General features: G+C 38.1%; 4 protein-coding genes across 4 annotated transcripts; 2 read left to right on the top strand and 2 right to left on the bottom strand.

The window, feature by feature from the left end:
* The first annotated feature begins 5,873 nt into the window (after positions 1–5,873).
* PPID (peptidylprolyl isomerase D) lies at positions 5,874–20,331 on the top strand. The gene is made up of 10 exons (XM_059844458.1): positions 5,874–6,034; positions 7,731–7,871; positions 8,325–8,431; positions 11,775–11,963; positions 12,719–12,841; positions 14,376–14,482; positions 16,990–17,131; positions 19,365–19,451; positions 19,529–19,571; positions 20,101–20,331. The coding sequence occupies exons 1-10, from the start codon at positions 5,950–5,952 to the stop codon at positions 20,187–20,189; spliced, it is 1,113 nt and encodes a 370-aa protein (XP_059700441.1). The 5' UTR covers positions 5,874–5,949; the 3' UTR covers positions 20,190–20,331.
* Positions 20,332–20,547: 216 nt separating this feature from the next.
* On the bottom strand, positions 20,548–40,343 carry ETFDH (electron transfer flavoprotein dehydrogenase). Its single transcript, XM_059844457.1, has 13 exons — positions 40,225–40,343; positions 38,152–38,298; positions 37,453–37,682; positions 36,548–36,629; positions 36,163–36,281; positions 35,779–35,856; positions 33,095–33,241; positions 31,200–31,340; positions 29,097–29,240; positions 24,065–24,233; positions 22,148–22,330; positions 21,580–21,801; positions 20,548–21,277 (listed from the first exon to the last, which is right to left on the bottom strand). Exons 1-13 carry the CDS (start codon positions 40,256–40,258, stop codon positions 21,114–21,116), a joined length of 1,860 nt encoding a protein of 619 aa, XP_059700440.1. The 5' UTR covers positions 40,259–40,343; the 3' UTR covers positions 20,548–21,113.
* Positions 40,344–40,477: 134 nt separating this feature from the next.
* C4H4orf46 (chromosome 4 C4orf46 homolog) lies at positions 40,478–42,027 on the top strand. Its single transcript, XM_059844455.1, has 2 exons — positions 40,478–40,683; positions 40,779–42,027. The coding sequence occupies exons 1-2, from the start codon at positions 40,525–40,527 to the stop codon at positions 40,932–40,934; spliced, it is 315 nt and encodes a 104-aa protein (XP_059700438.1). The 5' UTR covers positions 40,478–40,524; the 3' UTR covers positions 40,935–42,027.
* A 1,782-nt stretch (positions 42,028–43,809) lies between these two features.
* RXFP1 (relaxin family peptide receptor 1) lies at positions 43,810–98,627 on the bottom strand. The gene is made up of 18 exons (XM_059845665.1): positions 98,540–98,627; positions 72,629–72,784; positions 60,528–60,632; positions 59,631–59,736; positions 58,299–58,370; positions 56,697–56,768; positions 55,575–55,646; positions 54,680–54,751; positions 53,846–53,920; positions 53,495–53,566; positions 52,475–52,546; positions 51,675–51,746; positions 51,199–51,270; positions 49,145–49,216; positions 48,682–48,911; positions 47,003–47,413; positions 46,267–46,485; positions 43,810–44,238 (listed from the first exon to the last, which is right to left on the bottom strand). Exons 1-18 carry the CDS (start codon positions 98,625–98,627, stop codon positions 43,937–43,939), a joined length of 2,340 nt encoding a protein of 779 aa, XP_059701648.1. The 3' UTR covers positions 43,810–43,936.
* Between the last annotated feature and the right edge of the window lie 14,758 nt (positions 98,628–113,385).

The raw sequence follows: 113,385 nt of genomic DNA, 5'->3' as shown, positions 1-113,385 counted from the left end.
AAAGATCATTTACAGCAAGATGGTGTGTCTACAGCCCTCACTTCTTCTAGGAAATACAGGAAATAAAAATGGCATTTAAAAATCAAAAACTGATATTCTGCCTGAGGGTCAGACTCTTTATGTGCAGAGAAAATCAATTTAGTTGTTTAAACTTAAGTCAGAAAAGGAGCCAGATTCTCAATGCAGAAATAGATGAGACCTTGTTAGGAAACTGACAATACATAAAAAGGATCGTTCAAATCCAGCATCGCTGAATGCTTGGAAAAGCATATCAGTGTTTCATAGTGCATACATCTCTTTAAAGATTCTTTCCTGAAAATGTAGCCAGGTTTAACAGCCAAGACGGGCAGGATTAAAAGCCAAGTCTGCTAAGTCACACTTTGCTTCCCCATCACTTACACCTGGATGAGATGTTCAGTTCCTTTATGGATGCTTTCATTCCACTCTGCTCAGTCCTGAATGCACAGTTCCAAAATGCTCCTAAACCTCTGTTGTCAGAACTAGGCTTTAGAGGTACTACAAAGAGAAGTGAGAGGCCAGAACAGGTAAACTCTGAAGATTTAACAGAAAGTTTGGTAATCCAAGATGTTTGTTTATGATTTACTGCTTAGTGCAGTAATTCATGCTATTTAGGTTACATGAGCACAGGTAAGCCTTGCTACACTTTGCAATGGATCAGCAACATTTTTGATTCTGTAAAATAAATAAAATCCAGTTTTAAGTGCCAATTCAAACATGCCAAGTAAAATGTGATATTAAGAAATACCCAGAATTATTCTCTCTCCATATTGTTATTATTACTATTTAGTCCATTAAATCTAAATTACTCTCCATAGAGGATTTAAAAACCTATTGTAAAATGTATTTCACTTCACAAGCACAGACAGAAAAGGAAAGCTTGGGCTTGCAGCCCCCTGCAAACCAGCTTACTCATCCTTCACTGAAGCATTACATAACTTGAGCTGTTGCTGCAGCAACTTTCCCCAGCCCCTGAACAGAGCCACAAAGGTGCTGCCATAATACAGATAAGCAGTTTCACATGCCTTTTTATATGGAACACATATTCAGTTAGAAAACAAAGAGAGTTTGAAGGGAAATATTAATTTAATTGTTTCAAAATTACTGGGAAATATTGATGTATGTTATGAAACATTTAATTTTCAATAGTCTTTGGTGTTAAAAGCAAAGAGAATGGCCAGATGAGGAAAGTCTTCTTTTAATCACCAAAATATAAATACCAAGTAATTTGGAGAGAACTGGATTGTGTGAAGGTGATAAGTACAGTCCTCTGGATCACTACTGTACATAAGCATCTTGTCAAATTTCCTAAAGCAAAGAAGAGCCTCCAGAAGAGCCTGAAAATGTACATACCTCTGAATGTTCAAACACTTGTTTAGAACCTGGTTGGTTCCTCTTCTCAACAAAGCTCTTAGCATTGGTAAATTTTATTTGTAAGTCTCTTGCCCAGGACTCCATCCAGTCTAGCTGGAAATCCTCATGTCCTGGATTTTCAGTGGTGAAATCTGCCATAGGCTTTCCTATTTGCTGGCTGCACTCTTGTCTTTAAGTCCATGAAGATGTAGTTCACCAGGATCTCCATCCTACTCACATTAGGTGCGGACCAAAACCATTTTCTACATAAGAAAGACTGCAGTCATTATAATTGATATTTCAGCACCTTTTGGTGGTAACAGTGATAAACATGCATTTACATGAAATTGCAATAATATCAGGACATACATTTGTATCAAAACTGAGGACAGAAATTTAGCAACGAAACTGATATCCTGCATTGCTGCAGTGGTGACCAGCAGCTAGCTGACACTTTGGGCCTTTCCTTGAAAGCCATGGCTTCTGCTGTTATCAAGAAGTCACAGGCACCCTCTTCCATGCCTCCTCACAGCCTGAGTTCCTTAGCACGAATCTGAATATTTGCATCTACAACATGTTTTAAGCAGACCAAAAATACATAGCAAAAAAAGTCTGCTTATTCTTGCTTGGATCTTAACCATTTCTTCAGGGATCAGCATCTCTGAAAGTTAGTGACAAGTAAATGCATGACTTTATTTTCAGTTTCTGTCATGTCATCTCTGTGTGGAAAATTTTCTTTTTAAAACATTTTCAGACAAGAACATGCAGTTCTTTCATTGTTTAACATTGCATTTTAACTCAGAGGAATCTGCACTAGTTAGTAACTGCTCAGTGTGAGTTTAATCTGGGCCCTCTTTATTCAATTTTATGCAGAAAAAGACTTGGTGCGGGTGGGTTAACAATAAACCTGATGGTGAAAAACCAGATTTATTTTTCCTGTCTCATGTGTCTCTCATGAAGGTGACATCCTTGATGTGCCAGGTCACATGGGAATAGCACATGATGCACCCTGTGTGTCACAGGGCACAGGGAAGGCTGAGTGGCTGCTCTCTTTCACAGCCAGCAGTGAAAGCATCCTTTCCAAGAATGTTTGCATGTTGGGAGCTTCTTGATAGCTGTTCTGAAAAGCTGATGAGGTATGTGTTTGAATTGCTTGTCAGATGGATCCCTTCAGTGCTGCACCACATTCTGAAGCTGCGGTTCAGTCCAATGAGAACCTCACATATAATTACTTCTGTACAAAGCAAAATGGCTTTTAATAGCTGTAGACAAGGCAGTCCTGCACTGAGCCAAAGCACTCACTTTCCAGTGGAATTAGCATATTTAAGCCTCTATTTTCTTTACAGTGTCAAATACAGATTTAAAGGTGAAAAAAAAAAAGCAAGAAAAACAAAAAGAAAAAAAATCCTTGTCTGTATGTGTGCACATTTGCCCATCTTAACACAATCTGCAGCAACTATAACTAATCTTTATTTTCTACTTTATTCTTTCATGACTGGGGAATGACAGGCTAGAATAATTATGAAATAAATCCACTTATTGTGTATTCCATCAAAGTCCCAGTTTCAGAATTACATATGTATTTCTCTGCATTTATCAATGATTGCTTGCTTATTCAGTCAGTGAAGGACGACAAAGTAAAACCAAAGATTTTATAACAGGCTGATCCTTGAGTTTAATTAGGCTGGAGGGTCATACTCCAGGAAGTATGATGTACTTGGTAGAAGTGAGACCTCTACTTGAAGCCATTTGCTTCAGGATTCAAGGGCTCACAGCCCATTTATCTATTGATAATACTCAAACTACTTTACTGGGTAGCCAAACTGTATGTGTGGAAAAATAAATATGTGAATTAAAAATTAAAATTAACCAGACAGTTCAGTTATAGTGAGTATTTTCAATGTACTGTTTTACAGGCATTTGCTACATAAACTATTGGAATTGTCAAAAGAAAAGAGGTATTTTAGTGATAGGAAATTACAAGATCACAAAGGATTAGAGGATCACAGGGGAGATTTTACTGCTTGAAAACAGATTTTAGAGGACTTTGTAATGGAAGTCTGACTTTGTAAGAGGCTATTTGTATATAAATTCAGTGTATAATTTAATATATGAATTTGAACATGAAATCACTCAGTAAATTCATGACATAAGTCACATTATGCTTGTTTTTTACAATCTGTCAATGACTATAAATTAATGTGAAACTAATTGTGCTACTGCAGTGCTTGGGAGATATTAATTCAGCTCACATATTTTCCATAATCTCCAACTGACACTGAGAAAATCACTTGATTTCTCTCTTGTTCAGCTCACATCTCCAAATTATCATGGAGATGCATCTTTCTTTGTACCTCTAAAGGACATTGCACATAGGGACTTCCAAGCAACTAGTGTAAAAAGAATTACTCATCTAGAATCTAAACTATTCCAACTTCACCAGCAATAAAACCCAGTAGGGACTGAATAAGTCTACTCCTGGAAGAATGAATCATTGCTTCTTCCTGGGAGGAAGCTGCCAACAGCTCTTGCGGGGGACACACACCAACAACACACACTTTACTCTGCTGTCTGCTACAGAAATCTCTTATAGATTCTACTCACTTGGCTAGCAACTGACTCACTGAGATCATAGAATATTTTAGGTTGGGAGGGACTTTTAAAGGTCTTCTAGTCCAACTCCCCTGCAATGAGCAAGGACATCTTCAATTAGACTAGGTAGTGCAGACCCCTGCCCATCCTGGCCTTGAATGTCTCCAGGGATGATGTATCTACCACTTCTAGAGGCAACCTGTTCCAGTGTTTCACCACCCTCATTGTAACACCTTTCTTTTATCTAATCTAAATTGACCCTTCCTCTGTCTAAAACCATTAGCCCCTGCCAACAAGCCCTACTAAAAAGTTTGTCCCTGTCTTTCTTATAGGCTCCCTGAAGCACTGAAAGTGCTCCATTAAATTCTCCCCCAGAGCCTTTTCTTCTCCAGGCTGAACAATCCCAGCTCCCTCACCCCTTCCTCCTAGAAGAGGTCCTGTAATCATCCCTTCATCCTTTACATGATCTTGGTATCCTTCCTCTGGACTGGCTCTAACAGGTTGTCATTCTTCCTGTGCTGGGGATCCCAGAGCTGAATGCAGGTGGGGTCTCACAAGGGCAGAGCAGAAGGGCAGAATTGTCTCCCTGGCCCTTCTGGCCACGCTGCTTTTAATGTAGTCCAGGATATGGTTGGCTTACGGGGTGGCAAGTGCACATTGCTGGTGTGAGACCACTTCTCCTACACCACTGCACCTCATCTAGGCTAAGCATAATGATAAAAATATCTCAACCAGTGACCGTGGCCAAATGCCTCATGAATTACAGATGACTCAAGGCTTTGGTGGCCTCTGACATCGTGGAACATGTGAAATCCCTGACACAGCTGCATGACCTGGCTCAGAGAGAGAAATGCCTCAGTGTGGTTCCACTGATTTCTCACTAAGTGTTCCCAGATGGTAGCAGATGGCTTTTCCTTCTGTTAAGGGTTCCCAGATGCAATGTGTAACAGCACTCCGTGCCAATCACCTCTCCTACCCAACATCTGTGCAGATGTGTGGGAATGATTGCAATGCAGTATATAGACTGCAGTGATTAATATAAATGCTACTTTATATTTTCTTTCAATCTGGGAATTACAACTGCCCTCTGACACATCCAATATTGAGAACATGCTGAGAGAGAGATGAAAACCAGCTCCATGAAGCTCAAGTCCAGACATACAGACATGAATTACAGGAGAAAGCCTTCGGAGAACACAATGAATCAAAGAATGAGAGGTTTCTGGGATGGATTAGAGAAGTCCAAGAAATAAAGAGGCTCATTTTGATCAGCAGCATTCCCAGAAGGACTATAAGTTTGCAGAAGTCAGACCCCAGAACTCTTCTGCCCCTTCTGTTTTTGCCACAGGTACCTTGCCTCCAGGATGCCATTGAGTATGGGACTTGGCCATGTTGAACCATTCACCTGCTTGGGAATCAAGGAACACCTTGAGGAGCCCCAATCAAGTGCATTGATAGTACTCACGTCCATTAGTCAATACAAATGTCCGAAAGAGATTGTTTGCCTTGGAGCAATTATTGTGACACTCATCCTTTGGGATGAAACATATTTTGTTTTCAGACCTTAGGAAGGCTGGAGTTATTCTGCATTTCTAAATCTTTATAGGATAATAGTCACTTCGGACAATTTGTCCATTTTACCACGGATCACCACTTTTCACACAACCTGCCATTTCTCTCATGAAATATAAACCCAGGCAAAACCTAAAATCTCTCTCCTTCCCCCTATTTCCAGGCCTTGTGTGTGTGCATAACCTCGAGAAAGCAATGCTCCTTCTCTGCGGATTATCTCCGAGTCACTTAAGGCCGCTGAGAGGCAGGACCAGGGGCGGACCCCTGCTGCGGCCGTCTGCGGGCTCCCGGCTCCAGGGGACCGGCCGCCCGCCCCCGCCGGTGGGAGGAGCGCCGAGCGGCCCCGACCCGCGGGCGGCCGGGATCGCGGGCGGCCGAGCGGGCGGAGCCACCGCACCAGCGGGCAGCTGCGGCATGTCGCACCCGTCCCCTGTCGCCCGGCCCAGCAAGGCCAGCAACCCCCGCGCCTTCTTCGATGTGGACATCGGGGGCGAGCGAGGTGGGGAGGGGGCGCGACGGAACCCGGGCGAGCTCCCCGGGCCGGGGCGCAGTGCGGGCCGCGCGGGGCCCGGGCCCGGCTGCAGGAGCGGCTCCGGGCCGGGCCGGGCCGCTGCGTTCAGGACGTGGGGGGACCCTGGGCCGGGCCGGGCGCTGCCCTGCGGGCTGCGAGCGCACAGCCCCGGCAGCGGGAGGAGGAGGAGGAGGGTGCCCCGCCGCGAACGGGCCTCCCCGCGGGGCTCCCCCGCCAGAGCGAACAGGCCCGAGGAACATGGCGAGGAAGGCAACATGGCAGCACAGGCGCCCGGCCGAGGGGTGCCGGGGGCGATGCCGGGGGCCGGGCCCGTCGTTCCCATGGCAGCCGGCGCTGCCCGGCCTCGGCTCCCGGCGCTGCCCACGTGTGCGGCCGCTCCCGCGGCGCTCTCCACGTGCTGCGCCGTGCCGAGCGCGGCCTCCCTCGCTCGGAGCCGCCCCCCGACCCCATGGCTGGGCCCCGCCGTCTCCGCGGAGGCCCCGCGGCACGGCGAGCCTTGCCTGGCTGCCGGGCCGGCAGCGGGGGCTGCGCGGGGAAAGCTCGGGGAAACCGTAGCCCTGGTTCTCTTGGCAGCGCCAGTGCTGCCAGAGGTCACTCAGAAATCTGGGCAAACGGTCAAAATGGAAATGAGGAAACAACAGCAAGTTAGCTGGGGTACTGCTTGAAGGGTTTAAAAAATTTACATGGAAAAAGATAGGGACTGCCTAAATCATGGCAGGATACTGCTTTTCACTTATTCATTCCGTTATCCAGAAGAATAAAAGAAGAAAGTCTGTGAGATGATTTGCCTTTTATTGACTTTCAGTTGTCTAATTTGTTTTCATTCCTGTATTAATTAGAATCAATATATTTACATTTAGCTACCGGTAGAGTGAAGTTATGTTAATTAATTGACTGTGAGGCTGATGAGAAAACCGGAGCGTCAACTGATGGAGGCTGCTAGGAGTGAGAAACAGCCCTGTGAGAAGCCAGTTAGTGAAGGAATGACAATTCAGCACAGAATCCATTTATCAGCAATTACAGGATCTGTTTGCTACTCAAGTTTAATTCCCTTCAGTTAAAACATGTACAGCAATTGTTAAACTATTGCTTGTGGTGCCTCCAATTGTAAATAGCCATTATTCACATGCATATAAAGTCTATCACTGTGTCTTAGTAAAATTCAGGTTTAAGAGAGTGAGGAGTAATGGATGTGTTTAGCATAAGCTTTTATGGATTAAAAGTCTCCACAAAACAGTCTTTGTATTGTATCTACTTTTGATTGGACAACCTACATATATACTAAAATTGACATAAAATAAGTGTGCATATTAAAATTCACGATTTGGCTTTACTATATGTGTGTGTGATTTCCCACACACCTTTTTTTTTTGGTAGAAAATGCATTTGGCATTTTCATTAGTTTTTGGTAGAATCTGCCTTTATTCCTGCTACATTATTCTTGACAGGGAATTCACTGTTGGTAATAACATTGCTAAAAACCCAGTGTAACTCTGCAAGCAATTTACATGGAGCAACCCTAAGATGGAAATCAAATAGTAATCTAAATAAAAATAATAGTAATAAAGCTTGAAACGTTAATTTCTTTTGACATATAATGCTAATGCATTGCCATGCCAAGGACAAGACTTAAAAATGTCTTATTCTCTCTTTGTCATTTCAGTTGGACGCATTGTCTTTGAATTATTTGCTGACATTGTACCTAAAACTGCTGAGAATTTCCGTGCGTTATGTACGGGAGAAAAAGGAACAGGGCCTACCACTGGAAAACCTCTCCATTATAAAGGATGTCCTTTCCACAGAAGTAAGTTCTGTGAAATCCTCAGTTTTCCTATTGGTAACAAAAGTTGTCTGCCATGAATATTTGAAATAACATTAAATAATATTTCAAGTACTTGTTAAAGAAGCAACTTTACTGAAGGAAAGTTTTTCACTTTTTGATCCTCCTAATGACTACGTGTTCTTACCATGCACTGACAATTGTAAATTATAAATTTACTAGTAATTTTGCAAAACCAGTTTACTCTGAGTTGTTAACAGGTTGAAATGAATTTCAGGTAAAGGCTTAAATATCAAGTGATATCCACATAACTGAAAAGGAGTACTTAGGTGACACTTGGTAAATAAAAGATGGATTTTGGTTCCATTTAGGTGCTGGTGACAAGGATTGCTTTTCATCTTAGAATTGTTTATCTCTTTTTTTACCCTCATGCTTTTGTGCCTTGCTGATACATTTTATAACTATTTTCTTTTACAGTTATTAAGCAATTTATGGTTCAAGGTGGAGATTTCTCAAACCAAAATGGCACAGGTGGAGAAAGTATATATGGTGAAAAATTTGAAGATGAAAACTTTCATTATCAGGTACTCTGTTGAAAACATTGATTTTATTCAGTTGTGACATTTCAGTGATGTTACTCCTGCTGCAGTAATAACAATTGTCAGCATGGGCACTAAGCATTTTCATATCATGTTATGTGTGGTAGCATATGAACAATACTGACTGAAAAACTTACAGATGTCACTGTCCCATGGTTAAAGCAAAGCCCTGACTGCAGTTGTACTTGCCCTCAAAGAGTATTTTAGGAGAAGAAAATACAGCAGTCCTCCACTAATCAGATAACAAAATCCTGTATCAGGCTCACAGAATCACAGTCTGTTAGGTTGGAAAACACTTTTAGCATCAATGAGTCCAAGCCCTGACCAAACACCACCTTGTCAGCTAGAGTATAGTACTAAGTGCCATATACAGTCAGGTCTTGAACACCAGGGATGATGACTCCACCATGTCCCTGGGCAGCCCATCCCCTTCTGTCAAGAAATTCCTGACAGTGTCCAACCTTAACCTCCCCTTGTGCAACTTGAGGCTATTTCCTCTTATCCTGTTGCTGATTGTGTGGGAGAACAGACTGACCCCCACACTATGATTTCAGGGCTTTCAGGTAGTTGTAGGCAGTGATAAGGTCACCCTTGAACATTCTTTTCTCAAAAACCTCAGGTCCCTCAGCCACTCTTCACAAGACTGAAGGGACTTAAGTTTGGAGCAATAACTAGAAATGTGACTCCAGTGTTCATCATAAAGATAATTCCAGTTGTGTTCTCTGAAGTCTGACACTCTGGTGGTACCCACAGCACTGCTGCTAACAGTGTCTGTCTGTTGGTACTGTCACAGGATCACATCCCTGAAGTCACATCCCTGACTTTGTGTCATGATGTTTTTGGTTGTTCTTTGAGATCTGGAGGTAATAATGAACATGATACAAATGATTCCCATTTCTGTACTTCTCAGCTCTAACAAGTGTTGTCAAAGTTCCAGAGATATGTTGAATAACCCATTTGGATCCTGTACCGAGTCTAAGAGCTTGATTCCTGTTATCTGTTTGCCAAGTATGTTAGGATTTTACTGGGAGTTTAAATGTCTCTGTTATGTAAAAATTCACTGGCCCTTGCACTTAATCCAGCAGCCCTGCAGTGTTCTCACCCACTATCTCAGAAAACAAAGTTGTTTTTGTTGATGTTTGAGGACACTGGAAGTGTTTGTTCTTGTGCTGGTTGCATGGACTGTTGCAAATTGCAGTAAACTGCAAATTTTTTGTCAGTAGTCAGCTTATCATCTCAGATCAATCCCACTAGACTTTTCTTGATGCCTCTTCTCCTGCTAATGGCTCTGCTGTTGTGGAACACCCAACTTACACAACCCCAAGCACTGTTACTATGGCATAGTTTTGCAAGCCTTGGATCTGTCAGAGAATCTGATTTTGTCCAGATTTTTTTGCTTGCTTTATAAGCTTACAAAATGACCACAGAAACCATAATGAGAAAGACACTCCATCTGTCTGCAATGTTTTTCAAGACACAGCAAGAAAATTCATGAGTGACAACAGTTTTCCTTATAGACACTCTCATAATTTGAGACTACAATTGATCTGGTTGGTCCCAGACAAAATGGGGTTGGGTATAAGTGGGGACACTGAAGGCACCAGACTGCTCTCTATAATTTCCAACTTGTCCCCCCACATCTTTACAGACAAAAGGTAAACCTGCAGGTATAAGGCTACACCAAAACTTACTGTTACTTGTTTTTTTGTTTACAAACCATTGCTGTCTAGCACTAGCTGTAACTGGGGAGAGAGGGGGGGGAAAAGCTAAGATTTACAGGGCTTAGGCAGTGAAGCAGTGATCAGCCTCAAATGGTGTTTGCAAAAATCTGCTGGGGAGCAACCCTTCTGTTTAACTTTTTAGCTAGCAACTACAATGCAGAGTGTCAGATACTTGCTTTGGAGGCTACAGTCCTACCAGCTGCCTTCTCTTGCTCTTGAACACAGACTCCTCTGTCATTTGCCATCTCTGACTCCCAGGGCAAGTTTCAAGGTTAGAACAAATAAAGCCAAGATTCCAGTACCTTTCTGTTGCCTGGGTGTGATTCTGGCTCTCAGCTGTAGACCCTTTTCCCAGAGTTCTAAGCCAAATCCTGACTGAAAAGATTCAGACTTACTGTGCCTTATGACCAGATCACCAGTTCAGGCAAGGAGGTCTCCCTGCCACTATGGAAATCCCAACACTGCGTGGGAAAACAATTTTCAAAACAAGAGGTTCTCGAAACTGGTAGAGAATGTAGGGAAAAAGCAGATGCTTAAATTCACCAGGCTCAGACTGTTATCTCAAACCAATCAACCTCTCATTGAGCTCTGAAATCTGTTTCTGTGGCTGTGTACTATCATCATTTTTTGCTCCTCTGCTCCTTCCCACATTATCAAGTTTCTTAACAGTACCACAGCATCAATGCTTTAGATGTGTACCAGTGTCTAGGTATAACATCCTCACTTAGATTAAATGGAGTTCCTTGCACTTAATAACCAGACCAGCTTGGGGAGAATAATGTCTTTGTGGCTGGGTTGTGCCAGTTAAACAAAACATTCACAACAGACAAGAAAAAATTCACAACACATAAGAAAAAAATTTTTGCAGTGCAGAATAACCTACATGATGGGACAAGAAAAGTCTTAGGTCAAAAAAGGAAAAAGTACTTGCAAGAAACAGGATAAACAGTATCTTCTTACATTAATTAGGCTGTTTAACAATTTTCTTTTAGTTTGAGGCCTAGTGGCCAAAGTGGCAAAATAATTATATAGTTAAAAATTCCAACAGACTAAAAACTGTCTCTAGGAAAGTGAAGGAGATAAAAAAAATCCTCAAACAAAATCACCAACCCATGAATTTCAAAGACCACAGTCCTCTAAACTCCCCAGTTTTACACCATACTTTGTGCGAGTAGTCCTTACAAAATTCACATGACATACCCATCTTAGCAGCTCAACATTAAAGTTGGTTTCAGTGGTGTTTAGCCTCATTTCTTAAGGCCAGTGGTCTTAAATAATTCAGTGAGGAACTTCACTCCTTTCTCAGGTGATCTGCCTAAACTCATCAGCTGTGTAGGGGGTAGAGTATAGAAGCAGCAGACAGGTGTTAGAGCATTAAGTCACATGTGGCTGTGCTTGCTAGATTGGTAGGGGGCACCTAAAGACCCAGAGCTCAGCATTTGCCCTCTTCAGTCATGGTGGGTAAAATTAGTTGGCACCTGTATGTAATTGGTTTACCAAGTTGTTATGGCGGTCCTGGCTGTGTTTATGATCGGCCTTACAGAATCTTCCATATGGTTTTATAACATATTTTAAATGTTGATGATTTTTTTCCCCCCACAATGCAGCATGATAAACCAGGTCTGCTGAGCATGGCAAATGCAGGACCTGGTACTAATGGCTCTCAGTTCTTTATTACAACGGTGCCTACTCCTCACCTGGATGGGAAACATGTGGTGTTTGGCCAAGTGCTCAAAGGAATGGGTGTAGTTAAAATACTAGAAAACGTGGAAGTAAAAGGAGAAAATCCTGCAAAGGTAAGCAATATGCAAAGTACTGAGGGATGATGTTTATTATTTCATTATATGATGTACAATCATTTCTTCTAAATTCTTGGTGTAATATTTAGAACTATTAAATGTTAGTTATTTTTACTAACTGGTAATTTCCATTTTACGGTCCTTGTTAAGAGGCTTTTGTTCTTGCACTGTACATTTTCCTTGCACAAACCATTTATTGTTCAACACAGCTGTGAGGGTGGAAGCCTTTGCCAGAAATGTAGGATGGGCGATGAAATGAAAAGGTGGAATTCACAGTCCCACCTAAATGATACGTAATTCTTATAATTTTTATGTCAGAAGTCATGTTTCTGAAAAAGCAGTTGGTGTGTAGGTCATAGCAGTTTGTGGGTGTTGGATGAATTAATACCTCTAACTTTAAAAGTCTTGGCAGTTGAAGAAAGAACTGTCTTCTCTAACGTAGTAAAATTTCCATGTCTTGTTTTTTGCTGCACTTCAGCTTGCTGCCAGTTCCTCTTCCAGCCTCCCTGTGAAGCGTGGGTATGGTGTTTTAGGAATGCTGATCCTCTGAACATAACACTTGGTATGATAAAAGCCTTCTGATGAGGATAGGCTAATGATGTGATGGGTTTCTGAAATAAATGCACCCAAACAACAGATGAAAAAGCCTTTTTATGGACTTTCAAAAATTTCAAAGAGCACTTGAAAGTTACTGCTTTTTTTAAAAATTGTCTTAATAAGCAGTACTACTCTTTACACTTCGGTTTTTTCAGTTGTGTGTCATCGCCGAATGTGGAGAGCTAAAGGAAGGAGATGACTGGGGAATTACTCCCCAGGATGGATCTGGAGATGCTCATCCAGATTTTCCTGAAGATTCAGATGTAGACTTGAAAGATGTAAGTATTTTTCTTCTTGGGTATTTTACAGATTGCAAGACTTGTAGGTGATCTGAGTTACGTGGTGTCTGTGATAATGTTCATTCAGCTTTTTTTCTTAAGAATGGATCGAGGTCCTGATTAAATGGTGACATTCCATTTTAAAAAAGAGAAGGCTGTGTGGGAAGGGATTGTTATCTCTTTTTTTTCAGTGCTAATTTCAGCCCATTTTTTCCCCCAGTAACCAAAACCTCACTGAAAATTGTCACACTTATTTTCTTTTCTTGATTTCTTTTTATTTTTGTTTGTGCTGTAATGTCAGGTTGCAATTACTAGAACTCCATCCTGCAGACAAATAACTTAATGTTATCTACACACTTTTTAAAATACTCACCCTTTAACAGATTCTTCCCCGCTTATTGGAAATAAAGGATTGGCCTTTTTAAAAGGTTTTTACTACATCAGAGCTAGTTGTTCTTAATTCCCAGTAGTTGTTTACTTTTTAGATTGTTCAAACCTGCAGAATATCTGTGGTTGGGAGTTAGGGAACGGACTGGTGAAAGCAGCTCTTCTGCAGGGTTTTAATTTCTCACCTAGGTGAACTAGACAAACTGTAAGTCAAACAATGATTTGTGAGAGAGGGAAGAAAAGCGGGCTGCATGAGTAGATTCCAAATAAAGAATTAGAATAGTAAAAAACCATTTGAGCTAGAAAACAAACTCCTTGGCTGTTGAGAAGCACTTCAACTTATGAAAATGTTTTTGGATGTGGTATAGAATTGAAGTTGGCAGGTGCCTGTGCTCTTTAACTTGAAACTTGTTCATATAAACTAATTACAGAAACCATAGTGACATTGAGCTCACACTGATCAGTTTTTGCCAAGATTCCTGATTCTAGTAGGGTAGAGTAGACAGCTGTAATTATAGACTATTTATAATTACCACTAGAGAAGTAACTTGAAGTGTATACAATTCTGGAAGTAGAAATTATGGACTTGATCAAGACAGGCAGTTCTTTTGTCCTTCCATTGAGACGTTAAGTGTTCAGAGAGAAGGAGAATTGTGTTGACATGACTTCCAGTTTGAGTGTGTGCAGAGTTCATGTGAGTGATACTGTTTTGCGAAGCAGAAGACATTTCATCAGGAATAAGACAGTCTTGGTTGAATACTTTGCCTGTAAATTTATCTTCTTTTCTTCAAATAATGGTCAATATATATAGCTCTATATATAATGGCTTTATATATAGCTCTATGTGGGTAGCAGCATTTAGGGAAAAGAATTGGACTACTCTGTCTTCTCTAGTATTTTCTCACCATTTAGACTGTAGAAAAGTCACTAGAAATTTCATCTTTCAGATCTTTGTGTTACATAAAGTAGAGAATACTACAGGAGTGGTTTGAAGGTAGTATTTTGTCTAAAATTGGAGTATTTCTATTCTGAGATTTTATAAACCTTGAAAGAGGATGGGCCTGGGATCGTACTGTCAAACATTAGTTAATTCACGACTTCTTTCATAAATACATTTATCCTTTATATTTCCCATCTGTTTTATTAGGTTGACAAGATTGTGGCCATAGCAGAAGACACAAAGAATATAGGAAATACTTTCTTCAAATCGCAAAATTGGGCAATGGCAGCTAAAAAGTATAGTAAAAGTTTACGGTAAGGCTCTCATCCCTCAATCAGGTAGTTCCTGTAACCCAAATGAATACCACTATTAAGCAATGATTTGTGCCTTTAAAAGGTGCTTGGTGCAGTGCTCTTTTCTTTTTTAAACAAAGAGCCGTCTGAATCTTGAAAACATCTGGTTGATTTTTAGCTACATAATCAAGTAGGTCTTCTCCTCATTGCTAGGTAAAAGCTACAGGCAGGAAGTATTGCTGAGAACTGCCTAAATACTCTTTATAATACTGCCACTGTGCTGATACATACCTGAGAAGAAAAGCACAGTAGTATCCAGGGTAGTTAATGGACAGCAAGGAAAGGAAATGCTTTACTATGATTTATAAAAAGCAGTAGGTTTAGGAAATCGATAAATTCAAAAGACAAATATGGCCCTTACTCATTCATTACTGGGTTTTTTTTTTCCTCTGGGTCCATACCATCATCCTGATTTCATGTATAATTCAGACTTACCTTCAAAATCATAGTCTTTCTGCTTTTGTTTCCATACTGCTCCTCTCATATTTTCATGATTTTTGCTGTAAGTACATGAACATCTCCTAAAAATAAAGTTATACTTACTGATCTTTATCCTGACCTTCTTAATGATCACTGGGTAAGCAACAGTGACAATAAAGAAAAAAATTAGGCATATTTAGTGCTTCAGCTGAGATCTTAGCAGACTGGGTTTCAAATAAATGTCACCTTTCTGAACCATAAAATTAATCCTTTAATTGCAGATACTAACCCAAGATGCAGTGTCTCGATCTGCCCTCTAAAAGCCCATCACAGAAACAGAAACCCCAAAGTAAAAAGGATTTCTATGCAAACCTTTTCGAAATGGTACATAAAAAAGGCTGGAATGGATCTTTAAGGATCTTTGTTGTATCTGTCCATTTTCTCTCCTCATTCTTAAGTAACTGCCAGGTATATCACTTTTAAGCACACCCAGTGAAGGCTCTTCCTGTCTGAGCTGCTTTGGTGCTTATTTGTCCTTGTAGGTGGAAATCGTAGTAATTTTTCTAGACTAACTGAATCTGACCTTTCCAGCTTTTCCTTATAGGCCATACCTTTATGGACATGCCCTGTTACTGTAGCTTAGAATCTAATACTTCATGTAGGATGGTGACCTTTAGCTGGCACTTCACCAGAACTGATAGGAAAAGAATAGCTCTTACCAGGGTATGCCATGGCTTAGGTGCAATTCACCTGGCACACCACCTGAAAATGCGTTTTTCTTTTCACCTACAGTAACCATTGTAATCTTCTGTTATTTTTCTTGTTTTATTGCTTCTTCGGCTTTTTTAAAAAATACATTTTATATGTTAGAATTCACACCTTTTTTTAAAAACAACAAAAGGTATTAGTTACTATTATCTCCCTTGATACTTACTTCACTGATTTCTTTGACTTGGAAACTCTAATCTTATGTCCAGAATGTTGCAGTCTTTCGTGTTTTGGTGTGATTTATAAAATTATAGATGTGTTCCGTTTGTTTTGAACACAATGCAGATTTGTGTTTTAACTCTCTTTACCTTTTACATGTTTGCTCTTTCTTCTTGTTCTCATCTTTTGCATGATGCCTAGCAAGTGGAACAAGCACTGGGACTGCATCTAATTTACAAGCACAAAGCATCTAATTTACTTTTTAAGTATTGCTAATTTTTGTGAACCAAAGGTTATATATGAACAACAAAAAAAACAGGGCATGCACAAAGTGAACTTCCATAGGCCCTGATCTGCAAAGACTACATTAATTCATGGCATGCTTAAAATGTGAATGTATGCAAGCACAATTTTTGTTTTTTCAAATAGACCATTAAGGAGTTAAAACTTTTGTATCCACAGCAGACCTTTGCCACTGGAAATAAAAACCAGACAGCATTAGCACATTGTAAATTAAGAAATGTGCTTTCAAAACAGAGATGTTGTAACTGCTGTGGCTCCATCCTGAACCAGTGTCAGTTTTGAAGTTTAGGAACAGTCATGAAGGAGGACAGTGGGAAGAAAGTGGTGTTACTAATGATCATAAACCACACTCCTTTACAAAGTAAAGTTAGCTTCAGATTTTAGTCACAAATGCCTAAGCTAATTAAAAGATTATTGAGAGAACTCAAGAAGAGATGAATCTTCTCGTGAACGTGGAAGGTGCAGTAGTGGTGTTGATTTTCTAGCACTGATGAGCAACATGTTTTTTGAGAATAAACTGAGATAAATTCTGATGTTTTCCTGCAATACAATAGTGCTTTTGTCTAAGAAAAATAATGTGCTAATACAGTAGAGGACTAAGAATTACAGGAAAACATTCCTTAGTGAGTTGATTGGTTTTTGTTAGGGTGAGGTTTATGTATTTAGTTTAATAAAGATTTGTAACAGTTGAATTGAAGCTGCTTTGGAAGTAGTGTGGATAGGCCACCTCACACATATCTGTGGAGAGATAGCTGAGGGCAGGACAAAATGCAACTTGCAACACTAATCCATGTTGTGTGTGAATTGTTTTTCTGCAGGTATGTAGAAGCTTCTGAAGAAGTGGCAGAGGAGGCAGACAAACCCAAGTTAAAGACTGTTGCTTTGACCTGTGTTCTAAACATTGGTGCTTGCAAACTAAAACTGTCAGATTGGCAGGGAGCCATTGAGAGCTGTTCAGAGGTAATTGTAATGTTCAGTATCTTGGGCAAGAATTGGCCTGTATAGACATAAGACTACAAAGGTTTTTTTAAAGTCTTCTGACAAGCTTATGCTTTGAAAGTAAACAAGTAGAAGCTCACAGTGAAGTTAGTACTAACTTTCCAATATGTGGCTTTTTAAAAGTTCCTGAAATTGAAATGAATCATTAGAAACAAACAAAAGAGGGCTGTTGGTTACTGCCAGGAAAAATGCACATCATTGTCAGTTTGGTTTGTAGAGCTACTTCTCACATTACAAAGAGTTAAACTGTGTTCAGTGAAAGAGGAATACTTTTCTCTGGAAGAGGAGTATGAGCAAAATATTTTACTTGCCTCTAGATTTGATGGCCTTGTATTTTATTTATGGCAGGAACTTTCTAACTAAGTAACTAACTTTTTAGATAGGCTTAGTGGTGAAATCAAATGACTGAATAGGAAGAAAGAAACAAGGTAATGATAAATCTGGAAAGAAAACCAGTAGAATTAAAGGAAGAAAAAAAAAAAAGGAACAGTGACATGGGCATAGAGAAAATATAGTAAATTTGAGGAAAATTTAAATAATTCAGTAAAACTCCAGTAATATGAAGGAAACAGAGGAAAGAATGCTCTTAGCTGTTAGCAAAGGATCCTGAGCAGCATCTCCTAGGGCCTTGTGCTGAAAGCAGGAGTCTCAGCTTATCTGGGTGTGAAGTCATTAGAAAGCTGGCTTGCTTTCTAGCTTGCTGATGGTGGAAAACCTTCATAAACCTGTATTTAGAATGGACAAATGGGGAATGAGGAAAGAAGAAAATAGGAAAAATATTGTGTAATGTGGTATCTGTCACCTAGAAAATGGTAAAAACTGAAACAAATGTGTTACAGGTAGAAATTACTATAACTAACAATACTTGCCATTGTGGGAAGAAAATCACACTTCCTTTTTTTAAGAATAAACAATTGTTAAATGAAGGCAACTCCACAGCTATAATAGACTTCTGTAAGTTATTTAGCTTATGTCTCATAACTGTGTCAGTGCTTTAATCAGAACACCAGTTTCCTAAAATTAGCTAATAAAGTTCTAAGTAATTGTTAATGACAGACTGTACACTTTCACTTTTATGATTTCACAAGGCCAAAAGCAATTTAAATTACCAGCCTGGAATACATGCATTGTTTGGTGTAAATAATGAATTATGAACAGCTGAACCTGTTCAAACAAACCTCGCATTGAAATAGCTGTAAGCACAATGGTCAAGGTAAAACCAAAGAATGCTACTCTGTGTATACAATCCAGACTAATTCTTAGCACAGAAGAGGCTGAAGGCTTTATAGTGGGTAGATCAATAGGAGCACCCACAGTAATACTTCCTTTGTATTAACAGCCAGTGCCCAAGTGATTTAAAAAATATGAAAATATGGATGTGTTGTCTGTTAATGACTTAAGGTTAATAAATTAATAAAGCAACACATTGCTGTGAAGACATTTCCTCTAAATGCTGAGAAACTATATTCTTTAAAATAAAAACACACTACAGAACTAACTGCAGTAAAAATGTGATCTTCACAGGTACGGTAAGGTAACAGCTAACTGACCAAATTATCCAAGGTATTCTGAAGAAATAATCAAAGTAATCAAATAGTGGAACAATCTCTTTGCCCAGGCACTGTATTTCCTATTTTGATATTGTCATATTAGAGCTGGCATATACACATTATTGAAAACATTCAGCTCAAAAAAGGTGTAATGATTGGAACTTGGCAAAGTTCCTGAAGCATGATGAGATGGATTGCTTGCATGTATTTTTCTAGCCCACAGTGAAAAAAATCCTGACAGGAAATCTCTTTATTTATGATGCCAGTTGAGGAGGTTTTGGTGCGAAGGAAGGAGCTGCAATAGAGGTGCCCTGTGGGACTCAAGGTTAGGATAATTTGAACTGCAGCAACTCCTGAGCCTTGACAGCTATCTATATATAAACACACACACCAGCTGTTCTATTTGGGCTTTGTATGTGCTCATCCTTCACAAAAGACCACTTTTGCTGCAGCAGTACTGAAGCTGATTACTTGCTATTCAGTGTGCTGCATTATAGCATTCCTTTTGACACAGTTAATGTTTTGACAGCTTACCCTCAAACCAACTGTGAAGATTGTCTGCTGGTGTGAATTGTGCCATTTGTGGAGATGGGAGGCTGTGAAGTATAAGAAATGTTAATGTGACAATTTTATTAAATTTACAGGCTCTTAAAATAGATCCAGCAAATACTAAAGCTCTCTACAGACGGGCTCAAGGATGGCAGGGAATAAAAGATTTCGATCAAGCGCTGGTAATGATCAATTCTTTTTGTCTTTTTAAATTTAAAATTCTGTCAGATCACTAATTTATATTTTTCTTTTATTTAAGGCTGATCTTAAAAAGGCTCATGAAATAGCCCCTGAAGACAAAGGTAAAATAAGCTGTTTCTTTTAAAATTCCCTTAAGTATTTAACAATGTATCCAGGGTAGTATTCAGTTGGAATTCATACCAGTGTGATGCCTAAAATGCTAGTTTAAACACTGATGTTCCAAGCACAGAACCCACTGAGGTGGAAAACCTGATTTTATACAGCAGTGATGCTTCTGTTGCACTGGAAAACCTGCTTATGTAGGTCAGCAGCATTCCCTCTTGAACTATGTCTGTACCTCACAGGGCTCTTACTAGCTTAATTTCCTGGTCTAATTGGGTGAGATTTTTATCTCCTAAGTTCTGTATTGGCTCCCACACCATGCTTGCTGCATGCTCCTCTATGTGGTTGCCTTACTAGTTGAGACAAAGCAAGGGACAAGGCTTTTGCTGCTAGTATCTGACCTAGTCAAAGATTAAATGCAGTTTTATGAAATAACATAGGTAAGTTCCAGCAGTGACCTGGTGTTAACCTATGAGGAAACCTGATGTAGAGAGATGACTGTAACTCTGTCATTTTCTTTTTGAGCAGCTATCCAGACGGAAACACTCAAAATCAAGCAGAAGATAAAAGCCCAAAAGGAGAAAGAGAAAGCAGCTTATGCTAAAATGTTTGCTTGATTTTTTTTTCCTTAAACAGTTAAATCTATGCACTAATTCATGCAAAAGGATAAAAGGAGCTGCTTCTTTCATTTGTCCTCTGCTGCAGTTTTCAGTGTTTACAACACAAAAGTCTAATAATAAAGACAAACTGTTCAAAGTTGATGTGGTTTTCTCTTTTTTCAAGCTGTAGTAACTTGTTTTGCAACTCAGGTATTTTTCTTATATATAAAGCAATGGTGGTTGTTTTCACAGCTTAGTGAAATAGTGAGCAGCTGAGCAGCTTGGTTTCACATAAAGAGAATGTAGGCATTTTCATAGTTCCTATTAGAGCAGGTCTGTTTTCTTGTAAGGAATAAAAATGCTGGTAGACATAGAATGAAGATACAGATTTTTTTTTAGAACCGCTTTACAATAGGTATTCCATATTAACATCATCAGAAAAAAACCCCAAAACCCACCCCAAACTGAAAATTTGATGTAAAATGTAACACTTTAAAGCAGTGACAATTTTCTAGACTGATTTATTTCCCTGACTGCCAAGTATGATTACATGTAAATCACTCCAGCTAGAGAGAGAAAATACTTTTTTAAGGGTGGGTACTAAATTATTCCAATATACGCACAATTCTGGATATGGCTTCTGTTGTCACTGAACTTCAGCAGTAAATCCAAGATCCAAAGCTCCTTTGTCAGTCCTGATAAGAACTTTTGACTGCCATACAGCTCCTGTAAAGAAGTGCTATTTAAATAAGGCTAGGGTTTAACCAGAAGGCACCAACTTTCTATTTAATGCAACAGTCAAAGGTAGAATTCAGAATGGCACATTAGTCTCAAACTCTTTTAACATTTAAGTCAGTGCTGTACATTAATTACGCTGCAGCATAAAATACTCCAACAGATTTGTTGGTGATCAGAGGTCACTGAACACATCTCCTGTTAAGTCTACATTCCATTATAAGCTGGTCCTCCTCCACCTTCAGGTACTACCCAGTTAATGTTCTGACTTGGGTCTTTAATATCACATGTTTTGCAGTGGACACAGTTCTGAGCATTTATCTGCAGCCTTGATCCTTCTCCCGTTTCCAGAGGAACATACTCATAGACTCCTGCAAAGAAGAGAAGGGAGCTATCACTTTGCTGAACAGCTTCCCCTTGCATGTATACTCTACCTACCAGCAAGTGTAACAAGGGAAGTATATTACTAATGTGACCTAATTCCCTTCTAACATGTTTAACAGTTATTTCATCACAAAAGTACTGCTAACATGTTTTAAGACCTTCAACTGAACCCCTTTCTTGGAAGAAAATTGGGATGGAATGCTTGAAGTAAGTAGGAGGCCAGGTGGACCCTTCCTACTTAGTCTTTCCTCTTGCAGAAACAGCTGACACACACATTTTTGTTACCTACCTGCTGGACAAAATCTTTGCTCCGGTCCATCAAATACAGCCAGATTCCTGCTCACAGGGATGCTGTCATCTTTGAGAGTTAAATGAGCGGGCTGATCATGTTCATGGTTTGTACCACTTAAAGCCACAGATGACAGGAGATCAAAACTGATTTTTCCATCCGGCTTTGGGTATTCAATAGGGGTGCAGTCTTTGGCTGGCTTGAGCTGAGCATAATCTGGTCCTAAATACATTTTTAATAAATTTCAGTATAGAATTATTGTATTTTGCAGTTACTCAAGAACAATTTAACTAAGCTGTTTTAACTTGTCATCAGAATGAAGTACGTCATAAAAGGTAGCCTTTTTCATGAGACAAATATCTATACCAAGTTATACTAAGCAGTGTTTTAATGTCTTAATTTACACTGTGTGGTAGCTGATATGACAGTCTGCTTCAATGCTTTATCATCCATTTCTTTTGTACACTCTAAGGCCTCACAGCTGGACCAGATGTGCACTAGCTGAAACTAAGACCAGAAAAGACTGACAAATAAATTGAGAATCTTCCTCAGGAGATAATGAAATTACCTGGATGTTTTAATGTCCACGGTTCCATTCCTCTCAGTATCCAATAAAATATGCCTGTATATATCATTCCTCCATACACACCAAGCACGCTATGGCAGGATGGTCGGATGTTTCTCACCGCATACAGCTCTTTCCACACCCAGGACTTCTTCAGGTTCTCTTCATATTCTTGCACATCAAGTCCTAAGGCAGTATATTACTTGTTAGGTTCCTACAGTACATCAAGACTATCCTTGAAATAAAAGTATAAATGCTGAATAAAAGCAACTGCTAGCAATGAAATCAGCAAGTTGAGAATTTTAGAACTGTAAGCTAGGAATATACTAGACAACATGTTTCAGCCTCTGGAATCAAGAGATCTCTTTTGTTGGCAGACACGTACTGCTCCTTTGTAGCCTCTATTTTATGAGCCACAAGCAGCATTAAATTGTCTCAAAACTCTGCAAAATATAATCAGACAGATGGCTCCATTAGCACCTCTGTGGGAAAGCAGCTACTCACTCACAGAATCTAAGTGCTGACCAGGACAGTCCACCTGTGATCCAAAGCCAGCTTTGCAATTCTAATGTCAAGTTCTAAAGCTTTTTCCAAAGAAGTTTTGCAACCAAAGTCCCATTTCAGTAACTATGGCTATGGCCCAATGGATAATGCCAATGCTAGATAATTTCTCCCTTTGTAATCAGCCTTCATGAGATGTATTTGACTGGAGACTTTTGATTTAAACTCTTTGCATTCTTTACAAATACTAGACATTTCACATCTACCACAGTGTAGCTAAAGTCAAGTAATTATCTTTAAAAATAATGTTTCCTCAAATGAAAATTATTTGAGAGCTTTCTCTTCACCATTCTGCATTACTACTGTATAGGAATAAATGTTCTAAATAATCAGTTTTAAGCCCTGCCTACATATGAAAAGCATGCTTCAGTCCATACTTCCCATTAAGTCCATTATCCCTGCAAAGAGAAGAAAGTGGGCTGTAGTAGTCCAGTCTTGACAAGACTGGCAAACAGCATATAAATAATCAAACAGGAGTGGCACAATACCCACCATCAGTGTTCATAGCTTCAAATGGATTCTAAGCATTTTACCATGTCTAGTTGAAGTTTTAATTGTTCAGCACACCTTCTGTGTATGGTGTATTTCAGCTGCATGAGAGCTCATTAGGCCTTAATCCACCAGTACAGAGAGATCTCTAAAATAATCAACGTGTGGCACCTGGGTATAGTCTTAGCTCCAGTGTGACTGAAATTCTAGTTCTCTCTCCCTCCCTACAGACTTTATTAACAGATTGAAGGGGACAACTAAGGCTTAAACAAATCACTACAAGGTGGTCAGGACCAGGTGATTACTACAGTGTGTTTGTATTATGTATAACATGTGTGTATTATGTATAAAATAAAATACATGTAGTCTCAAACTGAGACAACTAAAAGATTAAAAGACTAAAAAGGACTGGATGAAAGCAGGATCCTAACAACAGTAAGAGCAACTTTGAAAAATCTCATGCTGTTTTGCTTCACTTAATCAATTCCTTTTTTTTTTTTCTCATTTCAGCAGGCTTTCAGTAACACTTTCTGAATCACAAAGCACTACTTTTTATTGTGTTTGTAGGAGCAAAACTATTAAAACTATTCTTGTTTACTTATACAGGAAGCATAAGCTTACTTTTCAGATGGTCATTAGAGCTTATAGCAGTAGGATCAATACTTCTGAATAACAGCAAATATTAATTTTTCATAAATCATTTGACATTATCAATAGTAAATAAACAATAACATGTATTTTAAACACACCCATTTCATGATTTATTCACATTTCTAATTAATTCGTTCAGCTTGATTAATTACTGCTGTTAGTTGGTGGTGGTTCCAATTGAACCCAAGGAAATTACAAATCAAAGTAAAATGATCTTACCTATTGTCTTTGATTGGAGATTTTCATTGGTTAATCGACTAAAAATGGCTTCTGAAGCCAACATGCCACTCTTCATTGCAGTATGTGTTCCTTTGATCTTGGGAACATTCAAGAGTCCAGGACTGCAACCAATTAATAATCCACCTGGGAAGGTGAGTTTGGGTATTGACTGAAGGGAAAACAGAAAGAAAGGTTTTGTTCTTGTTTTTGTTCTTGTTTGTTGAAGTGAAAATAACATTCTGAAATAAGGCTGGCATAAGGCTTGAGTGTCCTTTCCATTTTCAGACTTAGCACGTGTACTCTCTAAAGATACACCACTTACTCTACTTGCTCATGGAATTTGAGCATAGTATGCACATAGGAATACAGACACTTTACTTGTGCTGAGTATGAAAGTGGTATTTTCCTTATATCCTCTCCACAGCTGCCTTATCTGCAGCAAAATTCCAGTAGTGTCACCCACCGATATGGTGTTCCTCCTTCAAGCTCAAGTGAATTTTTTAAAATAAAAAACCCAAACTCTCATTTGTTTCCCTGATTTCCACACAAACTCTAATTTGTTTCCCTGAGTTGTTTCCCTGATTTCCACACAGTAAGTTGTACTCATCTTACCTCACAGTGCTTTTTTCCAAAATCTTTCTCTGTGAAACTGCACAATGCTATCATGCCTGCCCCCTTCCTCATTTTAGAACTTGCTCACAGCCGGCAAATATATTTTGGTGCAAAAATCACCATCTTACTCCCATTCTGTAAGCATAATGTCATAGAGTATGGTCAACTCACAAACCTAACACAGCCAAGATGATTTGCAAGTACCAGGTCAATAGCATTAATATACTACATTATACACCTATATTAACTAAGGAATGCCTCAACGACCAAGGTGATTAAGATTTTACACTGGGAACAGCTTCAAAATGCAGACAGACTGCAGAACTTTGAGCAGAAAGCTCTGATCAAAGCCTAAGTCACAAATTGCTGAAGGTTAAGTTTTGAACATACCCTTCCTCCAAAAGTCTTCAGTGCTGAGCAGCACATCTTAATCTAGCATCCTGCTTTTATTAAAACTGTCTGAAAGAATTAATTTTCCAGTAACCTAAATACTAAACAAGTAGTTGAATTTCATGAAAAATGTCCAAAAAATTAATCCCTTGGAATTTAGGATAACCCAAAAGTTTTGTTTCTTCTGCTTGTTCAATTGCTACCTCTTTACTAGTCACCCAGGACTGCTTACTTTTGTATAGTCATATAGCAGTTACTAAAAAAAGTTATATTACACAGCATTTCCTCTGTGTTTTGTGCAATTTGTTTAATCAGAGACATAGTGATTTGGTTCACAGAAAAGGTAATTCAGGCTGAAAACACAACTACAACTTACTTTTTCGGGAAAAGAAATTTTAAGTTCAGCTACATAACACTATTTCAAAGAGATAAAGAAAACAGCCATTCTGTGTTATCTATTAGGATTCAATGGTGCAGCACTGACATAAGCATAGAAAGACTTCTGGACTGACTCTGAATTGCATAGAAAGATGGTGATGAAGTACTTTTCTTCTGCAAGTACTGTTTCACGTAATATGCACAATGACCCACCATACTGCTAAAGAATAAATGAAATTAAAGATGAGTCATGTAACACAAAAGGTAGCACGTACTGCAGCTTTGGTAGTAATTCTCATTATTAGTACTATGGCACTTGGTACCTGCTTTCACAGTCAGTGGAAGAAACACATCATGCCCCTGAGACACAGACACAAAACAAGACTGCTTTAGAGAAGGGGAGACACCTGCTCCCTGCAGAGTCTTTCCTGCCAGCAGACAGGAAACCTCATGTTCTTCCTCCCCTTAGCTCCAGACCAGGGCTTAAAATCTGTTAAGTGAGTCTAATGTTTGACACTTAAATGGGTTGTCAGATTTTCCCCCCTGATATTCACAGCATACACTGCTCAATAACTGCAACACCTTTTTCTCCACAAAACTCTTAAACCTTTCAAAAGTTTTTGATAAAATAGAGGGTGCATGGGAATTTAGGTGCTTTGTTTTGCAATTGTAATAAATCTAATAAATAGTAGCTACAGAGATTAAGTTACTAAACTCTCATCCTTCCTTCCACATACATTAAAAAACACGTGCACTCTCTCTTCCCCTTCACTCTGTGCTAAAGATTTAAGATCATGGTCATTAGGTTATCTATAATAAAAAAGCTGAAGTTGATGGTAACCCTATACACCTATTTGATGCAATTCTGTTACCAAAATCAAAAACTGGAGCTATGGAATGACTTACATAAGAAAATATTCCTGGACTATAGTGATACAAATGAGTCAGACTGCTACAGTAATTAATCAAAGCAACACATGCAAAAGAAGAGCTAATCTTAAAACTCTTCCTAAGTGAATCATCAATAAAGCTTTTTTTACTGAAGTCATGTATTTAAAAAAGTCTTTTAGAAGAGTGACTTCATGATCACCTAATCAAATCTATCTACAGGAAATTAAAAAAAAAACACCAAAAAACCAACAAAGCAAAACATGCTTTTATATTAGGAACAATGGAAAGTAAGGGACATATTGGTTTAAATGCAGCAAAGATGTCCAGAGATGAGACAGAGATGTGCAAGATCTGTAGTTCTACTAGGTAACTTAGCATTTACATGTCTGTAAGTGACTTTAAAATACTGTATTCTTTCAGCTATAGGTTTTGAGTATAAGGAGGGTGCAACTAAAGTCACACTCTGGCTACTTCACCAAACCCAGAAATTCGATGACTATGTGTGATAGAGAAACCAGTGCACAGGGTGGAAGAAGAAGCCCTTTTCATGGTATCTGCACTAATAATGGAGTGGCAATGGTTTTTGAAATAAGCCAGTGACACAGCTGTGTTACAATGTGATATGACATGTTTCCACTGCAGAGTGGACAAAATCAACGCTCAGATTGATTAAATGTGCAGCATGGGTGTAATCAAGAAGTTGCTTCCTGAACTCACATGACTCACTGCCAGGAATGCACACTGGGGTCAAAGCCTAACTCCACATGACTGTGACAAGAGTGAAGCTGTGATGAAATTCTGCTTGTATTGCAAGACTCTTGTGAAGCCAAGTTTATACTGAGAAGAGGTTCAGAAAGGAAAGGCAAAGTAGTCAGAGGGCAGAGTGGCATGGCCCCACATACAGGATGCAGATCATGGATGCTCAGCTAGTTTTAAGGTCCAACTGAAAGGAGCATCAGGAAGATGGATCTGGGAGTACAGAACATACTGCCACACCCTGTGTTTCAAGATGAGAAGCTAACAGGCTGAATGATCTTTAAAACTGTTAAATATAAACTCCAGACCATTTTTTGGCAAGCTTTTCCAGCCCTTTCAACTGACCTGAGTCAGAAAGGTCAGTATTTAAAAGGAAATGTATCAATCAGAAAGTCTTGAATAATACATATTCAAATTTTTACCTTTTGCACTACTAAAGTTAAAAAAAATGAACAAAGTGTTCCACCTCCCAAGAAAGCAGAAATTCAAAGTTGTGCATGAAAGAAACAAAAGGTATTGGTACTTGAAGAGGTAAAGATTTACCTGCCAAACTACATTGCAGTTTCATCACCATCAGTGATTTAAGGCTCAAGCACTGAAAAGGAGTTCTTATTTATCCCAGGATAAATAAGTAATTTGGAAGACCCCAAAAGAACAGATCAGTGGTACTACCCTGTCTTCCCCAAGATTCCAGGCAAAACAAAAGATTGTCTGTGGCATCTTTACTGCTGAACCTTCTTGACTGCAATATAAATTCCACTTCACTGGCTGCTCATAGCTTGGACAAACACTCTGCTGGGTAAAAACTCTGGATGTCTGGGCTCAGAGAATGTTGGTGAGTGGAGTTACATCCAGTTGGCAGCCAGTCACGAGTGGGATTCTGCAGGGCTCAGTACTGGGGCCAGACCTGTTAATATCTTTATCAATGACCTGGAAAAGGAGATTGAGTGAACCCTCAGTCAGTCTGCAGGCAGCACAAAGACAGGTGGGAATGCTGATCTGCTGCAGAGGGATCTGGACAGGATGGATCTATGGACCAAGGCTGATTATACTGACATCCAGTAAGGCAAAGTGCTGTGTCCTGTCCTTGGGTTACAACAGCTCCATGCAGTGCCTTAGGCTGGGGGCAGAGTGACTGGAAAACTGCCCAGCAAAAAGGACACAGGGAGTCCTGCCAGCTGAACATGAGGCAGCATGTGCCCAGGTGGCCAAGAAGGCCAATGGCATCCTAGCTTGGATCACAAACAGTTTGGCCAGCAGGACAAGGGCAGTGATTATTTCCCTGTAGTCAGCACTGGTGATGCTGTATCTTGAATCCTTTGCCCAGTTTTGGGCCCCTCACAAGACACTGAAATGCTGGAGTGTGTCTAGGGAAGGGCAATGGAGTTTACAAAGGGCCTGGAGCTCAGGTCTCAGGAGGAGCAGCTGAGGGAGCTGGGGGTGCTTAACCGGGAGAAAAGGAGGTTCAGGGGGGACCTTACTGCCCTCTACAACCACCTCAAAGGAGGGTGCACTGAGGTGAGGGGCAGCCTCTTCTCACAAGTGGCAGGAAAAGAGGAAAGGGGCTCAAGTTGTGCCAGAGGAGATTTAGATTGGATATTAGGAAAAAAACCTTCACACAAGGGTTTTCAAGCACTTGCACAAGCTGCCCAGTGAAGTGGTTAAGTTGCCATGCCTGGATAAGACATAGATGTGGCACTTGGGGACCTGGTTTAGTGGTGGACTTGGCAGTGGTGGACTAGTTATTGGACTAAATGATGTAAATGGTCTTTTCCAATCAAAATGTTTCTACGATTCTGTATTTCATTTAGAAAGTAATGAGTATGTCAGAAGATTTTCAGTAAGACAGAGCCTAAGACTAGCTAATATCAGCAGTCAGTGCCCAGCAAGACAAGAAGCTTTTTCTGTCCAGCAAAACATTTGGTATAGCATGCAAACCAAATCTACAGCACTAAATATATGGCTATAGAGAACTCAAAGATAAAAACTTTGTGAAAAATATTACCTGGATACCACCTTCATTTAATGCTCTGGCACCATAGGCAATCCTTGTTCCACCCTCCAAAGTAGGCTGTACACTAGGATGATGCTTCCACCTCTGAAATTCTCTAAATGGATTCAAATAGGGATTTTGATAATCTAAACCAACCTTAAAAAAAGAAAAAAAGTGCACATCAATAAAAACAAGTTATGAAATTTCAACAAAAATTTGAAATCAAAGCAATTGCATATTACCATATCAAGTCTTTAAATCTATTTTATTCTAAAGCAACCTCAGGATCTTTCTACTTAAACTACTGCCAAAAATATATTTAATTAATGGTACAGCAGAAGCAAATCCAAAAATTTGCTGCTACAAGTCTGCTCTTGTCCTCACCTGAAATATGGAAAATATTTAATTGCATTGTAACCTCCTTTCAGCTGTTTTTGGTATAGAAAGGATTAATTAAGCATGATTTAATGTGTGGGACAAGCAGCAAAACATGTTTTAAATTTGCATTTCATACCTCTGCCCAAAAAAAGCTGAAAAAAGAGGTAAACAATTATTTTTTGATTGTTACGTCCTTGTGCTCTCATACTTTAAACAGTTCTTCAAATTGTTTAGTAGTCAATTATAATTTCCAATTAGGTGAGCCATTGTAATAAAGCACAGGGGAGCAATGATGAAAGCAGAAAATGGAGTAAAATAGATTGCCAGTGGGCTGGATGCTCAGGATTCTTATACATTTGAGAATTTGACCAGATATCTACTCTGCATTTCCCATCTTCAAGATATTCTTAAAAAGAATTCTCTTGCTGAATTTCTCTCTTTTGAGAAAGGGATTATTTCTGGTTCCTGTGAGCTTTATTGGAGAGAAGTAACAAAATACATCATGAGTCAGCAGCAATCAAGACTTTGGTATCTGTGGCAGCTCACTGCTTTTAGAGCAGTGCTTGCATCTGTGTTGCTGACAAGACAAAATTAATGAACAAGTTCCAAAATAAGGGTAAAATAACCCTACTACAAGAATCATCTCAGACTGAAATAGGTATAAAGTTCAAAGACAAAAAAGTGATTGTGTTCACACAGAAGTTGATTTTTTCCTCTCTGGAGAGAATATGAACGTTACTGATTACCTACCATTCTCTGCAAGAATCCGAGCTTTGAGCCCTTCTAAAATCAAACAGAAATTGAGTATCTATTGTATGTACTTATTAATTCCAATATTGGAAATCTGTACAGAACAAGTATGTGTGTCTGAGAAAGCTAATGAGGTTTTTTTCAATGCTTCTTACAAAACAGTTAGACAAAAATAGAATTTTTCCACACACTGTGTAATCCTTCTGAAATCTAGAAGACAGAAGTGTCAGCTCAGTTCCATGCTGCTGAAAGTCCAATTTGTATGCTTGACTCCTACAACATCTGTGTTGAAGCACATGCACAGGGTAAATAGTGAATTTTTCATTTTGAACTGTATGTTATAGAGAATATTTCCAATCCTTGCTCCTTGCATCACCTGGCTGCCAGAATGACAGCAGACTGTCTCCAGAGATCTCACAGCTTCTGATGAAGTGTCAATAAGCAGGAAGAAGCCGCCTGCCCAATTCAGTCAGGCAGTTGCTAAAGAGGGCAATGCCAGCGGGGTGGAGAATCCCAAAACCAAAGTGAAGAGCTCAGAAATGAAAGGGACATTGCTAGTAGCATTGCAGTGCTTCCACTTTAGACACTTCTCTCATCAAGTGGAGTTACACACAAGGTTGACACACGGATTAGGAAATGAAACTGTAAAAAGTGCATGTGATTTAGATTTCCTAACTTACAAGAATTTTTTGAGCACAGTTTTGATTAGTCATTTGGTTTTGCCATTATCAAAATTTGCTTTGTTTGCAAAGAAATTATGAACAAGTTTTCTAGTTGGTTTCAATAAAAGACACTGGATTAAAGACAGATTAATATGACAAATTAGCCTTCCCTACTATGGGCATAACCACACTTAAGATTGAGAAAGGACTATATTCGGTCTGTTCCTATTCTTGTATTTACATTTTCTCATTAAAACAGAGAAAAGAAACTGCATAAAATGAAGATCAAACAACATGCAAGAATGAAAAAACTAACTTCACTTACCACAAATCCAAGAGCAACTAAAGGCTCACGCTCATTTAAGTGATAAAGAAAGGATCCTCCATATGTATGTCTGTCTAATGGCCAGCCTACAGTATGTTCCACTCTTCCTGGTTTCCATTTTGTTTTATCAATAGTCCATAACTGAAATGAGGATGACCAAAAAATTACTTCAGATTGCAAAGTAATGGCCTTTCAATAACATATTAAAAGACAAACACACAACTACATATAGGAGAAACTTAATTTACTCCCATAAGCAATGCAAAAATTCATACAGCAAAATAACAACTGTTCAGTATAGTTTTTTGGATTCCATTTAAGGTTTTCCCAATACCTCTCTTAAAATGCTGCATAACAGAAAATGTGACTGAGACTCCAGAACTACATCCAAAATTTTCATCCAACCACAAGATTTCTAATATTTGTGACTTTGACAGATACTTCTGCCACAGAATACAGTGCTTATGTTGACTTTTTTTTCTTTGAAAGTATTATTTTTTCATATGATTCTATGAATTACTTTGTGAATTTTTCAAGGTCAGGACAAAACAATATGCCTGAGTTGATCTAAATATTTTCTGTCAAACAAATTGTCCCTACTCTGTTGTCTCCTACATGTTTTCAGTGCTCCACTGACCCATGGTGAACTCAGAGAAGCATTTTCATGTTTCCAAGATTGAGTCCATTTTCTGCTCATTTCTCAAAACATTTTTGCACCATGGAGGTACATGCCAGGCACAGTCTAATGACAGGAGGGCAGCTGAGCACTGTAGATCAGCTCAAGCACTGAGGGCTCATCTACAATCATGTTCCAGTTTAGAATAAAGAGCACATTTTTGAGCGGGACTTCTGATTCCTCCCACTTACTGTGTTTTGACTCACATCATACAGCAGCCAAGGCATGAACTGGATTCCTTCAATGTGAAACTAAAAGACAAGGTCCTAAAAGTCCATCTAAAACATTCCAGTCATCAAAGGGCACTCAGTCCATGGGACTAGATCACAGCTAGTCCAAAGTAAAAAAAACCTGAGGCGTGCATAGTACGGATAACAGCTCATCAGCACCAGCTACTTCAGATCCACTCCTACTGGACTGCACTATTTGCTAAAGCACACAGTCTCATCTGGAAGTAAGGGAATTCTACAGGAAAACCCTTCTTTAATGACAATTTCAGTATTAGAGACTGTAACTAAGATTATGTCATATTTACAGAATGGTTATTCTCTACAGAGTGTAAACTAATAATTTAACAAATATTTTGTAGCTGTAAGCACAAACTAAAGTAATTCTGTTATACTCAAAACTCTGAACATATTCTAAAACAACACAGCTCTTTTTCATGAGTGATATTTCCTGAGTATAGAATATTTTAATAAGGAAATCTCATTCCTATCCCAGTTTTATATGCCCAGTGAAGGGAGTTTTTTTTAAAGAAAGGCTCATCCAGAAGGTGCTTCAGAGACCACGACTCATCATCTGAAATAGCTTTCCTCTCTCCCTTTTACTAACATACAGAAAGCCCATAGAAAGTATTTTCTTCCTTCCTCATGTACTAAAGCCCCCCCAAAATTAGGCAGCATAAATTCCTCCCTTGTTTAGCAGATATACGGAAAACAGATATCACAAACGACTTTAATTTGAAAATGTTAACAGAGCAGATTCACAGGTACCTCTAGTTATAACAGATACAAGAGAAGCAGCAACTGAAGTGGAACAGTCACAACATTCAGGGAGCATCTGATCAGCTTCAGAACAGCAAAGATTCTGAATTTTTTAAAGTGTAACTCAAAGTCTTTAATTCTTATGTCTTACAAAAATTAGCTAGAAAGCAAATAGAATCTACCTTAAAGCCTTATGATAGTTTCTTTAATTGTTAAAATTATACAAATGGTACCTCTTTCAATCCAATGCCATAGCTCTGGGGTTGACAATTCTCCCTTAGATTGTATTTTTTGTACAGCTGTTTGGCTAGATGTCCATGACAACCTTCAGCAAAGACTGTGACTTTAGCATGGAGTTCCAAGCCTCTTTCAAAGGTAGCCTGCAAAAGTAGAGCATTTCATCAGCAGTTAGGTTTGTGCCACACCAAACTCACAGAAGAAAATGGAGAGTAATACAGTGATTTTACACTACTTGGTGACACAGCTCAGACACTACAGACCATTGCAAATTATGGTTCTAGTTCAGTTGCCTTTTCCACCCAACCATGACACACCCCTGGCAAATCTTGGAAGGGGATTCCAGTAGAGCAGCCCCACAGTGAATTGCAATTTGTCACTGAAAAGGAGAATCTTTCCAGATCAGAGGATACTTCTATCAAATCTGCTCATTCACAAGGTGCAAAGGAACTCTGACAGACAAAGAATCTTCACCTGTAACATCACACTTTAATTTTTGCTCATGAACATAATAAAACATTGTAATGTTTGTGCCCCAACAACAAATGACATAGACTAGACAGAACTACCATATCTGAAAAGCCTGAATCACCCCTGCGCCCAAAAGGACTCACTACTTCAGAATAATGACATTACCCTAATCTGGCACGTTAAAACATACAATAAAACTAAATAAAATACAACTATTAAAAAAATTTTATAAAAAATTCCAACAAGGATTGAGATCCAGGTAAGGGGAATTGGCATACTGCTGTATGAGTACATCACCTGCATCTGTGAGTGCACCGGATGAGAATATAGATTACGTTTAAAATTTTTTTATAATGAAAAAAGCTTGATTTCAGTCAGAAAGTTTGATGTTGAAAAAGACAAGGAAAACAGTTTTGGATTAACCTCTTCAACAGTACTCAATTAAACCATCTCAAGGTAAGCCAGAATAGGTTTAAAAGAAGCTTGCTGCTTTGGTTTTTAATTGTCTCTCAGGTGCAATCTGCTTGTAACTTACAAATGAAAATGTTCCCTCTAGCTGAGAATTACATTTAAACAGGAGTCATGGGATTTTGTGAAATTTTTTGTACTCTTTGAATTTCTGATTGACAATGTGAACATGAATTAATTTTACAAAATACTAAACAAGAGTTACCTCTTGAATATATAGTGTCCACTTTGAAGTAGCTTTATATAAAACAAATGAACTCCAACTCCACATTATAAATATCAGAAATTCATTAATTTGAAATATTTCAGTAATGTGACACAGCTGTATTTCACGTTTAACAACCTTCTCCAGTATCTAACAAGAATTAATACACAACTTGCTACAATGCTTTTTTTACCACTGTCATTTTTATTTGGTTGGTGCTGACTGCAAGGTGAATATCTATTTATTAACCACAGTCTATTTGATTAGGCTCTGTAAAAACACACTGAAGATACTCTTGCCTTGGAGGTTATACAAACTACACCTATTTACCTGAGCCTTTATGCACTGGAGGTAGAACCAACTGACAAAACTGACAGCTAAAAAACTTGAATTGAGTGACAGTGCAATAAAAAAAGCTGCAGTAGAGGCACACTCATTATGCACATGAAAGAAGAGACACGTTCTCCCAGAACAAATGTGAAAAAAAAAAAAAAAGAATCTGTGTTTTTTGAGTATGTTAAGAAATACACCTAACATTGTTCCTTCCCATCTTAAAACAAATCCAAACTCCCAATGAAGCTGTACACGTTACTTGTGCCACCTTCTGGACAAAGCATGCACTGGAAAACGAGAGCGTGTCTGTCCCCTACAGCAGATAAACAAAATTACACTGGAAAAATACATTACTCCTCCACTGGTTATATTCCCTCAAAGCAAGAAAGAGTCTTTTCTTCTCACTCCCTGCCTTACATGGTGAAAAACAGCCCACACTTTATGTGCAAGTGAATACCTCTTTGAAACTCTAGGAAACTAGAGTAAAACTTTATAAAAAAGGAAAGTAAATGTTAAGGAAAAAAACTTATACTCCTAATTTATGTAGTCAAATAATTCCATGTGAAAGTTGCACCAAGTAACTCTGAGGTGCCACATTCTCCCAACGTATTTTACAGGGAAACAGCACACTTAGGGCAGGTTCTGGATTCTACTGAACAAAACAAAAATCCAAGTCTGACACTTAGGGCAGATACTGCACCCTTTTGCATGCAGAAACATGACCAACCAGCATAAAGGTATAAAGACTCAGTGTGTACCTTGCCCCAACAAGGCAGACAGACTGTCAGCAAGTGCATCTGTGGCTGTAAATATCAAGGAAACCAAACCAGCCAGAAGCACACTCTCTTACATGCTGCTAGTTACCAGATGGACTAAAGCTTTGTATTTCACCTTTGGACCTTTTTTCCAGGACTTCCTGGAGTTCTTTCCGTTGTTTCCAGATTTAACATATGCCAAAACACCCTTACATAATCTTCTTCAAGACAACTTTTATGAAAAGGCTTTTTCTACTAATCTCAGGAGAATTTTACAATGTTCTGAGACGAGAACACAGGCAATCAATCCAATTAAACAGAGAGGGAAGACAGGTACTGAATTTTACAACTTTTCTTATGCTGCAGCAAGACTACTGATGGCAGTAGAAGCAGATGTATCACAATTTTCATAATTAGACTCCTAGTTATGGGGAAGATAGATACTCACTTTAGGTGCTCCATCCTTCTGAATGCCTACATCATTAGTTGCTATCCCTTTCACACTACCATCTTCATGAAAAAGTACCTTTGGAAATATTTAAACAAACAAACAAAAAACATTGTCATGAAACTGTACTTTGAACCTATTAATTAAAGTTCTAAAGCAGAACTTCTAAGCACTATGACTTTCATGATCAAACATGAAGATTATGTATTTATTCATGTATTGTATGCACTTTGCTGGATCTGAGCCAGGGAATTTAGACAGAGAAACACAGTTTTCACAATATATATCAATAAAAAGGAATGTTGCACATGCACAAATGATCATGACTGCACTGAAGAGGGTTCCAAAGCCACTCTTCATAAACACACACAATGTCATTAGTACCTCAGCTGCTGCATAGCCTGGATATATCTCAACACCCAAAGCTTCTGCTTGTTCACCTAGCCAACTCACAAGGTGGCCCAGACGTACTATGTAATTTCCATGATTAGCCATTGGGAGCCCTAGGCAAAAAAAGACACACACACATAACACATCGGACACAAAGCAAAATAAGCAAAGCTGCATACAGCGGATGTCACATCTACAGCTACTATCTATAAGGTAATCTCATGTGTTATCAGAGCCATCACCTACACAGACTGTATCATTGTAACCTACTGTAGTCTACATACACTTGCTGCACTACACCAAATCAAACTTTTGATTCATGGAGAAGTTCAAAAAGACACAGAGGAAGCTGACTCTCTTCTCCCTCACTAAACTTTACCTGGAAGAATTGGCACTGGAATTCTAGATCTCTCTGTTAAAATTCCAAACTTGTCTTCAGTTACAGGAGTATTAAGTGGAGCCTACAAAAAATAAAAAAGAAGAAGTAGAGAGTTATGTTTCTTTAGCCAATCCAACAGAAACAAGAAAACTAAACAATCAAACTGGCAGTCAAGTACAGGTTTAGTATAGCACTTCAAAAGGAAGGTATCACAAGAGAGAAGATAAAGTACTTTATGAGGCCTTTCTCAGGCAAGAATCAACACAACTACTAAGGTTAAAAAAATACGGCTTTGCAAATAACATCTGTTGTACACAGGCCTGTACTACATCAATATTCTAGATCTTTTTAAAGAAGGCAGCTCAACTTGCAGATTTATCACCATAAGGCAAAACAAAGAGCTGACAGCTGACTTCTTGCAGCTCTCAGGTGATAGCAGGCAGCTGGCTGCAAGTCAGACAGCTGTTCTGGGACCTCTCTCCTAAAATCATCTTAGGCCTTTGCTACACCAGAGTGTCTGCACAGAAGTCAGTATCAGTCATCTCCAGGAAGAGCTATTGTACAGATAAAGCACACCTGTCATTGGTAAGGACCAAACATCTTTCTGCTTGTACACAGGAGCTGGACTTTGCACACAGGCAGCAAGTGCAGGGCACCTCAGACATTTTGTGTATATGCAGTAGGACTACTGCAGAAAAGAGCAAGGGCCACAGCATATCTGTGACAGAAAACATTCAGGAAACAGACTAAAAAGAAGGTACCCATTTTTGTTTTGTTCCATCAATGTGTTTTAAAATGGTACTTATTACTAATGGTACCAAGTACTAACTCATACCAGAATGAGTCAGATATGAAGTTCATTACAATCTAGTAATGAACTTTGGTGTTTACATGCTCATACATACCCCTCGTTCTTTCCAGTCTGGAAAGAGTTCTTCTAAGGACCTTGGCTCGACACAAGCACCAGACAATGTATGTGCACCAATCTGAGAAGCCTTTTCCACCAGACACACACGCACTTCTTTGCTGTGCTCAGCAGCCAACTGCTTGAGTCGAATGGCTGCAGAAAGGCCTGCAGGGCCTGCTCCAACAATGACAACATCAGCTTCCTCTGCAAATCTTTCCATGTTTACCCCTTCAATAGAAAAAAATGATAATAACATAAGCCAATCTCCAATTTCTTCCAACCTCTCTCTCACTAAAACCAAACCCTCATCGTAAGAACAACTGGAAAAAACCAAGCAGATACATACTGAACAGAACTAAATCTTGTTGTGATAATCACTAAACCAAAAGCTGCTTGTATATTTTCTTTATGAAAACAAGCATAAAATGTCTTCTGATATTATATTTTATTATAATATATTATATTACATTATATTATATTATATTATATTATATTATAGCACTAAGGACACTCATTGTGAGATAGCAAGCAAACATTTCATTTGAAATATTAGTACTGTATTTAAGCGTAGAGAATTTCCACAATGAGAAAAAAAAAAGCAACACATTTTAGTGTCTTTAAGACTCAGCAATGACAATCCTAATAATAATGATAATAATAATAAAAAAGCAGTTTTTAAAGAATGCAGTGTTTTTACCTTCCCATCGTTTGTCTTTGTCCCGAGGATGAATTGTGTAGTGTGTAGTTATGCGAGGCACAGAGGCAGTGGAGGCACATCGTGAGACACGCAGCGATAGAAGGCAATCTTTCTTTATCAACTTCAGAGCATGAAAGCACTGACGTGCTGCAAAAACCAAATTTGTCAAATCAGTAATTTTCCAAATTTTTCAAAGTTTCAGAGATGCAAGTAGCACAACATATATGACAGCTTCCCCCTCCCAAAGGCTACCAGGTGATGTGAAGATGAGGAACCATAAACACAGATTTTTAAATTTTCAAGTAAGGAGGATGCTGTGTAATTTTCTATCAGGAAAAAAAAAAAAAAAAGCAGCTTCCCCTTTAAGCTTTCTTTACTCAGTACACAGGCCAGCCTTGCACAGCTGACATAGGATAATATGCATATACACAGGTGCCAAACGCATTTCAAGTTCTGATTTAATTTTGAACTTCAAAAGGTTTACTTCAAACTGCATTAAAAGTGACCAAACAACTGTAGAAACGGGACTTGCAAGATTAGTTCTTCCATCTCAACACATGTTGAGACACACAGCTTGGGCTACTAACACAAGGCAGTTCAGCTAAAGTACATGTCATGGTCTGCAGTAAAAGCAGACTTGAACCCAAGTGTGCTTAGCCAAACCTAGGAACAGTAGATACAGGTAACCATTACTTTTGCTGCAGATACAGTAATTGTTGTGAAAACAAATTAGAATTTCTGTGTAAGCAAATACAGAAAATAAAATTTCAAATTATCAAACTAGGACTCTTCTCAGAGGGCTATTACATGCCATAGTTTCCCGCTTTTAGAAACAAGTAATAAATGTGTGTGATTTGTATTAAAAAAAATAGTTATAGTTAAAAGGTCTGTGAACTAATGTGCCTTGCTTAATAATATTCCTTCCTTAAAGATTTTGCTTTATTCAGGGATGAAGAATGATACCGTATTTAAAGTGAAGTATTTATCCAAAATTATATAAGTAAAATCACCAGTGTGCTTTGACTGAAATGTTTAGTTGAGAATGGCAATTGGTAAGGCCATCACAAGCATCCTGTGTCATAACCCTGCCCAGTGGCAATTAGGACAGAGGTCTCTACATGCAAGGTAGCAAGTATTATCCATGTTGGTTCCTTAACAGGAATCCTGTCTACCTAACCAACATAACATAAAAGGTGGTATTATCATACCACCTCATGATTCTTACTTATCCTTTACCTGCAACCAGGCAAGATCTGAGAACAAGTACTCTATAAGGTTGATAATAGCTACACTTATATATATATATATATATATATAAAGAAACTTTAACTTTCAGGATGTTTTTTATTTGACCATACCTGATGGTACTAAGAATCACACAGCATATATAGATATATATAAATCAATTACTTTGCACATATGCAAAAGAAGTGAAACTCTGCTCCAAACACGTCTGATAATAACAGAGGTGGTGCAAACGCTGGACGGGCAGATTCTTGCCCAGCGAGCGCACAGTGCCTGGGCCACGACGCTATGGAGAGCTCAGGGACTCGGAAAGCGAAGGGAAACGTCTGCACGCCCCATGACATCCCCAAGGAGAAACTTTTCGGCAGCTCTTCAGTAACAGCTGTCGGGATGCTGTCTCCACAACTACTTCCCAAGTAAGGACACTCGTTCCACCGCTTCATTTCACCCTTTAAAGCAGGTGACACCTAGCGTCGCTCAAAGATCCCGCCCATCTTTTTCGGCACCCCGCTGCAGGTGAATAACCCACGTCAATATCACGGAGCGGGGCCGCGGGCAGCGCTCACGTACAGCGCTGTCCTCCCGCCCTCGGGGGCACACAGGCCCCGGGCAGGGGGAGCCCCGGGCAGGGGGAGCCACGGGGTCCCGGCCCGCCGGCCCCGCGCCCGCCCGGACACCGGCGCGACCCAGCCGCGACCTTTGCTCCGCCTCGGCGCCGCGCCAGCCGCCGGCCCCACCCGCCCCGCCGAGCGGCGGCCCCAGCCCAGCCCGACCCAGCCCGGGCCGAGGCCCCGGGCCCGGGACCTCCCGCCGGGCCCGGCGCGTTACCTCGGCTGGCGGCCGGGCAGCGGTAGAACAGCATCTCAGCGGCCCCGGCACCGTCCGCTTCCCGCGACCGCCCCGCGCACACCCCGCCGGCCTCGCCCTGCCGCGCCTGCGCGCCCGGCCACGGCTCCGCCCCGTGCCCGCGGCAGGACTACAGCTCCCAGAGCCGCCCGCGGGGGCGGTGACCGCGGCAGCTGCCGACCCATCCGCGGCCCGGGCGGCGCTCGGCGGGAGCGGGCTCGGGCGGGCCGTGGGCGGCGCTCGGGCGGGAGGAGCGCCCGGCGCGGGAGAGCCGAGCGGGACATGGCCGAGGCGGGGTTGCCGCCCGCCGCGGTGCCCGAGGGATCGCCCGGCGCCCAGCCCCGGAGGGTGCGCCGCGGGAGCGAGGGGTCGGGGTCGCCTGAGCTGCCCGGCGGCGACGCGCGGGAGCTGCTGGAGGAGGTGGAGATGCAGATCGGCGACGTGAGTGCGGCGCGCTGCCACCGGGCGGGCTCCGGGGCCCCCTCGGGGACGCTGCCGGGCGCCGGCGACCCCCAACCTCTCTGCCGTCCCTCCAGGCCGCCTTCTCGCTGGCAAAGATCCTGGAGGCGACGTCGGCCGTGTCGGCCCAGGTGGAGGAGCTGGCCACCAAGTGCTCGGAGAACGCCCGGTTCCTCAGGACGTGGCGGGACCTGCTGAGGGAGGGCTACGAGTCCCTGAAGCCCAGCGGCTGACGCCGGCCCTGCCCGCCGGGCCGCCCGCTCGGCCCGCACTGCGGCGGGGCTCTTGGACCGCCGCCTTCAGGGACCTCACGTGGAGCTTTGTTTTCCCCCTGAGTTCTTTCACAAATACTTGAGGGCTCTCGTATGGAGGTTTTACGTTAGTCTACCGAATAAAAAAACTTTGTTTAGGGAATCAGTTTTGACTTTTAGGTTCTTCGTTGAAGCTCAGGCGATCTCTTACTCCCCTATTTTTTTCTCTCTTTTTGCTAAGATGGTAGATACAAAGTTAGTATGAGTGCTACGTTCAAAACTCATTTCTGGTAGGGAAGTGGTGTCCTATGATAAAGAATTGTCAGCCCCTCCACTTTAAGACCTGTCACCAGCAGAAACTCTGCCAACCCCAGAGGAACTTCAACTAACTTCAGTTTTTTGTTACACATACTTTTTCTTCATTTTGAGTATGGGAAAATGCGGCAAGTTGTGGCTTTTTTATGAGTTGTAGAAAAATCCTATATCCCAAACCTTACTATTTTTAGCAGTATGGCAGTGTATGTCTATAAAGCTGCAGATTATTTTTTACAAGATGTTTTATTACTGCAAACAATTTTACCCAACCTTTTGTTGTAATAAAGTGCCTTATTATGAACCCTGTATCTCTGCAGGGTAGAAGTTAAACAGCATTGTTTACTGATAGGATGGATTATTTTGAACTGTAACTAAAAGCTTCTATTAGTTAGAATAGAATCTGGGACATTTATTCTCCCACCCCTGGGGAAGCACCTCAGAGCTTTTTCAGTATTTGATCCTGTTTTTTATCTTTGCCTAAAGCAGTGACTAGTTTGATAGTCCAGAGCTTACTGTTAATATAACTTTTTGGTCTGAAGGATGGCTGATCTGTAACAAGTAGCTGTCCTGACACTCCTGTACCTTAACCAGGCACTGTGGAAAAAAGTATGAGATGAAAAAATGCTGAGATGCAGTGGCAGGCTGCAGGAGAATGTGACTCTGCCATGACTTATTAGCAGGCCTTATTTTTACTTATAGGACTTTAAGAAAGACCCACTGTAGCTTGCTTATCAAAACAATAAAGAAGTTGCAAAAATTATGAAGTATTGACTATTATTGTGTTACTGGTAGAAACAAAGGTGACAGTGAACATAACCATAATCACGTGTGGTGAAAAACAAGTAATGGCAAGGTCGGGGATCCTTGCACATCTCACCAAAGGCAATTGCAGTCCTTGAGAGGGCTTGGCCCCTGAGTGAGGAACTTCTATTGAATTGAGTTTGAATTGTTCTCGTTAAAGACAATCCACGTGGCAGGATTTTGCTCAGGTGTTTTTAACCCCTACAGCCCGAAAAATTGCTAAACAGCTTGGAAAAGAAGTCATTTTGTTTAGCAGGTAATATTTTATTTCAGTAGAACATACAGTAGTGGAAACAAGATGCTTAACAATCTTCAGTTTCAGATCCAAAGATAATCCAAAGTTCTGTAAACAGTTGAAGTGTGAGCCACACTTTTTCAAAATTTTACTTCTTATAATGCTAAGAAGTTAAGTGCAAACATTGGAAGTATCTTTTAACTTAATTTTAAATAGTTTCAAATCAATGCAAAAAAAGAAGCTTTTTTACCTTTTTGGGCTTCTAGGCCATCAGACTGAATACGGTACTGAAAGAAGAAGGGAAGTTGTAATAATTCATAATAGAAAATGTTCTCTTCATTAAGAATGTGTGAAGGAACTGCTTCTAGGGGATTGTTTCAGATGGGATATTTTTTATTTTACCCTTGTAATTCTGGGAAGTAAAATAATGCTTCAAAAAGTGCTGAATGGCTGTGGTCTTTAAATTACTTTAACTATAATGCATCCAATCATGTACAAAGTGATTAAAATGTAGATGTCATGACACCTATTAAGACTGATAATTTTCTATTTGACCATCTCCCTTGTACTAGAGAGACATCTAAATACTGATATTTGTTGAAGTCTGCAAGCTGTGATGAGCCTGTTAAGAAAAGTGAGGAAAAGAGCAGCAGCAAGGTGCTGGGATACTCAGTCCAGTCTTTCTAGAGTAAGAAGGGAGAAACTGCCACCAGTTAAAGCTGGGGGACACTTGGGGAAAAAAAAGAAACAAGCAAACAAATCAAACCTCTTTTTTAAAATTTTTTTCTTCACCACAGTTCTGGTTCTGCCTGAATTGGAATCTTAAAGATCATCTAGTCCCAGCCTCTCCCTGCCATGGGCAGGAACACCTCCCAGTAGACCAGGCTGATTAAGGCCTTGTCCAGCCTGGCGACTGCATTAGAGCTGTCATTACCATTTCACTATTGCCTTTACGTGAGTGAAATAGTCTGTAGAGTTATACAAGAAATATATCTTTCACTTGTTTGGCTTTGACAAATATAGTTAACTGACCTAATTATGAAATTTGGTTGTTTTTCTTACGGCTATTGCTCCTTAAGGCTTTTAAAGAGACGATGCAGCCTAAATAGAGCCAGTTAGAAACTTTGAGGAGAAAATACATTTCTTAATGAGGAAATCAATTAACTCTTAAAAAAATCAGCTGTTGAAATGGGAACTTACAAGAAGAAAAAAGAAAAGACAGAGACAGAGACACACACACACACACACACACACACATACACACACACACACACACACACACACACACACACACTTCCCCATAAATAGATGATTTTCAAACAATCTGCTTTCAGGGTGAGATGTTTCAAATGACAATTCATTTTTTTCCGCGCTCTTGGCTTCTGGAAGAAAAAAGCCCCAAACATCTGATTTCTCATTCTGATCTAGGATGAATTGTCAAAATGTCAGGTGCTGCTGTGAGATGGTAAAATGCCAGTTCTACCTGCAAACAGACACATGGCTCCCTCTTTCTGCAGTGGTTCTCGTGAGCCCTGATGTCACACCTCCCTCATTTTCCTTGTGGCTGTAAAGCAGCAAGCCCACGGATGTGACACTAACAGTGCCAATGTCACCGTGAGGACTCAAACCATCATTACGTGTAGGAATTCAGTCTTGTTGACTGTGTAGTCACTGAAGCATCAGAAGAGTCTGTACAAAGCACAGGCTTCGTAACCTTTGGCGTGATTTCATGCATTGGCCACATCTCTACCCAAATGAATGATGGACCGTATGGTTTCTGGCTGCCTTTACCTCTTTTGGATCTTCTCTGTCTGTAGTTGTACCAAACCTGGTGAATCATTTCTTTGAAAGGTCGTGTAGTCAAAGTGTAGAGAAGAGGATTCAAAGCACTATTTATTGGCAGTATAAAAATCACCACCCAAGAAGTTATGGTACCTTAGGGAGGGAAAAAGAGAGACAGCTGTAGTATGTGTCCCAGTGTTTGCATTCTTTAGTTAGCATAAGCACTTGATGCCAATGTGGCACAGCTTGCTGGTGAGAGGAGGAGATCACGTGCTTTTAGGCTCAGCTCCTGGCACAACCGGTTCTTTTCTTTTTTTTCTTTCTGTTACACTTGCACTGCTTCTTATCTCCCTCTGTTTTCAGTACTCCCTGCAAAAGCTGACATTTATTATTCTCCCAGTAGTTCCATTTATCCCTCTTTTCTATGCCACAGCTCCCTATTTGCCCTGACAGACTTCTTGTTCTGGCTGAGCCCCTTTTTCTTGCCCCAAAGCCTTTTGTCTCTGCTTTGCTCATTATCTCTTCCTGTGATCTCTGTTCCCCATCCTCTTCCCAAGACTGATGACATGCAGTACTAATCATGCCCCTTGCAAAACTATCCTTGATTCCCTGTTTCCCCTCAGAGCCTAGTTTTCTCTTCTGCACCAGCACTTCTCCATTCCTCCCCCTGAAAAAGAGCATTGTATACATCCTCCTAATTTCCTTCTTTTCCTCTTGGTAAGATTTTCTGTGTTCACTGTCTGCCTATGTCAGTCTGTGCATCTTTACAACATCCGTCTCTTGTCCTTTACTGTTTGGGAGATAAGTTACCGGAGGGGCAGATGCAGAAGGGACAGGATTAAAGTGCTGAAAGATGATAACGGGTGCCTTCCATTGGTTGTTTGACATAAAATTGTTACAGAACTGTTCCAAGAGGCATAAAAACCTTAATTGATTCTCTCCTTCCTCGACATCCCTCCACGCCCCTCTCCACTTTTACAACTTTGTTGCAATATCAAGACATTCCTTTTGATGCCCATCACATTGGCTACAGTTTTGGAAACAAGCAGGTGCTTAGTTCTAAAACTGTCACAATGTATCACCAACAAAAAGCTATGCTATCAAAGGGGGTTTACAAGGTGTGTCAATTTGGACAGCTGGCTGTCACGTCTCTAGTTTCATGATTTGAGAAGTTACTATTTAATCTGGTTCATCTATTACAGGACACTAATTTGCTGAACCCAAGATCACCTTGTGATTCAGCAAGATTTCGTCAAGGTTTCTTGATTTGTAATTCACCCGCTTCTCCTTTTCAAGATATTTTCTTTCAAATATCATAGGTGGTTTGATAATTTCTTGAAGAACAATTTAACAATATTTGAATTAACTGAATATTTAACATAATCAGCATAACTTCCAGACATCTGAGATGCAAGTCCAAACTTTGAAAATTTCAGCTCCCAACCTTCCTGGTCAGCACATAAGGCAAAATCATCTGAGCAAAAACATTTTCTTGCCATTGTAATATTGTGACATACATCTGTACACTGAATCTGAATCTGCTGTTGCTGATTTTTCTGTTCATGCTCACATGTCCTTTCTAACAGGGTTGACAAGCCCCACACGAAGAGGCTTTTTTCTGGCATCTACTGGTATTGCAAAGAGAAGGAAAAAATTGAGGTGCAATTTGAGTCTTTTGGGTTACACTGTTTTTACATAGGAATATATTCACAGCATGAAGAAGATAAACAGATATTTATGTGACTTAATGATCTGAACTATAAATACCAGCTCGTAAAATAAAATAATTTCAGAATAAATGACATTATTAAATCAAGATAGAAAACACCATATTGTCCTGAAACATTTAGGTAACAGAAACAGCAAAAGTCCTAAGATGAGAAAAGCCAATGCAACTCAGCCTTGATTTTCAAATATATTTCGTACCCTTTATAGATACTATATGCAGACAGACTTGAATTATTTGAATTTTGGAGTTTTTTATGTAACTCAAAGGTGGCTAATCTTTCATGATTATAGTAATAGAGTTTAATTAAATAGCAAAACTATATAGTTCATTATATTGTGTGTACATATATATAGATATAGAATATTAAGTTAATTTCAGCAATATAGTTCATTTCATTAAATTATTTTTTCTTCTGAAGTAGAAGAAACAGTCTCATCAAAGAAAGGACATACCTGGTATTTCTACTCGAAGTAAAGAAAGGAGTTTCAAAATAAAAATAGGTATCCAACATAGTGCATCAGTAAATACAATGAAGAAAAAACGTTTAGCAAGGATCATCTCTTTTTTAATATGATTCCGAATTTCTGTAGCCATAATAGCTGTCTGGTGAACGCTGTAGAACATACTCCCATAGGAAAACACAATGATGATAAAAGCTGCCAAGTTTACACCTGTTTAAAAGTTAAAATCAATTATACCTTAAAAGAGTAATGGCAATTCTACATCACCTATTTGCAGTCTGGTAATAAAGAAGAATATTTCATTTAAAATGCTAGTCCTATGGAATTAAGTGACCATAAAATCTGAGTCTGTCCTCATCCTGAAAACTGAATTTTTGTCTCTACTCAGGTATTCATTTTATTCACTGAAAACTGGCAAAAAGACTGCCCTCTGATTAAAATGAAATCATTCTTCTCTAGCCTTACAATTGCTCTACTTTCCTAACATAGTCTATTAATTCAAGAACATAATGGTCAATAATTTCTTTTTGCGTTCTCATCCCCTCATGCATTTTAAGATAAGTAGGTACCCATCTAATACAGTAAAGTATTTATATTGCAAATAGTCTTTAAATGCTTGCTGAAGCATCAAAATCCAAGGAGGTGTGAACACCACAGCTATCTTAATTGTTTGAAAACTTGGTCCCTTTGCAGCTCTTGTAACACATAAAGAAGAAAAGCAACTTACCTAAGAAAATCACAACAGAATAAATCTGACTTCCTGAACTTTCTGATTGTTCTGAGTGAAGAGGAAAACAGACGCCATTGGTGCCATAGTAGTTCCTGAAAAATTCCTTATTGCTCAGTGGGATAAAAGCAACAGCAAACCCGATTATCCAGATAAGAACCAAAATGGAAATTGTCCTGCATTTTCTGGGCTTCAAACACCTAAAAGGATAAACTATGCAGATGTATTTTTCCAAAGTCAGATAAGTCAACAGTAAGACTGACACCTCTGTAGACAGAATAGCCAGCGATCCAACCAATTGACAGTGGATACTGTCCATCCACAACTGAGCGTGCTTGTTGTATTCTCCACGATATTTAAGATCAAAAGCTCCAATCACAAATAAATATATCCCCATCAGACAGTCAGCACCTGTGGGCACAGTGCTTAACATCATTATTTACACATCTGAATTTCCCATTCTCTCTGTATATGTATATTAGAAAACAGACACACACACACATAAACATATAAGTAAGTTACCACTTACAAGTGAGCAACTGCATAGATATAAAATCAATATCATATCTGGAATACTACTATGAATTACAATTAAGGCAGTACAATTTTATATTACTTTTTCCTTTATTTGTTTTCCTTTTCATTTGGTCTGACAGTTCACACTTTTTGCCATTTTTTAAAGCTCTGGTAAAATTGTTTTGCGGATAGAAAAATATACAGCTTTATTTACAGAAATATTCTTGCAAACCTTTTTTATTAGGTCTTATTTCTTTATTTATTTCTATATTAACATTTGGCTTAAGATAATTTTCTTTGAGTAGGCCATCTCTGCTGGATTCAAAGTTTATTTTTTCCACCTTTTGCAAGTTCAAATCTCATGTATATAGTCTTCTAAGACTAGTAAGGGGAGATGACCTGTCAACACAGAACTGAAGGCTTCATGGGTATTTTGCTAAATATTTTGCATAGTATTCAGATTGTTTTATGAGGAAAACAAAATTTCAAAATCACCAACATGCTGTATTTAGAAATGTTGCAATAATTTAATACAATGTTGACAACTACCTCTCAAAATACATCTAATTGCATTTGTGCAATCCTTATAGACTCTCGTGTGTTGAGAGACTCAGAATTGTAGTGATTGTATTGCCAAGTAGTTTATCCATAAACTTGTCGTGCTTTCAGGGCTAAAATAAAAAAAAAAAACCACCCCAATTCCTAATATTGGGGAGCTAGGACAAATTAATTTTTATATTTTCATAAACATATTTGCATAAACATAAAGATTTGCATAAACAACCTTTTGTTTGTGCAAAGAATAGAATATTTGAATGCAATAATTACAAGTAGAAATCACTACTTACTGAGAAATGCATAGTAAAATATAGATTTTTGGGCATTCGAAACATTGTAATTTTATTTCTTGCTGAGGAAAGTGGGAATTTGACGGAATTCCCACAGCATGAAAATCAAACATGAAATCTTTGGAATGTCCCAGCTGCCAACGGCAGCATTTAATGAGACCTCTTGGTATAAGCCACAGCATTTTGTGTTTTCATTTGCAGTGTCACTAAAGCAGAGTTAATCCAATGCTGGAAATACATCACTGCACTGTAATCACAAATATCATACATGCTGCAAGCAGACTAAAAAGATAATTCTAGATATGGAGTACTCACAGCAGAGAGACATTATGGAGATGGCATGCAGCTTGTTCTCTGATCTGATATAAGGCCTCATGCAGATAACAAAAATGTTCCCAAAGCAGGTAATGGCAGATACAACCCAGACAAACACTCTCTGTATGATGCTAGCTAAAAGATTCTCGAGGGAGGAAATCCCATCAGTGTTGGGTTTGCAGCTGCGCACGTGAGGAGCATACCCACAGTACTGGAATTTCTTGAAATATCTGGTTGTGAGAAACAGATGACAGATCATTCTAGACTGGTTGTCAGAATATCAAAATTAGGTAATAACTACTCAGAAAACATATTCCAAAAGAAGAAAAGTAAATCAAAAATGGCCACATTTGACAACTGCTCATGTACTGCTTTTCATACACATTTGTTTTCAATTGTCCAGAATTCCATGGTTGTAAAATTCAGCCCAAAGAAAGCAAACTTTCTAAAATAATCTACTTACATGTGGGAAAGGTTTCTCAGGGGACTGAACATTCTCCTCTGGATGTTTGCAATTTCAATGCCCTCTAAGCTGCTGTAAAAATACATTCTCAGTAAAAGGCCAAAGAAACTCAGTAACAAAAAAACAAATTTTATGAGCATCTAGTTGTGATTTTATGATTATAGGAAACTAGAGAATAACCTTATTGCATCTAATCTGTCAACCCTTCAAAACCTGACCAAAAATCTTCTTAAAATCTGGAATGGAACAAAAAGGAATTGCAAAAAATTTTAATAAACTCTCTGTTCTTCCAGATTCATGAAGAAAACTCTTAGTGCTGCTCTGAATCGTAAAAATTAATGAATGTCTGATTAATATGTCACCCTTTCAAAGTACCATTCTACTGATGTTCTTTCATCATCTCTGGGGAAATAATAACTTGTTCTAGTAGTAATATTTTTGCACATCTCTTCTCTCTTTTGTCCCAGGGAGTGCTTTACTGGAGAAACGAACCAACCCAAGAACTCAGTCTCTTCATTATGTCAAAACCAGTAGGAAGCTGCGACACAGAACACAGCATGTAAGAAAAAATGCTGGCTTTTTTGTGACACACAGATGGGATTCCTTATTTTTAATTTTATACCTACATATATGAAGGCAGTAATATTTTTTCCCCTGCAGTGCTAGATCAATAAAATTTAACTCTGTAAGATGTTCTTTTAGAACTTCATGTTCTGTATTCTTCCAGTCTCTCCTATTCTCTGGTTAGATGTGCACCTGGTCAGGGGTCTTTGGTTCTCCTTGTGGGGAGCCTTATTTGGATTTATTGTTCAAAGATTTGAATGTAATATTCCTGTGAGTTCTGAATTCATTAGGCAAAAAGGGACAACTGGTTAGTTGATGTGGATTGGTGGGCAGTTTTGCTGGCAGACATGAGAAAGCCCCAACAAGGAATTGTGCTACTTTTATTTAATTAAGTGCTGCAATGAATCCTAGGGAGTGTTTTCCCCAACTATTTCTACTATTTCAAACAGATGAAGAGGGTACTGGTGTTCTACAAACAGCCAAAATACAGTTGCCTGTTGATCTATCTCAAGATTTAAAAGGTTTTTTTAACTAAAACAGGTGGAAGGCCATGATCTGAGTTGGATGAGTTTTTTGGTGTTAAATAATAGATAAAATGATAAAATCATGCTGTAGCTTGACTATTAAGGGGGCAATTGCTTATTATTTTCTATGCTCAGCTGCTTATTTTCATAACACTTATATAGAATTAGTATTTTCAGTTCATTAGCCTTTGAGTTGAATTTGGCCAGGGGGTTCCAGTCACTGTGAGGAAGTTGGTCTGATCAACACAGGTATGTGTACTGCTGGGTACAGCTCACACATAATCATGTCAGGTCAAACCATAAACTCCTACTGCACTGCTGTCCAAGAAAACATCTGGTTTTTAATCTCCACAACCATTTTGAGTAGGGCCTGTTGCAATAGGACAAGGGGTAATGGTTTTAAACTAACAAATGTTAGATTTAGACTAGATATTAGGAGAAAATTCTTTATCCATAGGTGGCTAAACACTGGAGTAGGTGGTCTAGAAAGGTGGTAGATACCCCACGCCTGGGAACATTCCTGGTCAGGCTGGACAGAGCTCTGAGCAACCTGACCTAGTTGAAGGTGTCCCTGCTCATTGCAGGAGAGCTGAACTAGAGGACATTTAAGGGTCACTTCCAAAACAAACTGTTCTATGATTTTGAAGTGATGTCTGACAAGAACCAATGCTGTGCTACATACCAAGTTGGTTACTTCAGAGGTGAAGTGACCAGTGAAGAGGTACTTAAATCTACTTCAGGATAATTTCAGATTTGTAAGATTGTTGCTGCACTATCTCAGATCTTTAGGAGGAGTTCTGCTGGCAGAATTCAAGTTAGAAGTACTGTGTTAGTCCACCTGCAAAACTCCCCCTAAACTCTTCAGGGGCAATTTCTTACAAAACATATCCTGGATCATGTCCTGCTGAGGGAGATGTGCAAAATCACAAAGAAAATATAGCTAAAATCTAAAAACTTGATACTTACAGGGATTTGAGTTTAGTTAGAAAATCAAACTGGTCTATTTGTATTTTCTTGATGGGGTTGTAAGAAAGGTTCCTGTAAACACAACAAAAATAACTTTGGCCACATTCCTTTCAGCTTCTTCCAAAAATAAAGTCAATCTACTTTTAAAGTTAAATTCTGATATTATGATAAGTGTTTCCATGAAATTGTCAATTTCTCATGATGTCGCTAACATAGCTCATCTTGTATGGACAAACAAGATCTAGAACAAGGTAGAATTTGAACATGCTGTCTTTTGGGACCTGAAAATGTACATCTGTGACAAAATTATCCTGGACAAAATGCTATATAAAATTGCTTTTGGTATGTTTTTTAGGCAGAGCATATATGATGCATATGAACAAATGTGCTCTTCTCTTTTCTGACACATATGACTGAAAACATTATATCAAATGAGGAATATACAATTATGTATAACAACAAACAAGAGTCCTTACAGTTGTGAAAGTTCCTTTAGTTCCTTAAATATGTATGGAGGAAGTGATTCAATCTTGTTGCTAGCCAAATCTCTGCAGAAACACACAGGTTACAGTAAGTTCTTACTACACACAGTAATTTTACTGAATAGTTTTGCAGTTTCAATATACACAATTTTATTTGCCAAATAGAATATAATTTTTTCTATAGGTTATCAGAAATATGGACTATAAAAGAATTATGTTAAAACAAGGTGGGAAGCTAGATCTATCAGATCTTGCTTTGTCTCATTAGTTCAGATATACCATTAGATACATAATTTATTGTTATTTTATTCCCATCAAAAAGAAAGTAAAATACCATTAATTTGACTTGTAGAAGCTTACAAATTAATTAAACATTTTTTTTCCATGATGGAAATGTTTCTAAATGAGCTAAACTACATTTATTTCTACCTTTCATCTTACTTTCACTGTGCAGAAATCTTAATAACAGAGGAATAAAGGTCTCAGTCCAACCAAAACTGTCAAACTGGTCTAAAAGACACTGAAGGCACACATGCACCTGGATTGTAGTGATACAAGAATAGTTAATATTATATTCAGGAAACATAATGTGAGAAAAGCCCCAATATGATTGGTACAGATTATGAATTTTATTGATTATTTTTTGCTATTCAATATATCTTTAAAAAAATACCCTAAGGAAGAATGCCATTTCCAGAGCATGTTATACAAAATAGAATTTATGATGAAGGATATTTCTAATATGAATCACAAAACTGTGTATATTGTACAAATAAGAGAAGAAATCTACTCACAATTCATCTAACATCTGGAGAGAAGAAAAGCTGTTTTCATTTAGGGAGCTGATTTTATTTCGTCTCATCACCCTGAAAGAAGAAAACAAACTTGTGTTGTTTCTTCTTGGTGTCTATTTAATTTTGAATGTAAGATATTATAAACTTTATAAGTTCTCTGTTCTCTGTATCTTCAAATATTTGCCCAATTCAGCTAACAAGCTAATTGCATCTAGAAGTTTGCCATTTTATCATTTGGTAAATAACTTTTTTTTTGCCTATACATGCATGTACTTCTGCATATACATACATACATACATACATACATACATACATACATACATACATACATATATATATATATATATATACATACACACACCCCCAAGGAAGGCTGGTGCAAATTGACTGAGGGCAGGAAGAAGATTAAGTGGGCTGAAAGACTTGTGACCTAATCATGTCTCAGACACAGGTACATGGCTGTGCAATTTTTCATTCACCCTAATTCCATCTGCCACTGAGACTAGAAAGCCAAGAACATGGGTAGTGCAGAAGAGCTAAAAATTGAAAGTGCCACTCACCATGGAGCCTACTCATCTACCAAAAAGTAGAAGGGATTTTCTGAAGATGTTTACATCATCACTGAAGAAACTTTGGGGAAAATTCTAAAATTGATGAGCCAGTCAACCCACCAGCCAACCAAAATAAGCAACAAGCTATGTATTTTTTATGTTTGCTGGTTCTCATTATGAGATCTTTGACTCCAATATAAAGGTTATAATGAAAATTTCTGAATCTTAGTATCACCCAAAGTCTCTTCAGTGAAGTCTTGTTATATATTTCAATGCTGAACTTTGCTGTAAAATATAAACAGTGGATATTCTGTGTTCTGCTCACTTCAAACCAAACATTTTAATTTAGTATCCTCAAGAGATAAATAACCATCACACTCAGGAAACTTTTATATTAGCTGTAATGAATCAGTTGACTGTTCAGAATAAGCACATCCCTCTGCTAGCTATAGCATATCCAATTACTTACAATACAGTTAGAGTGCTGCAGGACATGAAAGTGGCATTTTTCACGTGATGGATATGGTTGCCTTCAAGGTCCCTGGGATATAAAAGAACCCCATCAATCATTGGAAATAAACTCAGGCACTTATTCTAAGGTAATTGAAGAAAAATACTACCAGAATTTGACTACCCAGAAGAGAGTGGGAGGCAGACATGTAACACTTCTGCACACTTAACTGATGACTTCAGGCCATCAGCCCTGCAGTGACCCAGCAGGCACTCTGCAAGATCCAGCACCTCATAAGAAAGAGGGATGTGGAAGTGACATACAAAGACAACATAATTATATTTTTCCAGTGAAATAAGGTAGACTTACAGCCAGTTTAATCTTGGCATATATTGGCACAAAGGTTTATCAGGCAAACGAGCAAGAGAATTATTCATCATCTCTCTAAAAAAAAAAGAAGAGGAATAGTACGACTGGTTATATTTGCACAGTTACATCATAGAAAAAAATCCATGTCTCTTATGCACTTCTGAAAAAAGTCATTCCAATCTTGAATAGTTTTGAAAGTAGTATTATTTTCTTCAATGTTCACATATTTTCTCTGTGTCATTCTGTGCAGCAGTATTCTGTCCTTAGCTTGCTAATGTCCAGGTAAAGGAAAGATGTTCACTCCACTGCTATTAAAATGAGATGTAGAAATCCAATACAAATTCAGTCAGATCATGTAAGTTCTATGGGTGATGGAGGAAGTGGGATGTGGAGGGAGGTTTCCCTCTGGCATGCAGGGGAAGAGGGTCCCTCATCTTTCGGGCTGGAGAGGGCAGTGGCAGATCATAGACAGGGTCTTGGGGAGGGGGGTCGGGCTGCCACCAGGGGCAGGGACTCTGGACCTCTCCTGTCCCACCATGGCTCTGGAGGACTCCTGTAACCCAGAGCTGCAGCTGTCTCGACCCTGCCCTCCCAGTGACACCTTTTATCATTTTCCCCACCCTTTTCCCTATACTTTTCCAGACACTGTGTGTCCACTGCTGCCAAAACCTTCCCACTCTAGCACATTTTGCCTGGGTTAAGGGAAAGCTGCAGGTGTGCTGCCAGCACTCTGGGATGAGCAAGAACAGCTGGTGTAAAAAGGTTTTTATATGTGTATGCCCTTCCTATCTGGTCCTTTTAAATAGCACCTTTTTTCTCTTGTTTCATACTTACAGAAGAATAAGGGATTTGAGTCCATAGAATGTTAATGGATAGATCCGATTTATCCTGTTGTTTTCAATTATCCTATAAATTACAGCAAAATATGTATCAGGTTGATAATTGACTTCAGTCTTAAACTGAAGAGGTAATAAAAGGTAACAAGCTTTGTAGTGAATTTCTTCAAAAGTCCAGTCAACCTACTTATAAAAATTAACACACTATTCCTTGATGGGTTAAGATATTAATTTCCTTTCAGAAAAATCTAATAAAAATTTAGTAAGAAAATTTAATATAAAAAACTTAGAGAAAATAATTTCTTTCAACTTAGAAAAAAGTGTTTTCCTTTGAGGTTTCAAATCCTTTGATCAAGACATTTTGAATGGATTCTCTGTAAAAACAAAGTAGCACAACCTAACGGTGTTCTGTGGCAATCCAACAGTCTCAAATATGCAGGAGAATGTAAGACATACTATTTGCTTATTTTTTAATAACTTATTTAAAATCTCTCTGAAAAGCAGTAATGAGGCAGTATTTCAGGTTATGACAGTAATTTTATCTGGACATTTTAAGCACTATTTACAGGAAAAGCCCTGCCCAAAAAATATCTGTCGACTGTTTTATAGTACCTAGGTTATTTAATTTATTCATTTGTAACAAGCAATTACTAATGAACATTGCTTACCGTTGTTAAAAGTCATCAATCATTGAAGCAATTAAGGTTCAAGAGCTCTTTTCTGCTCTCACCAAGCCAATTGCATTTTTACCTTGTACAGTGTAACAGGAGTTCCTTAGTTATTAGCTAGTCTAAAGTAATGCTATGCATAAAAATGAAAGCAATCAAAATATTTTAATATTTATTTTAATTAATTATTTATTGAGTAAATAAATAAACAAGAAAACAACATACAGCCATTCAAGTCTGTGGAGATCTGCAAAGACAAAAGGCTCCAAATTTGTTATCTTGTTGTTGCTCAGGTATCTAAAACAAGACCAACCAAAGATGAATAAATGCAATGATTATTTAGCAGCAAACACATGAAAATGAGTTTTAAGATTATTTTTCCTTGACAATTTACCAGAATACTCCTATTTTGTTAATATATTTTTTTTCCACTTTGGTAATTTTCATGCCATTGTTTGAGAGCAAGGCAGGACTCTGTCTAGTGAGGATTTTAAGAGCAATTATGTACAGCACTTGGTCTTATCTAGAAGAAAGAGCAGCCAGCTAAATATTTTCACTGTGTCATATGTTAGACCCTTTCCAGTTTCCTTCTGTGGAGTGATTTGTTCCATGAAAGTTTCCAGGATCCCATTCAGTCTTTGCTAAGGATATTAGTCATAAATATAGATATCAGAATAATGGAAAAAGAAAAGCTGAAAGTGAATGGGGAGGGGTAGTATAAATGGTCTGGGAAGATAATAACAGCAGCTGTAAAAACAGATATTCAGCCACATTTGTGTGATGGAAACAATAAGAGAGGTGCAGCTTTGTAAAACTTTCCTTCTGGAAACATTGCAGTAAAAGTTCTGAACAAAACAGTGCAATTTATGTGTTGTATCTTTCACTGAGCATTTCCCTTAAAAGTTGGAAACACCTTTCAACAAGTTGCTGCAAAATAAAGAAAAAAAGTGTTCCTTACATCACCTATACTGGTTACTTTGATTTGCATTTGTAAACCAAAAGACCATGTTAAAGAATTTTCATCCATCACAAGCTCTCACTTTTGTTTTATTCTTTCTTCATTCTCTTTGGCTTTTTGCAGGGTAACTACCATACTGTGTCCTTCTTCCCTCCTGAGGATTTCAGGAATAGGATCAAAGTATGGAGCCAGCTTGTGTTTTCAAAATACTGTCCTGACAGATAGACTTGCACAGAGACCTCTTTATCTGTCTTTGCTTTCTCAATTCTATCACTGGATTAAAGTTTTGGACCACTTTGCAAGTTCCTAATATGGAATCAGGCAGAGAGAGACTCTCAGAGCTCTGCCTGCCACTTTTTACTTCAGTATCCCAAAAAAGCAATACTTACAGTTTTGTCAAGTTGTATAAACCTTTGAAAGCACGTTCAGATATGGCTCTGATTTTGTTATTCTGAAGATACCTAAGAGGATACAAACCCAAACCAATTTATTCTCTAAAGAAGCGAAGTTAAAGCAAACATAAGTAACCAATTAAAATCTATCAGCTAAACTGAATGCACATTTGATACTTTAAAATAAGCTGTTACATTTATTACACCTTGAATTTGACAATAACCATTTCACAGCTATAGCTGGAAAGATTGCAAAGATTTTTTAAAGAAATTCACACTATGAGCAAAATTACAAAACCCATTCCAATGGATGCTTGCTTTGCCAAAGATGAACAGGGGAGTGGTGGTTTGCAACCTCCTTGATTAGGCCCTAATTTTGCAGGGCTCACCTGTGTGATCCCTGTGTTTACCAAGATCTCTGCTCCAACCAAAATTTTGCACAGTAAATGTTAAAAGAAAATAATTTTTGAATTTTTTGGTGGTACTAGATAATTCTCGAAATCTTGCGTGAGTAAGACAATATATTTAAAAATATGCAGTGAAACTTATTGATATCCTGCAAACTTAAGATACTATCTTTTTTAAAATTCCAGATTTAATTGCTTTGATGAAGTAATGAGTTGAAAAGTATCAACTGCAAATGGCAAGTATTTTAAAATAATTTAAGTGAATTATAATATTAGTCTCCAAATAATATTTAAACATAAGTCCTTTAAATCAAATTCCACCTAATGAAGCATCTAGATGCATTCCTGCTGGAAAGCAGTAAGAAATCAGACATTGGTTTTTTTACAAAATGAGTTTCTGCCAAACACTGCTCAAGATCTTTTGCAAAATGTAAAATTATCTATCAGAAGGGTGCGAAGTTGTTATTAGAATCAATTTTTTATGCATATACAGATAGGTATGGATTTATGTATTTTAGTGAAAACTTACCTTTCAGGAATTTACGGACATAATGGGACTTAGCTTTCAGAACACAAGGTGGTGCTGCAGTGTAGCACAGTTCCCATGAAAGAACACTTCAAATAGGTTACATAGAAGCCCTATTCTAGACTTCTGCATTCAATTTTCCTTTCACTACTTCTATATAAAGAAAACTTGTTCCAGGGTTTGATTTTTGAACAGCAAGTATGTTACACGCTGTATAATAACACAGTTTTATATTGCCATAATCATTTGACTTGTTGGGCATTATCAAATCAGTACCAGATATAATTAGGAGTAAAACCATGGGCCATGGGAATGAGCTTTCCATGATAATGGGAAGTTTGAGTTTCCAAACTTTTTTTCCAGAATAAGTCAATTTACTTATTTTAATTCGATTTGGCATATTACTGTTTACTATAAATGTAGCATCCTTCAGACAAAATTAAAATTTAGTATTTTTCTGGTATAAACCAGTCTATAAACATAAATCATTGAACATGCAGAAAGTATGGTCTTGCAAAAAGACAGATGTCAAATTAAGGGTGCACACGAGGTACCAAAGGGTGAGACAACCAGACTTTGGTACTTAAATATGTGTACATATGGGGGAAGGGAAGGATAAATATTTAAGACACTAGATAGGTATTTTATGTTATAGCACTCCCTTACAGATTTTTAAGATCTTGGTATTTCTTGAAAACATCAGCAGAAAGTTTCCTCAGCTGATTCCTCTGAAGAGACCTGTAGGAATGAATGCATACAATAAAACTACTGTCCCAGGTTCCTACAGTACCTTTGTTATTTAATAAGGGCAGCTCTCACTCTGCTTAATAACAAAAGCAACATGAAACCATCTGAACATGCTACTTCCATTTTTCTGTATGTTTGTATCTACTTAAACAGTAAGAAAAATACATTATAATAAAAAAAATCCATGTCCTCAAGAAAAACTGGCAAAATAATAGTTAGATATAAGAATGAAAAAGATTTGAATATAAACTACAGATTTATTTCAAACCTCAAACGCATACAGAGTGTATTTCCCAGTTTGTGTGTCCCTATGGCCCATGTCCACTGGGGACAGTCAAGTGTCCTGTCAAGAATAAAATTCCTTCAGTATGTGGTTTGAGTAGAAGAGAATTTAGCCTGAAAGCCAGCTGAACTCACTGCTTTTTCTACAGCTAGAGCTGGGTCAGTATTTTTGAACTCTTTTTCGACCCTGAGCCAGAAGTCAGTTTAAATAGACATTTGACATTCCACATCAGTTTTTGTTATGAAGTGTTGCATATTTGAAGGTGGGCCCAACAAGGAGAACTTCAGCCCCATGTGAACACAGGCTGGTACCAAAAGGAAAGATCCATGACCTGGATCTATGGGGGAGATGCTCAGGTAAGGACATGAGATGCTGCTCCCTGCTCACCACAACTAAAACTGCTTCCCAAACAGCAATGTGCAAATCAAGACCACATCAACCATATTCTGATCTCTTAAAAAAAAGTTTGGCTTACACACACATATCTGCATGATGAGTCAGACTAATTAAATCCTGTTAAATAACTGCATATACAGAAACATCAAATGAGAACTAAATAGATTTGCTCCAGCAGGGAGTTCCACCAAGTCCAAGGTTATTGACTTTATTGACAGGAACACAGACTAGGAATATTGGCATGATCATAGAAAAATAAACAAGTTCTAAGCATTTTGTCTTAAAAGGAAGAATTTCTTTTGTAGATTTTACTTTATCCTGAAATTCTAGCACAAGTCACTGTTGCAAACATTAAATGATCAGTTCACAGAGTTTTTGGTTCCTTAGTTTCTTTTCTCCCCTTTTGTGTAAGGAAAATCTGTACTTAAAATATTAAAGTACCTGCCAACAGAGAGACACAGTGCTTCCCAAGCATCAGCTGATGATAATTATAAGGCTGTAGCAGTGAAAACGTTGTAGGACTGGCAGTCAAACCTGAACAGAGCAAGAGACCAGGTGACTTTCCTACTTACATGATGGTTATGTTTGGAGAGACTGATGGGACAGCACGTAGTTTGGCAGCATCACAGAAAACCTCCAGGCCTTGGCAGGTACACTCTGCTGGCACACCACCAGCCACTGCAGGAGAGCAAGAACATGGTCAGGGCAAAGGTGGCATGTGAGATGTGATGGCAGGTGGAGAAAAGAAATGTGGTATAAAAGAACAACAAGCACAAAGACAAACATAGCAGGCTCTTTTAAACACCATTAAGGCATATGTTTTTACAAAATTGATTTAGACCTTGGAGGTATCTAGCAATAAATTTAAAAAGGCACAAGAAATTATATTACCTCTGTGACAGAGCTTGTAAAAGCTCTTGAACCTTAGGCATGATATACAGGAGTCTGGAACGCGATTTTTGCATCACATCTTTAGATTATTCAGCAATCTTATTACTAGAAGGAGCACAATTTCTATGGGTGAAAATAGGTCAAAAATGGGTCAGGAAGTCTTTGCTCATCATAGCAGACAGCAGAATCAAAAAGTCTGTGCAAAGACCTGTGTAAGTGGAGGGGGTTTGCAAATTTCATTTGATGTATAAAGTAGTGAACTGGGAGCCTTCATTTCACTCTGTAATATATTCCATGGTCTCTCCAGCAGTATCAGCATATTTAGATAAACATTTATATTGTCCTCCTTATTGGCATATGCTAATTAAAATATGTTTAACACTTTTCTTGCAGAAAATGAATCATCCTTAATGGAACTGAAATTAGCTTCAAATTAGCATTCACTCATTTGAGATATTATGCTGTTTTACTATAAATGAAACAGCACTAAATTTCCTGCTAAGAATATATTTGCTCTGTATTTCTTTCTAGGAATCATCATTAATAAAATAGTATCTGTAAATTTGTAATTTACTTACAGCACTCAGGTGTCTTTGTCTGAAATGCATACAGAGATTTCAGTTTATTGTATTTGTCCTTTGTATAATGTTTATCAAATTGCAGAGACCATCCGTTGTTGTCCTCTAATAAAAAAACCAAAAAAACCACACAACATAAACAGACCACTAACAGCAGATATTAAAATAGAAATGGAAGGTAGAAATGTCTTCACTTAATTTAGTTGCATCAATTTTTGTTTAATTAATACAGGTCTTTATTCCAGAGCATTTCTCACACCATTAGTTGTGAGAAACACTTAATCTTACATATCTACAAACAATATGAGCTGCATAGAGGTAACAGCTTATTATACCTTCAATAACAGCATTTGCTGTGACAGTCACACTGAAAAAGTATAGTTGTGACTTCTGAAATTTTTTATTTATGAAGGAGCCTAAAAATGAGAGGAAACCATATTTTCCTACTTCCTTAAACATGCAGGTTTGCCAGTTTCTCCAGGAAAGTTGAAATTATTGCTATGACTCAGACTAGTTTGTACAGAAGGGTTCCTTGCACTATTACAGCCTATAATTTCTTTCCTGAAAATCTAGATGAAGGCCAAAGGAACACTGCTTTTCAGGAGAAGAAGGGACTTGGTGTAACATATTCAAGTCAGAATGTTCACGTTAAGCTCAATATGCATCTTAAAAAAAGCATGATTCCATATTACCCCTTTGGTCACTGTGCACAGATGTACTGGAACTGAGTAGTTTATGGCTATAAGAGCAAAATTTAAGAGCAAACCTTTTAGTTCCTTCCAAAGAATGGGTATTTCAAGATCTAGTGGTGCTAGAAATAACTACAGATCTGTTAGTTGCTTGTTTCTTGGAAATCTATTGCATATCTGAGACGTGTAAATTGACTGATCAGGTAGCTACTTTCCAAACAGGCTGGGAAAGGAAAGGGAACTTGCCTTTAAAAGCTGTAATTGGACTTTAGTTTTCTTAATTTGAGTCTGTCTTCTCTTCAGCTTTTAAAGCATCTCCTTTAGTGAACATGCAGCAGTAGCAGAAATGCTCCTTGGGTTGGCACTCACTAGCTGGTGAGTCAAAGCATCCGTGACAACTGAAAGCAGCACACTTTATGGATATCTACTGCAAAACAACATTGCTATGAGAATTCTCAGGATGGCTCTGCTTTGCTGGTAATTCAAGTCTCAGATTCACCTTTATGATGCACTGGCAATAGTCTTTACCCTTGCAATTTCACAGGTTAATAGTTTAGTCATACTTAAATACAATTCATCATGGACATTTCTCTATAAATCTTTATATTTAACTAAGCATTACTATAACATATACAGGCTTCAAAATAGGCAGGGAGAAATAAAAAATATTTACTTTGCAAATTTTCCCATTCTGAAATGGCTTCTCATTTTTCATGCCACATTAAAACTTGGTTGTTTTTTCCTCAGACAGGCAGGGAAACAACCTTGAAAGCATCTCCTGACACCTGCCTACAGATGAAACTGGTTTTGAGAGATGCTTGCCTCTTTGCTGTCTAAGCTGAAAAGATGTGTTATGTACTGATTAATGATAACATGAAATATTAAGTAACTTCAGGCAAACTATCCTTCATCTAGTTATTTGTTTGTTATGCATAAATTAAAAAGATGAAAAATTCAAAGCAAACATAAGTGCTTGTCTTCAGGAATTGCTCCAGTGAGAGAAAAGACAGACCTGATAAGACATTTAAGAACATTTTACTAACTTCCTCAAGAGCACCTTGCATGCTCTGATCCATTAGCAGTTTTGCCATTCTAGATCATTAAGCTAATACTCAGAAGCAGCCTAATGCATTTTGGATAAAATGAAAGGTATTGGCCAACCTACTCCTGCCTGATTAAATGCTCAAAGGAAGATCAGTTTTAGGACTGCCTGCAGCATGGAATTTGTAATTGATGAAGTGATGAGAATAGACCCTTTGTCAAGGGGCAAGTGCATTAAAACCTACTGCCCTGTAGGTGGGACCATAATGAGGTTTTCTCTACCACTGTTCCTAAATATTTAACTGGAGCACATCCATTGACTTTCATTTGTATGACTGGACTCAGCAATATGTGAGAATTCAGCATATAGAGAGAAAGTAAGATTTTTAAATAGAAACTTGGAAAAATGGTGTAAAAATAAGATTATCGTTCAAGTTTAAATTATACCAAATGAATGCTTTGCAGTCAGGAATTTAGTAGGAAAATACTCTTGGATTTTCTAATTCATTATTATGTTCATAGAAAGTGGATAGATGAGATTTTATTCCACATTTTTGTACTTTTAAAATGCCTTGTCATGTGACAAAGCATGTACAAGAGGTGACCATCGATGCATTTCACATCTGCAGAGAAAAAGGATGAGAAGTGCCTCCCACACTAACAGGAATGATGGAACAGTTTGCCACAAAGGGGAAGTTCCTCAGCATTTTTGAGGAAGTCTAGAGGCAGCTGTGTATTTTTGGGTGGCCATAAAAAATAAGGGGAAAGATTCACAGAGAAGATGAATTATTTTGTCCTGGAATCATTCCAGCTGTTTGGTCTTTCTAGTGAGTTCATTTGAAACAGTGGGCTTTTCTTATGGTACGCTATCTACTATAAAAAAGACATATCTGAATGTAATAAAACAAGTTAATAAAAATCCCTTGACCTCTAGAAATATATGCTTTGGACCAAACTTTGTGCCCAAACATGGGACAGTCTCTATTTTATCCAAGCTGTTTTGTCAAATCCTGAAAGAATTTATTGTGCAAATAACAATGTTTAGTATGACCATTTGGTGAAACCCTCAGTGGCAGGACTGTAAATCACTTTTTGTTTGTATAGACTTTAGATGAAGGTTTGTGGCCTGTTTTTATCTCTTTTGAGGTGAGGTTCTCCAAACACTTGAAGAAATGACAGGTAATAGTACTGGTTTTGAAATCCCAAATCTATCATTTGAGGGAGTACAGCTCAGATGAGAAATTACTTTTACCCTAAGCCAGTTCTAAAATAGATTATGTTGGCTGTGGTTCTGTCAAAAAAAGAGATCTGAGAAAACAAGGCATCTTCAAGTCTTCCTCTACATGGGATAAGTGAAATAAGTGGCAGAAAACTGGGTTTATCTGACTAGAGATTAATATGCTCTTTCTTACTGAAAGTTTCCAATTACCACTTCTGATGGGAATGAGAAAGAGCATGTTAATCCCGACAAACTACAGATTTGAGTAATCGTTTCAGTGACAGATCCAAGAAAGTATCATCTTTCCTCAATTAAAGACATATCTCTTTCTTAGTATGGAGCTTATGATGAGGATGCTATCTATATGACTTCCCCCTTCTCTCAGCCATGTCTTCATGGGTATTATACAGAGAAATGCTATCAGCTAAATGCATTAGCACTATAAAGAGACTCTGTGTCACCCTTTGATTCTGCCTTTGCTGTTGGTGGTCATAACCTTTGGACATATTTCTTTTTGTCAGTTGTTCAAATAAACTTTTTTTTTTGCTGAAAAGAATTACTTCAGGCTTTTCGCAAAAGATTCTTTTGGTACAAGGAAGACCCATGTCCTTCAGACAAGAAGCATTTCCTTTAAAAATATTTACAAATTAAAGAATATAATTGCCCTTTCCCATAGTGTTGAGGCATCCTGATCCAGTCTCATAACTTACAGCAAGACCAAAACCACACAGAGATTTTACAAAACAAGGACTGTGGTGCCTGGAGGGAGGGCAAGGTTGGGATGGAATTTCACTGGCTCAGTTGAAGTATCCAAGCAGAAAAATTTAAGAACTTAGAGCTGGGCACCTTATCAGTCAATTCAAAGGTAAATTACCCCAGAGCAATCTGCATGTCACTGCACATACACTGTGTCCTCTACCTGATGATTAATTAAAATCACATGTAGCTTGTCTGCTCATATGTGACAATGCAATCATAGCAAACTGGACAGGAAACAAATAAATTTGCATAAGGTTTACAGTTCTCTGGATGAACTGAAGAAGTGAAGATTACATATACAAGTTTTTTTTATGATTTTAGGGCAACTTAATTAAGCTAGTGCAACTTTTAAGAAAGCAGGCAGGTTAAAATTTCCAGAAGATAAACATCTTCTCAATGTTTAATCTTTATTCCTGTGAGACGTGCATAGAGTTTTCTAATTTTATAACAACACCTTTAATCTATATAAATTTTTCTGATTTTATATTCTGATTTTCTTGAAGTGTATTAAAATTTTAAAATTAAAATAACCTATCAGCATGAATACACCTGTAGAACCTTTAGTTTCTTGAAAGTTCCTTTGACAGTAAGCTACTACAGTGGAGAGTGGAGACCAGGAGAGACATAAGTCTAATGAAGTGCAAGTTCCTCCTAATTACCAACAATATTTAAAAATCAATGTAGCAAAATTGATTTAAAATCCTCAAAATTTCAGCAAAGCTATTCCATGTGCTGATACTTGGACATCAGAGTAAACCTTATTGTTTTGGTGCCATATACTGTGGGTAAATGGCAATGACAATAAAATTTGGCAACGTTAAAAAATTTCCATGTGAAGCTTGAAAATTCTGTGTTTTCCCAGGTATTAGTATTTTGAGTATACTATTGACTGTCAAATATTTACTTTATGCTTCACAAACAGAGTTTGCTATCTAGTCTCAAAACTGAGTAGCACCTCATACATTCAAATCCTGTATATTAAATATGATGGGAAAAATGCCATGCCAGGAAAACACAAGGCCAAGTATAACATTATTCATTAGTAGTATTAATTTGAAATATAAAAACGTCAAGGTCTTCTGCAATGTGCTGAGACAAAAATGAAATTTCTCATCCCTTATGAGCAATCCTGTAATATTAAAACATACATCTTTTGTATAGATGTTTTGAAATACCCCATAGAAATTTCGATTTCTGCTATGGAAATCTAAAAGATGATCTAATGAACCCACAGAACTGCAATAATTCTGTGTACAATTATAGAACTTCAAAGAAACACATACAAATCAGCATTACATTACACAGGTTGCTAGTATGTTTATCCTGTTGAATTTTTATTGGCCCTTTTTAAAAAAAGAGCTGCTGTGTAGTAACTTATTTCTTCAGGCAAGCCAGTCACCTGGGGACTGTGTGGCACACAGTAGCAGATGAGATCTGTGTTTTTAGAGGCAAATAGGTGCAAGAGTTCAAACAGCCACTCCCTGCCCCAGTTCTTTAGGAAACCTCTGTGTGTGATGAAGGTCTAAAAGTGAATTTACAGCTGGGGAGCGGAAGGCTGCCCTTTGTTCAGGGAACTCTTGGGGCTGAGAGCAACACAATAGTAAATACATTTAGCCAGCAAAAAACTCCTCTGGAGTCAGAAACAAATTAAATCTGCATGCCTGTTCTTGCTTCACTAGACTGGAAAAATGTGCCTATGACACTGTGATTAAAAAACAAATGCAGACACACTGCAACCATTGCCTAGCTGCCAAAAAAACAGTTTTATAGAACTATCAGCAAAATTGTCCAGAAGCCAAATTTTTAAACACTGAGGAAACTTGTGCTCTCAAAATAGCTCAGGCTACTTTGTTCCATTAACTGCTCTACATAATTAAAGATACTGCTTACAAAAAAAGATAGAATTAAACACTAGCTCATTTTTTCTTCCATTCTCCCTTTTATTATTGCTTGTATATAAAGAGTAGCCAAATGTGTAACAATAATTGCTGTTTTATAATGCCCCATTCATGGCAAAACAGTCTGTTTTGCAGAGGGGCAAGGGATTAAGGCCAATATGTGTGATTTTTATTTTGAAATGAATAAGAATTCTGGTGCTTGCATTTTTTACAATTCTTACGTTAAAATACTTTTATTCTAAGTAGGACTCATACCTGTGTTACTTGCACATACAGACTTACTCTAGAGATTTATTAGTAATAAATGAAGAACCTATATTAACAACCAGTTCTGAGATGGAGCATAAGAGCTATTCATTAGTGAGATATGACAGCAACACTAATTTTAAACGAAGAATAAACTGTACTTCCTCAACCAATTAAGTTTGAGATAAAAAGGATTGAGGCATTGATATATTAAATGTATATATCACAGACTGCATGGGAAGAGACTGTATATTATACCTGATATTTCTGTGACAAGTTGCACAACCTAGATTTCTTCACCTAAAGTAAAAATTCCCTCACTGCTAGCGCAGTGCTTCCAATCTTTTCCAGATCTATTGAGGAAGGCTGGTACATGAGTAACAAACACTGGGTTTTTGAAACATATGAGCATTTTATTAGTTTGCTAACTTAGGAAAGCTGTGATTCTTTCCTCACTGAGGACAGTGGGAGTCTCTCTGTTGATTTTAGTGGAGTCAGTCCAGGCCAGTTCTCACTGGGCTTGGCTCTGCTTCATAAGCCAGGTGTTGTGACTGAAGATATCACATCAGTCATACTGTTTGCATTTTAAATTAGAACTGAACATAACAAATCCAATAACTGTACAGATTTAAACTGCCTGTTTGTGTGCTATCAAACCCTAATGGAAGTTAGGAAAAAACTTTTAAATCTGAAAGCAGGATTATTTATAAAGGAATGAGTCCACCTTTATATACAAGGGATTTTCAGAACCTGTAGCTACAGGATGATGACACAGAGAATAGTGTCCCAGCAGTAGGGATTAATCTCAGTCTTCCAGACATATAAAATATGTTTTCAGATTGGCCAGGTAGGATGTAAAGTCCAGAGGAAAGCCCAGTACCTTTTGAAGTCTGATTTTGTTTCTATATTTTCCCCAAACTAAATTTGACAGTTGATGGGTGGTTTTGAAACAAGAAACTGGAGGTAACCTTCACTGCAATTTACTGGGAGGCTTCTCCCCCAAAACTGGCATCATATTAACAGCAGAGCTAATTTACAGTTCTGATGATCAAATTGGGCTGATCACCCAGCAGAATATATGGAATATGAGAAAAAATATTGCAACAAATTTCTTAGAAAATCAGGCAGGAAAAAAATCTCTTCAGTCTTTCACTGGTTCAAAATTTACCTACATTTAGAATTTTTGCATACTAATTTTTAATTAGTATGTTATGACTGCAAAATGGCAACTGACCCAGTGCTGTATCCAGCAGAGATAATTACACAAAAGTTGTTCAATTGAGAACTTTGCTCTTTTATCACTGCAACCAAAAGTAGGACAATTTTAGTCAGGGAAAGCTGATTCTTATCTAGGAAAAAAACTTGTTCATTCAGCCATCTAAGTAGAGGGCATATCAGAGAAATTTAAAAAAAAGAAAAAAAAAGTGTAAGATTTAAAATTTAAATCTTTAATTAGAAGCATATGAAAGAACTTTTTTGTCTGTGCTCAAAGATATTTTAGATATTTTGAAAACAGAAATAACCTTGGATAAATATTGGCAGTGTTAGATGTCTTCCTCCAAATGCATGGAGTACATTTATGTTATGATTAACTTTTCATATTTTTTTCCGATATTTTGCGTGTCAAGACTCTTCAGCAAGAGAAACACACACCTTGTAATGAGAAAACACACGTAGGCTCAGGGCAAATCTACATCATAAATATTGTTCTGTTATTTTTGCTTTGCATTAATCAATTGTTACTTTTATCTATTGTTAGTTTTGTTTTTGTTTTGTACATCAATGTGAAGGCAGAGATCTCAAAACTCTTCTTTCCATGAATTTGCACTTGGGAATACATACCTGGCATGTTTAGTATGCCACTGGACATCAAAGAGTTTGCCTAGAGATTGTTTAGACTGCATTAACAGTCATACTGCAGCAGTAATGTCATCGATGTGAGAAATATTTGTTACTTATTTTAGGAACAATTTCCATGTCAACACTTCCAGGGCATTATGTGAGCAGAATTTGTGATTATGCCTATTTATCCTTGCTCAGGTTTAAAAACGATTGCAGTGAACAGAAGTTCTAGCCCCCATCTACAAATGCCAATTAGCTACAGATTCAAACCTAACAGTAAAGAAGTGGGAAAAGCTCTTCCCTGGAAAATCAGGCAGAAGCCATTATGTTTGAAATTAAAGCCACTAGGACTAAACAATATCTGCTCTGCTTTGCCAACTTCCTCTTTAGACAAGCTTGGGCACAGAAGGATGCTGAAATTGCTCTCTCTTATTTCCCTACACATTTTGAATTTTGTAAATAGATACAAAAATAACTCCAAATGAAACATGATAGAGGCTAAATTGCCTCACAATACCTTCAGCCTAATTAAGAACTCAGTACTTTGGCAAGGATGAGCATGGAGCAGAACAGCAGAGTAAAATTTACTACTTTCTCAAGCCTAAAAAAGGAAATTCCTCAAAACCATAAGCTTTATGACAAACGACAAAACTTTAAATTATTTTTATTTAAAAATATTATTTTCATGACAGATTTGCTGAGATACTTGCTTCCTCTTGGTGGACCATGCTTTCGAGTTCAAAAGGTGCGATTACATTTTCCATGCACATTTAAGATTATCCAGCCACAGTTCAAGCAGAGCCTCCCATCACTGCAGACATGATAAATTGCCAGCTGCCTCCTCTTATTGCAGTTTACTACATTGCCTCAAGCTCTTCCCCATTAGGGTATAGCACACAGTATTTTATTGATTTTGGAAAGCAGGCTAGGTGGCAAAGGCATGAATTTTCAAAGATGAGTGGCTTCACTCTAGTGTGAAATATCAGCTACAATTCATTCCTTTCCAGAAGTGGAAGAAATGCTGAAGAAGAGCTAGGATACCCACACCCTGAGGTTAAGCACTGACACAGCATTCTGAGTCTGTTCCCAACTCTACCTATGATCCCAATTTGGGATCTTCACTACACTGGACCTTATTTTTATGTTTATTATTTGGAAGTGGAAAGGAGGGTGGAAGTGAAAGAAGAAGCAGAATTGAAGAGGGTATCACAAAACCAAACTTTGTGTGCCTGAACTGGACAATGAGCAGTGATCACAGCACATTTGAAAACACATGTTTCAGGATTTGGTTAATTTGAAATATTCATAATCATGTTTTGCTGTTACCGGGCACACAGTGCCTTAAACAAGATTAATACTGCAAATAATCTCTGGGACTTCAGCAACAATTTCTTACAACAATAATTTCTAACAAATACAATCTTACAAAGATTACAACTATAATTTCCTTATAGAAATAGAATGGGGAATGAGACAAATTTGTTCACTAAAAGAAGAAAGGAACCACTAGAAGATAGTTGGAGTGAAACATCTAATGACAAATTTTGCTTTGTGTTTCCATGCTATCTAGCTGGTTTTACTACACACTTAAGCTATGCTTTACCATTACTGTTAGTGAAACAGTTGGTTTACCTAGCTTTGTTTGAAATACATGCACTGAAAAAGAAAAAAGAGGGGGGTATTTTTGACCTGCTTTGAGGGTCTTCATAGATTTTTTTCCTCCCACAATTGTTGGGTTGAATCCTGTAGACTGGTCACCTCAAAATTCCTCACATTAATGCAAAAGTGCTCAGGAATTGAAAAGCTGAGCTATTAAATTAGATCACCTCATACATAAGATTAAAAATTCCATGGTGCTGAACGAAACAACAACTACACAGGCATAATTTCCAAGAGCAATGACTTTAACCGAAAACTAGTTGTAAATTTAAAAAAAATGGGGAGAAGGTGCCAGCTATAACTACTGGCATGAGGCAGGCATCCTGAAGTGATCCTAGGAAGGGCAGGGGAAAAAGAAAAGACATCTGGTTTCTCTGTCTCAGGAACATTGAGGCCTCTTTTCTTGTATTTTAAGCAAGATGAATAATCAAAATCAGAGTTACCCCACAAAGATCTCCCCACTTCCTATGTGTGGAGTCATTGCAGAAAATCTCCTCAGAACATTCCATATACTCAGACAAGGAAGTGACTCTTTAACTGTACAACAAAGAATGACTGCAATACCAATTTTTGAGAAAACATTCCTGCTGAATATGACACTAATGCATTTCTAAGTGAGAAGAGAGGGGTCAAGATATGAGAAAAACATGAGCAGCATAGTTTTTCCCTGTAGATCCATACAATGACTCTTCATCTTTTGTAATTTAGGTTTTCAAAAATCAAGGCTAGCTCATTCTTGAATTACACAGAAGAAGATTCAATATCACAGCTGAATTGTTTTGCATGTTCATTTCTATAGAAGAACACTAAGGCATTGCTAAGGACTTTTTTATTCATTGCTTCAGGGTTCAGTATTAAATCACTTCTTGCAGCACTGTCCCTGCTCACTGACAACCCATGTTACTTCTAATAGAATTTTTGAAATTGGTTATTCATAATCCAAGAATATCTCAGTTCTGTGTCAGTAATAAGATGAGATGCAAAGAGCTCTTTGATTAATGGTCTCAATGATCTTATATTTATTTTCCTGCCTAAAAAATTCTATGATCCTATACTGTCTTGTACCTCCCATTACAAAACTGTGTATATCCTAATTATTAACATACCAAGCTGTATCTTTTAGCAAGTCCCTGTATGTATGACTTTGTGGTATTATACAGAAATGAAATACGGATAAAACAACTGTTTATTGTCCTTGGACTTCTTAAACATGAGAGGGCATCATCATTGGCAATTCCTGCTACTGTAGGTCAAGATGACCACAGAAAAAACAGAGCAAGCCATTTTTGTTCAGGATTTTGATTATTTACAACACAAAGTAGGTTTAGACCACCAACAAATGGTATAAAACTACAAAATGGTGCAGGTTCCTTATATGGGATTAGAATTTAAAATCACTTTCATATGGAATAAGACCCTGCAATTGCATAGGTATAATAATAAGATACTTCTCATAGGTGCACAAATCAGCTTCACATGCAATGAGAACAACTACTTTCAAATCCTCCTTGACTTTACTGAGAGTGTTGGTGAAAAATACCTTTACCATATTTTGTTTGAAATTTCTTTCACAAAATTTCTTTAGCTATAGATAGCATGGAATTTTCACGTAATATTTTAATTCTTCGCAGTCCTCCCTCCCAGATCTGATGGCCTGGATCCCAGACGTCTGGGACAGACAAACAGTTCAGCTGCTTGGCTCTGGGGGCTGGAGGCAGGTTATGGGGCAGGGCATGGTGCACCTGGCTGTCCTCCATGGCTACAGAAAAATTAGGAAGAAGGAGGAAGCCTACTTCCCCCATCAGCAGCTCTGGAGAGCACCTCTGAAATATCCAGGCTGTAAGTAAGGTGGCAATAACAGTAAATAAAACGTGCTAGGGTCGATTTTCTCTCTCTGTGGTCTTAGCTCACAACTAAATGGTGAAGCTCTCTCCTCACAGAACACAGGGGCCCCTTTCCAGACTATCCCAGGTCTGTGCCACCTCTGAGCTGTGTCCAAACACTGCATGGGAGATGCTGCTCAGCACAGACAAGAGCTCTGCCAGGACCATGCTCACAAAGAAGCAGCATGAACAGATGAGTGCCCATACAAAGCCGTTCCTGGTTTGCAGTAGAGGTAAAGCCAAAGCCCACAAGCCAAGTCTAGATTGCAGCTACCATCCAGAGGGGCTAGGAGTGACAAGGATCAAAGCAGCATGCACAAGTGACCTGACTATGTGTATGCCCTGGGATTTTTACATTTCCAACCACCAAAGCCTGCTGGTAGAGCAGCTTGCACAGTACACTTACAGATGCACACATTTCTCTCAAATTAGGGCATAAATAATTCCAGGAAAACCTTGAAAATTCTTCTAAATTATGCTTCCCGCATTAAGTCGCATTAAGCTTTTCATAAATTCTGTTGGAGCACGCATCTATCTCTCCTCAGCAACAGTCTTTGATAGATCACATACATCCATTTGTAGACATCAAAATGACATGTACAAAGAAGTTCAAAGCAGGGAAAAAATTGGATACTGATAATTGATACCAGATAGAAAGAAAAATGTGGCCCATTCTTCTTTCCCTAGCGAATGGTTTGCTAAGGAAAGAGGGTGGCTTTATCAACTAAAGCTGGCCTGCTGCATCCTCTGCAAAGCAGGTGGCTTTCCTCCTGCTGACACTCCACAGCCTCCTGTTTGGTGTGAGCACTGCCTGGGTTTCAGTGCCTACAGGAGTCAGACACAAAGCAAAGTCGCAGCCACGTACCGCAGTTGTCTTCGTCAGCCCGATTCCCGCAGTCATCCTCACCATTGCAGTGCAGCTGTTGGGGCAAACACTTTGTGATATTGCCACATGGAAAGTAGCCCAGGGGGCACCTGGTGCCAGCTCCAGAAACATGATCTTCCAAAGAGTCACAGATGACTAAATAGGAAGAGAAAAATGTGTTTATTTTATGACGTGTTTAAAGGTATTTAAAGATATTATGCCTTTGTAAGTACTCATTTACATTGGAATGTGAATATCAAGCAACAAAAATGTATTAATTCAATGGACATGAAATTAAAAACAGTATATGAAGTACTTGTTAAACTTGGCAAAAATGTTTTATATTGCTAGCTAATTAAAATTTCATTTGATATAAAGCAAACAGGTAATTCTCAAACAGGTAATTCCTCCCTATTCTTCCTCAGAATAAGATCAAAATTAATACAAATGACCTAAGGCTACCATTTTAAAAGATTTTTTCACCATTTATTATAACAATATACCAGATAAGTTAGAGGTATTCCTGCCTATGGAAGAGTGGTTGGAACTAGATGATCTTTAGGGTCCCTTCCAACCCAAACCATTCTATGACATTAATTTGTGTTGAAATTTTAGACCCAGATAGAAAAGCCCCTTTATACAAAGTCAGATCTACATATGTTTGATTGTATTCCAATTTTAAAGAAACTAATTGGTGTAAATGGATCAAGTATCAAAAACAAGGCAATTAGGATGAAATCCACAACACAGTTTTGCTGAAAATTTAGTAAGACATCATGAAGGTGCCAGTTATGAATCCTTCAGAAGGGCTGACAGTCTGATCCAAAAACTGTGGACATGTCAGTCAGAATAGATCAGTGTGAAGTTTAGATACACAGGTGCTGTTCCGCTGAGCCCACAGAGAACACAGAGCTTCATTCAAGTGGTGCTGAGGGGAAAGGTAGAGGGATGCTGGTGAGGGACAGCCAGGGCAGCTGGAGGACTCTGCCTGTCCTCTGTTCTTCAGTTCTCTGTGCTGCAGCAGCTGCAATCTCCCACATCTGCAGATGCATGATGCCTTACCAGTCCCACCAGTGCACCTGAGGGACAAATTCTGCCATCACCATTTTTTCCCCCAAAAAAGCATGACTTAACTACTGCTTCTGTAATGGACTGCAGGATGTCAAGTCAGATTTCTTGTTGTACCAGACCAGCTTCTTCCCAAGAGAATTCTATGAGAGGGTTTAAAATTACACTAGAATTGAATTTGTTCAGTCCACAATATGTTGGAAATGGAGAAAAGAATCATCAGGACAGAACACTATCCAGTGTTCTTCACTTCCAAATCTTCACTAAATCTACCTAGTACCTTTCTGCAAGGGTCTGCTAACTTAATTTTTAAAGCACTTTAAGAAATGAGTATCACTTTCTTATTAGAGCTACCATTTAACTTAATGCATAGTGTTACAAAAAAATCCCAAAAATCAAATACAGATTTTATTTTAAATTTCATTGTGATCTTAGAACACTTCAAATACTCTCTAAAAACTTTATCAACTGTGATGTGATGCTTGTTCAGATAGTAAACTGCTAATTCTGAATCATGCAACTATTTTTCCAGGCTATTTTCAAAGACAAAGTACAAATCTTTCACACAACTTTCCCAGATTAACAAGGAATGTTCTTGGAAAGTATCTGATTTTTTGCACTCATTTTTCTCTTGGACTTAGAGAAGTCACCTGAAATTCAATAAATTACTTCAGATTCATAAAAAATCCCTTCTGGAAGAACTTCCTTCCAGTTAAGCCCATGACAATGTTTAAAACTCTGAAAAATTGGAATGTAAAAGCTGTAGCAGCAGAAAACGGAGATAAATATCCTCTATATGTACAGAATTATCCTTGCTGTCAGAAGCATCCTGCATTGAAAATCTTATATTCCAGCTAACCACCACTGAATGATTTAGAAAAGTTGATTTGCTTTTATTCACAACTATTTAACCCATGCAATTACTCAACGACCACAAGCTTCTTAAGATTTTGTGCATAGGTACCAAAAATAAAGCTACATCCTAGTCACAGGGTGAATTCACACTTGCATATGGTTCATAAATTTCTCTGCTGCTCAGTGCTTGTATCCAGAACATTGTGATTAACTCGTTCCACCCAAAAAGAAGTAGCAAGAAAAGCTTATGTAGGCATATTGGTAAGCAAACAGTGTATGTGTTCTTCTTAGAGTCTTAAGTCTCTTAGCAAAAGCTGAGCAGGCAACTGAGGCTCCCTTAAGAGCAGTTACCTGTTACAATCTGAGTACCATTGGTAAGAGACACCAGTATGGAAAAAAACACCATAAATGAAAACATCCCAAACAGACCATCAAAAAACCTCACACATTTTGTCCAGTTTTTTATCCTACACGCTGGAGACCTATTTAGACTGATCTGAACCTCCTGCTTAAAGGGGCTGATCTCCATGCAATTTTAATTTCAAATGAAAGCATTTATCTTCTCACAGTACCATTCCATGGAATTTCAAAGCATGTTCCAAAAAATTATTATTTATTATTCAAATAATATTAATCCCTGAACTAATAATGAATTTGCTGTTGCATTTTAGAAATCTGTACTTTGCCACAAAGAATAAGTCCCTCATGATGTTCAGTGTTTTGAATTCTCAGTACATTTATAGCCTTGATGATATCTATTCTGAATCTCTGCATTATTCACTTGTGCTATGTTGGATTACCCTGGCATGTAAATATCTGCCTGTGAAAAGAGACAACACAGCTTCAAAACTCAACAACTTCATCCCCGTTATAAAATCAGTGAAAGCACTGGTCTTTGTCCACTGACTTGTTAACATCACTTTGTTTATGCAAAAAAAGACAGAAGTTTGGACTCTGCTCATTGCAGGAGACTTATGCCTGGAAAAGCCCCCAGTTCTCTGGGGAAATATTTGGTAAAGCTGACGAAGGTAGACAGGAGATAAGACAGTAAAAACTGTTGCAAAATGCTAGATAATATTCAAACAATTATCTGTCGGATTGAGGAAATTAAATTTTGGTCTTTTATGTGAGGAAAATGGATAAAGATAGCAATGCAACAACAGCAATTAAAAATTATGGTTATTGTTTTGCAAATACAGACTTCACTGACATTGCAGTTCACCATGACAAGATAATGATCTATCACTCCATCTTTGTGATGTGGTATTAAAGTTGTTGGCTTTTCTACATTTGATTGATTTTCCACCATGAAAAAATTGAACCACTCTTCTCATATCTTGTTTGTTCTGTTTTTTTAGCAGCTGCAAGAAGATGAAAAGGGATAAACCTGTGACAGACTTGCTTATCAGAAGGTTTGTTTTTACAGATACTGGTTAAAGGAGTCTCTTCTTTATATACCTCGTAGGAAAATCATCTCCTACTTCCTGTGACATAAGAGATAATTGCATACCTTGCAGCTATTCTGTTCCAGAAAATTTCTTTTTATAATGTTAGGCATAAATATTAAAATATTTGCAATGTTTCAAGAAAAAGAGAAAAGAAATAGGTGAACTGGTATCAGTACAAAAAGCAAAACCACAAAAAACTTCTTTCTGACTCCTGTCTGAATACAGAAAAATATTCTACTTAGCAGTGTGTTCACGATACTGCAAATGAAATATTTCTGACTGTTGTGTATTTAGGGTCCCCTGCAATCTTCCAGATTAATCCCAAATTTTCAAAAAGAAAAAGAGAATTTCTGTTGAGCACTTTTTAAGCTTGTCCAGACTGGCTGCTTTGAGGCGCTTATTGCTAAAAGACGCGTGCGGTGAGGAGGAAAGTGGAGGATTTTCCTGCTTGTCTTTAAATACCTGACTGAGTTAACTCTGCTTTCCTTTGCTAAAGGAATAAGCATGAGTTGGGTTGTCATCTAGTAACTATGATAAGGCTTTTTAGTCTGTTGCATGGACGCAGAATCACTGGGGAAAGAACATGACAGCCCCTCTTTAAACAGTCATAAAATGAAATCGAAAGAAGGAACGCATTTGGGAAAGCCAAGAACATGATGTTCCCAGGACAACATGGATTGGCTTCCAACAGAATTGATTAATTAGGGTTGCTAGTTTTGTGCATTCTTTGAAATACAGGGATTGGGTCACAAGTGCTGTTTGAAAAACCAAATAAGGCCCATGTGCACTATAAGAACACAGACTTAAGAGTTGTAGGTTCCGAAAAAGACGCGAGGATGATTCCGTAAAGGGAACAGCTCTGGGCTGATGGGACTGAGCCATGAGCACTGAAACTAACCAAGGCATTACTCATGGCTTGGTACCCACTAGTCACACCAGTCTCCACTGTGTCACATATAGGTTCAAATAAAGGCATTTCATAATATCAGGAAAATATTTTTGTGTTTTCAAGAATTTGAGTCATGTGAAGTCCAGTGTCATGAATCCAAAATGACTCATGAGTTCCATCAGCCAAATAAGCTAATTTGTTTTTCCTCACTTAAAGTGAGTTAGCACTTCAAAATGGTTGAGGAAATCCAACTGCTTTTTAAAAAGGCTCCTTAGAAGCCAAGAACTGAAAAATGATTATGGTACTGAAGAATCCACCCTGTACTTTTCTGATGGGAAATTATTTTACCTACAAAAGCCCAAGTTCTTCAAATGCACTCATGCAAAACCAGTGGCACTTTTCCACTCTTACATAACTTCTTTTAGTGTCTGTACCTCTAGACACAGTGGGAGATGTGCTGGAGAAACAGAAGACTGAAAATATTCTTGCTTGGATACAGAATGTTTTGTTCTAATAAAACAGAATCAACTCAGAAAATATTGAAGTTAAAATCGATTTCACCTGTAATTTTTGTGCTAGCTTGAATACTTAAAGCTGACAGTTGATTAAAAAATATCCTGTTCTGCTGAATGGTAAATTAAGGGCATATGAAATGGCTTTGGAAAACATTTAGCATAACATAGAACAGGTCCCATAGGCCTATTACCTTCATTTGTAAGATGAATCATCAGAAAAAGGTTTTAAAAGTTTACAACTATGAATTACTTTACCTCACAAGACGTTTAATTAATTATTAACAAAGAATAGAAGTGACTAGTGACTGACTAGCTTTGATCAGATGCATTTGAATCACCAAATGACAGAAAACAAGATACAATAACTTAAAAATATATTTTTAAAAAATAATTTGTGGTCTGAATTTAACCATTACAACAATATGTAGAAGTGAATGAAGAGATGGAGTTCATTGTTAGATTAATTTTCCTGGTTTTGTTCAGAATTTTCAGCTTTTCCCACTAAACATGGGATTTTTGAGTAATATATGACCAAGACGAGGATGAAGTTAGTCCATCAGGTTTAAGGATAGAAATAAAAAGTTAACTTCTGCATAATTTCATTTAACTTACTATAAATTTATCAGTAAGAATGCTTTCTTTTTTTTTTTATCGTGTAATTTTATACAGACTCTCCTAAAATTTTCTTTTAGAAAAAGCTTTCTAGTGATATCTGGGAAAATGTAACAGGAATCTCACATTATTAAATGTCAATAAAACTAAAATTTAAACTTTCCATAAATAGCATATTGAAAATAGATTCCAGTTTCATGCAAGAACAAACCAGAGTTTATACACTTGTACTTTAGTGTTGTTAATGTACACACACCTGGGGTAACACCTTGGGCAAAATTTGTATATCAAAATTGATCTTGATCTAGTAGCAATAGATTCTTTGGCATTAATCCTTGAGACAAAGTGTCTGTGGCTTAAAGGATTTAAATATCTGTACAGGACACTCACAGAAGTGCAATCAAGCTGCTATCACCACACTGCCTTTTCCGTAGTTTGTGCCTCTGCTTTGGCAGTTGTCCATCTCTGAAGCCCATAACATTTTCTAAATGTACATATTGCATACACATTGTATTTTTAATTCTAGGTTTGATTGGGTGCAGGTGACACAGTATCATTTATTCAGTATGACAGATTCATTTCTGAAACACTAGAATTTTTTGAATATTTAGCTATTACGCTTGCAACCAGACATACACTTTCTGTTTTATTGCATTACACTTATCTTTAGCAAACTATATTACATGTCACTCTAGGAATATGTAGTACTTGAACTACACAACTAAGTTTATATTTGCTTCCATTAAACACAATATAGTGAAATGGATTTTAGCAGAAATTTTGCATATATAATGACTCCTGCATGCTAATCTGGTAATTATCTTGGATTTTAATTTCATAAAGTACCTTCATATCTTGCTGTGGATTACACAATGTTTTCATTTCAGAAGCATTTTCCAAAGCAGAAGATTTGTGCTATCTTATTTGAAAATGTCACCTTCAATCTCAGAAAAACATCACTAGTTATCAGGTATGCCACAGATAATTCAGTCTAATTAATGCAGTTATGGGGTTGGAAGATCCTTGCTGTCTAACTGCCAGATAAATCCACTCCAGGGCTGGAAACTGCCAGTAGAACAACTCAGACTGGTGACATGGCACATTGCCACAGCGTTTGGCTTTTATACCTTTCATTAATTTGTTGTTTTGTCCTGATTGCACAGAACTTAGAATAAGTGCTTAAAGAACTGAAATTCTTTGCTTAAAGCCCCCTCAAATGTTGTAGGGCTTTCTCAGAGGATGAGAGTTCAGCATAATACCTAAGAAGACACAAATTATTGAACAGAGCCAAACCTTCTTATTGCTCCACTTCCCCTCTTCTTTCTCTCCCCAAATAAACAGAATTTAAATGATATCTGACTATTATTTCTGTTTAGAAAAAAGTTCTAGCTCCATACTCTGACACGATTTTCCAATAGAAAATATATCAAGGTAAGCTTTCCTTTTGCCCCTGTGTTTTTTGCCTCAGTGTCACTCCTCAATTTCACTAATTTCTTTTTCACAGCAGAGCAATATCAATTGAAAGCTGGCCACATGAAACACTGGGGTTTTGTTCAAATGGTGTTAGGTATTGAGTAGAAATGAAGGCACCAATCCAAATGTGTTAAATACACTGCACTAGTCAGTACCATCCCACCTGGAAGGCCTGGAAAGGGAAGGGTTAGCTATCAAAATAAGAGAAACTGCTCTCCCAGGAGTTAATTCTATCTCACAACCACTACGGAGTTTGTTTGGCCTGGTTCTTTGAGCTCCAAAGAGAAAAGAATTTTGTTGCAAGTAATTTTCCCCCCCTCATTTGAAATGCAGAATTTATGAGATAATGATTTAAACACATATAATTAAAAAAAAAAAAGTAGCCAATAGAAAAAAATCTCTGAAGTTTCATACCTGGAATGGCATTTTGGATGTTTCATAACGCTAGGGTAAAAGATTTCTTCTACTGCAGTATTTGCCAGGTATCTTACAATTATTTACTATCTTGATAATTATTTATTTATGGTATCTTATAACACAGTAGTATGGTAATGAATGTTCTTTATTTTTTAAAATCTGAGCAATCCAATAATTGAAAATAATTTCCTTTAGCCAAAAAAATTAAGGACAGATGTTTATCAATAAATTAGTGTCCCTCAAGCAACAATCATTCACCTCATCTAGATAACCAGCATTCTGAATTTCAATACATAAGGACAGTAGCTAGAGATCACTATAAGGAAATTAATTTCTGACTTACTGCTTTCAGCAAGTTAATCCAGTCAGCCATGCATAAAGTAAGCAAAAGTGAAACACTGACTAGTGAAAACTAAATTATTTAAATTGCAAACAACAGACATTTGTAATATTTCTCTTAAGTTTCCATAAACAAAAGGCAGATTTAAGTGACTTCATGACACAATGTCATATACAGGAGGAAGTTTGTGTACATGTGCACTCATGCATGGAAGCAAAAAGAAATCCAACAGATCAGGCAGAAAGTACTTGTAGCAAAGCTTTAAGAGAAAGTACTTGTAGCAAAGCTGCAATGAGAAAGGGGAATGAAACTAGAAAGGCAATGAACATGGAAATTACTTGCTGATATTCAGATTGTAGGAACATATTATTTTGCAAAAGAGCAGAACAGAAAAGAATTACCTGGGTATCATTAACTTGTCCTCAGGGCAGAAACAACCTAAAAGATCATAACCAATTGCCTAACTTTTCTTCTGTCTGAAAGGACAATCCTGTCTTCCATTTTTTTCCTGTGAAGTATCTCTACTCTCACCCCCACCCCAAAACAGAGGTTATAGCTAAGTTATGCAATTTATTCCAACTTTGGTATGTTCTTGGGATGGGGGGAAAAAACCCCCACAAAACCCCAACAACGCGGTAGAATGAGTGTCTTGCAGTGCTGATGACAGAAAAATGGGTTTGAGAAGAGCCAGCCCAAACAGTCTGAGGAAAAGAACCTGAAGGGTGGCAGTGGGAGATTCTGCTCTCTCTTTCTCTCCCTTGTTTTGCTCTCTAGTCTCTTATTTTGCTGCAGAGGCTCTAGAACTAAGCAAGCTGGACATCAGCCACAATTTCAGATTCCACTATTTTTCCTCTTCTCCCAAGTAACACAATCTCAAGTAAGTCTTTAAAAAATAATCTCACTTATGCTTTTTCTAAGACTCCAGACAGAGAAAAAGTGTTTTGGGAGCCCTAATGCTGTATTTGAAATATGAAACATAACCTGGTTTTTTTTCTCTTTTTCTTTTTTTCTCCCTTTATTGTGGTTTTAGTAAAGACTAAAAGGATTGTAATAATAGTTCTTACAATGGAACTAAGCCAGCATAATTTAAAGTGAAGCTCTGAAGCACACTCAAGATTAATCTTGTAACAATGAAAATACATTATTTCTTGGTCAGCCGGAGACAGGACTGTCTGATATATTTTATTAATTCACATACCTTTGTTACTAGGAACCATTTATAATTATTAAGAATTTAAATTTAATATAGAACTACAAGTTCAGATTTGGCTGTGCCCTGTGCCCTATGAGATTCCACCCTCCTGAAGTATTATAAAATATGGAACGCTTTGTTGTTCTGTTTTGAAGTTAAATATGTTAGCAAATCTGTTTTCTAAGACCTCACAGAACTATTTTGGGAAAAATCAATTTGCATAATGTGCTTAAATAAATACATTATTGTTGGATTCTGACTCATTAATCTTTGCTTCGATTTAAATATCACAAGTTTTCCAATCTCTGCTGTATTCCACTATGAGTACACATAACTCACCACTAAAAGTTGTGACACTCCAGTTAAGTGCATAAAACAGAAATTATCTCAAGTTAATAGGATTCCTGACCTTCGTGAAGTGAATAATGTTAGCTGGTTAAACCACAGAACTGGGGACTCATCTAGGTTGGAAAAGGCCTCTGAGACCATGTCATCCAGCTGTTTGGACCCCATGACCAGAGACATCTGACTAATTTTTCCTTATGCAGGCTGTATCAAAATGTGCATGCAGATTAAGAGCAACAGATCTTTACAATACATCTTGTAGATTTTATGCATTTATTAATGGACATAAAGAAATCTCACGTTAGCAGCACATATTTGGAAGTTTGGATATCCAAAATAGAAAATATAACAAGAAACAACATTCAGAAGTGTGGCTCTAGTTTGGATGCACTTTGGCTAAGCAATATTTTTGTGTGGATTGCTGTGGATTTAACCTTTACATAGTCTATAGTTCCTCCTTCTCTTCATTTCATGCCACTTCATCTAACCTAAAAGAGGATGGTGCCTGCTCCTGACACTGTGCTTTCTCATTGCCAGCAGTGAGAGCCTGCTCTGGGGAGCCAATCTAGAAACCAAGAAACCAATCTAGCTAAATGATGGTGTGAAAGCAGTGAATATGCAAATGAAAGATTTAAAAAGAAAAAATGAAAATTTAACCCAATAGTGATAGTACAGAAAGATGTACAAGGTGTTTGATTTTTGCTAAACCAATTTAAGAAAAAGAAAGACCTCATGTGACATTTAAGTCTTAGGGGTGTAAAAAAACCATCTATTTAATACCTGTTTCTGATATGTTTTTGGAAAAAGTAGAAAGTGGCTGTACTATTTCTGCATGGTGCTGAGAATCCATACTGAAGAAAAAGCAGGATTTATAAATGTTTGCAGTGTTACTTGATTACTAGAAAAGAATTTGTGTCCGAAAATCAATGTCTATGATTTCTAGGTAAGACTATGTAACAGTTGATTCACACGTTTTACATGGAATTGGAGTCAAAACAGTGAGGTCAAGAAGCCTATTTTTATGGTGGATGGGTCCTCTTGAATAAAACTTCTAAAAATGCAGATTATCTCTGTCAACTGTATTGCTATTAAGTACTCCAGACTAATCAAGGCATTCAATCATGTGGCTTTTAAATTCAATAATTTTGTCATTTTCTTCCCCATAGGAACAAATTTTGGCTTAACTATGATGTGGGCAGTTTCATCAAGGGATTCTGCTCTTAGCCTACTCCAAAGAAGAGCTGCTCTATTCCTATCTAATTAAAAAAACAAAACAAAAGAAAATTTAAAAAAACAGGGCAAAAATAGATTTCTAAGTTTAAAAATACCACTTCTACCCTTCTAAGCACTACCCTATGTTGAGCATAACATGGACAATCAGGTCTGTGATGGGAAAAGTCTCTTCTCCCAGGTCGAGCCAGTTATTTCTTTTGCAGAACAGAGGAGAAAGAGGTAATGCTCACCTGCTTTGACAGATCTGTGCATGCCTTTGAGCCTCAGTGACTGCACAGTCTCTCCACTCCCAGTGCCATATTGACACTTGCTTTTCTCTGGAGGAAGCGCTGACTTGACTGAGACAAACCATTTTGACCAAATAAAGCCTTGGGGTTGATGCAGAACAGCTGGGTGGAACACAACGAGCTGTGCTACAGAGGACTGGGTGATTTAACATCCTCTCTGGATAAGCTCTGCTCAGTCACCTCACATGCCCAGATCCCCCAGGATCAGGGTCACTGCTGCTGGGCTCTCCCTCCCACTGCCAGCTCACCCTCACACCAGGACAGGAATTCAGCCTGTGCTCCCAGGGCTGCATCTCCCCACCAGGCCACAGCTGGTGGCTCCTAGCTCAATCCCTTGTTTTCCCATCAGTTTCTCTTCCTGGTGTTTTGTCTTGCCCTGTCACACCAGTCAGCTGCATGCTGGATCCCTCATGAGCCTTGGGGGAGACACAGCAGGGAGTGAGCACAAGACTCTGCAATTCTTCTTTGCTTATACACAGCCACTTCGTGTGCCACATCCATTATTAGCAACATATAATCCACACCTGAATTCAAACTCAAGATCTTTATATTTCATACATTTCTGATAACACACCTCCATATATTACTAAAGGCATTTAATCCATGCTTTGATTAGTTTTCTAGTGTATTACTGGCATCTTGCTCTTTAGTCTACAGTTTAACCTCTTAGAAGCTACACTATTCAATTCCTAATTAGTTCCTCATACTGCTACAATAATTAGACTCCCCACTTTTAAGTCTTCAGAGATGACTTAGATTACAGTTTAGAATATGATGTTATTGCCCAGATGGGGAGCTGAGACATTAACATATGTATGGCAAGGGTTTCTGCTAATTTGAGGTTTTTACTTTCTGAATCAGTCAGTTTCACAGAGTACTTAGAGCACAGCTTTTATGGATGTCAGTGGCAGCCATGCAATGAACACTGCCACATCAGGATGATCAAACCAAAAACCCCAGAAAATCTGCTATATAATTATTATGAATTTGTAAGGCTTTTAGAGCAAAACACAGGAAAAGTTTTCCACAGCAGAGTTCAGTTGCTTTCATGAAATGGCCTTCATTTAGTAATCCCCAGCCTCATCCGCATTTTATCTTAATCTTCTACAGCAAATGAAGGAGGGATCACACAGGCAGCATAATTTACCATAATTTTTGATTCATCCTTTTAATGCAGTTCATAAAGCGTGTTTTTTTGTGGAGTTACAGCGGGAAGAAAATTCAGTCTGGGCCCATAGCACAAATTAAGGTTGTATCTCTTGCCTAAATTCCTAAGCACTGAGTTTACAAAATTAGTAACTTTCTCTGACAGAGGTAACATTTACTATTAGAAGAGGAAATCAGTTTTCCTCCAGCATTCTGTAACTGGACACCAGGCTGCATCACTAGTTCAGATCCTTTAGCTCTCCAGACCACCTTTGTTTTTTGAGAGGGTAGAGTGATCTGACAGCGCTGATTACCAGCCTCTGAGCAGAGGTGCTACTCAGGAGGAGACATTTTGAAAGAAGTCAGGAAGTCACAGGACAACCTTGGGCTTTGTAGTACAGAGTTCACCCTACCAAGCACAGCTTCTTTTTCTGCTCAGGCTCAACCCACTTGCTTCACTCCCATCCTTTTTTGTCTGCTTCCCATCATCTCATCCCCTTCTTTCTGTACTGAATCTGTGCTCTGATCTCACCATACTCTGACTTCATTCTTCAGATGCTCACTCCCTTCCCTCAGAACTCCCTGTCCTTCTACTTTAATTAACTTTCTGATCCCTGCTGGCTCCCACTCTCACATCCCTTTCCTCAGTCTCTACTTTCCTGGACTAATAGTCCTCCTGATTTCCCTTTTTCCCTTTCTAAGCAGCATTAGTCTTTTCCCTCAACTCTCTGTTCCATTGTCCCATCTACCTGTCCCTTTTGTCTCTGCTTTTGTTGTCCTTTTCCAGTCCTTCCCAATACATTGTCACCCCCTCAGTCTTTCAGACACAACAATTATGACCTCCTGATCCTCTCAGCTCCCTGCGCCTCCCAGCCTTGCACCAGCCATTTCAAAGTCTGATGTGATGGCTTCAAAGTCATGGCACTCAAGAGAAAGCTCATGCTGAGATGGCTGGTGGCAGATGCTCTGGTCTCTAGCATCAAGTGACATCTATTAGAAAAGGTTATTTTTAATTTTCTGCAACCAGGCTTGAGCAGCCTCATCAGCTCTAGTGGGGTGGCCTGTCAGAGGATTGTCTCTCAGCACAGTGATATTGTACAGGGATACCTCAAAAGAACTGTTTCAGAAAATGTTTTGCTTAATACAAGATTATCCAAATTGATCAATGTGGGGAAATTACCAATTCCTCAAATTCAGAAAAAATTTTGGAAAAATTTTGCTTGTCTTCTTGCTCGAGGTCCACAGATTGCACATAAAATTTCAGAACAGGTGGAGTTGCTATAAACAGTCAATACAGGTTTTCAACTTGGGTACTCCTGGGGCTGTTAACAAAGAGATGAAAACATTCATGCCCTAGCAGCAGTTGAAGGATTTAACTTTCACAGCTTCATTTTACCATTGTGTAGATTTTAACCTACCCTCTAACTGATACTAGAGTAAATTTTCCTCAGGAAATCTAGCTTGAATCCCCAATTTTCTGTAAATATACTGATTTTCATGTTATGCACGTGTTGATTCACAAGATGCACATTGTTCTTCTAACTACAGGAAAGCCAGACAGAATAATGCCCAAGTTAAACAGACATAACCAGTTAAAGACATAACCAAATATTGTTATTACACAATGATTATTTGAGCTTGTGCAAAGGCTGAACTAATTTCACTTTCCTATTTACAAATCTGGAAGGAATCTTAAAATATGTTACAAACTATGTAAACAGGAGCACAATCATAAACTTGCAATTTTCTGAAGGATTCAGGATTGTCTCTTTCCCACATTTGACAGAAAGCATTTGGTATAAAAGATCTTGGCCTTGAAAACAGCTGTCACCTGCATGAAGTACCAGAACAAGTAATGAGATTCAGATGGTTTAAAGAAAGTTGTCCTTGGCATTTTAAAGTGAGGGTAAAGGATGGATAAAACATGAGGGGAGAACAGAAGGAGGAGGCTAAAGGAGCTGGAGGTAGAAGCAGAAATAGGATTGGAAGCATCAGGTAGAGGCACAGAGCATAAAGGGTTAAAATTGTAAGAGTTGTAATTGTTTTTCACAAGGAGCCTGCCAAATCCCTTTGGAACTCACTTTGAATACTTTTCAATACTAATGCTCTTCTGTTTTGCTTAATGATTGATAAATGAATTGTTTGAGATCCTGTCGCTTAGCCAAGGTCCAGGAGGATAAAGAAGCTTTTGTCCCCAGAAAGGCAATCCAAGGCACTCTGGAGGCACAACCTGCACTACAGTACTTGCAGCAGTTACAGCTGAGTGTTTTGCTAAGAGAAAAGATGCAGCAGCAGCCAGAGCAATGCCAGCCACACACCTGAAGTGGCCTGCTAGCTTTGCAAGGGGGGTGACCTACCCAGGCAGAAGTTCATCCTGGCTACGCATCCAGTGCTGCCAGCTCCACAGCTGGAGTCTGAATTTACTTATCTCCATGTTATAATCACTGCTGTTGTGTGGAGAAAAACCATGATACAGATGCTGCTTTGTTTTCACAGACAGCTCTACCTGGGACAGTGTATTCCACTTGGGAAGATACTCACGTGGTTGCCAGTACGTATAAAGCTCGATTGCTTGAATTAATTTGATTATTTAGATTTTGGAGGGAAAGGTTTTTCATACATAAAAGAAAAGATTTAATGAAGAATCTCAAGGAGGAGATTAAAAATTTTTGAATGGAAAACTAAAGGGGCACAGCCTGAATGGATCTGGGTAAATCAAACTAGTAGCTTTTGTACAATATATACTCCTTATTTTACTTTTTAAAGAATTAGAAGGACACGTGACTTTGTAGAAATTAAAAAACCCCACCAGAACCAAACATAAAGACCTCCACAACAAAACACAGCTGAACTTGCAGCCATCCACTGAAAAAGAAAAAAAGAAAGAAAAAAAAGGAAAAAAATTCCAATTTCTAAGGACAGCCATACTTACTCCAGGAATGTTTAATACCAGCTACTGTAACAGGTTGAGCAGAGCTGATGTCTATTGAGCAGATGAAATCAGCCTGCTTGTAGGAGTGGTTATAATTTGCATTGCTGACTAAAACTCTGAAAGGCAGTGGAGCTGTGAACTGTGCACTGAGCAAGGTGAGATGTGTCAGTAACAGGAGCTAATTTTGGTGCAAAACAGATAACTAACAGGTGCCAGAGACTCCAGCATGAATGTGCTTCAATCTATGAGTTCACTCCTCGCTTTAACAAATCTAGATGAGCCATGAGGTTTTCTTATATTACACTATACATGATGTATAAACCTAAAAAGGTGCTGGCCATCATACCTAGCAGGCTTGCAGTCATTTACAGTCCTCATCTGCTATGCTATTTTTCAGTGTGCTTTAATACATTCCAATATGTTTGATAAACTCCATAGCAGAGATTAATTTAACAGCAGAAATTATAGCAACAATTTGCACATATTTTATGAATGTTTCTATGTTTTAATGTTTTGGCATAGAAAACAGTTATGTGAAAGGCTTAATTTATTGAAAACACTTAGCCTTTATTCTGCATAACTGGAAGTGCTACTTTAAATATTGAATTATAGCTCACGGAAAATGCAGGTGCATCTGAAACCAGACCTTGCTCACAGGTGTCATACTACATTATTATTGCTGCTTTCTTAATTCCAAATACATTAATATCACTGTTTTTTTCATGCATGCAGCTTGCAATTATGTATTCATCTAAACCATTCAGGAACTGCTTAGAGTTTTTCCATTGATTTTAACTGAGTTTTGCCACTAGAAAAATAGCTGTGTATGGAGCTCTATTTCCCAAACTCCTTGTGGGGGCAATACCCCTTACAAATCTTATCTTCAGCAGCATTCTATCAACATATGAACCCAAAATTATTTCATTTAAAAACAGGAAAGAGAACAAGCTGTTGCACAATACAAAAGATGACAGAATTCAACCTTTTGCTCCTACTATTTTAACAAAACTCTTCATATTATAAAGAGTAGATATTTTCATCTACACAATTAGTGAAACACTATTTTAGTATTGGCATTGCACAATAGAAAGCAATTAATAATCATTACAACTAAAGAAAATTATAATCATTAGGAACTTCCAGCACCAGCAGCTTCACGGGGACAGCTTTACCAAGTCATAGGAAGCACTTAAAAACAGGGTACTCAAATGAAATGAAGAAAACACAGCTAAAGTAAGCAGTATGTCTGGTGTAACTCCCATCACGTTGAAGTGATTTGCATCTGAAGGAAAACTAAAATTGAGTTCAGTCTCCCTCTTGCACGTTATACTGCCTATCATGGTAAAAATTCCCATTACCTGAACATATTCTGCTCTCTGAGAACTACCTATTGCAGTAGCACTTGCACAGTGTCACTTCAAACTACTGAACTGAGTCTAAAATGTGGGTTTTGTGGCATCTGAGTTAAGTCAGTTCTGCAGGTACCCTCAATAAATATTTACAGCAAGTATTTATGCAATGTTTAAGCTCTTTCTCATTTTTAAATTTCAGCTCATAACTATTAATAGTAACACTCAAGGCATTAAGTGCAAAACACATCTGATCCTTACATGTAGCTAGTAACCTTGAGAGACTGCATTACACTTCGATTCTATTGAAAAATAATTAACATAAGGAAATGTAAAATAACACGAGATGCCACGTTTTCTAAAAGAAATCCGCTCCTGGAGTTTATCAGCTCTCTGCTTTGCAATGCTCAAAACAAGAAAGGAAGCCAGGCACACTTACCCTTGGTACCAATAAGCAAGAGTATGTAGAAGCAGCAGTTGGGTGTCATATCTGTCCTTCAGGGATTCAATGAATAAAGTCAGTGAATGCTGTCCTTCAAACGGCACCAGCCGGAGTGCTGCAGGCACAGTCTGCCTCTGAGAGCCCTCAGCAGTGTGTGAGGAGAGCTCCCTTCTCTCCCTGCCTTCCTCCCTACTCGCCTCTGCTCTAGGTCTCCCTCTCTCCCCCTCTCTGGCACACAGGCACATCCAAGTTTCCAGGATCACTCTCAGGCTCTGCCTTACAGGCTGGGATGTGCTCTGTGGCAGGCAAAGGCTGGGCTGTGTGCATGGACACGGCTCTGCCCCAAGCCAAGCTGCTGCTGCTGCACCAAACACAGCCAGGTCCCCAGAGCTGTCATCAATAGTCCAATCGTTCTTCCTTCTCTTTTTTCCCTCTTCTTAAAATTGCAGTGCTGCAAGATGTCTGAGAAACACAGTTTTATTCAGTCAAATCTGTTTGAAACCAAATGTTTTCTGTAGTTTAGATAAAAACTGGAGGTTTTTCAACTAAGGGGAAGTGAAATTTATAAATACAGTCCCTTTGTAGCAATCCAGACACTTGATGAAATATAGAAAAATGCACAATGTAATTTATTTCCAATATCAGCATGTCACTGCTTTTACACTCTAACCACCCTTCATGGCTACTGCTAAGGAAAACAATCTGAAAGAACAAAGGGGAGTGTTCAAAAACACATTCTTTATGAGGAAAAGTTTTTTCACAGGTTTTTGTCTTACTTGAACACTTTGAGACATTCCTATCTGGGCCTTGATTTTACTGTCACCAGTAGATCATGGTATTCCCCATTACATAAACAGTCACAACAGTTAAAATCTGTTTTATGATGTGAAGGCTAACATTTAGCAGCGCAGCAAGACATGCTTCAAAACAAGTTGGGCAGTTGAGATGAACTTGAGAGAGGAGTTAAATTTTATGTGGACTCAAAGAGTTTCAGACTTTAAGGTTTTTTTTTTTTTTTTTTTTTTTTCAAAAAAACCAGCTTGTCAGGCTAGCAATGGTCAGAAAGCACTGGTAACCTGTGAGCAGTTATGTCAGGTACTGAAGGAAAAGAGCTTCTCTGACTAAGGAAATATGTTCATATGAGAACACATCCACAAAATGGTGAATTTAGAAAATTAGAAAAACCTTCATCACAGTTGAAATCTAAGTCCACGTTGTTGCTATGGCAAAGTTGTCTACAAAATAGGAATTATGAACTGCCAACCTCTTGATTTCTGATATAAAAGAATATAGAACAGAGAGGGGTTTACAAAAAGGTTGTTGTCTATGGAACCCTCAAGAAATTCTTTGACATCTACTATAAAAACCATCACCAGTAATAGCCAATGTACAGGCAAAAATGGATCAAAAGGATTAGACAACTACAAAATATTTCTTTTATAAGGTGGGGACTAGCTTTTGAGCATATCAGTTAAGATCTCACTTGCTTCAAACAACTGCTTAAGAGTTAATCTAACTCCTATATACTCTAGGGCGAATGTCTCAGCTGAAAACTCTTCCAAGGTGATAAAATAGAAGAAACTGAACCAAGAAAGTTAATAAAAAGTGAAATACTCTTTCAATGACTAGTAAAATCAAAGCTTTACCTCTTCAGTGCAGGATGAGACAGAAATTACATTCTAAATAAAGGATTTTCTTTCTTGTATAGGTTCTTCTGTAGCTTTCTGCTCCTGATCTAGTCATAATTACTTGAGATGTGTCAGAACCATACACGTGTTTGGAATAGATCCTTTCACCCGATAATGTAATAAATCAAGCAAGATGCTTCTTTGAAAAGCAGTCTGACCTGCTACAAAAGTTGAAGATATTCTACCTCAGAGTAAACAGGGAAAACCCCCAATGTGGTACATACCACTCACACATGTTTTCTGAAGCTCAGCCCCAGTGGGAGTTGTCACTTTTCAGCCTTCCTCTTTTTTAAGGACCTTCAGCAAGGATACTCATTAAAGTTAATTTTGCTGCAAATAAACACTTGCTCTATGGAAAATCCACGGAGCTCTTCCCTCTTCTAAACTTCTTACACATTCATAATGTCACACCAGAAGCAGCAGCAGCTTCCAGCCCATTCTCAGAACAATTGTATTTAAATCAAGAAGCTAGGGTTACAAACACGGGCATTGCTGAACTGTGGAATGCAGAGCAGGAAAAGGAGGCAAGACCAGCTTTTGAAAAGTAGTTTGGCCTACCTTAGTTGAATTCCTTTTTCCTTCTTATTAGAAACATGTCTGTATTAGAAAGGCAATAAGTGTTTCCCTCCTGTAAAAATGTAAAAAGTGATGGCATGTCAGCATTTAAGAACTCTTTTCAAGAATGCAATAGGCTTGATAGCCTAATTCCTTACACAGCAAAGAAATAAATCAGCAGAATGGCATGTTTTTCAAACAGCTTTGAGAAGACATTAGACTTCATTGGCATAGTCAGTATTTGCTTTTATTCCTACTTACAGGAGTTCTAAAATGAAAATTCAGTCTAAAGAATATCTAAACTGAAGGAACTTAATTGTCACATCTGTGGGGGACAGCCCTCTCCAAACATTCAGCAAACATTGTGCCACTAAATCACAAACTATCAGAATACATTAATGTTTTATTAAATCCAAATAATTGCCATTTGCTATCAAGAAGAGTCACCTCACGTGTCTATGACAAAGTGTTCACAATCAAATTTTGAACTAAGAATTAAATAACTGCAATTATTAGACACTTTCAAACAGGTTGCTAGTGAAGTTCCAGCACCTTGTAGTACTTTTTCTATTGTTCACATTAGGTACTAGGTAGAAGGAACTTCACAGAAGTAAAGAAATCACAGCTGCATGAATCACCATTGTAATTTTCATTATTAAAAATAAAAATACACTAAGCTGTAAATCTGCTACAAAGGAAATAAGTTAGAATTCCTTTTCAGCTTGAAGAAAAGAGGTTTTCTTATCTGCAGGCTGCAGCTACTCCTTTGAAGATTAACAAACACTGTACACAAAACTGGCTCAATGATACAACTGATAAGCTTCAAGCAGATGCGGTACAGGCAGGAGAAAAGTTGTATCTCGAAGTTTTAGCCTACATGAGGCAGATAGATTCAGCCAAAATCTAACTGTTGCCATGCTTCTCCAAGTAGTGAGTAGTAGGGATCTCACTGCATGGATATACTGCTGCTCTTTCCTAATTCTGGAATTTTCCTTGGTTTAATCAGGAATGCTTTCAAAGATGATTTATGTCATGCATCAAATCGAAGACCCACAAGACAATTGCTATGCCAGTGGTGGATTTATTTCTGAGAATTGCTCATTCGGCAAAGCAAATTTTCAGCTGAAAATGCTGATTAGCTTGTCAGCTGTTTTGCTGTGTTTCTAGTGAAGCACAAAAAAGTGCAGGATGAAGTACTGAAAGTGAAACTGGGCCCATGTTGCCATCTGCAGTCATGAAAATTATGTAGTTCATACTTAGAAATGACAGCCCCAGAAGTGACCCTCTTGTTTTCTCAGCCACTTGATGACCAAAATCTAGGTTTTGTATTATGGCTGTGTGAATAACTAATGGACAGATAAGGCTTCAGAACAGAGCATTTAAAATCGAAATCCTTCATTATGTCCATCAATCCTACAATGCAAAAGATTTAGCTGTGAAAATGAACATAATTGGTTTAATTATATTTAATTTACACTGCATTCAAAGCTCTGTCAGTGTACTTTGCAGACAATACAACTGAGAATAAGACATCTGTATTTTACAGGGCAACTCTTACCTTCAGAGGATATATTCCTCATTTAACAGCCACATCCAGCTTCCCTGAGTTCAGAGCAAAGCAAACTAAAGGACCTCTTAAGAGAAGCACAAGAATATCAGAGCTCAGAAAGATAGAAAAGACCTCATTTACAGCAGCTCTTTCCAAACTTTAAGCTGTACTACAGTACCTTTATCTATCTCTCTATCTCATACACTTGTGCCTCAAGCAGTGCTGTAAAAATGGACTACTTTTTTTGTAAAGATTACTCTTCCCATTTCACAATTACAGAGATTTAATAGGGTCTACCTCTCAAAACCCAAAGAGCCTGGGACACCTGACCTAATGGGCCAGGCTAACTGTGCAGGCACCTCTGCTGGAGGACCTCCTGACTTCTCACTTCCTTCTCCAGACCCTTTTTATCAGCACAGCTGCAGCTGAGCTGGGATTACTGACACTTGCATTGGAGAAAGGGGAGAGATATTCCTCTGTTGAAAAAACTGAGCTAGATATTCTCACCTGGAGGGCTTTTTCTTCAGTGGAAATGTATATCCACCAAAAGCCTTAAAACAGAAATCAGTTCTGCCAAGTTATTTTAAGCTAAGGATATTGTACAAAATTTGCCTCTAGTGGCAGGTCCCAGCTGCAGGGTGATCATAACTCCCTTGCTAGTTCTCAGGCTGCAGCTACAGAGGGCAACACGGACATTGGGTTTCACTTTTCCACAAGAAACAGGCAGACAGAGGAGGAGACATTACTGGATGACTGTTTTCCCCTTACATGTCTTTTCTTTGTGGATGGGACAGTATATTGCCTGAAGACAATGGTGTACAAGCAGCAGTAATTTAGCTCTGAGCTCACTGAAACACTTCCCTCTCTTCTGCAAAAGTACCCTCAGCCACAGGGCACTTTGGTGACCCTGCCCAGCTGTCCTTCTACAGCTGCTCTGGAAGAAGGCCACAGGCAGAGCAAACTTGATCATCTCCTCCCTCATTCCCCAGTTTTCTCCAGCTGTTTCTTCCAACTGGGTGTTTTGACATAATCAAATAAAACTTCACCAGCGTGCCTGACTCAAAGCTGCTGCTGAAATGTTGAAAGTACATTTCTAAAAACAACCAAACATGTACGTGTAAGCTTTGCTAATGATATCTCCTCCCAACCAGCCATTTCCAGTCTTTTGGTTGATTAAAAATTGTAACAGTATTTTTTTGACTGTGTATGATTACAGGTATGATATTAATGGCTTTGGTAAATCATTATACCATTTGGGAACATTATAGGAACTGCCTATGACTGAAAGATGCAAGATTAACTGTATATTGATTTTTCAAGATGACTCTTTCCAAGTTGCCTCCATCCTTCACATTTGAGGCAGTGCAATTTTTGTTTTACAGCACTTAAGATTCCAGAAGAAAGGGCAGACCTCCCAAGTATGAATAGCTGAATATCAAAAGTGCAAAGTTCATAAAATGTTCATTAGGAATTTATTTACACATGTGAACATGAGATGGTACCAGACATAAACATTGACAATGAAGACCCACTTTGATAAAATGTACTCTAAAGAGATACAGTACTTAAAGTTTTGAGAACAGAAGGTCTTTCAGTAACTCAGCTATGAAACCTTTGTGTTAGAGAATTATCAAAGTCAACTTTGAAGTCAGAAAGAAGTTGATGTGTGGCAGCAGAAAGGCAGTATATTTGGGTTATCACCCAGATTAAGAAATTATCCTCAGAGCCTTCTGAATTAAGAAATTAACCTAGAGCCTTCTGAACTGTTTACACTTTGCTTACTCATCAATGCCTTTACATGTGAATCCACAATGCTCCCTCTAAGGAAACAGCTGAATTGAGGAAATATTTAACCTAAAATCAAGAAAAGGAACAACTAGACATGTAGGACAAACATATGTTGAAGATAACACCCCCCTCCCCTGCTCCCCCTCCAAAAAAACCCCAAAAAAACCCCAATAACATCTCCCAAAACTCAAAAGAAGCGAGGACGAAAAGGATGAAAGTTACAGTATGAGGAAGCAGGGCTTATTAGAGAGCAAATATGTAATATAAGAAGACACTATCAAAAGTTGGAGTCACTGAAATGAAGAATGCATTTGAGTCATTCAGTGTAAGACTATCCATTTCCACAGCTTGCCACTGCACTGTTGTGAAGAAAATAAATTCTCTAACATGAGCCCACATTTTGGGAAGCAGGTATGGTTTCCAATCCAATGCCTTTATATGCCTTAATTTAAAATTCTAGTTTTGTATTTTCAAAACAGCCTGCAAATAAGCCAACCAAACAAAAAAAACCCCAGAGACAGCAGAAGGGAGCTGTGAAATTCAGAAATCCCAAGGTCATTGCTACGAAATGACAAGTGATCAGTATCATAACATTCTCCTAATGCTGGCAAATATTTAGGACCTAAATTCACTGGGGCTTTGAGTTCATTGTTTGGGGTACTATTTAGATTGTTCTTTTGCACAGATACACATTGGATACAATGAGCATAAAAGCATAACATCTATCTGTGTCTAATATTGCAGGTTTTGAGAAGTATGAAATGAAAATTCCTTGAAAGAGTTAGCAAGGATGTTGGGTTTGGGAACAGCTGATACCCTGCAATGAAAGAGCTTAAATTAGCAGAGTTTTTTTTTTTATTTAGGTGAGTCTTGCTTTCTTTCCTTCAAATAAAGTGTGCATGAAAAAAAAGAATCAATATTTCTGTGAGCAGCTTGAACTAAAATGAGAATTGATTTCAATATTAAGCATAGAGTTCTAAAGCCCTGGGATAATACAAGTAGAAAAAACCTTTTCAAAGTAAACATGCAGAATGTATGGTTAAACCATAGGAAGCTACAACCTATGTTTTTCTATATTTTGTTTTGAAACATAGCAGAAGTTTACAGGTTTGCAAGACTAAGTAACAGTTTTACATTTCAAGTAAAAATCTTTGATGTTTTTGCCAAGTGTCTGGCTGACTAGCGCTATAAAAATAATTTTTTTCCCCATTGATGTTATTTATTTCCAATATTCTTGAATTTTCTAATATCTTTGAGAATATAAAGTATAATCTAATGAAGAGTAAGATAACATCAAAGAATGCATTTAGCCTAGCTTTGTATTTTATCCCAGGATGATTTTTAGGTTAATTATAGGAAATAATTTTGTAATAGGGATAATAAAACAAAAATTCTAGACAAGTTCTTGAGCAGCTAGAATTGTAGTGGCACACTCTATTTTGTGCCCTCTTTCTGGCTGAGTCTGGGATTATTTTTTGTTCAGGAAAGTAGATTCGCCAAAAGAAACAGCTCATTCTGTTACCCTTGATCCCTTGTATACTCCTCTCAGACATGAGAGCATTGAATGAAATTTTTCTCACCTGGCTCAAAAGCCTTAAACACTGGGCTCTGACTTGAAAGGAGGCACCACAATCAGCACTGCTTGGTGCTGACACACGCTCATATTAGAGGAAACAGCAGGGCCCATCATTATGTTTTGTGTGGAGTTTGACTCCATTTTGTCCTACAGGTGTGCTCTGAAATTGTCTTCGGAGGGCTCAGGCAGATGAATACCTAGTTTCTGCATTCTGTTGAAGTAAAGTGAAATAAAACTTGCAGATAATGAACTGTATCTCCAGTGGCCTGAAAGCAGCAATTTAGCAATGAATTTTACTTATATAAATGCTCTGGGATTTCAAAAAGCTGATACAGTTTTTAGCCTTTATTGCTTGCTTAAAAGATGTGGTGTATATCTAAAGGTCTTGATCTCACACAATTTAATGCATGTGTGTTGATTATCTACACTTCGAGCCATCAGCTGTAATCGTCTGATCTCCGAGGAAAATCAGATAGAATAAATAAGAATTATTAATAATAAAATAATAAATAATAACTATTATTACTTTTCTGAATTTATAATTGCCCAAAATGTTAAAACAAATAAATAGGAACTAATAGATAGAATCTGAGAAGCAACAATTTTTATATTTCTCATGCTTTATGCAGGCATCATTCAAATGCCTAGTAATGCTGTCTTCCTCTAGGTCTCTATTTCTCTATAAATATATGAAGCCTTTGAATTTTATATTATAAAAGATGAATCAATAACTGTGTGCTGAATTCGTTTTAGCTTAAATGGTTGCATTCCAATAGTAGAGAATATAATCCAAAAGCCCAGAGCAGAAGGTGTTTTGCATACAGCACATCCACACCGAGCACAGCTGGAGGTACTCTGGTGTGCTTACACAACAAGGTGGGAAATTTGCACCTTTGTAAAGAAGCATTTGTAACCTGCAGCCTAAACCCATGGTGGGAATCCATGCAGCATCTACCTGGTTTTAAAATCAGATAGCCAGATTTTAATACTGCTGCAACTAATAACAGTCATACTTTGAGCCATCTGCTGGTTCTCTTTCTGTAGAATCCCTTTCACTGACAAGTGTTATTGGTCAAATCCCTCCTAGGGCATCTCACCATCAAACAAGATATTAGTCTGGGTAATTTTTACTAAAAGTAAGCAAGGCACAAGATTTTCTTCAGGTGTTTTCTTCATGGCTGGATCACAGAAGCCATGGCAAATCAAGGTGAGGTGGGCAATTTTCCAGACATTTTTAAAATTTTTTTTTTTTTTTGGGTTTTTTTTTGCTTTAAATCAGTTTGGTTTTGCTTTAAATCAGTTTGGTGTTTCTTTTGGCATAAGATTTCCATTTTGGTCACGTGGTTTTAGCTGTGTGTTACTGCATGCATTTTAAAAATGTTGCATCTTGGCTGCAATGATGCCCAAATTTTTCCTTTGGGGAAAACTTTCCTCTCCTGTTTATGTCCTCAGGAGATGAAATAAAAAATACCACAAAATCCTTTGACAAACTGCCACCTTTAGGCAGTCATTATTCCCTGCATGCTTATTGCATGTACATGATTTTTAATTTCTTCTTTATAGCATCCACATGTGGTTTAACAAACCCTCAAATGGTCTGAAACTTGTGACATGTTTGGACAAAATACAGCTGTGGGAAAGCTTTGGCTCGAAAAGTTGGTGCAGTACAAAAAAATAAAAATAGCAGGCTTCAAAAAGCAGACCTCATAAATCAGAGGTTTCATAGGTGAAGTCTTCTGGGATGCTGATCTAAAAAAAGCTCCTGAGGAAATCTGGCAGTTCCCTAGCAATGCAGTATTTAGAACTAAAGTGTAAACAATACTATTCTGGGGGGAAGAGAGGTAGAGTAGTGAAAAAATCAGATAGGTTCAACCAGTATTTTTTAATTCTCTAATGCAGCAAAGAGCTATACTGGAAATTCAAATGAAATCAGATTCTTGAAAATGATCTGTACTTACAAAGGTATAGATCAGGCATGCTGGCCAAAATCAAATAACCAAAGGACAAAACCAAGGTGCAAAACCAAGGTGTCCCTTAGCAAGGGACATCAAGAGGAACAAGAAATTGCTGGACACGTAATTTAAAAGAAAGGACAAAATTGGGCTATAAATGTCCTGTGAAGGCTCTGGTGTAATAGCATTTAAGAGCTTTTAATGCTCTTTATCTGGATGTTTTCTCTCAAAACTTCTGGATGATCAGCTGGCCAACATACGAGCAACAAATGGAGGCAAGTAGGTAAATAACATTTTGGGATACATGTAAACAAGTCCAACATCTTTCTGCTGCTTTGGCCCAATCATCTTCACCCTAGAGTGCCTCAAACATCTGGCTAAGTCAATTACAGAGTTTATTGATTATCTTTGCACACAGTCAGGTACATGAATAGTTGACCTACTTTCCTGACAGTTTCTATAAATTTAAATTAGTGAAAAGGGAAGTTAAAAACTAGGAAAAAATGCTGAGAACATGCTAAAATATAATACAATATATTTAGTGAGTTTCTTGCTCTACTTTCTCAAAATAGAGTTCAAAAGGTAACTTGATTGTAGGTTATAAGCACTTTCCTGCAGAGTTACTTCTGCTGGGTACTAATAGGATATTTTATATAGCAGAGAAAGATGTAATATGAAGCAGCAATGAGGAGCTGAAAGGCAGATAAGCACAAACAAGAAATGATGCATGACTTTCTAATAATGGGGATAGCTAGTCAGTAGAATAAATGACCAGAGGAAACACTATATAAACCATGCTTTACATAAATATATTTTGGGCTCATTTGGGGGAAATTTCTGTAGCATTAGGTGTGCTATATTCCTTCCCTCTTCCCTTCAGCTATTGTTTGAAGTCTTAAAACTTATAAAATTCTTCTCATTTATCCACATGGCCAAAAATGACATAAGTACACTTTCCATTTGGAACCATGATGGCACACAGAAGCCCTAGGCTACATCCCAGAACAGAGAATATAAATTTATTAATTATTGCCTTCTCAGAATTTGAATACTTTGCTTTTTTGGATTATAGTGAGTTTATAAAAGCCAGAAATGTCATTTTTAATGTAAACTTATGTTGTTAGTGGCACAGCAAACACTGAAATGCAGAATTGTATCCATTCACAGGTGCTGCACAGATGCCACTGAGAATTTGGGAAAACTCTGCTGCTTTATTTTAAAGACTGAAAACATCATAATACTTCCCCCAAAAACCACGGGTTTTTCAGTTTGGAATTTAAAAGTCCTTTTCAACAAAAGTCCAACTCAGTACATGAAACTGCAAGCAAAAGTTTAGCACAGCCCACCTAGCAACTTTGTGGGTATTGCTACTCAATAGCTCAAAAGTTGTCAATTAAAAGTGTGAACAAGAGATGAAGAAAAGATAAGGGCATCTTCAGGTGTGAATGTGCAATATATTTGGAACCAGCAGGCAAGGCTGGTGTAAAAATAGAACAGATTTAATCAAGTCAAAATAGAGCTATTGAAAGTTTACTTTGAAGCAGAATTTGCCATGATAAGAGCTCTGATAATGGAGCCTATTAACCAGACCACTGAGGTAGAAAGAAGTCTTTTTTCCCTTGTATATACCTCAAAGACTTAAATATAAACGTTTTGCTATGCAGCTTGATGAAGGTGTTACTGAACACCAGCAAAGCTTGTAACTTCATGGGAGTGGCTCCTTCCCTTGGGAACAGTCAACAAACCCTGTTTGTTTCAGCTCTGTATTGCATCTTTTGCTATTGCAGCTTTTCCTAAGACAAACCAGCAGCAATAGTCAGATCAGTCAGGTTTTGTTTCTCTTCCTCATCCAAAGTTTTGAGACTGAAACCAAAGGAAGTCCAAGTCAAGCAGTACTTATTTCATTTATTTTATGCTTGGGATTTTTTTCTCCCCACTTTAATAGCACCAAATAGACAGGTGCTATTTGCACAATATTTAATTCCTTCGTAAGCTGGCAGGGCAATTTTTACTTGAACACCACACAACAAAGATCAGCAGGTTTGAAAACCCTTTATGCAAATAGAGGAACTGAGTTACTTGTCTTTGGTCCTGTAAAAGACCTTTGTAAATGCTTAACTACCTATAAGGGATATTGAAGACGTCCAGTCTATTAGTGCTGCACCACTCTTACCCCTGTTCAAAGCCATTAGTATTTCCCTGGGACACAGATTAAGAGCTACATATAGAAGAAAAAGTAATGCTTTTCCATCAGTCTCCACCATTTAATTTTGTTGAGATTCCACTTTTGTGTATAATTAAAAAAACCTCAGCAAATCTTGGGGATTATAGATGTGCTTTTCATAAATCGATCTATTGGTAAGTAGGAAATTTGAATGCAATTGCCAGTACAACCTCTCTTTCCATTTATGTGAAGGCTAGAGTTTTCTCAAAACACTGCATTACACTAATAAGCAGTTTCAAACAGTCAATGCAAGCCAATTAAATGTGACTCCACATCTCTAGACAACAAGCAGAGAGTTACATCGAAGTTGAAATTTTATTCAGCAAGGACACGTGCCCCTCTTCCACGTGGCCTATAAAATTAACTGGGTGCAATATGCCCCATGCAGATTGGCAGTTCCCTCTCTGTAGGGGCACAATAAAATACAATCAGCAGGCACTTAGAAAGCTCCAAAGCGTGATAGAACAACGCACTTTGCCATATTTCCAGATTGGCAAAACTGCACGTGACATAGGAGCTGATCATTCAAGACCTCCCCATGTGGTGTGGCCAGTGATTATGTGCTGCAAATCCCATTTCCTCTGCCAGCCTGAGACTCCCTTATGGCTAGGACAAGGACACTGGAAGATGCAGCACGCCACGGGCACAGAGGAAAACATTTACCATTTTTTATGTGCTCTGTTTCCTCACACTTCCACTGCTGTGTGCTGTCCAGTGATTTTCATAAAAGCTCATGGATTTCCATGGCATGTGCATGAAGCTGCTCCCAAATGCAGCCACTGTGTTGGTTGGTCCTGTTAGGGGGGCATGGAGTCGGCTGATGTGTGCCACCTCAAACAGAGCCAGGCCTTCCCCTCCCACCAGGGGAATAAACACGAGTTTTTTATTTGCTTGCAGCAGCAAAACTGACCTGTGCACAGCTCTGAGGCTGCTAAGCCTCGTGTGGTTTCCTAATTGGGTTTATCTAGTGGGTCACAGAGGGTGAGTATTCCTGATCTGTGAGATCACAGGACAGCCATTAGGCTTGCCTTAATAAAGAGCTGCCACTTTATATGTGGAGTTGAAGTAGAAATCCCTACTTTCAGCATTCCTTTGTATGTTTAATGTCAGCATCCCTGCCACCTATTCAGTTGGTAAATTCCCTGAACAATGGGCACCAAAAACTGGGCTGCTCTCACATGACACTTCTGAAGAGATCTCAGGCTTTGTCATAAAGACTCTGCACACCAGCACTGCCTCTGAAGCTCATATGTGGCCCTCCCGTAGCTTCTTGACTAAGGCCATCAAGGGATGCTCATGTGCTCTGTAATGACTGAGAGAGCAACTCTTAGAGGGGTTCCTATCACTTGTGCAGAGACTAGAGCTGAAACTGAGTCACAGAATCCTCACTGGGCTCTACATCCTTTTTCTTTTTTAGAGAGTAAAGGTACTGGATCAATTTAGATGTTTCATCCAGGCAATTTGATTAGAAAACAAACACAGATGAGTCAAAAAAATGTGGGTTGCAGGCTTCCTAGTGTCCCTGATTACTCATGTACAGAAACAATGAGAAGATTGCTTCTTTGTACTGCCTTGTATCACCAGCTCCTCCTCTCTCAAAAAAAAAAAAAAAACAAACCCCAAAAAAACCTAATTAATGAAACAGAAGAACCTAATTAATATATTCTACATTTGGGCATCTAGTGTAGATGTCTGCAATAGGAAGCTCATGTTCCTGTGTTTCCAGTGAAACTTACAAGGATTATTTTAAATTTCACCATTCTATTGGAAAGCTCTACTGCCAGGAGGGAGCTGTGATAGGGTACTTGGAGTTAGCCTCTGTATATGCACTCCCAGAAATTCTAAACAGCCATTTTAGAATGCTGGGGACTGCTGAAGACTGAGGTTTACATTTTTACTCATAGTCACCAAATATTCTTGCTTGCATCCTGTTTTAAGTCTACCAGATTGCTTTCAATTTGGCTTGAGATCATCTGTTTGTTGAAAACAACCATCTCAGCATTCCTGTGATGTTTCTCCTTTTTTGCTCCTCTCCACTTATGGCCTCATTTATTACATGCCACGTGTATTTTTCTAGAGATAGAATTGCTTTTTAGCAAGCATTGCAGTCTCCTTGTGTTGGAAACCATACAAGCTCTTCCCCAGAATTAAGTTTAAATCAAGTATATTGCTTAAAAAAGATCAATTGAGTTAACTTTGAAGTTCTTTTTAAAATACATATTGAGTAGTATAAGTTATTAGAGTTTAGGCTCTAAAATATTTGGGCGCACGTAATTATTTTAACGGCAAGTAATAAAAGAATTAAAGAGTAGCGCTGCAGTAGTTTATATTTTCTTTTTAAGAGTAATTGGTTTCTGGGGGCATTCTGACCAGGACCAGGTGTCTTATGTTAGTTTGTTGTTCAGTTCCTTGTTGGGTCCCTCTGTGAAAATTAAGAGTAGGAAATAGTAGGGAAAAAAAAGGAATGATTCACAGGTAGCAATTGCTTCCCTAAGGACACAGAGACAGTATTAGGGTTTTCTTGAAATTATATTGGGGTCTGCAAGTGAAAAATGCCATGAGCTGCTCTGACTTAGCTGAGGAAATTTTTGAGTTTCAGTGAGTTCCCTGGAGATTTGATATTTTTTTTTTTTAATTTTTATTTCTTTTGTAGAACACACCGTTTCAGTACAGGGGATTGATGAATGAAGAAGATTACATCTTGTGCAATCCTTTTCCACTGGGGAAGGTTATACAATTATGACTTTGATGCTACAATCAGATTTGACAGCATGAAATTCTAGCTAGCACACAGATGGGCAACAATACAAAACTGTAGAACAGGAAAATAGATTTGTTTTGGACTCTTTAAAAAGCACAGCACTCTCCCGCACAGACATTTTCATCAGCCAATTTATCTTAAGACTAAAGAAAAGCCATTGAAAAAACCCCTGTGTTGTCTGTCTTTCAGTATGCTGGACAGTCAGCACTGCTAGAGATGGACCATCAGTGTTTCCTGATCACTCTTCCAGATGTAATGGATCAAGATTCCAATGGCTAAATACATTTTGGTTCTGGCAGAGGTGTGCAATACTTTGATTTTGTTCTGCTTCCTTTCTAGAATATACCATTCCAATATTACAAGAAGATAATGGAATTTCTTTTTGTTTCATATTCTTTTAAAATATGACATAATATAAATTATCCTAAGGAAGAAAAAACCTCCTTGGCACAGGATCAGTTTTATGGACTTAGGGAACATTGATTTTTGTTGCATTATTTCAACAAGTACATTGTCCTGATGTACAAGACAAACTGAAAATGGTGCCCATGCTTCTCTAATTTCATCACCATCTCAAGGAAGAGGTAGTGCTGTTGCTCTTTTTTTCTCTTTTATTGTTACTTACATGTCTTTTCCACAGAATCTTCTTTTCTTGCCTTCACAAATTCTACAGGTTTTCTTAGTGATCAAAAACCAACTTGCCATGACCCAGTCTTGATGCCTTTGGTTCAAATCCTTTACTGGGATCCAGCTGCTGGGTTTAGTGGTTGCAGCTTCAACTGGACCCCAGGACACCTCTGTTCACCTTAACAGAAGTGAGAGGGGAAAAAAAGAAAGCACTTTAAGATTGTTTCAGGATTTTAGAATTTGTCTGCTTCAAATCTTCCTGTACTCATGCTGTTTCTAATAGGGAATGACAAAATATTTAGTTGTTTCAAAATGCAGAATACAATGTGTCTCAGCCTGTTATTACAACAAAACTGCTGACAATATGGTTCATGAAAAACTATACTGAATTGCTGAGAGCAAGAAGATTCAACATCCATGCTCACTACTAATCACTTTTAAAATGTAAGCAATTTAAGTTTCACAGGACAGCTGATAAAAATATCTCTCTCACACTAATTAACAAATATTCTGAGGAAAATATAATTTACTGCAATTTATCTTCCAAATGAATACAAAAAAATATTTTTTGTTTAGCTTTACTTGAATTTCACAGATAATCCTATTCCTTTTACATTCCAAAATTTTTAATACTTGTGGTTAGGCAGAATGGTTATTAAAAAATCTCTTTTTTTTTCTTTTATCACTTGAGTAAAGTGCATGTCATTAGCCAAGCTTACCATTTCTTTAGTCTGGGCAGTGAGGTAACACCCAGACAGAAGACACCTACAAGCTTTTTAAAGCCACTTCTTGCACAACTTTTGAGGACATTAACATGTAAAGCCATTGGAGAAGAATAATTATATTTGCAGCTCTTACAGGGCAAGGTCTGAAGGAAACCATTTTCTGATCAGTATTTCCTTCAGTAAGATTTCCCTTGTATTTTCTGGACAATTGCTGCTTCAAGTCACTGACAGTTCATATGATTTAGTGGCTATCTCACAGTTATAGATCTCTAATAACTGTTTAACGCACAGTGTCTGACATCAGAATACTTTAATAATGCTTGAATACTTTACTTTAAACAGAGTAACTTCCAGTATTAGAGAGAATTAAAATGAAAGATCATGAATCAGGAATATTGAGCATCTGAAAATTGCACACTTTGTCTGAATGTTGTTAAACCTAAAGTAGTTATGTTATTTTTGATTAACTTTCCTTTGTCTGGTATGCAAATAAAGGCTGCTGCATTGAAGAGTTTTTTATTTCACCTGCAGTAGACAGCTTTTGATATCACCAGACATCTTAGGGAGCAATGCAAGCACTTCCTCAAACAGTCTGTTCCTGTAACATTACTCATCCACATTAGGCTGGAAAATGGGGAATACTGACACAGGTCCTTAATAAAACTGTGTTTGTTGCTCTCATGGTGGAAAGTAGCAGCTATTTCTGATGAAGTTAAGATGATCAATTTCCCACCCTACTCCCTAAAACCTTGCATGACCTGCTCACAGGGAGAACAGGAGCTAAACATGCATTTTGCAGTACAGCCCCTGGGATCAGAGAAAAAAATATCAGCCTAAAGCCTTGTGCTTGTGGTTGATGGCCACTCCAACTGTTTTTCTGCCATCTGCTTAGGGAAATAGAAATTCAAACTCTGTGTCAGAATCCCGTTCAAAGTTACTCATAAATTCACATTTTGCTGCACAAGTTTATGTAGGGTAGAACTTAAGAAACACCTAATAATGTAGTGCAGTTTATTTGCCAATATTTAAATAAAAAAATAAAAGTAGCAGACATTTTCCAGAGGAATAAATTTTCACACACACCTACACAACAGTACAAACAGATGTTTGTGATAGTCCCAGAAGTAGCTATCAAACCCACATTTATTATTGTATTTAGCTGAGGTGCTGCAGTTTCCTTCAGTTTACTGGTGAATAGCAATGATGACTATCTCTTCCAGAAGATGCTATCTTTGCCTATTGGAAGGATGGTCAGAATTATCCCAAATTAGTTATTTGTATGGCAAGAATATGTATGTTTTATGTATGTAGACCGATACATTTTGTTTGTACTTAACTTAGTAGCATATGAAACTGGAAACTGGAAAGGGCTCATAACTCAGTACCTGAATATGGCTTCAAAGGGAAAGAAGAAAAGAAGATTGATTTCCTATATTCTGACTCAGGCATGGGCAAGTATGCATATAGAGAGTATATGATCAAAGCTTCTTATCATAACTGATGAACAGAAAGAATTCTGCTTTGAATATGTGAACTACCCATCTCTGTGTTAGCCATGCTTGGCTTGCCAGATTTCACTTACAATTCCACTTATATAAAGGAATAGGAGGTGAAGGTTGTGATTTACACAGGAATTTTAATTTCAGCTTCTCCCTTAAATCCCTTCATTGAAGTAGTGTATGGGAAATACACTGATACACCGTGCTATAGAATGTGTCAAGACATCATTAAAAGCAAAGGGAACAAAAATATAGTTCAACAATTTGACAAGTCAGACTTGAAAAGCTCTTCTTGAACTGTTTTCTGGTTTTTTATTTCCTTCCCATCATAACCTTTCCACTAAAGCATTCACAGATTTGCAGTCCCCAAAGTTTATCTTATAATTAATGTGAAGTTTTGCCAGGAGCAATAAGGCTCCTTTCCCTTGCTCATCCAAGAAATTCTGTTTAAAGTCTCTGAAATTTTTCCAACTAAGTCAAGGGACTGAAATCAGTGTGGATAAAAACCTTGTCCTTTTCATTTTCCTCTGAATTTCTAGCTACCTGCTAAAAGTTTATTGCACTCAGAAGCCTCATTTAATTGAGAAAGGGGTTTCATTGTCTAAGGGGAAGTTTGAGGTAATTAAAAGACGTTAATATGCACTGAAAATGCTCTTAAGTCTTCTTTTTTTTCCTTCTGGGACACAGCATCATTTTCAGTGCATATTAACATCTTTTAATTACCTCAAGCTTCCCCTCAGACAACGAAGCCTCTCTCTCAATTACTCAATTACTAGAAGCACACCTAATAAGATAAGCTTACACAGACACTTGTAAAATTTTCTTGCAGCTTTTTTTCCCTTTCATAGTACTTCATCTTATAACAGACTTGTTTTCTGTTTCCTTGTCTCCTGCACAGATGGAGCACCATATTGCCAGTCCTTAGCTGAGCAGGACTCATCCTTGGTTTCATTGATCTCTCTGTCTACCACAACAGCCATGTAAGAGAGCACCTTCCAGGCAAGAATGTTTTCTATCTACACTAAGCCTCAAAACCTTTAAATGTTCAAACCTTGTCTCTCCTTCTCCTTTGTTCATAGAGACAGAAAATAAAAAAGTGCTCTAAAGGTGGTATGATGCAGTCCTGGGACTGAAAAAGGCAAAAAATTCTTTAAAAAAAGACTTGTGCATTAAAATGACAAAGACTCTCAGCTTTGGTAATTTACTGTAATCATGGTCAGGTGTCTGTCTGAGTCTGAGAAGTGAATAAAGATATTTTAGTGTGACATTCATCCTATTGTCTCTGCAAGGTGTGTTGATAATAATATGAACGTCATTTAGCAGTTACAGCTCTTTCATCTTAAAATAAAATAGAGGTAGTGGAGGTAGGTGATGAAGACTTCTGGTATATGCAGATAGTTGTGATTTATGCTTTATTTTGATGCAAGAGTGAACACAATAGCAAGAACCTCAGGTAGAAATATTCAGGCACATTCAAGGCATTTTTAGAATGAAAGATTCATCTGAATGAACTCATCTGACTCCAGGGAAAATGTATAACCATATTTTGTAGAATTAAATTATAACCTCACTGATTGCTATCTTATGGTTAGGACATAAAAGATGGAACATTTTTCTCTCCTAGTATTCAATTTCTTTCAGAGTCTGAATCGGGTCTGACTGCACTTAGCAGCATGTCTCTGCTAACAAAGATGAAGAGTTGCAACAAACATTTATCTGAAAATATTTTTACATAATTCATATTCTAATGTTTACTTGGTTCCTTATGTCCTGAATTCTTCAAACAATATAGAGCTGTCCATGTTTCAAGCCAGACATATACCTCAATATACAAAGCTGCACATAATTCTATGCTTTGAGGTCCTACAACAACATTATAAAAATGCACTTTTTGCACCATCTGCCTACATACCACTGCTGGTATAATATTCTTTATTTGCATATATTTAATTTTGTAATTCATTTAACTTTACTATAAGAAATAATATAAGCAACTCTCATCCTTTTTATTCATTGACTTCCCCAAAGCAGGCTTCAGGTCACATACTGGCTCTGCGCAAGGTGGGCTTTGAAGATAACTATTTAATTTTCTCTTCCTTTTCTCTTGACCCCATTGAAATACAAAAAAGCTTAGCATTAAAAACTGTGTAGCTCAGCAGCTGCATGTTAACACCATGTTTTGAAATACAGTGTAACACTAGTACAGTAAGAATGAATGTATTAAGAGTCTATACTTTTTGACACTCCTGCCCCCCACACATACGGAATGTTAAATGTGGGATTTATGCATGTTCAAATATTCACTCCAAAATACATCCCAGTTCTCAAGGGGAAACAAAAAGCCCTCTCTAACCAACTGTCTTGCTGTTTGTTGGATGTCTAGGGGTACAGGACACTCAGCAGAGGGGCCAGAATATTATTGAACTCTTCTCAGAAGATACTGACCCTCTGCTGCACCTACTGCATATTCTCAGAAGGAATGGAAGCTAACGATGGGGTATGAAACTGTGGTCTCTGTAAATAAATCCCTCTGCTGTGCCTACTTGCTGTGCAATTTCTAACCTTAAAAAGCATGGGGAGAAGGGAGGGAGAAAGCAAAAAGAGCAGGCATAGTTGCCATTTGGCCAGCTTGCAATTTATAATGTCAGCAGCTAAGCTTTGCACAGCCCATTGGCACCGACACGGTGCATAAGACTGGTCTCCTATTCCCTCCTTAATATTGCCTCTCAGAGCACAACAGCCAAAAGTTAATAACAGGTTAACAAAATGGTTTCTACATAAAGACTTGTGCGAGCCCTAAATGCACAGGGTATCTAGTGACCAATGTGACTATTTATTATAATTCTATGCTTTGAATAAAGTATTTGTTTTTCATGAATGATTAATTTTCCCTTTATTCAGCTCTAACTCACAGTCTGTTCTTCTTAGCTCTCTTAGAGTTCTCAGAGGATTTATAGCAGTGGTACACTTTACCATTGAAACCTGCTTTTCCTTTCCATTTGCTCTTTTTCTAATTCTACTCTCTTACATTATAATCCCTTTCCTCTTTCCCCCAGATTTTTACCAGTGCCTAAACATTCTCCTCTGTTGGCCCTTTTCCCATGCTGTCTTGCTTTTATGCCCCTGCCTTTCTTGTATTTCCCCCTCCACCTTGTTTCCTTTTACTCTCTATGGAGGGGCTTGTATTATCACACAGAAAACAAAGCTGCCAGAGCCCTCCTCAGGTCTGCAGGCTCTTGGGCTTTGAGCTTTCCATCCCAGAAAGCTTTAGGGCCTGTGTTCTCCCCTTCTCTGGGACATATCCCCAGAGTTATAGGAGATGAATAGCCAATTTATAAGTGGATAAAAGCTGTATGTTAAGTTATAATCTGATTTTAAGGTGAAGATGAGAGTAAAAAAAGTGAAGAAGTAAATAAAATATCTGAAAGTTCCTGAAAGCAATTTAACTTTGAGTCTTAGAAGAAAATCAACTACAAATTTAATACTGAACAAATTAGTTGTTCCCATTTCCACTACAAAACTCCCAGGTTTTATGTTACTTGTATGAAAGGCTCTTCTGTCAGAAAACAACATTACATAGCATCAGTAGATTTTTTTTTTTAATAGTGCTGCTAATTTATTTTATACCAAGGCTTTGTAGGAAAAAAGTCACAGTAGAGAGTGGCTCCCATCAGCTTCAGATCTCTGCTGCCTTTTTCTTTTTTTTTTTTCAAGCCCTTCCTCCTAGGTTTTCTTCTGATCTGTAGTATTACAGCAGTATTTCAAAGGAAAATTAGTGAAAAACCAGCACCTTATACAAGACATAAAGCTTGAGGGGACATGGAATTTTGTGCAGTTAATTTTTTTGGTTGTTACCACTTGACAGTGCCTTCTTTGGATTGCTTGTACAAGATGAAAATATATAAATGAGTAGTTAGTAGAGAGAAATGGTATGCATATGCAAACAATATCATAAAAAGGAATGCAGGAGCAGCACTCTCTTGGCTACAGCCACATTGAGTACTACACACTGCTTCTTAGTATTGTCAGAAGAAATACAATAACATTATATTTAAAAACATTATTTAGAAAACAAAGATTTTTTTGAAAGTTGGTCTTTAACTGCAAACAAGATTCTTTTTTTCCTTCAGTGTCTCAGTGGAAGGGGTCAATCCTTAATGTCCTTTCCAAGCTGAACCATTCTATAATTCTATGATACTCCTTCTGAGTGTCATGAGATTTTGAGGTCATGTACAGAGGCTGACCAAATTAAATTTGTTTTTCACATTCTCTATCTATGAATTAAAGGATTTGACCAACAATCTTCTCCTGAATTTTCAACAAAGCCTGAAAGTTTATCTGAAGGGGACGCTGCCCTCATGACTCAGTGTCTAAAGTAGCTGTATCTTTCCAGACACAGTTGAAATAGGCATTAGCTAATAATTCTGTGGCTGTGAACTCCCTGGGAGCTGGTCCATTCAGAGTAGGAAAACACTATTCTGACTGGGAGAGGAGACCTACCATTTGGCCTCTAATGGCAAAATGAAAAGGCATTGAATATGACAAAACAGAAGGCAGAGTCTTGGTGACAGAAAAATAGGCTATTAGTCCCTTACTACATCAAAGTTCTTTGCAGGGCCTTGTGATAAATGGATGATTTTTTTTATTCTCAGGTTTTCTATAGCATGTATCTCAGGTATAGATGACCTCATTCTTTTGAAGCAGCACTTAGGTGCAAAGAATGATTCTTCACATTACTGCAATGCAGATGTATTTGTAGGATTGCCAGGATGCTGCAGGTCTACTCTAGAAGGAATTCTGACCGATCCAGGTCAGCTTTGTGACACCTCAGAATAAACTGAATTTAAAAAGTTGAGGTGAGTGTCGTAGAGGGATCTCTTTTATATATTGCTAATGTGTAACCTGAATACTCAGATATAATCATGGTCATAAATCATTTATTGCATGAAGTTCTAACAAAGATATTCCAAACATGCTTTCCTGGATGGGCATATGGAAATAAAAGCTGCTTTATCTTCTCTTTTCCATGTCCAATAGTCACTTGTACGTTGCAAAAGTGCCCCTAGATGTGAAGAGAAACAAAGAGAGTCCCTCCACACCCACTAAATCATGCTGCTAACACTGTTAAGAGTCTTGTGCTGAAGTTGAGTTATTCAGGTACTGAATTTAGATAGCGAGATATTGAAATTACTCTCTACTAATAGATGTGCCACAATATTTCATGCTAATAGCCCAGAGCTGAATCCATTTTCCTTGTGCATATTTAAGCCTATTAACGAATATAAATTCATATGCATAGACTAACAGAATATTTGAAAGGGATTTTTATCTAGACCTTATGAACTTCTGCTAGTTGATGTGCTTTTGCTTTGATGGATTTGGAGCTAGACTGATTAGCACATTTATATCTACCCATTAAAGATTGCAGACATGATTTTAATATAGTTCTTGGTTTTTTCTGTAGGGACTTAGAATTGCTGATTGTCTCTTCTAATATTACTTACTGTAAAATCAGGTTAAACATGGAATAAAATCAAATTACATATTTTTTCTTTTCCTCACAATAGCAAAATACTATAAAAAAAATGTGACAAGGTAACATACTGGGGTTGTCAGCTAAAAAAGAATCCCCGGTGTGCACTTTATTAGTTCTGGTGGAGGATATTAAACTGTTAAAATATTGAGTACACTATTTATTAATGCAATCAGGCAAAGCCATGGTTGTCACATCTATTCCACCACTGGAAACCAGATAGAGAGAAAGCTCACCAAAACTTTGGCACTTGTCAAAAGGATTTATATTAACAATGAAAAGGCAGGGATTAGGGAAAACTGTCCAGCCCACTCCAACTTTAGAAAATGGTTGTATTTCCTTGGAAGGAGAACAAAGAGGACACCTGCCAAATCAGGACTTCAAGAATTCTTAGTTCAAGGCTCTCAAGTTTTGAGATGGTTGGGAAGGTGTCTCTAGTGCTTAGGGAGAGAATGAAAGAGCGAGGTGCAAGTTCCATAACAGAAGTCTGTAAAACCAAGCAAGGCACTGTGACAGGACTGCAGAAAGAGACAGGAGTTTCTGTGAGCTCACACAGGGGAGAGGAGGGAAGATGACTGACCTGTCTGAAATTATGAGAACAGATAAGGGAAATTACATGAGGATCATAGACAGATATTTTGCATTTCTTTCATGATTTTTCCTTTTGAGAGAGGCATGATTATTTCAAGATTTACTCATATAATTCTAAGAAATAATAAAAAAAGAATTATCCTCAAAGCCCTGAATTATTTGCTTCACTTGATTTGTTCTGTAGAAGTGATTTATGAACACCAAGTGACCATAAGGTGGTAGCAGTGAAAAACGCTGCACTGGTGGTACTGTCAGCAGGGACCCTTAGGATGCACAGGAGCAGGGTAACTAAACCCCAGCTTTGGGAAGCAGTAATGTCCAGAAATAGAAGGAAATTCATGTTGTGAATATGTCTCTAAATAAAAAGAAAGTCATGGTGAGGGAGCTCAACTCAGATTTGTAGCAGAGTTATTACTTATTTTTAAAGCCAGTGGCAAACTGACCTTGAAGCGTAGACTGATTTTTCTTTTGTTTAATTTTTAGTTTCTCTAATCTAAAATCATTCTCACTTTATATTTCATACCTCTCACTCAATGCTTACAAGGCTCACAGTAAAAAGCAAGACAGTCAACAAAAGTTATCAGCAAAAGAGTTGATATCCCTTTGTTGAAAATAATTGCAGTGACAGAATGGCTGAGACAAAACCTTTTATGAACCATAAAAGATTTGAGCTTTGGTAGTGTTTAAGACAGATTGGAACTGACAAGAGGGGCAAACAGCTTATTCTTGTGATATACATGTAAAAGAAAAATGAATTTCAGCCAATTTTCATTTCTTTCAGAAGAATGAAGCAGTATGATGGCTATACTTCCTTCATGGCAACCAATGGAGAAAACAAACAGCACTGAGAGAAATTAGGGGTCTTCCAAAAAACAGAGTAACTTGTGGAGCCTCATAATTGCAAGCAAGTTAGAGTGTATTTTTCTTGAGATAATTCTCTGCACAACACATAATATTGTAGAGGGGATTCCCCCCTCCCCCTCCCCCTAAAAAAATTGCTTGGGAACTCTTACCTCACAATATGTAAAAAAATTGGTTAGCAGGTAAAAAAAAAAATCAGCACAATTATATTCAGAGTTATGATCTTCAAATTAATCTGAGATCTATGTAAAAAAAATAAAATTATTAGTTTTACTGTAAAGACAC

This window comes from Haemorhous mexicanus, chromosome 4 (assembly GCF_027477595.1).
Source record: "Haemorhous mexicanus isolate bHaeMex1 chromosome 4, bHaeMex1.pri, whole genome shotgun sequence".
Lineage (NCBI taxonomy): Eukaryota > Metazoa > Chordata > Aves > Passeriformes > Fringillidae > Haemorhous > Haemorhous mexicanus.
Note: the sequence above shows the minus strand (reverse complement) of the source record. Positions and strands in the feature narration are given on the sequence as shown.

What these genes read in the sequence shown, in the direction of transcription:
- RXFP1 (XM_059845665.1), bottom strand. Translation starts at nt 98,627, where the DNA reads ATGATTGGGCCAAAGCAGCAGAAAGATGTTGGACTTGTTTACATGTAT. An exon ending in CTCAAATCCCTTATTCTTCT is followed by an intron (nt 53,921 to 54,679) that starts GTAAGTATGAAA and finishes TTTTTTTTTTAG; the next exon opens with AGAGATGATGAATAATTCTC. An exon ending in CTCCAGATGTTAGATGAATT is followed by an intron (nt 51,747 to 52,474) that starts GTGAGTAGATTT and finishes GTGTTTCTGCAG; the next exon opens with AGATTTGGCTAGCAACAAGA.
- C4H4orf46 (XM_059844455.1), top strand. Translation starts at nt 40,525, where the DNA reads ATGGCCGAGGCGGGGTTGCCGCCCGCCGCGGTGCCCGAGGGATCGCCC. An exon ending in TGGAGATGCAGATCGGCGAC is followed by an intron (nt 40,684 to 40,778) that starts GTGAGTGCGGCG and finishes CCGTCCCTCCAG; the next exon opens with GCCGCCTTCTCGCTGGCAAA.
- PPID (XM_059844458.1), top strand. Translation starts at nt 5,950, where the DNA reads ATGTCGCACCCGTCCCCTGTCGCCCGGCCCAGCAAGGCCAGCAACCCC. An exon ending in GGACATCGGGGGCGAGCGAG is followed by an intron (nt 6,035 to 7,730) that starts GTGGGGAGGGGG and finishes TTGTCATTTCAG; the next exon opens with TTGGACGCATTGTCTTTGAA. An exon ending in ATGAAAACTTTCATTATCAG is followed by an intron (nt 8,432 to 11,774) that starts GTACTCTGTTGA and finishes CCCACAATGCAG; the next exon opens with CATGATAAACCAGGTCTGCT.
- ETFDH (XM_059844457.1), bottom strand. Translation starts at nt 40,258, where the DNA reads ATGCTGTTCTACCGCTGCCCGGCCGCCAGCCGAG. An exon ending in CAGACTGGAAAGAACGAGGG is followed by an intron (nt 36,630 to 37,452) that starts GTATGTATGAGC and finishes TATTTTTTGTAG; the next exon opens with GCTCCACTTAATACTCCTGT. An exon ending in TCCAGTGCCAATTCTTCCAG is followed by an intron (nt 36,282 to 36,547) that starts GTAAAGTTTAGT and finishes TTTTTTGCCTAG; the next exon opens with GGCTCCCAATGGCTAATCAT.